Source organism: Rhea pennata, chromosome 6, assembly GCF_028389875.1.
Source record: "Rhea pennata isolate bPtePen1 chromosome 6, bPtePen1.pri, whole genome shotgun sequence".
Lineage (NCBI taxonomy): Eukaryota > Metazoa > Chordata > Aves > Rheiformes > Rheidae > Rhea > Rhea pennata.
Window position 1 is genome coordinate 16,137,955 of NC_084668.1, and position 124,641 is coordinate 16,262,595.

The 124,641-nt window shown below is 38.2% G+C and overlaps 4 protein-coding genes across 11 annotated transcripts; 1 reads left to right on the forward strand and 3 right to left on the reverse strand.

The window, feature by feature from the left end:
* Positions 1-4,190: 4,190 nt before the first annotated feature.
* ERCC3 (ERCC excision repair 3, TFIIH core complex helicase subunit) lies at positions 4,191-27,597 on the reverse strand. 5 transcript variants are annotated; one of them, XM_062579030.1, is made up of 15 exons: positions 27,528-27,597; positions 27,218-27,423; positions 25,944-26,180; positions 25,251-25,300; positions 23,724-23,859; positions 23,353-23,517; positions 22,127-22,331; positions 20,760-21,074; positions 19,422-19,606; positions 15,795-15,997; positions 12,495-12,591; positions 12,188-12,305; positions 10,508-10,626; positions 5,687-5,839; positions 4,191-5,064 (listed from the first exon to the last, which is right to left on the reverse strand). In XM_062579030.1, the coding sequence occupies exons 1-15, from the start codon at positions 27,544-27,546 to the stop codon at positions 4,930-4,932; spliced, it is 2,343 nt and encodes a 780-aa protein (XP_062435014.1). In that variant the 5' UTR covers positions 27,547-27,597; the 3' UTR covers positions 4,191-4,929. The 5 variants fall into 5 exon arrangements, with proteins under 5 accessions (XP_062435014.1, XP_062435018.1, XP_062435016.1 ...); XM_062579034.1 differs by having other exon boundaries at positions 27,218-27,418; positions 27,528-27,563; XM_062579031.1 differs by lacking the exons at positions 4,191-5,064; positions 5,687-5,839 and adding an exon at positions 9,196-9,396.
* Positions 27,598-31,590: 3,993 nt separating this feature from the next.
* MAP3K2 (mitogen-activated protein kinase kinase kinase 2) lies at positions 31,591-81,847 on the reverse strand. Of its 4 annotated transcripts, XR_009958721.1 has the most exons (18): positions 81,750-81,847; positions 63,726-63,795; positions 62,005-62,123; positions 59,582-59,622; positions 57,010-57,109; positions 54,926-55,039; positions 54,179-54,278; positions 53,157-53,287; positions 49,523-49,602; positions 47,166-47,233; positions 44,704-44,799; positions 43,840-44,046; positions 42,511-42,659; positions 40,333-40,464; positions 38,979-39,108; positions 37,711-37,888; positions 33,337-35,900; positions 31,592-32,160 (listed from the first exon to the last, which is right to left on the reverse strand). XR_009958721.1 is itself a non-coding variant. In XM_062578176.1 (17 exons), exons 2-17 carry the CDS (start codon positions 63,727-63,729, stop codon positions 35,675-35,677), a joined length of 1,872 nt encoding a protein of 623 aa, XP_062434160.1. In that variant the 5' UTR covers positions 63,730-63,795; positions 81,750-81,847; the 3' UTR covers positions 31,591-35,674. The 4 variants fall into 4 exon arrangements, 3 of the variants coding, with proteins under 3 accessions (XP_062434160.1, XP_062434159.1, XP_062434161.1); XM_062578176.1 differs by having other exon boundaries at positions 31,591-35,900; positions 44,704-44,796; XM_062578175.1 differs by having other exon boundaries at positions 31,591-35,900.
* A 5,578-nt stretch (positions 81,848-87,425) lies between these two features.
* On the reverse strand, positions 87,426-103,564 carry PECR (peroxisomal trans-2-enoyl-CoA reductase). Its single transcript, XM_062579220.1, has 8 exons — positions 103,445-103,564; positions 100,252-100,385; positions 94,361-94,526; positions 93,626-93,707; positions 91,302-91,398; positions 89,895-90,005; positions 89,191-89,302; positions 87,426-89,074 (listed from the first exon to the last, which is right to left on the reverse strand). Exons 1-8 carry the CDS (start codon positions 103,560-103,562, stop codon positions 88,986-88,988), a joined length of 909 nt encoding a protein of 302 aa, XP_062435204.1. The 5' UTR covers positions 103,563-103,564; the 3' UTR covers positions 87,426-88,985.
* Positions 103,565-103,680: 116 nt separating this feature from the next.
* On the forward strand, positions 103,681-119,140 carry TMEM169 (transmembrane protein 169). Its single transcript, XM_062578862.1, has 3 exons — positions 103,681-103,752; positions 115,837-116,268; positions 117,216-119,140. The coding sequence occupies exons 2-3, from the start codon at positions 115,965-115,967 to the stop codon at positions 117,836-117,838; spliced, it is 927 nt and encodes a 308-aa protein (XP_062434846.1). The 5' UTR covers positions 103,681-103,752; positions 115,837-115,964; the 3' UTR covers positions 117,839-119,140.
* The last annotated feature ends 5,501 nt before the right edge of the window (positions 119,141-124,641 follow it).

The following is a 124,641-nucleotide window of genomic DNA, read 5'->3' on the forward strand; positions in this document are numbered from 1 at the left end:
ACAGTAGCCAAATTGTGTAGTGGTTAGTCATATGTAAAAAAAGGATACTCATGAACATGAATGTATACATGTGGGCTACCACAACATGGACTGTATAATTAAACTATTTGCTTCTCTTTCTCATGCCAGATCTTAATTTGTGTGATTCTGCTTGACTTTTTAATAAGAGTTATTAAGATATGTGCCATTAAGGTTGCTGCTTTACTGCCACACTTAGGAACCTTACTCTGATAATTTCTACTACTGAATCTGAGATAGAGGTCAAACTTGCAAACTACAACATGTTAAATTTCAATACATAAAATAATACATATTGTCAGTAAAATCAAAAATTTATGCTACAAGAAATAGATGAAGCTGAAATACTACTTTTCTACAGGAGACGAGAAGGAAAGGCGAAGGAAAGATAACAATGTACATTTAAGAAGAATGCAGAAGGTTTCCACATCTTTTTGTGGTTTAGGGTAAAATCTAAGTTAGTAAATAGATTGGTGTTGTCTGGTCCCCTTTTCCTTCCAGATCGGATAAAGGTTTTGTTTGAGGATCTAGATAATGGAAGTCCAGTAGTATTGGAGAGCTCTGAAGTTCCCAGAAATAATGGTTAATGTAGCAGCCATGGCAGTGGTCCATTCCAGGCATGTAAGCCCACCAAAGGATAAAGGGCAACTTTATGCCATCAGCATTAGCTAACCCAAACACATTTAAGTGACTTGATGTATAAACATTTCCTCCTATTTCCAAAATCTTTCAGTACTTGATTTTATCAAAAGTCATAATGGTGCCTTGACAACACAATCACAGTTGTTTAAATTTAAACAATGATATTTATCCTAGCCTGTTAACTGCTGAGTCTGAAAATTTGTTTTATATAACGAGTCAGTTTGAACTTTTGTTATTTCAAACAAGTTGGACCACTTACCTTTTCATAGAAGTGGTTCAATTTTATTTAAGTTTTGATATGTAATCAGATCATAATATAAGCTAACTTGACCATTGAGAGTTTAGATTATATGTTATTTTTGGATGATCATTTGTCTTCAAATCCACAGTCATACTGTTCTCTTGGTCTAGATAATGGGGTCATATTAATTGTACTGTTACCATCAGCATGTTATTTCTAAATCCAATTTAAACTTGCCCTTTTCTTTGCATGAACTCTGACAAAGTTCAGTTGAAGACTTCTTTGTCCTAAATAACACTGCTATTCAGAGTCAGTGGTTACATTATCATCTTACCAGGATTTTTTTTCTCAGCTATTATTGTCATTTTGAAATAATCTCAGTTATATCTGGCTTGTAATTATTTGAAAATTATTTTATGTAATACGCACTGTACTGCATTTAAAACATCACAATGTTTAAATAACTGATGCACCTCAAAATATAACTTACGTATGTAAAAGAGATACAACCTAAGATATGAAACTTTACCCAAGTAACACCTTTCAGCTAAGACTGTACTTGGGCTCCTAAAAAATTTTTAAAGGGAGAAAAGCTGGAAAACAGCATTTGAATGGCAGAAATTCAGCAAAAATTTGCCATTTGATTTGAAACACCTTTTCACTGAAAAAAAATGTTAGCCATGATTTTTGCCTTTTCTGACTGTCCTCAAACCTATCTTCTGAAGGATCTTTTCAAGCTGTGTAGTCACTTATGTGGAAATTCTGAATGGTTTCCAGATCCCCATGCTTTTTACTGCAAGCAGGGCAAATTTTAATAGCGTGTAAGGTGAGAATAGAGCTTACAGATAGCTTACTATCAAAGTAACTTTAGTTTGAAAGAAACATGAACTAAAATTACTTTTCTCAATCTGTGGTTTCATCTACCATATGACAACCATTAACACCTTAATCAATATTGTACAAAAATAAGATATTTAAATTTAAGCAGGCTAGCCAATCTAGGCTACTGATAGCCATCTGCATGACTTGCTATTTAGTACTTAAAAGAAACCACATTCATCAACTGCAACAAATAGATAATTGAGCTCTAGTTGTGGGTTTTGTAGCAGTTTTAGATCCTTATCCTTTCTGTGCTTACCATGTACCACATGAAGTTATCCTGAGAACTAGTTACCTTGAAGTCTCAAGTTTTTAAACACCCTGGAATAAAGCTGGGCACTGCTAAAAGAATGTGACAATCATGAGGGCACAGGAAGACCCAGAGAAACAGAAATTGCGTTTAGTTTAGTGTTCTGCAGAGCTCTAGGGCTGCTGGAAATGGCCACACCAAAGTCACTGTGCCCTTTCAGTCTTGAACGCCATTTTAATGAAAAACAACGATATCCTTCAACATTAACTTCATCACAGACACTTGCTGTTTTGCTATGTGGATGAAGAACACAAAAATAGTTTTCATTGGAAAAAGAAACTATAAAAAGAATTTCTCAAGAAACAAAGATTAAATTTCCTGAATATGGGATTCAGCCTCACTAGGGAAGTGGCAGTAGAGGAGAGTAAAAGCTTTTATTTCAGCTGGGAAACCTGAATTACATCCAAGAAAATTGCAGTTACCCCTTGTCCACAGACTTTCAAGGAATGGTGTACTTACCCCAAAGTTCACTTGCCTCTGTAAGTTCCTCACAGTCTGAAACACAATTTTACCATACCAATCCATTTTATTTTGCCCCCAAGTTTAGTAAGAGTCTTAGTACAAATCCCTTTTGAGCAATCATCTAGCCATTACTGTTCACTCACAGGCCATCCAGACCTATAAACTGCATCACACGCTCCTGCTGCTGCTAGTAAACACGCAGTGTTGTGCCAGAGCACTGGCAGAGGAATCCGCGCAGCATTTCAGAAAGTTACGTACACAGCAGCACAATGGCAGAAAACAGGAAGATTTATGTTATGTACTCCATTTTTCAGGCAAGCGTGCAGCTTTCACCATGTTACTACAGTTTAGGTAGCAAGTAATCTTGCTATCAATTCACAGAATAGAAGCACTGGCCAGCAAGACTGTCTGATAAAGCACATGAGGAACCAACTTCACACCAGGAGAGCTGGGGCCCAGATTCCTTGGAGTCCGACTACTGGACCATTAGAGCTGCTTTGCACAGTCTGGTCACTGTGAAATGTTACATTTGCTATGTACTGTACTGCTTCAAATACAAATACCCCTGTGACAAAATTCAGCACTGAGTTTTGTGTTTGAACACCACAATTTAGTCTCCTAAAGCGCTGGGATTCCAAACTGATTCTCAAACAGTCTGTGGCAGCCTTTGGGTGTAGGAGCTGTACCTTCAAGCACTGCTCATCTTTGAAGGACGAGTGGCCGATATAACAAAAGCCCCAGGAACAAACAGCTGGTATTTCTCAGCAGCTGACCCATCTGGAAGGCAGAATTTACTGGCTGTCTTCCAGCGCAGATCCCACCGTGAGCACACGGCAGCAACTGTTTTGTAGTGAGTCATGGCAAACCAGTCTGCCGCTCTCAGCTACAGTCATCTGTGTAGAGTAATGGCAGGCAGCAATTACTGCATTAATCATATCACAGGAATTAAATCTAAACTTGGAATACACATACAGTTATTCAAACTTATCTCTTGCAATTGTTGCACTTGACTTGGTGTTGAAAGCACTGCATCCCACACAGATCCATTACTTAGACAAGCAAAATCATCAGACATCCTGGCCAAGATTTACAGCACGGGGAGAGCTATAGTAGTGTTGCATCTCCAGCTAATGCAAGTGCGTTGATTATAAAAATCAGTATTGCAATTAAAGCTATCTCCACATTCAGTAGTGCTTTTCTTTCTTGAAATTTATGAAGAGTGGAAAATAGTTTCTAGGCAATTTTTAAAGTATGGTAGAAATAAGTTCCCACTTACCACACTGGCTGGCTTGTTTAGCAAAGAAAGGAAGGAAAAAAAAGTAGCTTACTTGTTACATTATTAAGCAGAAATTTTTCAGAAAGCATGCGCCTGCTGCAAACTGCCCCCACCTCATTCCACATTTTCTAGAAGCTTACTGCATTAAGATCAAATTTAATCTTATCGAATTTATAGCAATTTAACCCCTTGACACACAGAGAATTTTATGTCAGTATTGTCATTTAACCAAAATAACATTTAAAAAAGAAAAAAAAGCCCAACTCAGGGCTCTCATCTCTCCTTCACATCTCAGCTTCCAGCTCACACTATGGCAAGTCAAAACACTTTCTGATTCAACAATAACTTCTGTAGCGACATAATCCTGTTCAGCAGTTATGATGGCTTTATTTCACAATCAATAAATAGAATATAAATGACAGGGGAAAACAGCCTTTATTTCAACAGTTTCTCATCCATAGCAAGAACATAAAAAAAAATGAAGAAAATGGAGCACAGGAATTTATTTTTATTAGGAATGATTTCTTGAGTAAACTTTGGAGATGGAGTCCATCTTTCTTGTTTTAAATGTCAAAATACTTTCAACTAATTGTTAGAATTTTAAGATAGGTTAAATCATGAGTATAAATTAGCTCCCAGTTTAAAAATATTATGTAAAGTGCTCCTATCAGGATTTGTTCAGCTCAAGGAATGATTTTCGTTTAAGCATTTTAAACATCAGTATTTTAGTTGAGCAGACACAGTAATCAGATAAATAATATTTCAAACATCAGTACAAACTTCATATACAAAACCTTTACAGAATTTTTCTGAAAAGTAGTCTTCAGCTGATAAAAATAAAATTCTATTAATTGCCCTGGAAACCAGATGGGTGTAACCACGATCCAGTCCTTGGATAACATCTTCCCTGTGGTGAGATGTAGTTCCTTTTCCTTTCAGACTCATCCATGAGAGCACATATATCGCTAAGTAGATATGTGGCTATATAGATGCATATAAAAAAGTCTTTAGAAGGAGCTGTCAGAAATCTCAGCTCCATATTTTCAGTTATGGAAACCGATACATGGATCCAGTTTTAACAAATTGGACACATGAAGTACGTCATTTCCGGAAGCGTTTAAATAATGGATGGACATGTTTATTTGATGATGCCTTACTCCGGGAAGAGTGGTATTCCATGTAAACCGTATCATCTGCTCCTGACATAGAGCTCATGGTGCCCACACGACGGGACACCTGTAGCAAGAGAAAAAACAAAACGCTTTAACACACTGACTTCACAAGTCAGAAAGCAGCATTGTTCACTTACTGATCTCAATGCCCAAAGCTCTGGACATTTAAGATTTTCTACAAAGAAACTCACTACCTCCCACTAACTGTAAGTATACATAATTATGTAAACTTTAACATGGACAGATATCTTGGACTGGGAATTCCTAACACATTTGACCACAATGCCATTTAGCTAAAAATCAACTATAAAAAAAATCTACTTCATTGTAGCATTCTTTTAACTTATGCATTATCAAATATTTTTTTTTAACATTTTTGATGAAATTATTAAACTACTATCAGCAGAAATGCTACTTTTTTCAATCTGAACAAAAGGAACAAAAGCAGCCTGCAGGCCTCTACCCTCAAGGCACGAGGCGATTCAAGGAGCACAATACCACCAAAAAGCATGTGCTCTGACATATGTGTATCTTTAAAATATTTTCCTTGCTTGTAAAGTGTCTCTTGCTGTATTTCATACAGATACTATGCTATCAGTGGTGGTATCACACTTAGACAGAATTGAAAGGGAATGGTCCAGTTCTGTACCATTTACAATCATCCTTTTCAAAGCATTCTTTATTACCTGAGCTGACTTTGAACCATATTCTCCAGCTACTACTTCCTCCTCAGCATCCAGGTCAGATGCTTGCAGGACTTTCTGCAGAAGCTGCTGCTGTTCTTCTTTGGATGAAAATGAAAGTTGTTCTTCTTCCATGCCTGCAAGCTTTGTTATCACCTAGGAAACACAGTGCAGAGCTGAAGGAGCTGCTTTTTCTCCTTCTAAGCATTCTACATAGCTGTCCAAAACAAAGACAAGGACTTCTGATCCCACATCCTTGTTGGAATTGTCTTGAATTTTTAATTAGCTGTTCAAACAGCTTAGCACTACACAGCACAGATTGCTAAATGTGCAGTGGGCTCTAATTTGTGTCTAGTTTAAGATCTGCTATTTTATATTACACAAAAATGATCTATTAGCTTTCCAGACACTGGGAATTTTAGCATGAACATTGATGAATATGGGCAAAATAGCCTAACAAGTTCTGAGATGTATGATCAGTGGTTGAAAGAGAAACAGTGCAGCAACCTGCAACAAAGCATCAGCAACAGAGCAAAAGGACTCTTCATCTTGTGTCTACACACACAAAGATAACTGTTATTTTACTTCAAGTGCTTGGTAACCACCAGATAACCATGGATGCATGGTAGATGCCATCTACTGGCAGTAGAGCGCTATATATTTAATTAAAAGTCTTCCTTGAAGACTTGAAAAGCTCTCATGTTTCTGTTATGATGCAACAGGCAACTTGCTTTCTTAATTACAGGTATTCTACACACTTCACAAGAACTTCTCCTGTACTTAATACATTCTACTAAAACCCTTAAAAAAAAAAAAAAAAAAAAAAAAAATCAGTGTTTGGCTATCCAAAGCATTAATGATTTGAGGATCATCCCAGCAGAAAAGCACTGGGCTTTTTTTTAATTCTTTGACTTTTATCGAAATATCATGCCTTTCTTCAAAATACCAGCCTTCCTTCTCCTCTTTCTTCCTTCCCATTCTTACAGATGGTCAGAAAAAAAGAAAATGAGCACATATGCTTATTCATGAATCTTAATTGAAATCTGATTTCCCAATGTTTCTAACTAGAAAAGGGTTTTCAATAGACTAATTCAACCATTTCCCTTGGTTATTTACCACTTCTTTCCCTCATCCTCCTTTTTCAACTCATCTCAAGGCAACAGAATTAGAAATTAATCATTTCAGTAATCTGGGCTGGGTCTGCTTACAAAGACTAAAGAAGAAATACAAATGCAACTTAAAGTAAAACAAGTCTACACTGGACATAAAGTACAGTTTTTGGAAAAAAAAAAAAGACAGATAATGAAGCACTAGAACAAGTTAGCAATGTTGTGAGTAGTTCTCAATAGCAATTTTAAAAAGAAAAATGGGCATCTTTCCGAGAAATGTCCTAGCTTTAAGAATCCATTCGGGGAAGCTGCCCTATTATATAGGCTAAATGAATGGTGTGGTTGGTCCCCTGTTCTCATTTATTAAGAGCTGCGTGTGCTATGATCATCTCTAAACTAAAGAAAAAGGAATCACGGGAAGCCATTTTAAATTGCACTAGCCTGTCAGGTGTGGTTGCAGAAAAAAGCTAACATGATTTGTCAAACAAAAAGAATTTCTGCTGCATCATGTTTTTTTAAAGCTATTCAACATACATCAAGTTCAAAATGACCCCGGATTCCTTGACAGAGTAAGTCTTTTTGCTATTTTTTAAGATTTAATATATCCCACATTCATCCTCTAAATACACAAAGCAGCAAATAACTAAACTTTGGTTAGCTAGCCAAAAAATTAAATAATTAAGACTCCAAGCAGTAGATTGTGATGCCAAAATATCCTTAAGTAGAACTATTTAAGAAGAAAAGATAAATACATGATACAGCAAACCAGTCCTTCAGTCCTTTTATTTATTATTTATCTTTGCTAAAAGGCAGAGAATGGAGCTATTACGAGAAGAAAACAAGCTCTAGAACAGTGCAGAACATTACCTTTATATGGGAGTATTGAATTTTTAGAAAGGTTAAGCATTAGAAACAAATATTCTGAAGGAGAGGACATAATCACTGAAATAATTTCTTAAAGATGATGTAGAGTTTCCATACTTGGAAGAATGAAAAGGCAAACACCTGTCAGGAATGACATACATACATAGCTGAACCTGTCTTGGAATGAAGTAACACACTAGATAGTCTCTTAAAAGCTCCTTCCAGTCCTATTTTTCTTGGATGGCAACTATGATTAGGGCTTAAGTCTGGTAAACAAAAGAAAATAGATACTCTCTTATTTTGTTGCTAAGCTTCAGGTAAAGAACATTCCAGGACTGGTCAGCTTAGGTGTTACTCCAGACATTCAGCCGTCACTTGCACTGCTTTTTGTTTCAGTCAATACCAAAATGCCTAGGACTACGTCTTGGCAAAATGAAGTAACCCTATTTTAACCTCTTAATTATTTCTATAATCCAAATGTAAGTAAAGGGATTTCTCTAATCTTTTCGGCTATAGCCACATTGATGTGTTTGTTGTAGTTAGCTGCAGATTAGTACTGATCTGTAGTGTTGTCAAAATACATTTGCTACAAACAAGGCTTTTAAAAACTATAAACACCATGACATTACTGTTTCAGTAAGCTTCTCTAAAGCTCTCTCTTTAATGTGTGATTACAGAGCAGTTATGTACTTCACAGAGATTTTATCCCTGGGGAGGCCTACTGTTGCAGCTACACCTCATGAGCAAAAGCCCTCAAATAACAAGGCTCATGTGGAAGCCACTTGTCCTTGCACCTTTTTGATATCCTCTGGCTCTTCCCTTCTGAGAATGAAGAAAGATGGTGACTGCCAGCCCTGCAGTTCATTTGCCAGCTCAAAACAAAACTTACATGTGATTGAAAAAGCAGGTAAGAAAGTATTTTGTGTGGCCCACCAAGCTTTGGTAATCTATTAGCTATACGATGGTCTTCCAAATTGTCATAAAAATGACGCCTATCATGCACGCTCAGTCCCATGAAAACAGCAGGCTTGTATCAATACCATAAAGTTAAGCTTATTCCCTACTGACAGGTATGAGCACTCAATCTTTTATTATTAGTAATATCTCTTACTGAGAATGCTCCTAAATAGAGCAGTAAAACTGCAGTTTTGTAAAACAGTGATTTACCTAAAAGCAAGGTTTGTTTACAATGACACTCCCTTGCCTCTACACACTAAACAGTTGAACATACAGGACTGTCCATGGATTAAGAGGAAAAAAAGAACAGGTAAGTCTTGAAATCTGTAAAGTAGAGGAGCACTGCTTTAGTGGAATGAGATTTTATGTTCAGAGGAAGATGACACATAGAGATACATAATAGGCGAATGATATACAATGAGTCGTAAACTTAAAAGGTTTCCTTGAAAGACAGTGCTAGTGCCTTCTAGTTGCAGCAGCTCATTTTGGAGAAGACACACAGTCTTCTGAAGAAGTTTTAGCAAGGCCCAAAAAGGCACTAAACAGTGAATCTTCTTTTGGAAAGAAAACTGCAACGACCAATCACTTTGTTTAAATTAAAGTTTATTTACAGGCTGGTATGAGATCTCATCATCACTGTATCCAAGAGAGGACACCATGGAGTTTGTTGACTTTCCTAGCCAATAAAACGGCAATCAAGAAGACCGTCTTGGAAGTCAGATAATTTGAAAAGCATTCGTAAAGGTCCTTAAAGCACATGAAGAAGCAAAGCTAAGAAACTTTCTGCAAAGTAAAATTTTAAATTGGTTTAAAAGGTATAAACTTCATAAAGAAAAGAAAAAAGAAGAGGAAACTCTGTATGTCTGGAGATAGCAGATGAAATAACATTAAATTCTTTGTAAAAGGGACTTCAGGAGAAGCTTCTAAGTTACAAGTCAGCTCTTCATGTTGTCATGATAATCTCCTCTATTTTGATGACTACAGTTTATTTGTGGGAAGATTTCTACTCTATAGTAAGTCATTTTCCACAGTAAATTCTGTAATTTCTTAATCAATTAACATTCAATCTCGTGAGTCTAGATTTGGGTGACGCATTTCATATCATGCAGAGAAAAATTACAAGAACAAGGTCATACTCTTAGTGGAGACTAAATAAGCACAGTCTGAAGAGCTTCATTAGCTAGAACAGCTTCAGCTAACACAGAGTCATCAGTATCAATGTGGCTGCATGTTGACCAATTTTCTGCAGCACTGCAGGCTTTGGACAGCACTGTGAAAACAGTGCACAAGATTAGTGTGTGACAAAGATCCCAGACAGATATTTCTTTTAGAATGGATGTCTTGACACTTTGTACACCTAATTTTTTGATTTGCAGAGTCCAATATATGAATCTAAGATGGATGAATCCTGCCTGCTGCATATTCTCTTTAGTCATAAGCAAACAGATTTTCTCCCAAAGTGAAATACGAGTCTGAGACTGGAGTTCTTTGGAAGCTCTTTGTGACTCCTTAAGTTTTGGAAGTTTTCTGACACACCACAAGCTTCTAAAGATGTTAACAGCTGTCAACAATGTTTTTATGCACAATCAGTATGAGAACATACAGTATGAGAGGCCTGCATGGACAGACAGCTGAAGAACATGAACATAAACCAACCATGCAAGTAATCTTCTGTTTTGCTCCCCAGCAGCTGCTTGGTTTCAAGCTGAAATACTTACCTTGCTAGAAGCTGTACTGCTGCTATTTGTATCGGAACAGTTTTTGTCTGCAAGCACAAGCTTCATTAATACATTCCACAGCTGAAATTCTCAAGTATTTGACCTACTACTGAAATAACAGGATACAGAATTATATGCATAGGGCATAGATATAACAAATAGAAAAGACAAGTTACCTTGAAGCTATAACCTTGATCTACAAGAAATCTTTGTCGTTTGGTTGAATATGCCATTTCCTGAGTGTCTTGGGATACAAGAGAATAAAAAAAGGCATTGTATTCCTCTGCAATCATGCCTAGGAGACAAAGCCATTGAGTGATTAGTTCCATTTGGAACCCTGAAATCAAGAACCAAAAAACCCCTGAACGGTGAAAACAAGTGTTTAGATAACTTGTCCATTTACAAAATCAATGTGCATAGCTTATTTTAAAGATGAGCTGCACCCACACCTTCATAAACTGATTGACAAAGTATGCAGCATGGAAACTCTTGTTCTTAATAACTTGCACGTGGGTGAGAGGAAAAAGAAATCAAAAAGGAAATACAGATTAACTCAGTTACATTACTCCTCTGAGCAGAATCTGCTTCTTTATTATGCTAAGCAAGGTAAAATAAAAAGCTATTTAAAAGCCTATTATATAAGGGAGTTGCACAAAGTTAGGGCAAGGATTGTAATAGAAGTCAAAAGAGTTCAACAGAAAAATACAAAGGAAATTTCATCAATGTAGACTAGAATCTGCAGTGATTTTACATTAAAAAAAGATGAAAAAAGCTACTTAGCTAAGACTATGTCAAGCTGTCTATTATTTTCTACTATCATTTTCTACTTATATCTACCAAATACCCAATACAAAAAAGCACTAGGTTTCCCTTTAGAACCCAAAGTCTCTCCTAGAATTTGTTAGTTCGCTAACACAGGTTTTGTACACATTCACAGATAGAGCCTCAGCTGTAAGAAGCACAAAGTGCAGACAAAAAAAGTGTATTTAAATCTTAAGTAGAAAAGATTTTAAGTTTTTTTTGTTTTTTAATAAACAAAATGATCCTTGGGTATATTTTGCAAAAATGCAACTAATTTATGAAACCAAATTGATTTTTTAAAAGAAAATAATCTGCAGGTATCAAAAGTATACTTTCTAGAGACACAGGCTTTCTAAAGAAACGTGCTTTTTAAAGTAATACTATAGTTTTTATAAACAAGGATTTGATGTTGAGAAAATTATCAAGGAATGAAAAAGATGAACCTAAAGGTTCATTTTTCTTCATCTTCCTCTGAGACACTAGAGATATAAAAATGATTTTTCTCTCCTTATAAAAAAATATTAAAACAAAAAACAAAATGGAATTCCCCAATAAGAAAGTAAAGCAGCTTAGTCTTTGTCTCCGAAAGTCAAAGTTGGCCAGAGAATGAACCAAGGTTTTTATCTCTCCCTGCAAGTTCCTGCTTGGAGTAGTACCTGGTGTGTCCTGTCACTCAGACGGGCAGAAAAGGAGCTCTGAGAAGAACAAAATGCATGTGCATGCATATTTTCCTTCTTTTTGGTTCCATAATCAGAATGTGCCAGTACTGGCCTCTGTGCACATGAAATAAAGGTGCACATGGGGCTACCAGAGTAGCAGAACACGCTATCAGCAGCTCCTCTCAGTCCCCATGGTGTTTCCATGCAAGAAAATCATCCCATCCCCAGTGCAGATAATTCTTTGCTCAGAAGGTAACAAGATGCTGTTACCAAATTTGCCTGCTTATTTAAGATGATGCACTTTATCTATGTTTCAGTATTCAACAATTTAAACTGAATAGTTATTGGAATGCTGTACTATAATACAAGACCCAAAGCCCAACCCACCTCATTTACCTTTTTTTGCTCTCAGCACTCGTCCCAGCCTTTGAGCCTCCTGTCTTCGAGACCCACCATGGGACGAAATTTGAATCAGAACATTGGCTTCTGGCAGATCAAAGGATGTGTCACCTACCTACAACAGAGGAGCAGTATCTGAGCAATATACTATTTCCACATAACCTAAAGATTTAATAAAATGTATACTTTTGAAAGCTCCAATAGAAAGATGTCAAATGCACAACTAGCACATATAATGTGCTCTTTATTCAATAAAGTTCATTCTGAAAGAGGGTACAATGATACAATGAATGCCCTCACTTACCTTGGAAATAAAAATAGTGTTGATTTTTGGATTGTGCTTGAAGTTCTGTAGAATTTGCATTCTTTCTCCTTGTGCAGTAGGACCATATATGTAAGGTCTAAAAGAACAGGACATATTCAAATTACATCAGTTCAAGATTTCTCAATTATTTCTTGTTAGGTACTAGGATGACATGGAAGGGAGTGTAGTGTGCACTTAAACTGATATGAAAATGGAATAGATTTTGACAGAGTTTACAGTTTATCTTTAGCTTGTTTAGTTCTTTATGGCAACTACCCAGTTGTTTGCTGAGCAATTTGCAGCAACCCAGTCTGCCAGAAATAAATTCTGACAATTTGCAATTCATGTGCAATTCATGTGCACCCACAAAGCTTTACATCAACTGCCTGAAGACATTTGCTAATCCTACAAAAAAGACTGAAGGCAGCTGTTAAATATATTTTTCTCAAATCTACAGACCTAGCACACTGACAGCTGCAATCTTTCCTTCCTATTTAAGCACTTAAAAATCCAAGTTTCTCTATTAATGATATTCTGAGTGTCACAAGCTGGCTGCTGAATATTCTTTTGGGAAAATTATTCCCGTTTTTGAAACTAACCTTTTATTCCTCCTAATAACTTCTGGACCTACTGAAATGAGAATGAGGCCCCAAACATTCTGTGGTCGCGAGCAGCCCAAAATGGCATTTCATGTACAGGTTACAACCTTTGATAATGAATAATACTGAATACTCAGTGTATCAGTCGAGGAAGGCTCATCCATACAAACTTTCAGTCACCCACAGACTTCAGGAGTATCGTAGATTACTGTGAATTTTCCAAGATACTCTCTAGAGCCTAGCTATCCTCTCCCTGCTTTAGAAGATTACAAAATGGCTACAAACTGCAAAACTTGCATTGAAACATGAGAAAAGCATGCAGGCCTGCATAGCCACTGCTTTTCAATCTGCTCCATTTCTTTTCCAACTGCTTGTTAACAAGAGTAACAGGAAACAATTTGTACAATTTATATTAGAATTGCTCATACTTGCATTTATTATTTCTAACACAAGGAACAGCCTCAAAATCTTCATTTAAATTTTAACATTGCACATACTATGGGTGGTAACTGACATAAACATGCAGGGCATAGTACTGAATTTTTTTTTCGATTCATCTGCTGTTTCCTATGTTGGCTCCTGTTTTCTTTTTTTCAGAAAAAGCTTTATTGTAGTCTTTATGCTACCAAGCAATCACAGTCACATCTAATGTTCTTTTTATTTAATGCATTTAATCAGCAGATTGTTTCAAACCACAGCTAAAAAGCAAAAGCAGCAAATGAGTCAACTCCCAAACAATAGCATTACTGTTCAATTAGTGGTGTTCAGTAATAGGTTATTTTAAGCCTTGTCATTTCATATCTAAATTGTGATGACTTTAATCTGCATCAAGACTGAAGTGCAAGATCTCCTACTGAAACTAAAGCACCTATGAGCCTGCTGTTCCTCAAAGCCTCAAAGAAGGGTTAGCAAACACATGCACATTCTTGATTAAACACAGAATAATCGAAAACTCCTGGCAGTCTATCCTCCCTTTTAACTCTCATTGCCCTAGCTGACAACGATTCATTAATGCATATCAGAATGCTTTACTGATCCAGAACCCAGAACATCTGATGCTAGCTTTTTTTTCCCCAAAAATTACCCCTTCTCCTCCCTGTGAAAAGATGTTGGAGGGATCTGCAAAGACCTCTCTCCCAACAACAGACAAAATTAACTGCCAAAGGCATAGTCCTTCAAAACAATGATTTAAATACATTAATAACACCACTAATAGGCAAAGAACAGCCATCACATGAGCTATACTCCCTGGATGACAAACTCATGACAGAGTAAGAGCTGGCTGAGCAAACTTGAATTCTGTAGCCCTGAAGTTAAAGTAATTCCTGTCATGTGCACGGTCTTTCCCGTCCTGTACCAAGGCAAACCGGGTGTGGGGGGATTAAAGAACAAGCAGGTGCAAAGGCGGCCAGGCGATGGCCATCTGCCCCTCAGGCAGGGAGCCCACCTACCCTACACACTTCTCCTTCCTCTGCTGAGCTAGCACAGGCCGTGCAGACAGACTTGGGTACCACCAAGACCCACAGGACAGCTCTCCTGCTTAAACTTACCATTCCTGCCTCACCCAAACTGTTCATTTTGTTTACGCCTAAAGCCAACTTTGAATATGCTCACAGCAAACGATGATGAGAAAATTCTCTGTTTAAAGGAAAGAACCCTTTACATTCATCTAGTACTGTAACCCTCCTTTCTTTCCAACACTGACAACTGTATAACCTGGAGCTCCGCAAATGATGTGAGGAAAGGAGAATTCACTCAAGACATGAAAAGCAAACAGTAAATACTTCTTCAACTGGTTTTCCTATCATGCATTTCTGTAGAATCTTCCCCCAGTTAGCAACTGTTCTACTACTTAGGAAGCAAGTATCCCCTCCCAGCATTTGTCTTTGAAGCCTTTTTCTATGGAGCACTGAACACAACTAACTACATTCCAGAAGCATCATTACAACTAATCTCTGTCCAGACAGATTTAAAAAATGAAGAAAGAGACCACGGGTGCTGGAATTCATCCAGCACTATTAATTCTGCTTCTTACTAGATGTCACAGCAAGCCAGCACAAGATGGCTACTAAACTACATTCAAAACTCACTGCAAATTTGGGAAAATATAAGGAGAATTGTATTTTGCTCAGAAGTACTGCTGAAATTCCTGGACATGAAATCATACACAGCCAAAATGCCTCACAGCTTCCTACAGAAGACATTTCTTGGCTTGTCACCGAAAGGCTAAAGCCAGTTTCTCTGCTTATTTTCCCCAGGAAAGAGATCTTGAAAGATTCTGGGGATTCTTATTTCAGAAATCTTCCTCTCACAGAGACAGGAGAACCTACAGTCTCTTATTAGAATAGTTCTGGTAACTTTTAAAGATGTGGCACTCATTTTACCACTGGCTTTTAATAACGACAAAATAGACTAAGGAATACTAGCAGTCCTTCACAGAAATCTTGGGATTAAAACCCCTCTGACACATCTACTAAACAAAGATTCTTCTGAAGCAGTTTAACACAGGAATAATGTTGCAATACCAGTAAAATTGATCCAAAACCATCCTCTCAAGTTCCTTTTCATATAGGAAGGACTGGAGTTAAATTAGTGTATTGTAAAAAAAAACATGTAAGGGGTACCGAGATCTGAGAAACTACAAAGTAATTTTCGAGAAAGGAGGGAAAGGATAGTGCCATCTTTGGCTGTTAACACTTACTTCCCAAGCCTGATCGCATACTCCTTCAGTGCAAACACATTGTCAGCAAATACGATGATTTTGTCATTCCGTCGCTCATGAAACTTAATCAGGAACTGGCAGGCTCTGAATTTATTTGGGTTCATGGTATACAGCAGTATCCGCTTCTTTGTTTTGATAGCTACATACTCTCTATAAAATTCAGGTGACATTGGGCACCAAACCTAGAATTAAAAATCCAACAAACATATAAAGTGACCCACAGTTATTTAACTTTATTCCAGTGAGAAATTAAGACACTGGGGATGATAATGCATTATAACTTTCTCTATAGCACAGGCCACAAATTATAAGATAGTGTTTGCTATACTAAGATGAAGGCTACTAATTGATCTAATCTCCAGCACTGTCAAACTCTTTTACTTCATTAATATTTTTCCCTTCCAAAATTCTGTAGCAGTGAGATCCACAACAGGAGCAAGCACTAGGATTTGAATAGGATCAGAAAATTTTTCCTTGATGTTTCATGCCTAATAATTTCACCAAATGCTGCTATTTCTTACAGAGCAAAAATTAAGGGAATGAGCTTTCTTCCATATATTCTCTCTTTCCCACTAGTCATGGCCTTTTCCATAAAAATTAATTTTTAGCCATATCCTGAAAATTTGAATCAGAGATATGTTTTCATTTATTGAATATATTTACCAATCCTTTTTTTCATCCACAGCAGGGTGAGCTTTATTTTAATCATTATTGACTTGACAACTTTTAAAACATTAGAATTGATTAGAAGTTTTCAATGGATTTCCCTACGCATGATTTTATTATATAAATATATTCCACAGTACTGCACAAGTCTACACTTCTGAGGTACCTTACTTTTCGACCATAGCATGCAAATAGAAAAAAAAAGTTCACAGAAATGCAATGACACTACCTATACCACACAATTTAGAACACACTTGTTCTGCTGATCATAGGTTTTCTATGATACCTGTTACACACTACAAATTAACAGAAACAAACCTGCAACAAAACACCTGTCTAATAACCATTGGTCAGCTAAGGAAGTTAACAAAAGATCTGTTCAGAAATGTAGCAATACCAATTTACATGAGTTTATTTAACAACCTGATTTGTTCTGTACTGTTAGGAGCTACCTTTTTTAGGCTTTTTTCAGCCCTTCACTACAGTAACAAAAGGTTTATGCACTGAATAGGCTCCACTGTTATTGTATGCTATCTATATGAAAGATTTAAAGCTTTTAAATTAGGAGAGAATATTTCAAGGTGAGAATGAGATATGAGTACTGAATATGTCATGGCAGTGAAATAATTTGTCTATTGCTCAGTGCCTCAGACTATATTGGGTATTGAATTCATTTTGACTTGTTTTTACATTCTGTTCCAGATTTGGAAATGGATACAATTGTATTTCCCTCCCCAATAATCTTTTTCATTTTTGTATTTTGCAAGACTCTTTCTCCAAGTTCTCCAAGAACTTAGTATAGAAGCTATGAATGGGATCTTGAGTAAATTACAAACTTCTGAAATAGACCTAATGAGAAACACTGTAATCATTAGACATGCAAAAATCAGTTAGCATTTATTTTAACTGAGTTCTTTACAAAACTCTTCCGTGGCTTCTTTTTTGGAGCAAAGAAAGACTAGTACCTGCAATGAACGTGACCTGCCTTATCACACAGCAGCGCTGCCCTCTTTTGCTACTCAGAAAGAACTTCACTTAAATAGTAAACCTGAGGTCTTATTCGGCTATGATAAATAAGGTCAGTTGAGAAAAGACATTACTTAACAGTATGACAAGAAAATCGAAACAAACGTGCAGTGTAGTTGTGCATACATTAGACTCATCACTTCCCAGCCATCAACGTTGTTTTTTGGAGTTGTTTGCTTTCAGTAGTAGCTCAGAGTATTATTTCACCAAAAAAGATTGTCCTAAAGAATGTAAATTTACAAAATATGCAAATCGCTCAAAAGAAAGGTATTCCACACTTAGCTTTTCAATGTCTACAGGGAAGTTTAGACGTTGAGAAGAATTATGCTTCTGAGATGGAACCATCTAAATTGCCTAAGCACAGTGAAATTCACAATTACAGACTGACTACTTTCCCTTCAATCTGGTTACTTTCCAGATGCTGTTTATTTACAGTGTATTACTTTGAAAAGTGTTTTTCACAACTGCTGGTTTGCACAAGATTCAAGAAAACATCTGACTCATGCAAGAGAAAGCAGCAGAAACACACTAGTAAGGGTCAGTTTGGTTTATTTTGCCATTAATATGATTGACAGGTTGTAATATTAACCTTAGGTATTATTTCCAACAAATACATACATAACAAAATTGTTTTTATAAATTGTCTCTGGTATGTACTGTAGCTTCAGTATTTACATCACAGCTAGTAGGACGATTCTCATAATAACCTCTACACTTTAATAGATAGGAGACTGGAAATTCAATCCACTTGTGGATTTTAAAGAAAAGTTATTTATTTCATACGGAAGACTTCGCCCGAGTCTTCATGGGTATGAAAAGAAACAACTATGATGACTGTTTCCTACTAAATCATGCTTTGTTATTCAAGATGAAATCAAAGTAGAAGACTTTTTAAAATCTGCAACAACCCATTTGGCAGTAACAGGCAATATCCATACAGCAATGAAAACCATACATTCCTTCACAATAAATTTTACTCCTCCAATGAAAGAGGTGATTTACCTATGTTTCAGTTAATAAGTCGTTAAGTGTTTAATAATTATCACAGATAATCAGAATAGGAATTAATTTTGCACCTTCTCTTCCAATACCAGAGATAGGGGACATAAAATGAAAAAGTAGCAGTAAAAGACAGGTTTAAAAAAATAAAAGTGAAAAGCGTTAAGACCCTTATCTTCTGAAACTCTGCCACAGGAAGCTGTGGCTACTAAAACTTCACTTCCATTCAACAGAAGACTGGACAAGTTCATGAAAAATAAACTCAATGAGGATTACTAAATACACAGAAATTGCATGTAGCTCAGGAATTCCTCTAGTCACAGGTGACTGCAGGCTTAGAGAATAAACAGAAGTATCAGATATACTTGCCCTACATTTATACTCTTCCCTAAGCATCTTACTTGACAATTCTCAGAGACAATACGTTAAGTCAGACAGACCTTCAGTCTGATCCAGAAAGGTTCCTTTCATGTTCTAATGTGCCTCTGTGACAATATTTCCACTTACCTGGTACCAGATTTTAATCTTACCCATTTTCTTGGGAGAACAGAGGTCACACCCCATCACATTGGACAACTAGAGTAAGATCCAGTTTCATGTTTTCACTTTTCATTCTCGTGCTTCTGGGCTTGAAACAAAGTATGTATTTTCTTAATTTTCTTAAGCCTTGGCCTATCCTTCTTTGTTTCAATAACTGAAAGAATTTTCCTTAAAAAACTAAAGGCTGTCTACCAGCTGAAGCCTTTAGAAATCAGCTTCAAGCACACTACCTGATGTTATGTTCCAGTATACATATATACATATATATATATGTCATACGAGTACCCCTTTTTCAGTATGATAGCTCTTCCTGCAAAGAAAAAAAATAGAAGCATACTAAATATATGCTAATAGTAATGAAAAACAAAGCATCACCTCAGCACACTGCACTTTAGCAATGTAGCCACTGTTCTGCAGCTCCATCCAGTTGGCTTCATAGAGCTTTGGTCCAATCAGAAAGTTCAAGTCAACAATTTTATCATCTTCTCTAACCAGGGTAGCAGTCAGTCCCAGCTTACAGTGAGCTTGTACTATAGTGAGCACACGTCTGAACATTTTTGCTATGACAGACAAGAAAAATTTTCTGTTTACTGTCATGAATGGATTTAGAAGACAAATACTGGAATTAAAAAAAAAAAAAAAAGAAGAAGAAAGTTTCATGAACTCCTAAACACAAAGCAAGCACAGTGTTAGGAAGTATTGCCGTACTGCCCCATTTCACACGCAATTCCAACTGATCTATGTTACAGCAAAACTTCAGACTGATTGCAGGTTCAGTTTACACTTTCAATGTACACTGCAAATCCCATTAAACCATCAAACATCTGTGCTATTTCCTAATTTCTCAACAACAAACTAACACCTGTTAACAACAAAACACCTGTTACATGACTTACGTCACATCATATTTCACAGGAAGAACTACTTTGTTAAAATGGCAGTCAGTTAGCAAATTCTACTTCTGAAACCTATCATTTCTGTAGAGGCCAAATTATATTCAAGTCAAACCATACCAATAAGGTACAAAAGCTAACAGAATCCTGGATGGTATTTTTAACGAGGATTATTCCAAATACAACAGCTACTTCTGGACATTAATGACTATTGCTAATCACAGTATTTTATGGAGTAAAAATAGATATAAAAACCTAGCCTACAATGTGATCACATCTCAAGAGCAAAGAAGATAGACCATCTCTCCTGTTCAAGGCTAGAGTAGTACCATCCACAGAGCAGACTTGTCTACAGAAAAGTTAAACAAATATAATTAAAGTATCTTATAGCAGTTTATTAACCTAAAAAAAGAGGAAGGCACTTATATTTTACACTGCCATTACTGAGATAGAATTACCTAATTTTCAAAGATTTCAGGAAAACAATCATAGAATCACAGAATTGGTAAGGTTGGAAGGGACCTCTGGAAATCATCTAGTCCAACCCTCAAACGAGTGGCCCATACGGGGATTGAACCTGCAACCTTGGCATTATTAGCACCACACTCTGACCAACTGAACAATGGTCAGCTACACTCTGTAGCACCAGGAAAAAAAACATTTTTAGAATGTGGCCATTTATCTAAGTCCCAAAACTCAAGGTTTAGAATTTACCCACTACATTTAACCTGAAAAAGACGATCTGAAAACAAACTTTAAAAAAGTAGAGTTACATTAACAAATGTATATAGCACAAGGGGGTTGTACACTGCTTCCTTACCAGGGATAGTATGTACTTCATCAAGAATCATAAGGCCCCACTCTTGACTTTTAAGCCATTCCATTACTCTCTCTGCTTCCCAGGATCTTTTAGTCGTGTGTCCCAACATGGAGTACGTGCTAATAGCAATAGAACAGCCAATGGGCTTGTCTTTGGCATCAGAAGTGAACCGACATATTTGGCTGTCATCGATGGTGGACCACATCTTGAATTGGGCTTTCCACTGCTCCACAGACACTGCGGAATTACCAAGTACCAGACACCGCTTGCGGACAGTACATGCAGCTGTCACTCCAACTAGAGACTTGCCAGCACCTGCAGATGAAGAGGACTGATATTCATTAGTCATCCCATAAGTATCAGGAGAAAGGGAAAGGGAAAAAAAAAAAGGAGCAAAAGAGAAAAAAGACTGAGAGCTGAGAAAAAAGACTGAGAACTCATAATAGAGAAAGGCAAATTCTCTGTTTTTTTATAACAGTCTTAAAGAAACAGACTAGCCACATTACTGTGCAAGTTCTCAACAAAATTATCGTTAAAATTGCTTTTGGCAGCTAGAATCAATCATTTTAATGCTTTCTCCATTTCAAAACCAAGTAAGTTCTAGGTGATTACCGAAAGCTTTTATTAGAGGTCACATACTCCATTGCTCCCATCAGCTATGTGTATTCTACCATGTAGCAATTCCTTACACTTTTCCATTCTTACTTCACACTTCACACTCTTTCAGGCACTCCCAGTATCTCCTGTGTGCCCTCCCACCCATAACATGGGCACTGCCATGCAGTCTCTCCTTTTCTCTCCCTCTTCCACCATTTCCCACAGGCTGTCTCAATCCATGCAATCCTCATTTTCTTTCCTAAATTCCCCTGCCCAGAACTTGTGTGTGCAAACTCCTTCCTTTGCACCTCTCTTAATGCCATATTTGTATTCCCAGTTCCCCTCTTTCCCTGGGTCTTCCTGTCCCAAAGAACAAATCACTCAGGTGCCAACAATTTTAAATGTCAATGGAAGATCAGCAGAGCTGTTTTAGAGGGAACTGTGGAAGCACTAATAGTAATTTTAAGACACCACAATCACAAATAAGTTTTTCAGTAACTGCAGGGAAACTGATAGGACTGTTAAGTGGATCCTTAATAACTCTACAAATTAGGCTCTCCCTCAGAGCGTCCCAGCCAGCTCATAAAAATAGACAGGACACTACATGCTGGTAGCTATAACACTCCCTACTACTGTTTGAAATCCAAGTAGATACAATATTCAGAAGTTACTTTATTATAGAAAAAGATGCACCACCTCTTACATTGAATGTCTTGAATCATTTAGCTAAGAACAAAACAGAATTCCCCAAGATTAAGCCAGCAACTTACCGCATGGTAAGACAATAACACCAGATCTAGCTCGTCCATTTCCAAACATCTTCCTTAGGCTCTTCTCTTGGTAGGGTCTGAGAACAGCTGTGGGTTTCAGATCTATATTAATATCAGGATTTACCGAATCATTTCTGAAATCATATTCTGCCAGCAAGGGGTATTCCAAATGGATACAACGCTTCTGAAGTTCTTCAATCATCTCCTAAAGAAGAGATAAACCTTCAGATGGCAAGCTCTCCATATCTGAACTATTTATTTTAAACAGCCACTTACTATAGAGTACATAAAGAACTATATTAATTTTTTAAGCTCCTGAAGTCTGCAAGAGTTAAAGTCTATTCCAAGAACTTTAGTCACGACCAGCCCCATCCTCCAAATATTTGAAGTAGCAGTCCATATTAAAAGGGGCTTTTTAGACAGATGGAAGAACATAACACATTAGTCTTGACTGTATTCCTTATCTGGCAGCAAAACTACACCCTGAAGTCCTGCAACAAAGAGTTCAGTAACAGAGACAAAAGACTCCATATGTTATGTAAAAGGATATAACGAAGTTGCACATCTGCTACCTGGGAAATCTTCATACCCTGGTAATACAATTATTTTACTACAACTACAAGTTGTCTTCAATCATCAAGATTTTTCTTTAACAACCAAGATAGCTACTAGCTTCTTTCTTGTTTACTTTTGTTTTCCCCAGTAAGACTACATTAGAATCACTGAGTCCGAGAAGCAACAGGAAAAATTTTAAAAAGCTTTCTAAAGGTCTGATCAAGCCAGGACTGTGCTCTAACCTTCTCAAGTAATGAAAGCAGAACCCCTAGAAGTTCCTTCTGCAAGTATGGATTGCAAAACAGAAGCAGAAAAAAACAGCTCTAGATCCAACAGAAGATTTGCCCTCCGCTGCACTCTTACTCATCTCGCACACAGTAACGTTCAGTCTCATATGAAGGGCGATCTTCCTTAGCGTATGGAGGCTTTAAGCCTCTAAGCATTGACCTTGCAATGCAAGGAAGGAACAATATCCAGTCTACCTCCCTCTGTACTGAAAAGGAAGATCCTAAGGTAATATTTTGGAAGGCAAAAAAGGAAAGATGTTTTGAGAACCCCATTGAGCTCCTCTAGCAAAAAAATAGCCACAGTAGTTTGTATTTAGTCCTCATACTTATTTGTCAGACATATCCCACACAAATACCAATGCTAGTAGACTAACATAATCGTACCTGCTTAACTTCAAAAGATACTGTTTGTGTTTCTTCCTCCTCCTCCTCATCTTTGTCCATCTGTTCATAAAACTCAAATAAATCTGCTGGGACATCCGGCTTATTCTGAGCATCTGTTCCTTGTGATGTTGATGGACCCAAGCCTCCTTCACTGGATTTGGAAATCTGAAATAGATGGACAAGAATCTTTAATGAAGTCTTCATTAGAGATTCCCCCTCCCCAACTAAACTGGAGCTCATTAATGAGCACAGAGCATTGCTGACAGAACAGAATGTAACCGCTGACATGACAAACATACAATAACCATTCTAAACTACTGAACAGCTAATCTAATGTTAATTCAATCATTTTAAAACATGGGGAAGCATACCGCTGATTTACTCGTAAACGTCTCTGTAATGAGCTCTGTTTCTTCACCCTCAGCGTTTCTCAGGCGACAGTCTCTAATAACATGGTCTTGCAGAAGCTGCTGAATGACATCAGGATGGGTACTTTCCACAAAATACCTAAATAGAAAGAACAAAGGAAAATATATTTTTATTAACTAATCAACTGAAAAACTCACAGGAAGAATGGCATGGATGCTTTAATTTATAGCTCTCCCAGATGCACTCTCAAGTACCCCTCCACCCCCATCTTGGAGGTGGTGATTTTAAAACAAAGAAATTATGGTAATCAGAATTTTTAAAAGATGCTTCGTACCAAAAGCAGCATGTATTTTACTGTTACCAATCTTGTTCAAATTATCTACCATTAATATAACATGAATAGGAAAACTCCAAAAGAACTGCCTAGACAGAAGTGAGTAGTCCTCTCACATTACAGTCTTATTTATGACGCGAGACACGGGTTTTTTTGAGACTGAACTGAGGTGAGTCTGCGAAAATTCTGGATGTGGTGTCCTGGCCACAGGACCAAAAGAAAGAAAAAAAAAAAAAAAAAAAAAGCCAAACACAAATCCTCCTAAAATTTAACTTTGAGTATCCTGAAATTTTTCTTTCCCTTGAGATTCACCAATAATGATGCTCATTTAAGAGCACAGTTAAAATGTGAACCAAGGGAAATCTAAGCTTGAACTAGCATGGAGAAATTCTTTTTTCTTAGAGATACCTAGTAAGCCGGTAACAGCCTGCTAACAACCCTAGCATTAATTTTAGATTCAAAAACGCAGCAGCACCAGCAGAGCATAAGATTATAGTCATAGAGCTCAACTGTGGCTATCAGAAAAGAACTTTATGAAGAAAAGGAAAGCAGAGGGAACGTAAGAAAGCATACGGAAGTTTTAGTTTTCTGCTCTCCTTCCCTCCCCGCTCACTCTCCCCAAATCACAGGTTTAAATAAAACTAGTCAGCTCTAAACCAACGGATCTCTCAAGACTCCTTCTAACATTATCTTTTGTACATAAAACACATCAGTTTCAATCCACTAACAAGCAGATTTCATACAAACACTCAACTTCTGCCAGTGGATTCGTCTGTCCTTCCTGAATAACAGATTACAAATAAAAACAAGCGAGACTGAAGGACAGCTATAGGAAAGTTTTCTAACCTAGGTTCTCGTAAATTCAGAAGGAATGAATGAAACAATTATCTGAAAACCTTAGTGAGGTATCACAAAAGTCCAAGAAATAAAGAAAGAAGCTAAAACATCAAATTAGTATCCTACTTACAATGACATAATGACAACAGCTAGTAGCTCAGGAGAGTCAAACTGAATGCATTGGCTAGTGTATTAAACACTTGCAAACTAAGAATATGATCTTGGGGTAATGCATGTTGCACTCAACTGGGAGCTGTAAAACAGTTTTCAACTCAACAGCTACTGACAACACGGAGCCAGCAGCACATTCGTTTGGAAGACTTCCTCTTCCACATTAGTTAAGGAAGAGGTTGCTTACCTGTTGTGTTTCAGTACCAGCTTTACCTTCCCATAGCTGACAGTACACAACTACAAACGAATAAGAACAATCATTAGGAATATGCAAAAGAATGTTTCTAAGTTTGGGATCAGGTGCTGCAACATATTTCCACTCTTTGTGGAAAAGAGGGACGAAGTTAAACATTTACCTACAGTGTTGGTAAGTTATGGAACAAACCTATTTCAACAAATATTTTCAGAACACATGTATATCATCCTACATAGGACAGCAGTTACAGAAATTCAATTTTTATGTTCAATTCTGATCTACTGCCGAGACTGCAAAAGCACACTTGCAAGATAAGTTAGGCTGTGTTTTACAGTGTACCACCTACTCCAGGTAACTCCCTACATTCGTAATCTTCAGAGCAAATACAAGGAAACCTACCCCATGTGAATTTCTTCTAGTGTAAAGCATGCACGCTACGACTTTGTTTTAGGAATCTCATTTCAAGCTATAAACCACACAGGCTACGTTATGAAAATATTATTTGTGCAACTACGTACTACAGGTAAAAACAAAAAAATAAGCTAAAATCTCCGTTCTCCCGAAATGAAGCGAGCGTGTAGAATAAGACTGTGAAAGCAATGAGTCAGTAAAAACTCATAAAAAAGTAGTAGTAGGAATAGATTTCAATTGTAGCAGAAGATAAAATTCCAATAATGGGCTTACCTTGATAAACTGAATTATTCCATCTGGGACACCGGTCTTGCTGAGTTTTTGTAAATACTCCGTGATGTCACTTGTTTGTAAGCCGACACTAACAGCAGCATAAAGCGAGTAAGCAGTCAGCTTGTATTCATGAATGTGTGTTGGTCTGCACACTGGCTCAGCAATAGCAACCAAAAAATCCTGTGCATATTTGTAAACTGGAGAAAAGGCTTCCAGAAAGATATGGCCATCAGGAGCCTGCACATGGCAGAAAAAAACATGCTGAAAGCACATCAATGTTAGCTGAGAAAAACAAGGACTTTCCCCTGTAAAACAGCTGCTATGACATAGAATGAGTCCACCACTTAGGTGGTAATACATCACTGTGTTTCAAAAACAAAGATGACTCTAGCAACAAAACTACAACAAAAAGAAAAAAAAATATTTCTATGAAAAGACCGAAATTAAAGAAACCAAGAAACTAACGTAATTTAAAATATATCTAATAGATTTCACTGCAGCTGTTTTTCCCCCATAAGGGTGTTGACATACTTAAAATAAATGAATAAGTAAATTCAGAAAACTTTATACAGAACTACAAAAACTAACAAGAGATAGAAGGAGATACAGCAATATGAAACTTTCATCTTCTGCAAGGGATCAGACGTTGATCTGTCAGCAGCTTTTGTAGGACACAAACAAAAAAAAACACCTGCAGATCGATTAAGCTTTTTTGGACAGACGTCTTCAGCTTTTTTACCTTTTTTTCACTTTAACAATAATAGAAAGAGGAACGTTTTCCTGCTCCAAGCAGGAGGAAGTCTCCAAACCTCCCTTCCTCCCTCTCCCCCCTTCTACCGGAAGGAAGGGAGAAGGAAGGACGCCAACTGCATCCCGCAGCACTCAACAGCAGGCACCCCGCAGAACCCGGCAGCGCAGCTGCCTCTTCTCAACATGCTTTCGCTAATTTTGGAGGAGTTTCTCGACTTCCCTTTTAAGGCAGAGGAGACGAGCGGTGCTAGATACCGGGTGTCAGGCCACGCCGATCAACGCCGTTTCGTGCCAGCCTACGACCCGGCTTACGGCGTCGCCGCAGTAACACGTCCCACTCGGCGGATTCACCCCCAGGAGGGAGCCGAGGAGGGGCCGCCAGCGCGCCACCTTCCCCCCGCGCTCCGTAACCGCCTTGCAGCGGCCCAGCCGGCCCGCGAAGCCCCGCGGCGGGGCCGGCCTGCTGCCGGCAGGTCTCCCGGGCCCGGCCGCGCGGAGCCGGAGCCGGAGCCGCCCGTACGCACCACCCAGAGCGGCCGCGAGGCGTGGTCGGCCTTGAGCGGCATCTGCGGCCGGTAGTCCTTAGCGCCGTACTCGTCCACGCGGGCGCCGCTCTCCTCCACCTGCTTCCCCGCCGCCGAGGGCACCGCTCCCTGCGGCTCCCGGCCCGCAGCCTCATCCTCCTCCTCCTCGTCCTCCTCGCAATGGCGCTTCTTGGACTTCTTCTTCTCTAGGAAGCGAGCGGCACCGATGAGCGCGGGGGGAGGCGGCCGCCCCCGGGCCCGGGCCCGCGGCTCCCTCCCCCCCTCGGCCCCGCGCCGCCGCCGCCCTCACCGCGCTCCTTCTTGCCCATGGCCGCGTCGCGCCGCGGTGGCCGCAGGCAGTGGGCGCCGCGTCACTTCCGCCGGCGGCAGCGTGACGTCACGCGCCGCGCGCGCCCGGCGGGGGCGGGGGGGGGGGGAAGAGAGAGAGAGAGAGGCGGAGGCGGAGCGGGAAATAAATACGTCGTTTATTCACACGCCAAAGTGCCGTTTATGGAGGCCGCTGCGGAGCGCGCGGCGTTACCGCCAGCAACGGCCCGGCGAGGCGGCGGCCCCGCGCCGGCCGGAGCTGGCGTCGTTACAGCGGTACAAAACCCCGAGCGAAAGGAAAGCCATGTACCAGCAAGGAAACCAAACAGGTAAATACATAGAAATCCGTTAAAAAAAAAAAAAAGAAAATGAAAAAAAATTATACATTTTTTTTTACAAGCACAATTTTAAAAAGGTAACAAAGTCAAATGTGCATGAGAAGTGAAGGAAACACCGTACCAGGCAATTACCAATTTGACAGAGTGTATCAACTCTTTCTAAACTATGGACTTCAGGACAGGTCAACAGTGCACCGTATAACGAGCATGAGAAATTTTACTTGGTACCATCTTAAACATGAGGCTTTCTTAAAACACATTAAAAAAAAGGGGGGGGGGAAGAGAATTCAGGTATTAGATTGACATTCTGCTAGTTTAAAAGAATAAGCCAAGTCTTTAAAGCATGTTCCAAACATGTGACATTCACCCATCAGCAAGGGGCCAAACATGCTTTAACCTTTCTCGACACCAGGAAACCGGAACGGGAGAAGGGCTACAAAAGAAACAGGCAGATGCAGGACAGGAGATAGCAGAATGCGACTTCCCAAAATTGGTGGTGGTTTCCTACTTTTTAATTCCCCAGTCAACTCTGAGAATTCAAAGATTGCTTTTCAACTTTTCAAAACAGTGTATTTTCTCTGCATCAATTAAAGACTTCAGCCTTTGGGGTTTTGTCCTTTTTTTTTTTCTTTTTTTTTTTTTTTTTTTTTTTTTTTTTACAAAATTCTTTAAAGAGAAATCACACTGTTGTCCCTATGGAGTGTTTTAATATATCTTTAAGTAGAATTCGTGTCTGATTTTGGAAATACAAATACATTTTGAATGGTTAAAAACAAAAATTAAAAAAATATTTTGAACATCAGCCAGCTGAAAATATATTTATCTAGTAAATTATCTCTCAAAGCTTATATATATTTAATTATTCTAACTAAACATAGTACCCTTAAAAAACAAGTTCATAAAAATGTAGAAATGAAATTGTGGAATAAGATTACTGGGATATATATATATATATATATACACACACACACATTCAATGCATACACAGAATTACAGGTACTCTAAGTTTGGAAGGTTGTTAGACAAATGGAACTAGTAAGCAATGCTCAACTCCTGAGTTCCTCAACCAAGATAACCATAGGCTAATTTTTTAATTTTTTTTATACACAAGATATTCAATGTAAAGCAGCAACAGCAGTGCAGTTACTGATAGCAACATCTCAAAAGTAATAAAAAACTCCATACATCCAGACAGTAGTACATTGCACACATACGTGATTCTCATACACCCATCAACAATTGGTCAGAGTATTAAATCAGTGTACAAATTAAATATTTCCAAAAATGTGCAAAAAAGTCAACGTTGATAGAAAAAAACACCTTTGTGTACATACATTACAAACTGTGCCCAGCATTCAACTGAGAGTAAAAACATTTACAGTGAGAAACTGATTAAATAGAGAATTTAATGGCTACATTAAAAAAATGTACATTAGATCAAGAGTAAATTTACAAATTTTTATTCATAGCTTCATGAAAACTAAATGCCTACGTTCCAATTTATCTAAGTCTCCCTCCATGTATTTACAATGATATTCCTTTATTTGACTTTTGTGAGGTCTGAGATGACAGGTTTTTTTTAAATAATAAACCATGTCCATTTTAGGATGACACCATCTTTTAAGCAGGTGTTAATGAGAAACAAACACTAGGAAACTGACATTCTAATGCCTGTTCAGAAAAGAAAATGCTATCCTTGTTTTTAAATCAAAATTATATAATTTGGGGGGAAAGGATTATCTAGTATTTGGGGAAAAGACATGAAAAACATCTGAAATATTTCCCGCAAATATCCATTCTAGAGTTACTGTATCCTTATTTCCCCACAAAATACCTTGACCTCCCTTCCTCATCAGTGGACTCAAGGTAAGGACTGAATCATGAAATACAATTTTAATGTATTAATCCAGTTCCTCTCCCTATAAAGCAAGTTCATGAAAAACTTAAGACCTAGCCAAAGAATGACTGCTAATTTTGTTTGATACACAAGAATTTTTTTCTCCGTCTCATCTTCCCCCTCAAATATATGGATGTATATATATATTGCTAGAGTGAAATCGAACAGCTGATTTCTATGGCACAGAGCCACGTGCCAAACTCCTGCTTTGGCCAGGAGCTGCAGGATGCAGGTCACATCCCCAGAGTTCAGGGCCCACGCGGCGCTGGCAGCAGCGGTGGCCCTGCAGCGAGGACGGAGCAGGACAGACTGTGCCCCTGCCCCAGCACACCCTCCCCGCACCCTCGGCCTGGCAGCCCCTACTAGCTAACTCCCCGCAGCAAGCAGGAGTCTCCAGGACCCTCAGCTCACATGGCGGAGCCTGGAATTAAGCTCTGTGTTAGCTCCCTGTGCAGTTCAGGAGCTACCAGTGGCCACCACCTATACAGTATTTAAGTAGTGCCAGTTAAAATGAAAAAATAAACCGTATGTAGGCCAAGCAGAGAAAATAAAAAGAAAAAAGCTCCTTGGCTTCTGATCAAGAATTTTGAGTTATAAACACCAGTATGGAAGCAACTCTGCCCCCTTTGGTGTATGTTTGTGGCTCCTCTTGAAGGCAGCAAACACCCCTTAGAGTTGTGGGTGAGATTTGGCTCTAAGTAAAACAGACTGCTTTGCAGCAGCTTTGAAATGTCCTTATTATGGCACACAGAGCAATGCAGATCACAAATACACTTTCCTTCACAGCATTAAGCGTCCCAAAAATCAAACCTAGCTATAAAATTAGTTGCCAAATTTAGTTACCAAGCTTGTACATTATTTTTCAAATGACATCAATAAGATTAAGTTAAAGATTTTTTTAAAAAAAAACAAACTCTTCATTTTAACGCTGGCATGAATTTTGCACATCAAAATAGAAACAATAAGCACCCAAATCTCTTAAATATGGGCAGTATCCATCACCTTTTACTACTATCTTTCTTTAGTTAGCAGTAACTTACTGATATATATATATTTGTGTGTGTGTGTGTGTGTGTGTGTGTGTGTGTGTGTGTGTGTATGTAAGTAACAGTACTAATCCATCACTTTTGGCTATATGTAGATGGGGACAGAAAAGTTTTGAAAACTGTAGGTGATTTTACACCGCATACTTGTCATGAACACAAGACAGCAAGCTACCAGCAAGAAGAGGAGATACTGGCAGTAATACTTTTGCTTTTCCAGAAACACCATATATATATAGACTTACATTCAAGCACACAAGTTAGGCTTGTTCATCTGCATGACCAACTTTCAAGATTAAAAAAATTAATTGTAAGTTACAACAGATCTGACTGATTTGCTCAAGACTCTGAAGCTGCATATACATTGCTCTATGCTGTCTAAACGAATGCCTTGCTGTACTGCACTGCACCTCCTGGTGCCGCAAGAAGGCTTTCAGTCACGACAACGGCAGGATTAGGATTATGTAAGAGAAACAGGAAGCAGTTTAATGGTAACAAAGGTAGCTTCACGGAGGATTTTGTTGATTTGCTAAAACAGAACTAATACTCCGTATGTTGAAAGTAAACAACTTTGAGTACAGTACCATGTTTAGAAGTGTACCAACTATCGCTGACTAGTCCTTTAAGAACTCTTAAGATCTCTACAGTAAAACCAGAGTCTAGTACCCCGAGCTAGGTAACTATATGTTGGCTGTAACAGTATCTGTATGAGTGCAGAAAAGTAATTTTCCCAGTATGCATCAGTTTACAATCTCCAGAATGCAAAAAAAAAAAAAAAAAAAAAAAGGTATCAGCCTAGGTAGTACTTGGGAAGTACTTCAATTATTTTTAAAAAAAGCCTCAAATTGAAAGTCTACAGCAGATATATAAAACACTTTTCAAAGCAGTTAGAGAATTTAAGGGCGCTTGAAAAATGTATTTAAAGACTGTTTTGGTGACAGAATTGTATGACAGCCATAGCATTTCAATACAGTGTTCAAATACGAACAAAATTAAGGCATAGAGATAAAAAGGCACTAGCTAAAAAACAGCTGTTAAATAACTTATTCTGGTATACTGAAGAGACTGCTTAGCTACAATAAGAATTGCAAATCAAGTGACTTTTTAAGACAAAACTGAGAAAATAACAGATTTATCAATCAAGAAAAGTCAATTATATCCATACCTTTTTCCAGTACTTCCAACGGTATTTTTATCACCCAAATTAAAAATGAACAATCTGCTCCTCAGGCAGGACTGAGCTGGATCAAAGCTCACACATTTGGTGAACGTTCCCAGCAAGTGAACCTTGTATTAACAGTTATTCATAATTTTCCTCATTCCAGCCATATAAAAAAGCTGATTAAAAAAAAAATACATAGAAGCTTAATAACATTGGCTGAAACAGCAATGAAAATCCTATTTGTGCCAAAAAGCCACGAGCAAACAATGCCCTGAGGTACACAGGTAGTTAAACTTGTTACTCAATGTAATACTTAAACAGCCAGAATAATAAGATTCATTAGCAGGTAAGTCCTTTGAAAATACATGTACTCACTATCAACCTTAACCCTTTTTCTGTGAGTACAGCTTCCTCTTGGCATTTACAGAAAAGCAAAACATAACCCTGCAACAGTATTCTTTCCTGTCTTTTCTAATAATTGGACTCAAGCATAACTGACTATTCTAAAATGCTGGTATCTTCATTAGTAAGATATTAAAAGTTGTCATCAGGAATCTCAAATCCACAATCCTTCTCTCTACTGGAATTTTATGCATGCAGTTCCATGCACCCTCTGAAATTCTAGAGACAGGGTTTGGTAATTATCATGCCAGGAGTCCACAAAGCGTCTTACAGACACTCTGTACAGAGGTACCTCATAATTTAATACAGATTGTTTTTCTGTAATACCCCAACATAACAACATTGAAGTGCAACATGCAAGGGGATAAATAGTAACCAACCTTTTGGTAGAACAGTCTCATTTAAATTTGTATATATTGCTAAGCTCAAAATATTAACAAATGGTTAATAACCACCTAAATTTGCTCTAAGTATCTTAGGTCAGCTTAGGGTGGAAAAAAACAGTGCAGGCCTAATCTTGATTCATTTAATGTAATTTTACTAGAATCACTTAGCTGGCAAAAGCCATCTTCTTTTAAGAAGTACCAGCAGCTTTCTGATGTCAAAGAAAGTTTAAGGAAGATGCACTCTGCAAATTCTCTTTTTCCAGTTCCAAAATACTTACCATTGTCATGACTGAATGCCATTTTTAGAGGAGACACAGAAGCAGCAATTTCAATTACTTTCAATAATTAAAATCACAATGAGGAAGTGATATTGCAATATACATGAGCCAGCACTGCCTTGCAGAAAGGACACAGTATTTATTAGAAAACTAGATTCTGAAATTCTTCAAGTTTCAGAGTGCAGTTTCTTTTTAGAATAGTATCTTTAATTTTTATGAGTGCTACAGATAAACCTGATTATATTTCCCTTTAATATTCTGTTTTGCTAATAAGAAGTTTCCGTACCTTTTCAGATATCACTGTCCACTGCTGATTTTTTCATATACATTTCCAGCTTGGTTTTGGTACCTTCTTGATCTATTTGAAATCAGTCATTTCAATTACACAATCTTTAAGTTAGCTACATAAATTATTAGGCTCTACATTAAACCTCCCTCCCCTGGTACCACTAAATTTTGCTTATAAAGCAAAGGTCCTTTACAGCAGAGTATATAGAAGTTTTCTTTAAAGGCTGCTTTCGTACCTTTTGACTAGTTACAGAGAAAAAAATAAGTCAATATAAGTTGACTTTCATTTTGGCCTTCTAAGTTTTCCCTAGTTGGGTTAATTCTTCCCATGCTTATAAAATCCTGCACAGTTATGTACCCTGACCAAAACAATATGCTTGATAAAACACTCACATAAACTGAAAAAGGCCACCGCTCAGTCTCAGGAGAGGAGGCTCAAAACAGAAGGAAAATCATTCTTACTCTGGTACAGGTAAAGTGATTAAAAATAGATCCATACTCCTGCTTATGCTCGGTAGAAGATTTGGAAATTCCTAGAATAAATTCAGAAAACTCATGAGTTAACTGCCATGAGAATGGGTAAGTTTATTACTCTACGTCCATGCTCTTTAGAATTCTGATAGTCCTCTAAGGATGCAGAACAGATAGGAGCCTGGGGACTACAGTGCATAACCTTGTCAGAGGGGACAAGGTTCACAGGATCAGCCCGCTCTGCTTTTACGTAACAACAAAAGCAAGCAAGAAATCATCCAAAACAGTTTGCATTATTTCAGTTCTGGAGTCCAGTAGTTCCAGTTCTCTTATTTATATAGTGTACTTCTACAAAAATATGAGAGTTTGACTTTTCTGTAGCAAAAAGTCAGTTATTAACTACACCTGATCAACACTAGGCTTCTCAATTGAGGACCCATATTTCAGATTTTATCTTTCTTTTATATTTTTTCAGAAATGGAAAAAGTGATTATGTTTTATGACGTTTGGAAACCTGATAAACACGGATCATCTGGATTTCAGGCTGGAGTAATCACGCTCATGCTATTTAGCTGCTGGCTCACTTTATGTTTTTGGCCTATTCTCTGAACAATCTTTTGTGCTGTGCCTTCTTGTTTAGGTGACTTCATTATCATTACCTTATGAAAAGTTATAACCAGAGTTCTATCTTTTTCCTTAACTTATTCCTAGTGCTAAAAGATGCTGGGCTTCATTTCAGAAATTTTCAACACAGCCTAAATAACTGAACTGTTACTAAAACAATTTTAGCATAATGGGAAGAATTTTATATTTTTCAGGCACTTGGTTGACACATATTCCACCCCAGTGCCTCTCAGCAGCTTTGAAGACACTATTTCTTACAGCTCACTCCGAATCATATTCTGCACAAGGATTACTCACAACCATTCCCCCCAACTATTCATGGAATCATAGAGGAAGACTTTCTTTCTCTCTCCATATCGCCTTTTTTTTCTTTTTCTCCCCTCCCCCCCCTTTCTTTTTAAATAATTGTCTCCTCCAGGCTTATGCAGTAGAGGATTCTCTTTGGCAGACAGAGCAGGAGGCATTCTCCAACTATTTACATCCAACAGTTGACTCTTCTGTTTATTCTGGAAATTTTCACTTTGTAATATAGTAGTTCCTAGGAGTCTGTGCCCATAATCTGTCTACCTGTAAATCTTCTCCTATTAAGACAATATAGCTCTATACCAAAACCTCTATTTACTGAATTTGTGTTAAATTCTGTTTTGCTATTTTCTTTTGGTCACAGAGGAGTACCAGGCAGAAACAGTGTTGTACAAAGAGTTCCAAGTTCTTCCAGCTTCTAACTCAAAACTGTGGGTCTAAGCTTAAACTTTTAAATCCAGAAACTGATTAAAATGCTAAAATATAAGAAGTTAGAACTCTCTGCAGCAAGTACCTTAAAAATACAAATAACAATCACAGATAAGTAGCCTTCTTCTCCTCTAGCTCATTTCTGTTTTTCCCTGCACCCTGAGTCAGTCAGCAGTGTCAGAAAAAGTCACACAGTCCCTGACTGTCCAATCATTTGTCTTTTTTTTCCCCTTTAAATAAGGAACAAGTATGTACTAAAGTGCTTTATCTACATGAACCACATCAGTACATTATAAAAACAAAAAGTTCTAGTCCTGGTGGGAGTGGGGGTGGGAATATTCTCATTTTACATACAAAATTTAGATTGTTTACAATCTAAGTGAAACAAAGATTCAAGAGAATGTGTTCTCTCTCTTGTCTTTTTTCTCCTTTTTGTAAAAAATAAAAAATAAAAGTGCAGTCAAATAGAAAATAAATGCAGTAGATGCAAGCTGAGTTGAGGCAGGCCGTTAGTGATAGTGTGCAAACGTGTGTCTCAGCAGTTCATCTGCAAATGGTCGCAACTTGGCCTCGATAAAAATCCGTTTCAAGAAATCCCGAGCATGGTCTGAGACATGAGGTGGTAACTGGGGGTTGGTTGGCTGAGTGGCAATTTTAAAGATGGCAGCCATTGCTTCGAACTCTGCCCAAGGGGGCTTCTCAGTGAGCATTTCTACCACTGTACAACCTACGCTCCTGAAACAGAGGCAAAAGTGAAACAGCGGGTTACAACACAGTCGTGCTCTTCTAGGAAAACAAGAAATATCAGATAGCTACTAAAATACCGCAAGTAAGTGGTGTTCACTTAACTCTCCAGAGCAAATGCAGAGGAAAACAGGAGTTCACACGCTTGCGCATACAGCTATACTCTTTATCTTAAAGTTACACAAATCACTGCTTCCATCTTTACCTTACTTCTTCACTAGGCCAAAAGCAACTACCTCAGTGAAGAAATAATGACATTTTTATTTAGACAATATTGAGTGTATTATAACATTGCCACTATTCAGATTCAGATCTAGTGCTCAGGTTTCCAATACAAGCAGGAACGTTACAGAAACGTAGCTCTTCAGACACCTTCAGGACTTGAATGCACTTAAAAGCTTTCTTGCTCATTATGTCCTAGTGGAAATGCAAAGCAAACAGCAATACTGTACAGTAAAATAAGTCAGAATATACCGCATATTTTGGTAGCTCATTAGAAATGCTTAAGTTATCACTGAAGTATGGGTATAAACTTGTACTGTCCATGTTATATTTTGGTGTGCTATGAAATGGTGAGATCTTCTCCTCTTTAGCTAAAGATACTGATACAGTCCAGATTGTCAGAGTTTTAAGAAAGATCATATATGATCCTTGAATATGAAGCTTACATTTAACTGATTTCTGAAGGCAGGAAAGTGTGCGTATGTCCAGAAGGACTTTGCTCCATAAGCCCTACAAGCTCAATCTCTGTCAAAAATACATGAACAATACTGTCAAATCAATAGTTTGGAATAATCCCTGAATTTGCAAGAGATTTTATGGTAGGACAGAGGTTCTTTTCTTCCTAAATCCCTACAGTCTATTTAAGGATTTATTCAACAACAGAAATCCAAATTTAGTACTTCTTAATATTAAGCCAAAAATCATGTGTTAACCTTGATACAAATACTTCAAAGCTACCACAAATCTGTAAGACTGTTCCATAAGTACAGCCAGATAATTACTACGTGATCTATGTTAGGCTAAATGAATTTCCCTGACATGAGAGTATGGCTGTTGGCTGGATATAATGTGGCTCCTACTGTTGTTTTTAGCAACACAAAACATTACTGTTCCTGCTTATCTACTTTTGCCTAACAAATACTGGAAGAGATCTGTAAGCACAAAGAACATACGGAGTCTAGTGCTGAAATCATGCCTGTTAGGCTTGCAGTATGTTAGACTGTGTGATATTACCCAGTATCACAAACATTCACCTTTGAAATTTGTCTTTCCATCTTCCTTCTTGAAAATTTAGCAACAACTCACACCAATACTTTCTTCCTACTCCCCTGTTTAAATTTGGTAAATTCATTCTTACGCACTCAGGTTTTAAAGCACTAACATTTCATTTTGTGCCCTGCATCCAGGATACTTTAGTGATAAATGAAGTTCTAGTAAGCAAAGTGTTAATTTAAGGGACACTGATTTAACTGACACTTCAGAGCTTCAGTGCAGCTTTCACCCAGTAACTCACCAGGATTTACAGAAGTCTGGTACTCCTAATTTCATGTAAGGCTGGCTCACAGGATTTTCATAGGATTGCTAAATCAATGGGCACAGGAACTGACCAACCAAAAATGCCCAAATTTCATCTGTGTTATTTTCGCCAACTATGACTGTCAATGCTCACACTTGTCACCTTAATTCAGCTTAAACCCCAGAACAAAAAGCATTCCAACTTCAGATAGCACCTGCACACCAGTGAGAAAGAGCCCGTTCTCAAATGGTGCCTTTCAGCAGAAAAGGATTTTTGACATACCAGATATCTGCTTTTCTGCCATATCCTTCTCCGCTAATAACTTCTGGACTCATCCAGTATGGAGTTCCTGTGACAGACTTCATTCCGGTACCAGAGAGACAGATAGTCTGAAGTCGTTTGCTTGCACCAAAATCACCTAGCTTCACATTGCCTGCTGAATCTCGCAGAATATTTGCTCCTGGAAGAAAGAGAACATGGCATTACATTCATGAAAGTCCCATTAAGGCTTTCGTGTGGAAAACAGTAACAAATACTTGATTTCACTGATGGACCCAGTATTTCAAGCCAAAAAAAATTTTTTTTTTTAATTCATTCCTATCACTACTTCCGAGGTTCAGAAAACAATCACTTGTTTTGCATCCTAGGCCTTTCCAAGGAAGTTTGTCACCTTTGTAAACCCATACAGGCAAAAAAAAGCAACATGTCAAATATATTTTAATACAAGGGAAATAAAGAAAAATGGGAAGGAAATTTCCACAGCATTAAAAATATTTTGATATTGTATTAAAGCAAAATTGCAAACTATGTTACAGATTTATTCCATACAATTATCTTGCATAAGCACATACAGATTGACAGCGATATCTCAATCTTTAGGAAAAAAACTACTGATATAAAGCAACAGGAAAACAATGTACAAGTTTTAGGGAATACAATGGCATGGCGTTCAATACATCTATTTTGCACATCACTGATCTTACTACATATTCATAGCTTGCTTAGGCAGCACTTACAAATCATCTCTATCTGTTTGCAAAAGGTAAATATCTGTTCCATTAGTTTTCCTGGCTGGAAAATGAAAGAAGTCTGAATCATTTGGATCACGCAAATCACCTCTGCCAGTAAGTTCTTTTAACACTGAGTGCTGAGTAATTTCTATACAACTGATAGAAACAAAACTGTGTACAAATAAATACTTTAGAGGCATTATGCTTTCCTTTGTGTGTTCCATCAATTTGTAATGACACGATCCTTTAATATATTAAAAACTACTAATTCACACACAGAAAAATTAGAATTGAAATTTGTGACTGTTTTGCAGAGACACACTAGGGAAACATTTTTAGAAGACTTAGAACAGTACAAAGATTCTAATTTACTTTTTCTCAGTTTACAACAGTGACAAAGATAAGTGATGAAAAGTAATGTTTTCATTATAGTTTCACATTAATTCTCAGTATTTTGACATTTCAAACAATTTTTATTTTATGCTAGAATTGAATTTGTAGTAAAGAGCACAGAACTGTGCACAAAACTACCCTTATTACCTTTAATATCTCGATGGACAATCATGTTACTGTGCAAATAGTGAACTCCTTCCAGTATCTGCCGTGTGTATTTCCGAGTCACGTTCTCTGTGAGTGCTCCATATGATTTTAATTGGTCTTTGATAGAACCCTATAGCAAAGAAAGAGCATGAAACACTAACATTTCTAGACTCATAAATGGGTTAATTAATATTATAGCTGAAACCCCACGAAGTTTATGTCTGACATGTAGACTTTTGAAGTTGCAGGACTTCTTCACTACCTCCACTAAGAAAACCCTCAAACTTTCACTAGAAAGAGGCCGAACACGCAAATCATACTCAAATACCAGACTAGTAACATCAAAGCCATCAAATAACTTAAGTGCCAGCCTGTTGTACAGAAGAAAACAGCATTCAACACCATTATTAAGTTTTTTGATGAATAACGAGGGCAAGCAGCCTCTGTTCTTTACAGGTCATTTAATTTATATTTTGGGGGTAGTGGGTTGTCAAGGGAAAACTTGGAAGCTGGAGGATTCTGCTTCACATCTGCATAAAAATTAAAAGCTGGATACATCTCAGCTTAAAATAACATTCATTGTTTTATAAATATCTTTGCATAAAATGGCTTTGTCATGCAGAGATACAAACTGCTAAAATTACATCAACTCTGTCCCCCAAATCTCAGAAAAATTCAAGAAGTCTCCAAAAACAAAGCCCCAAATTCATATAAAAATATCACTTTTCTCTGTGGAGTTTCACAGTAAAGTAGAATGCTGTTACTCTATTCAGAAATACCAATCCTATGTTTTTATAAGAGCACATTTTATTTAGCTCTGCTAGTCACACTTGGTGAGAAAATGAAAACCTACAGCTCTCAGAGCACAGAATAAATCTTGACAAAATAGTAAAAGCAGAACAGTTCAGCATGTACCCGAGTACCACACAGAAGACAAGCACCAAATTTATTTCTAATGACTTACTCTCACAACTATCTTAACTTCTTTTTCTCAAAAGCTGACATGGTGATTGTAAGACAGCATAAGCTGAACTGCAGTGAAAAGAAATACTATGCTTTAGGGAGATTCTAGAGTCTACTACCAACAACACTGTCCTTTCAAAGACAGTGCTAGGTACTTCTTATGCCAAAATCAAATGCAAGCAATTTTTGTACAAATCGCTAGTTCTGAATACATGAATAAGCAATGAGAGTCAGACTGCTATAAGCATGCCCCCCAATATCTGTCTTTGGCTACTGCTGTTACTTAGGCACGTCTTTAATATCTGTGTGCACTGTTGCAAAAGCCATCTACTTGGGTGCACGTCACTTTGCATAGAAATGATGGTTGAAGTGGGGTGGTTTTCTTGCTTACCCCAGGCATATATTCCATGAATATAGAGAGTGTTCTTTCTGGTGGATCTCTTAAGAAGCCATAATACTGAACAATTCTTTCATGAAGCAGATTTTTCAACAACTGAATCTCACATTCAAGTGCATTTACTTCCTAAAATGAAACAAACAAACAAGATTTACCACATTAGATCTAATAACATTACGTTTTTTTTTTCCAGCAGGACCGTAAGTACCTATTTAAGGGATATGTAAATTAAATAACACTACTACTCTGTAGCTTATGTAAAGTTTACACATTTTGCAATTACATCAAAGGAAGGGAGGGGAACAAAAAAGCATTTTTTCCTGTAAATTGGCTTTGGAATGATTTTGCTCTCATTTCATTGTTTCTCCTATTTTGAAGTTACATCTGTTTCAGAACACAGCAGATAAAGACGTGTATGCACTTAGGAATCATTATATAACATCTCCTAAACTGACAATTGGGTAAAAAAGTGTCTTGTTTTGTTTTGAAGTCTTTCTACTGGCTTAACTAGCATTAATTCTTAACTTGTCCAATACATCAAGCTTTTTGCTTGAGAAGGATTGGTTAATATTCTAACTGTGAAATACAGTAAGCAAATGAACAAATAAGGTGCTTTCTCTACAGTTACCTGAAATGATTTACTTCCCATTTGTAAAATTTACTGTGTATCTTTCAAAATACCCAAATTCAAATTTTGATAAATTCCAGATTTCACCAAAAAGCCTTTCATAAAAATTTACTTCTTAATCCATCACAGTCTACTGATGATACCCCCCATATTTCTAAAGTTGGGAGGAGAAGATTTTTGACACTGGCAAATACACATTACAAAATGCTATGGTAAGTGAAGTTACAAAATTGTTTCTACAAGAAAGACCCTGCAAGTTGTTCTTTTTTTTTTTTTTTTTTTTTTTTTTTTTTTTTTTTATGTTTACTATTTGCAGAGCAAAATCAGTTGTTTTCTTACATTTTTTAAAGAAACAGCAACAACAACTACCCTAGAAATGTACAGCACAAGTGATTCTTGGCTTTTCTGGATCTGACATGACTAGTAACAGCACCTATAACTGGTAGCCACTCAATTCTGCAATAATGCCTACACCCATTGCTCCCCAGGCCATGCTCCCCACAGTGCAGAATGCAGTCCTAACACAAGAAAATTACTAACTTTTTCCATCCTGTAAAAAGCAGCAAATACAATTTGGGAAAAAAAGAAACAGAAGACTAGTGCTAATTACATTGTTTCTCTTCTTAAATGTCCAATATTTGAAGGACAAGCTCAATTTCAAAGAGATAATAAACTGTGAACAAAAGTTGTGCTCTTCAGAGAGAAGTACTGCCAGTAACAGTTACCAGCCCTGATGCCCAAAGCCTTATGAAAAAAGCCCAGCAATCCAAACTCCCAAACCTATAGCTTTCTACATCTTATCGCCCCCTTAAAACAAATGGAACACCTTTATGCAAGGAATTGCCAAGCACAGTGAGAATTTGAAATGAACACTCAAACAACCTCAGGAGCTGATTCCTTGAGATTTTTCAGAAGCAAAATTTTTCTTTTTTAACCTGAGTCATTCTGATGACATTTTTAAAAAATTTGCCCCCTCCCAAAAGAAGACGGCATCCATACATTCTGGTTTAACAAGTGACCATGAACAGTTATACTGTCACAACTGAAAGGACTGCAAACTATGGAGGGAGAGGTGAAAAATAGCAGTCAGGATCAGCAGGATAAGAATCTCAAACAGTCTTCCTAGTAAAAAAAACACTTGAGGATTTATTTTCAGGAACAATACTTAAGTAAGGGCAGAATTTCTGTTCATAAATGCAATTTGTTCTAGTTCCTGTATTAATTTAATTAAATAGTTGTCTATTTCAGAGCATGCTCCATGATAGATTGCTTAATTTTATGAACAGAAACTGCCCCAAATTAGGTCATGCAAGTTCACTGCATAAGGATACATCTGAAAATGAAAAAATACAACCCAGCACTAAAATGAGTAAATCAAATTCATCCATCAAGAGATAAATAAAACGGGGTTCCTAAAAAATCATGAAAACAAAACACATTTTAAACTATTCATCACATTCATGGAAAGGAACAACATGAGTCCAGTCTAGAGCATAGCACTGCAGCAGAAACCCTTTACAAACTCCCTATTTTACATCACTCACCTTGCTGGTTTCTGGACTATCAGGATCAAACTGAACTTGTTTAACAGCAAGTTCTCTTCCAGTATCAGCATCGTAGCACAGGTATACTCTGCCAAATGCACCTTGACCCAGCAGTTTACCAAGTCTCCAGTTAGTTGGAGCTCGTGGTGCTGAAAATATAAGTATGTTTTGGTTTTCAAATGAGTCATCATAGAAAGTATATTTGTTCCTGAAATACCACTGTAAGTATAAAACAATATCAACTACAGACTGCAATTTAGCAGAGAAGTTAACTAACATGAGCAAAAGCAAATGGTAATCACATCCTATGTGACACTTCTTGGGTTCTCAATAGTCTAATATATCATCATAAACTGTTTTTTTTTTTTAGTGATTTATTATCAGAAGTGTGAACTCCATGTGGGAATCGACATGATGGTTAGCAAAATAAGCAAAGAAAAAATTGCTTGAAAATACAGTCTTGACCTTTTCCTATGAGAGAGAGAAAACATATTCAGTTGCATGTATTTTGATGATGTGTTTAATTTTGACATGATTCACCTAGAGAGGAAGAACCCCATGCACCAGTACCAGCTGGAGGCTGACCTGCTGGAAAGCAGCTCTGCAGAGAAGGACCTGGGAGTTTTGGTGGACAAGTTAACTAAAAGCCAGCAATGTGCCCTTGGGGCCAAGCAGGCCAATGGTATCCTGGGGGGCATTAGGAAGAGTGTCATCAGCAGGTCAAAAGAGGTGATCCTCCCCCTCTACTCAGCCCTTGTGAGGTCACATCTGGAGTACTGCACCCAGTTCTGGGCTCCCCAATACAAGAGAGACATGGAACTGCTGGAGAGAGTCCACAGTAGGGCTACAAAGATGATTAGAGGTCTGGAGCATCTCTCTTATGAGGAAAGGCTGCAAAGGCTGGGCCTGTTTAGCCTGGAGAAGAGAACACTGAGGGGGGAATCTTATCAATGTCTACAAATACCATAGGGGAAGGTGTCAAGAGGGCGGGGTGGGACTCTTCAGTGGTGCCAAGCAACAGGACAAGAGGCAACGAGCACAAATGGAAACTTGGGAAGTTCCCCCTGAGTATGAGGAAAAACTTCTTTCCTGTGAGAGTGACAGAGCACTGGAACAGGTTGCCCAGAGAGGTTGTGGAGTCTCCTTCTCTGGGGATACTCAAAACCTACCTGGACGCAATCCTGTGCAACATGCTCTAGGTGACCCTGGTTGAGCAGAGGGTTGGACTAGATGATCTCCAGAGGTCCCTGCCAACCTCAGCCATTCTGTGATTCTTGGAAGGTGATAAAATATTTTTTATTGTGGAGTTCACAAAATGCCTTAACTTACAGCGACTGGGTGGGCTGATGTCCATGACTGACAAGGTAGGATTGTCTATATCGCTTCCCCTTCTCCTCATTCTGTTATCTTCATATTCTGGTGTAAAGACACTGCTCCCGCTACTTGTGCTCAGTGAGTGATCAGTGGGACTGAAACTAACTGGTGATCGGAAGCTGTTTCCCTGAGTCCTCCTGGCTCTTGGAAAAGTTTTACGACCTTCAACATTATACAAAGAACACTAGCGTTAACACCATGAGAAGTAACTACTATGCAAATATACATGCGTATATATTTAATGAATTGCCTGTAATTTACATATTCCACAACATATAATATAATGATCATGGAATTTACTGGTTCAACTTTCTGACTAGAAGAAAATAGGCATTTCTCACAGATATACCTAAGTACTAGACAGAATCATCAGCTGGTTAAAATGACAAAAATTAGAAGCAATTTTATTTTGCCCCTTTTCTTCTTTTTTTCTTTTCTCCCCCCCCCCTTTTTTTTTTGAAAGTTAACAACACAAATTTTGGAAAGAGGGATAGATGCAATGCTGGCTTCAGAACTGCTTCCATTCTTATTGCTCTATTACAATGCACAGACTTCTGATAAAAAGTAAAAAGGGGAATTATGTTTACATTCCAGTGATAACTAGGCTGGCATCTTCACCCTGTGAAGGAATAAGAATTGAAAGCAGAAAAATATCTACAGTTGGAGTCAACAGGATGACCACTTAAAAAAGAACAAAATAAAAAAAAAAACAGAAATAATTCAAAGATGTCTACAGCATTAGAATAAAAAAGGACATTGATCTTCAAAGAAGTTTATTACAACCAGATGCTTAACAAGCTAATTAAAAAGAACTCTTACCATCGTTGTAGTCTTGTTGATGGTATGAAATATGATATCTTCGGGGATAAGTCCCACCCTTTCCAAATTTCTCAAATATTGGGATATCATACTCTACTAGAAAATAAAAATAAAATATATTTCAAAATTAAAGATATGATGAAAGCATATGGAATAAATCAGTTTTGTATTATAACACAGGCAACATATCAGAGGATGCATTTCAAAGTCAAGTGTCGGAGTAAAAAAAGATTATAGAGCAAATCCACAGAACACTAACAAATCACAAGAGATAAAGGATATTCATCCAAAAGTTCTAACAGATCAAGAATTAAATAGTTCAAGAGTGATTTGTAATCTCTTGCTTAAAAGAGTATCAGAGGACTGCAGCATGGTTAATAACTCCAATTTAAAAAATAAATTACAGGGAAATTCTGGGAAATTACAGTTCACTAGTAAGAAAATTGGCAGAAATCATTACAAAGAATAAAAGATGCATAAATATGATATAATAGCAAGAGTCAATGCAGCCTAAACTACTAAAACACATGCAGTAGGTCCTCCTTTAAAAACCTGTTAAAGAAGAAAAATAGTAAGATAAAGGGGAAAGTCCTTCACAGATAAGTACTTAGTTAGAAGATAAGCACAGAGGATAGGAGTGAACAATTCACAGGGATCTGGGCGACATCTCACACAGCTGAATTAAGCCTGAATTTTCTGGACAGAACAATGAATAGCGAGGTGACAGTGTTATTCAGAGCAGTAAAGCCAACAGAGGAATTCCAGAAAGACCTTAAGAGTCTAAGTGACTGGTTGTTAAAATGGCAGATGAAATCCAGTGTAGACCAGTGTTAAATGTTGTGATAGAGTTCCAGGTAAACATCAGCTCAAGGCTGAGTGTTGGCTGAGAAGCAAATTAAACACTAAGTCATGAGGATATACTGAACAAAGTTTGTCTACTCCATTTTAAAGAAGGATTTAGTAAAACTGGAAAAGACTTAGAAGTGCAAAGATGATCAAAGACACAAAATGACTTCTCTAGGAGGAATGCAGGTCTCTACAGCCTAAAAGAGCAACAGCTTAAGGAGCAACATGAGAGGTCTATAAAATCACAAGCAGCATAACACTTCATACAACACACAATGAGCTGTACAATTTCTTTCTACAAGACATTGTGGAAACTAACAAAACACCACCATTACCTTACATAGGTTCGAAGGAGGACTGGACAAATTCATAGAAGCAGCAGCCAAAGCACAAAAGAGCATCCTGCATTTGACAAAGTCCTAAAGGCTAACATCTCTAGGAATACATTCTCAGGAAGGAGTATTACATGCTTGTCTAAGGAAGCCTGATAGTGGTTGCGGCAGAAGAAAGAAGATTGGGCCAGATGGACATCTATTCTGATTCTACATACTACTCTGTTTAGAGCTGATGAGGACAGGCAGTGAGTATGTACTTACTAAATGATTGCTGTCTATCCCATCATTAACAAACAAGGGCACCCTGCAGCAGGCAGCGGGGGGCAGCAGAGGCGTCCAGAAGAACACTCTTATGATCTTATTAAAAATGTTAGCGTGATGAATAAACACAAATAGGCTAAATTAAAAATACTAAAGGCAAATTGATTTCTGACATTTCTCACGTTTTTGGTGTTTATCCCTACAATGTAAAAGAATAACTGTTTAAGTTACGTTTAAGAGTGACGTAGTCTGTTAAGCCCTCTAGAATCCTTGAAAGAAAAACAATTGCATGATTATGTGGATAAAGCTTCATAAACAATTTAAAAAAGCTTTAAAACATACAATAATCCAAAAAAAACCACAAAAAAATCCTAGATTCATTGGAAGCTAATTATTGTTCAATAGTATAATTTTATTTCAAGGCATGTCCAAAAAAGACACCTCAAAGCACTTTCAAGGTTACTCATTGCAGTTGGTATCCTGAACCATGCACAACAATTTGGATTCATGCCAGAGTACGGTATGAAAACAACATTAGTGCTGATGATTAATTTATAGGCCTAGCACACAGCCCTGCTTCAATCTTTCACTTTGCAGTACTTTCCATTACAGCAATCATGAGCACTTAATGATTCTCATTTCACAGAGGAGAAAATGGAGGCTCCAACATTAAGGAAGTTAACCAAGGTTATGCAATAGTTTAGGGACAGACATTACAGTCCAGTCTGACTCAGCTGAGTGCCTTCATCTGCTGCATCATTTGTTGCTTTCAGACAGGCAAGTATGTTATATTATACATACTAGTAGCAGTGCTATACGTGTGATGAGCTAAAAAAGTTTGCAAGGAAGGATCTTATCCATCATGGCATTTATTAATGTGTGTTACTGGTATTTGGTTTATTTATTATCATACTATGTTTGTGTAATATGATACCGCTCCATGTGAGCTCTCCCTCAAAGCCCTATTACTTGCAAGAAAATGTATTTTGGAAAACTGGTATGCTCAGTGATTTTGCCTACCTGAGAACTCCTGATGATTATCTGGATAGCTCTGTGCTCTCGGCATCCGAGATTTGGGGTAATTGTCTCTAGAAGCGTAAAAACATACAGCATCTAAAAATTGCTGTTAATCTAATGAAGTACTCAAAACATTTAGTTTTATTGTCTAATTACTTAAGGCTGATAAAAGTTTAGTGTTACACAAGTTGCAACATCTGTTTACAGACACAGAACCTAAGTTTAAAAACAAACAAATCTAGCAGGTCTCATTAATAAATGAAGATCAGTAACAATGGAAAAGCTTGCTTTTTGAGCTATATGTATTAACAGAGCAGTCTGTGTTAGTGAGCAATGATATTAATAAAAACATGAATTATTACAAGTAAAGCCACATAAGAATATTGTTACGTTTAACAGCTTCCTAGCTAAATACCAAGATTTACATATCGGCAAAATCTCTTACACAGCATACAAAGATTCTTGATAAAGCTTAACTATAGCTGGCAGAACCTTTTAACATTTTCCAAAATATTTCTTGTTCTCTCCATAAACTCATAGGATTAAGAGAGCAACTTTACTAAGTTAGATTGCCAAAGAATTCTTGTCTTCCTGGGTGATCACATTATTTCTTATCTACAGTCGCTGTTATATTAACTCCCAACTGTCAAAATGAATATATGGAATTTGCCACTCAGACAGAACAACCCATTACAATATATTTCCATAAGCATATCAAACTAGCATCCTCCTCTTTCTGGTAAGAATTTCTCTCCTAGGTATCAGAAGTTTAACAGAGACTCAAAACCTATGCTCTTCTTGAAAATATCTGAATGAAGGGGCAGGGAAAGAATGCAGACTGAGTAGATGGGACAAAATAAGGGGAAAAGAGAGAGAGAGAGAGAGAGAGAGAGAGGGAAAAAAAAAAAAAGGTTTTGAAGGGGAAACATTATAAGTCAATTTAGGATTGCTTTGTTTCCAAATACAGTTACATACTGCCCCACAGGAGAGAAATACCTTCCCCAAAACATACTGTGAGGGCCTATCAAATTTACCCTGCAGTCTCCTGCCCCACCATGTACGGACCACAAACCATCTCTAAATGCTTGCTAGGAAAGATGAACTTTGCAGCATGTCTGGAAGAAAAATAAATTCATCCACAGTGATCTCCTCCAAACACAAATGATTGGAGAATAAAAATTTACCTCAACTGTAGCTGGCTGTTTTGCATGACTGATACAACATGTGGGACAACCATCCAACTCCAGACTGGTGAAGCTCAGAAGTATGTATTTGTATGTACCATGTTTTGAACAAAGTTTAACTCAATTTTAGTGACTGTCATTCTGAACATCTAATCTAAGCAAGCTTATGACAACTAATTATCTGCTTATTTCTTCTGCAAAATTCATCTCTAATGGTGAGTATCCTGCTTTAAAGAACAACAGAAAAATCAATTAATCTGTAAGATGTTCAACTGTATTTGCAATATGTTTGTTATCAAGGAAAATATTCAAAAAATGTACACTAATAGCAATCATATAACTCAGACCAGTCATCAACAGACAATGATATACAGCTTTTTAACCTCTCAACTAATTAAATACAGATATTTAATTAGCAGTGTTATTTGTTTACCTGTATTAAATAAACAAGTAGTCAATCTGCACAACATAACACTCAGAAGTTATTTGCCTGACCCACCAGAAGCCAAACAGAAGTATATTCTGTTTGGCTTACCTAGCAGCTGAGAAACTGTGGACAGAATGCTTCTCAAAACACACATATCTGCTCACAGGTCAGTCAGAATACAGCTCCAGATCCACCACAGTACAGGCTGCCAACTGGCAGGTTTAAACAAGGAAAAGTTAAGTGAAAAGTCTACAATGGGAACAAGAAGAGAGTAATGGACAGTAATCGTAAAGAAAGGGAGAAGGTAGCCTGTTGAAGTCTTAAAATGATTCTACTCCCTTTCTTGAAACAGGTACCACCATTACCACCATCCTCGGAAGAAGGAAGTTTCCTTCATATAACAGTATTTAAGAAATGTAAATCTAATCAGGCTACTCACTGGTAGGGATCATAATATAAAAGCAAGCCTGGCAAAATGTAGTAAAAGTTTTTAGTATGCTGTTGTAGGATCTGAAGTCTAGAGTTTTGTGTTTCACATTCAAATCTTCAGGAGGGAAAAAAAACCCACATCTCTCTTCTATTCATTAGCAAGCAATTAAGTTTCAATACACTTTTCTGAATATTCTGCAACTTACAGAAGAATTTCTGGAAGAAGGTCAGTAAAGGTTGTCACTGAAGAGTCATTATATGTTACAACTGGTACACTAAGCAATCTACTAAAATAGATAATGAATCTAAGTAATTCTTACCCATCTAAAGGGCTGTCAAGTGAGGGACAGCTTCCTGAACCAGAATTTTCAGGACTACTCAAAGACAACGGATCCAGCATCTAATAAATAACAAAAGAGAGACCAACAAGTTCAAGTTTTTGTTTTTTGAAATGCTTTATGGGTCTTGCTTTGAAACTGCTAGCGAAACACAACAAAAACTGTATTAATTACAAGTGCCAACAAAAAGTTAGTTGCTGTAATTGAACCTGCATTACATGCGGTCCTCTTTGCTGAATAGATTCTGTCATTTTTCTCTCACCTAACTAGAATAAAATTAAAGTATTTCATTCTTTATCATGTTCTGGAAATTAAAAGTTGTACTGCTACATTCTTCCTGTGTACATAGTAGTCTTTTAATATGTAGCAATATCTGAATGAGAGTAAGCTTAGCAAAGTAACAAAAATAAGACCTCTAAAAGATATTTTAACAGTGGTAAGTTTTGACAGTGTTTTGAAAAACAAGTGTCTTCAGCAATGAAGAAAGAACTTCAAATATAGCACAGTGTCATGGATGACACTTATCTCTTTAAATTTGGCCGACTAAGTTACAGAAAACATCAGAAATAGAATACTCAGAGAAGCTTTTAAACAATTATCTCTTAAGACTCCAAACAAGTTATGCAGGAAGTAAAACTGAACAGAAAGTGGAAGGAGAAAGAGGGAGAACACACAACTCATCAACGTTCTTTTCATCTAAACCAAAATTCTCTATTTCAATTAAAATAAAAATTTCAACTGGAGTCATGGAGTTTACAAAAAGCATTGAAGCCAAACTTTTTTTCCTAAAACACTTTTTATAATCTAATAATCAATATTCTTAAACTGTGTGAAATCTCCCATTTATCAACCTGAAAGCCACAAAAGCTGAAATTCTAGGTCAGATCAATTAAATAATGAAAATAATAATCAGTGCCACTTTCTCTGTAGCTCAATTTATAATCTAAGAAAAAAAAAGTGGATTAGTAGTCAGGAGAATACTCTTGACTACCAGCTGTTTGCACTGGCTGATACTCATTTTGTTTACTGCATTCTACCAGCTTTAATGCCCAAAGTGTGATAGGCAAACATTACTCACCTCTCTTGCAGCAAAAGAATTTGAATTATTTTAAAGAGTTATTTTTCAGAAGAACTGGAAACAGAAAGTGGATATTGAATCTAAGACACACTTGTCAATTTAACCAGCTTACCTCTTAAAAACAGACTAAAAAGTTGATCTGTTGTCTTAGAACAAGCTCCTTCCCAATATATAGTGTAATGTATTACATAATCTGTTATTTTCTATGAATTAGACAACAGTCTGATGCTGTTAATTGTTTACCCCTTCAAATTTTGTGGTTTGTGCTGCATCTTTAAAATTCTGGGAACACACACACTTGAGTACCCATCAAGGACTTATTTAATAAGTAGTATCCAGAAAGCAAGTTTGTACTCTACAAATTCAGACATATGGAATAAGCTTCCTACTGGGAAGGGTAACAGTCACTGTAGATTCAGCAGTTATATTTCTCTTTTCTCACGTTGAGCAGTGGGTCCAAAAAGGCAAAAAAGCAGACTGGTTCTACCAGATGAATTACCTCTACAGTTTAATGCAGTAGGGTCCAACTGGCAGCCCATGGCTTCCCTATCTAACCCATTCCCTGGAAAGGAACAGGGGGGCTGCTGCGAGGGCGGGAAGAACAGACTGAATGGCTGCGCTGCGACAGACCGCTAAAAGCAGCCCAGGGAGAGGCCTTTCCACTGCAGCAAGCACAGGAGGACACAAGAGGCAGCGGAGCTCTGCAGGGGGACGGTGGCCACCATCTCTCCTACGCTGCCATTGCAGCAGCTTGATACGCTCTGTCAGGCAGAAGTTTTTGGTCACTTCATCATTTACTCTTCTCTCTTCTACTTCCACTCCCAAATTCCCTTCTGTCTGTGCCAGGAAGGCCCAACAGATGTAAGCAGCACGCTCAGCTCTTGCCAGGGTGCAGGGGCAACTTAGGGGGAAGGGAATGAACAAAGTATATGGAGTCCCAACACCCTCATGGCTGTTCAGGCTGAATTCATCTGACTTCCAATGGCAGCAATATTCCTGCATTTAAACCCTGCTGACAGCTCACACAGCAACACTAACATGACACGTTACACATTTCTTGAACACTCTGGAGTGAATGACGTCCTGTGCCTCAGAACTCATCTGTTTACCTGATCATTAAATGACACCGCCCCCCCCCCCCCCAAAAAAGAAAAGAAAAAAGAAAAGAAAAGAAAACACAACTTTGCCCAGGCCCAAAGTAATCATTTTCTCTGAATGAATCTCCGCCAAGGCTGGATGTGACCACATGGTGACCAGTCTGGAAGTTAGGAGATTCAGTCTCTATTCCCAGCTTGGCCATTTACATTGTGCAACAAGTTGCACAATTTCTTTGCCTCTATTTTTATTCTATAATCTCTCCCTCATTTACTCAACTCATAAAAACCACTGCCTGTTGCCATTTGTGAACAAAGTGTCAAAGTCAACAAGAACTTACAACGATTCGGATATGCAGCACCACTCTTTCGTTCTTTCCTTAAAATATCTTTCTCTACTGCCAATTCTGTGGCCCACTACATTCCTGACTGTTTTTCCTGACTGTTTTTAAGGGGAATACTGCTATTCAGAGAGTAGGATTTTCATACATGCTAAGCAAGCTGCCAATATAGCACATGGATAAAGGGAATAAAATACCATGAATTTTGTGATCCTCACACAAAAATCACATTTGTTGAAAGGACTCAGAGGTCATTTAGACCAGGCCCATCTCTCCCCTCCACCTCTTCCCCAAAAGTGTCAGTTGAATCCAAATAACTCTTACAGATTTTTCTTGTCCAATCTGTTCTTTAAACCCTCCTTTAATACAGATTACCTGAGGAAGTTGTGGAAAGAGTCTTGTTCAAGTATCCTTCTCAAGAGAAGGAAGCTTTTTTGTGCTTTCTAACCTAGACATCTCCTGCTGTAATTTATACCTATTGGTAGGTTATTCAGCTATCATGAAAGTGAAGAACAGTATTATCTTCTTCCTTGCAGCAATATATTTAAATATTTGAAGACTTAAAGAGACAAACCAGACTCTTCAAGACTAAACAACCATAATTACTTTAAACTCTTCTCATAGATCACATGTTTTCTGGTCCTCTCCCTCCCCCTTTTGTTTTTTCTAATAATTCTACACCCTTCTTGGAAAGCAGTGCTGAAAAGCAGACAAAGTAATCCAGCCAAGGTCTTATCAATGTCACATAGTGCAAAAGAGCAAACAGTACTACTGTTTATACAGTCCAATATGATGTTTGTCTTTTTCAAAAGGAACATCACATCAACAATTCATATTCAGCTTGTGACCCCTTAAAACAGGGGGTCATGTCCTGTTTGCCTAGATGACTATTCAAAACTATGCGTAGAACATTCAAACTGTTCTTCAATACCACTACATTTATTTCAGATCACCTCTCCAATACACCAGGGTCATCCTATACCAATACCAAATTTTTGATATTTCAGTTTCTTAGCCATTCTGTAAACTTTTCCAACAGAATGACAGCTAGTATTTCAATCTCACTCACAAAGAACTTCAATTGTAGTAAGTCATACACATACCTGATCCATACTTTCTGGAATGAATTCACCCTCACTGTTGATACTGGTAAAGGACCCATTTCGGGCCACCTGATGCAGCTCATCTGGAATGTATCCTGGGGGAGGTGAACTCCTATCGCGAGTATTAGAGCCTTTTAAAAGAAAAGGGGTGGTAAGAGTCCCTTCACTAATGCAAAATGCAGAGGTTTTATTTAAATGCTTCAAAGGCCTGCTTCAATCACTTCTTCCTTTAGATATTTCCCAAATGCCTGTCCAATACAAGACTTAACAGCATTTAAAGCCTGTAATCCAGGAATTACGAAAGCTTGAGTGTAAAACAAAAAAAACATCCATTCTTTTTCCATGTCAACTAATCCTTTCCAAGTCTTCAGACATTTCAACTTTACAGCATACTGTGTCTCCAAAGCATGAATATACCCATATTTATTATAAATAATAAATAGGCTAAAAATATTCATTAAACTCTAGTTTCATAATTAAATTTGAAAGTTAGCATCATACCAGTTTGAAAACATGAAAAAAAGGTTATCCTACTACCAGAGTAGTATCTTAAAAAAAATCTGCACACTTAGCTTAAAAAAAATGGAAGTCTCACATGCATCAAGAAAATACAATGCCATATAAACACATAGATTTGTTTGGTAACTCATTCCTCTATACAAAAATAAATGGTAGTAATAACATTAACTTTTCAGGATATGAAGACATGCTAGAAAGGAATTATAAAATTTAGGTAAGCAATAGGGCAATTATACAATTAACCTATCAGTTAAGAAAATAAATGTATACAGATTTATCTTTTTTTTTTTTTTTTTGATTTTCTATACTACACATTTAAACCACCTTTGACACTTAAAGTAGAAATTCATTGCTAGAGCATTTCAGAGCTCAGACTCTATAGTATCAAGAGTCAAAGACAAGCAAGAGAAATATAAACAACCTGTATTGAGAGTGAGATCTCCATAAATAATATCACAAAAGAGAAGTTCTTACAATTAAAGGTACTGGAACATACAGCTTACCTATTACAGAAAGTCGTCTTTTTCTTTCTGTCACACCAAACACTGTGTTATCTAAATCTTCCAATGAGGGCAAGGGTTCCACATTATTTACATTGGGTGCCTAAAAATTAGTATATATTACAAATTATGATTTTTATTTTATACCCTGACAATAAAAAATACTTCATAAATTTGTGAAAGCTTCATGCAAAGCATTCTTTTTTCAAGCAGTTGAAAAAAAGCCAGCCAATTTATATCAAAACTCATGTGTTTTAGCAGCTCATTCATACAGTTTAAAAACAGTTGTTCATTCCATTCTAGTATTCAGAATCCTATCAGTACCATGGGCTATGTTTTAGACAATATCAAAATAGCATTATTCAGGCTACAGACCACTGTAGCTGCTTCCTACAACATCTACCTTTCCACAGAGGAGTGGCACTGAAGATCTCAGTTAAAAAAAAAGTTTCAAACAACAATCATTGCTTAAAATTCCCCAAGCACTTCTCAAAATTTAATCACATCACCATGCTAGTTAGGAACACTTTTCTACCACTGTTTGGAGGGCATACACAAGGAGAAGAATGGTATTTAGAAAAACTTAAATCTGACTTAGTACAAAATACTAATACATGCATAAAGAAAACTGAAGAAGCAATCTCTATTATTTTCAATCGGGGGGGGGGGGGGGGAAATCACCTTTAACAAAGGATGCAAATTACATTTTGATCTGAAAATTGAGGAGACATTTAGAATGCCAAATCATACCTGTGTATTTCCATGTATTACAAGCAGTATCTTGAGACTCTTCATGTGAACACTACGGTCAAGCAGTTCAACAGCTTTGTCTAGATCATCCTGTGTGGTTAACGGAATCACCAGCTACAAAAAGAAAGAGAGGCAAAAAAAAAGGGGGGGGGGGAAGACATCTTAAACAGGATACAAGAAAAAAAGAGAGGAAGTCAAGAGCAGGAGGAACAAATAAATTGATGCTATCTTTAATTCCAAATAACTCGAAAATAAAATTTATTAATAATGTGGCAAGTTACCACCATAATGTACCAGGAAAAAAGTCTAAAGCACAATCTTAACTCTGTCTTCAAAGAGCAGAGCATTGTGGAATGTGTCTTCACAATGAGGAAACAACCATGTTGCATATAAAACTTCATTTCCTACAGTTTCAGAAAAATGTGCAACAGCATGAAGGTATTTTCTATCCTCAAAATTACTGCAAGTACATGAAAAGTATGAATAAAAATAAGTCCTATCTTATACAGTAATAAAGCACATTTTTCTAACTCACAATAAATATGACAACTATATTTGTTTGAAGTAGTATCATTTACATAATTTCTCCACTGAATAACAGAACTGGGCAAGAAAGCTATCAGGCATAACATGAGTCACATGGAACAAATGTAGTCCTTACTACAACTAACTTGGCTCTAATTAATTAGAGCTAACTTGGCCTACATGTTTCTCTAGGCATACATGTTTCTTTAAAACAGGGATTACATGTAAAAATGCACCTGAGATTTGAGTTCTACAACTATTAAATTATAACTTACATTTGTAATAAAGGAACAGCATAATACAGATTTTTAAAAATCAATTCTATCCGTAAACAGGTAGTCTCAATGATACTCCAATACAACAACAGATGAAATACAGTATTTTTTTAGGTAATAATAAAACAAATCATATAGAGAATTTTAGGGATCAGTCAAGTAGGACATCAGCAGAACAGGTGTGCAGACCAAATTTACCTCAAAAGTCTTCCTTATAGCTAGAAACAAATAGATGGGAAGAACAGAGGAAGGTCTTGGTAACAATGAAATAAGTTCTTCATTAATGCTGCACTTTAATGGTAATTAAATGCATAATACTACACTTTAATGTTAAGAGTAGGTTATCATCAGCACACATCTGAAACATGATGGAATCATGTTCCAACTGAAGCAGATGACAAACAGAAAACCTGCTCAAATGCCTAAATAGGTATTAGGGAAAGAAGCTGAGGCTAAGCATCATAAATGCCTGTTTCCTCTGACATTCCTAATCTCCAAGAGCTTCCTGTAGGAATTCATCTTGAGGACCAGTTTCACAGAAGTGCCTGGTAAGGTAGTTAGTAACCAACAGAGAGAATTACTGGAATCATTTTCAGCAAAAGTGCAGATTAAGTGAAGTAATTACATTGCACATAACTAACTGTCCAAATAATCCTTCAAGCATTTTGCTGACTCAAGGCCAAAAGCAGTATGAACATCTAAGAATTGATCCTGCATCCCTAAACACATTTTCTATTAACAATCCCATCTATATCTCAAAAAGGAAAGCAGGAGGTAATCTTGATCAGACATAACTGGTGTAATGCCAAATCTTTGCCAACCAGACACTTTAAGAAGAACAGTTGAGTCTAGTTCTCCAACGCAATGTTACAAAATAGTATTTTTGCAATTTCCTAGTAACATTAATCTTTGATTTTTATTTTGTTTTTTTAAAGTACAAGAGATAGGTTATTTCAAATTTACAAATAAGCTAAAAGAGCAAAAGACTTTCCCAAAGCCATGCAACAAGACCACGGCAAAGCAAGAAGAGAATCTATTAATTCCCAATGAAGTCTGAGACTTGATCCATTAACATATGACTCTCCTTATAAAACATTTCGTATCTCCTGTCTGTATTAATTTAGACAAACATATATTTGAGGACATACACATTAGTAATCTGGACTTCCAGGACAGGATTAAGTTTCATGACAGAACTCGTCCACATTGCTAATAAGAGGAGATCCCCATCCTGAAATAATCAGCGTATAAGATACTGAAAATTCAGAAAATCTAGACTGTTACCTCATTATTGCTGTAATGCAAATCCATAGTCTGTCCAAAAGCAACTTTAGCTTTAGCTGCAAGATCTTCCAGCTTGACAGGTCTGGAAAATTGCAGGATTCTGAAAGACAGTTTAAATTGTAGAGAATTTTTGTCCATTTCTTGACAAAAGTTGGTAATTCATTACTTACGAACATCCTCAGAATTAAATTTATTACTAAAAACAAAGAGTCTCTGCTCTATTCACTGTCCTCTGTATTTTCAGTCATAAAAAAGAGAGAGAAAAGGATAGTCAAGCATAAAATCAGATCCCATTATGAGTATTTTACTTGCTCACATTCTGGCTTGTTTCTCAAGCTAATGCTTTGTATGTCTCCATTCTGCAGGCAAATTCTTAGAAAATTATAAAACTTTCTATTTAGAAAATTAAAGTAAAACATTGGAATACCATAGGCTGACAAGCACAAGCAGCAGAATGGAATTACTCCTACAGTCCTCATTTTTTGCATGTCCAAAAGACCTTTGTCTCTGAGGAAAGTAACTAAATATCATCATCTTTATAATAAATTACACAGTTAAACTTCTGAGTCCATTGACACTGTGGTTCTTAAAATATGTTCCCACAAAAATGATGCAATTGTAGATCAACAACTCAGATTTTCTGTTAACTGAATGTCTCTCCAACTCAAATGATCTGAAATACCTATAACTGACTTCTCACTACAGGAAACATTTTTATTATTTGAGAAAGAACATTATTAAAACCAGGAAGTTTTAAAAAGTTAAGAAGTTACTAATCTAGTGAAATGGTTTCAATTCACACATTCAAGGAAGAAATAAGACTCAAATTCTGTGAAGCAGAAAAATTAGCAAAGGCTAACATCCCTTTTATCAGTGTTTTAATTGGTACACTGCCTAGGAAATGCCTCTTTCTCATTGAAATAAGGCTAGATGCTAGTTTGCTTCCAATTTAAAAAAAAAAAAAAAAAAAAAAAAAAAAAAAAAAAAAAAAACAGTTTTCACTGTTGTTAACTCTTTGTTTAGCAGGTCTGGAACTCTGCCCACTAGAGTACACATTCCTTGGTACAAAGTATCACATTCACTACTGAAAGGAACTCCAGAATCACTTCTCTTTTCCACTTCCCTTTTTAAAAAAACTAGTGAGAAAGTAATTGCATAACTTGTTTTTTCTTGCATCATTTCATCATTTTATCTTTAGATCTACATGCTTAGGCAATAAAAGTATTAGAACTCATGCTGAGCAATGTGCCCGCTCTGGCCAGTATCCCTGGGCAAGAAGATTCAAGTTACTTCAGATAATTCAAAACCGAGTTAGGCTTATCAGCACCCAATAACAACTATTTAATGCACTTGCTTCATGTCTGTATTCATACTGGATTGTTTAGCTTAGCTCATTGTGAAAATGAATTAAGATACACTACAAAAGTATTCTTCTAGTGCAGACTCAGAGTGAGCGAACAACAGTTCTCTCTTAAATTCACACTTTTTTACCTAGGGATTTATTGTGAAATAAGCAAAGTCCTCAAGTTTAAAAGCTTTTGTAAAGACTCATTTATTTCATATTACTTATAACACTCAACCATTAATGATGCACTGTTACATGTGATGTTCAGAAGAGTGATAGGAAGATGCTGAAGAACGCTAATAGCCAGTGAACCTACTGCTCCTTTCCACCTCCCATAAAGAGAGGCCACGTATTGCAGCTATCACGAACGCACCGATCTATCATGCGTCCTTAAAGACTGACACAAGCAGTACAAGTTTCACTATGAAGCAATTCTTCATTAAAAGGTTTGCCATTTCAAGTGACAAACAACATGATGAGGATATAATTTCTATTATTTTCAAAGATTTTAATTCATAATCATTTCTCAGTAGGTATGATGAAGACTTATGTTTTCAAAGAGGTAAACAGACAAAATGAACTGTCTGTAAATCAGCTCTGCATGGAATTCAAAGTAAAGGTGAAAGGTTTTGAGCAGTCATTAGAGTAGAGATATACACAGAGATGTTAGTACAACTCAAGCACATACAATATTTACCTCACTTACAAAATACAAATGAATTTAAACTGATTATGAGATCAATCCTGTTACAAGTTCTAATAAATTTTCCATTACAGTTCTCAGATTTGTTCCTCCAAAGCATAATTCACTGCTGAGTTTAAAGATTTAAGTTTCTTACCACAGTGTTAGAGTAACAATACAGTAGCATACACTTAGGTACAATAATGCAGTGAAAAAAAAAAGGTCTTATTTACTGGATACTCATTTTTAAGGTCTATGTTCATGACCTATGACCTAAGAAATTGTTCTAGGCCACAAACATCTATCTGAAAGGTAAAATATAAGAGTCATGAGGCATGACTAAGTTAAGAGACTTCTGAATTATGTACAGTTAGAGCCCACAGTGAACAGCTGAATTATGTTTAAATTGAATTTATATCTAAATTAAACTCAAACCAAACATACTAGAGTATCTGAGCCACATTTTAAACAGTTTATTTCAAACTTCAAAAACCCAACAAAAATCTACAAATAATTAAAAGACTGTTTCTGTATTCCCACCTTACCTTTTTTCACCTCGATGTTCAAATTTGACTCTAACATCATTCTGTAACAAAAGGGACATAAAAAACACTGTTAGTTTGTCACCACTTCTTTAACCAAAGCCATGAAATTCCATTCAATAATATTAGGCCATAAGTATAATCTTTAGGAAGTCCATATTTAGCATCCCTTTCCTGATATACCAAGCATTTTGGCAAACTCTCTCTATTGAGGTATCAGAGAGAAGCTTAAAGTGTGTAAAAAAAATAATTAAAAGTTCCAAAGTACAATTAATGCTTCTATGAGTAAACACAACAGTTATAATCAGTGTATTTTAACAAATTCATTTCAAATTCAGCACGAAATTGATTACCAAAGAATCCTGTATCCTGAATAGGCACTAGCTTGAGTGCTATGAGAAATAACAGAAAGTTAGTTAAATTTACTGTTTTAAAACAATCCATTCACCATCACCCCTTTGTGTGCCCTGTAATACACAGGCATAAGCAAAACCTCACTTCACAGGAACATAAGACAATTATTCTCATTCTTTTCAGCTTAAATCATGCAGACTTAGTATTTTTCATTAGTTCGATATCTAATCTTTTTACTTTAAGAGTTGAACAACATAGGCACATTCCCAATGTACAAATGATCTTTCTTCCTGACTATGTTTTTTAATCATCGTTTATATTTTTTAAAAAATGAACTGAAGAGAGGTTAGATTTGAGATAAAAGGAAAGGGCTTTTTCCAGTACATATATTTAAAATATTTGTAACAGTAGTTTCCTCCAGCCAAACATTCCTGAGACAAGATATTGGGTACTACTTAGTGAATGATTTCACTTGTATGTTCCAAATTTTTGCAAGACAGTAACATAAAGGAGTAGTAATGTACAAAACATAAGAGGCCAAAATAGCTGCCAAATTTAAGATTATTTGCATGTTTTTTGACATGACATTTCCCTTCAAAATATAATGATACCTTGAGTGAAACAAAATCTGTGACATCCACTAGATTACTATTGATTGCTCCTTGTTGCTTTCTTAAAGGGAAAGCAAACAGGAAAAAAAAAAAAACGTAGTGCGCAGTTCTTTACCAGTCAGAATAGGATTTAGATGACACTTCAGAGTTAAATGTGATAGGCTTCTTAAGAACTGTACCTCATTTCAGAAGCATTTCCATAAAAATCCAGAGGCAACGAAAGCAACACTAATGCAATTAATTTGCCAATATTCAAGACTCTTGTAAACATTAGCAGTTTCATGGAAATAAAACTGTTTGAAAAATTATGATTTTAAAAATCAAACTGTATTATCAACTATCATCAGTGGCAAGCGGGAACAAAAAGCTTTCAACTCCACAGATTATGTCCAAATGGAAGTACTTGATTTATATAGAAAGTTCACAAATGTGAACAGAATGACAAATATGTATTCGCCCCTCAGCACTACCAGGAATCATTCAATTACTACTAGGAATCATTCAATTGTTTTTGTTCAAATTTTCTAAGCATTTATTATACGTAAATCATTCTGGATAATAAATGCACATTACCTCAATGCCTAAAGTTGCAATTCAGAAGTGAGTTCTATGATGCTAGTAAAGCACCATTTGGATACTGAATATACTGAACTCCACTACTTTTTAACCACAGAAGGACAAGATAAAACTTATTATTAAGTTCTGGATGGTTTAAGAGTTAAATGTATTCAAATAACTGGATATGCAACAGACTATACAAACTGAAGCTTTATGAAACATTAGACTGTCAATTAAGGGTCCAATTGAAAAGACATTAACTCAATAAGGTTACTGTTAAAATATGGCTAAAAATCCATGCCCCACTCCTCCCCTAAACTGATAGAGTTGAACTAGGGAGAGTTTAAGTGTTCACTACTCTTCCAGCTGTCTTTAGTATCTGGGGGCAAGGATCACAGCTGAAAAGAACTCACATTTCTAACATATGAACAAACAAAAGAAAAAGCAATTCCGACCTTCAGGTACCCCAAAGATGCAGTGAAGGAATTTAGGTTATTTTCTGCTGCTGTGCTGACATCCTTTAATAGGACATAGTTGTCAACCATGCAATCTAACATAACTATAAAATTCATTTCAAATGAAAAATGCTAGCATACCTTAGTAGTGTAATACAGAATCTAGTACCAGTCAATTAAAAAAAAAATCTACATACATGTAAAATTGAAGATCACAAGATTATTTTATCGGGATTAGAGTCATTCAAGCATACACCATGATTTGTCCCGAAATTCTGCTGTTTCACTTTGCTGCTAATTTAAGAACATGAACAAAGAAAATGGCAGCACATGTGGGAGACTGTAATAACTCATTTTAGTATGCTCAGTGGTCTGGCAAGAAGAATAATTACAAAAGGCACAGCAGGACGTAGTGTTCAATAGGTTAGTAAGAATATTAAAAAATTACCTGTTTTTTAGGTGAAGATGACTTTGGTTTTCCTGATTCTTGCTGGGGCAATACAGGACGACTGGCCTTATGAAGCACAGCCAAATCCTGCATGATTGAATTCAAAGCTTGCTGCTCATCTGCTCAGAAAATGGAGGGGGGGAAGAAAAAGGCAAGTTTAAACGACTGCTATACTTAAGTAATTACTGTATTATTTTACTATAAAGCAGTCATCACTCTGAAAAGTCTAATATAAGACTTAAACATAATTTTCAATTTAAAAAAAATTACTGCCATACTGCAATCAAATGTTACTATACTTAAAAGGTAAGTTAAAAAAAAATGAGGTCAGAACAAAGACTGACAACTTTTCCTCAACTCTACAGAACTGCAGGCTGTAGTACTCAAAAGTCTGTATGGCCATCACCGTAAACAAAATTTATTTGGCACCCTGTTTTGTACTAATTCCTCGTCACAATAGCAGTACTATATTTAACACATCTAGAACACTAGGTAACAATTTATCTACGAAGTGTTAATTATCCCGTAGCATGAAGGCATGCACTTAATGGGATTGTAGAAGAAATAACTAAATCCTTTAGCTTACAAAAAAAATCAATCTTTCTCAAACAGGAACCTGAGAAGAACTCAGCATAATTATTAACAAGCAAACACTCCGAGTATTCCGTAAAGATGAGAGAATTCCTTTACACTTCAGTCAAATATAAGCAAATATGTTTATCAGATTAGGAAATACAGTTTATGGGATTTCTGTCATTTAATTTAATAGACTGCTGACAGATCAGAAAGCTGGCATGAAAATAAATGAAAATAATGATCATTAGTCATGCTGCCATAATTCACAACTCTTCTAGGATACATACATTACTAAAGGTAAGTTTTACTAGAAGACTGATAGTATTCTTGCAGCTGACAGTTACTTCTTTCCCACAATAAAACACACTTCAAAACTTGCCACAGTTGAAAAGGTTCACTTATTTTATTATATTCTAGTACTCAGTGAGAAAAAGAATTGCTGGGTTTTTTTAACAGTTGGTTGGAGGAGGTATAACCCCCAACATTCACTAGCAGCACACTTGATACAAAGGCAACCAAAGAACAGTGGCAAAACTTGCTTCCTAACTTTACTGAATATCCAGTACAATTCAATAAAGTCATCTTATATTATAAAATGTTGAAGACTATCACAAATCTAAATAGTACTTCATCCCTAGATTCAGCTACCTTATCATTAAGCCTGATTACAAAGCCTCATTACAAAGTATGTACAACTTCAAAACTTGAGATTAAAGAAACATGCTACACATTTACAGAAGTACAGTTACAGCATCTAGACAATTCCAGCTTTTTTGCACAGCAATGACAGGGCAATGTAGTAAGGCTTTTTAATATAGAGGGTTTTTTTTTAATTGTCTTCATAATTCAGTTCACATTAAGTATTGCTCAGTACCCTAACACCCACCATATTAATCATGAATTTCAGTTTTCCGTCACAGGAAATTCCTAGGGAACAGTGTTATACTCCAATGGGAAAAAGGTATTTTGCATATTAACAAAGTAGCTGAACACTGCTTTTCATGTAGGCATTATATTGGTTACACAACCAGAGTACACATTTCCTAAGGATGTATAAAACAGGCACTACAGAAACATTTTTGCTCTTCACTAGGAATGAAATGCAACAGAATTAAATTTTTATACAATACGTGCACAAAGCTTACCCATAATGGCAGTGAGCCTGAAAACCTGAACTTCAGGGAAATGGCTGCCCCGTTATCATTATTTTATATCCTAAAACACAAAACCAAAATTACACAATTATTGAGGTTGTCAAAATGATGTAAAGCAGCCAACTCTTCACTGTCAACAGGCAATTTAACTATTACTCTATCAGATAACCAACAGATAAGATTGCATATGCAGATATGACATGAAAAACAGACATTGGCCCCAAAGTCTCTCCAAGCTGAAGGCAAAATATGTACGTATGTATTACATATACATACTTTCAGATGGCACAAAAGCCAAGTTAAGTTAAACATTCTAGTAGACTTAAGCTGACTTTAGTCTCCACCTATACCCCCAAATTATGCTTTGTAGCTTTATTATCCAAATTGCTCTACTACCTAGGATATCCACTACTCTAAGTATTTAAAATATAATTGTATTTTCACAGGTTCCTCTGTCTAGGGTTTAAAAGTTCTATGTTCAGAACAGTGTATTTGAGAAACTCAGGAAACACCACCTACATCTAGAGGCTTCAACATTTGCTTGATATAAATTAGAAATTGTCATTTTCTAGCATTTTTCACCAAAATGCAAGAGCATTACAAGATTGTTCTAGCACCCCTGGGGAAAAAAAAAAGCCTCAGCAGGAGTTAAGCTAAATCAATTTTTAACATATACACTATAATTTATTGTAGTTACATACAAGATTCCCAGAAAATTAGAAATATAAGGGGGACAGTCAGGAAGAAATCCAGTCTATCAGGGTATCTTGAACATGAGCCAACTTAAAAAAAAAAAAACTAATTAAGAACCAATTAAAGTAATCTTTCTTTAGGATATGATTATGGAGCGTAACAGGAGAAACCCAAAGACTTATTCCGAAGTAGCAGACACGGAGATTTGTTTGCAAGACAGCCTATCACAAAAATTCAGATTTGTAACACAAGAACGTAGAAGATGACTCCCTAATTTCTTAAGCATGTAAGCCAATAACTGCTCATTGCCACCAGTTAGGGAGATGCCAGTCTTTCCTCCCTTTTCCTGACTGCACAGGATCATTCATTCTTCTGACTCAGAGCTAGATCTACTCTTTTCCCCATTTCTCCAAGTCTATTCAAGGAGTTAAACCAACAAAACACAGCTTCCCCCCACCTCCACCCCTTCTTAGCATTAATTTTCTCTTGGTCTGCTTCCTTACCAGAGTGCCAAATGAGCCCTAAAGCCCGCACAGGGCAGTGGTGGGAGTGCACAGCTGAGCACCCACCTTTCAGCACCAGCCACACACTAGAATCCCTTGCTTGTATATTCTTGCAGTTTTCTAGCTAACAACAAATTAATTACAATCTTCAAAGGGGGTACTGAGCACACGGACAAAACTTACAGGTTGATACTCTTCGACATTAAAAGCCCTTTTGGAAAAATGTCTCTAACAAAGTCTCTTAAACTAAATTGCACTGGATAAAGACAGGATACTTCATGGACTAATAACTAAAGAGGCAGCAAGAACAGGGCAGGAATCTTTCTCATAATAGGGAAAGCAAGTGGACCCCTGATCCGATGATTATAGCTATTTTATAAAAACATCTAAAACACTAGAGTCTTCCACAGCAAAGCAGAAACATTCTGTAATTTCTCCAAAAAAAAAAAAAAAATCACTGTTATACCACTCTGTAAATTCAGATTCTTCTTTCTAATTATTTAATAGTTAGGAATATCTTACAGTTTTAACCATTTACCATTCTCCTATACAGTATTTTTGCATTTGTTTTGCCTTTAATTATTAAACGGACTACCACATATGTTCACTGTGGAAAAACTGTATTTCTGCATGTAAAAGTAATTTCAGTTAAGTAGATCTTTCTTTTTGAGTCTCTGGAATCATGCCTTTTACATACTCATTCCATGAAACAGCCTTTTTGAACAGCTTTCATTTCACCAGTGGAATTCAAAAGCTCCCAGTACTCATGGCAGGACCTGCAAAGCTCACATTTTTCAGAAAGAAAACTGCACTTTAGAGCCACATAAAGTTTTCCCTTAGATACTGCCTGACCTTTACCTACATAACATCCGAGTCCAAGTACTACTGTATGACTGGAGCTCTGTAATAACCAAGAGGAGACTAGACTCCTACGACCGACACCGAAGCCCCCACCAGCCTCGCTTCCCCATCAGAAACCTGTTCAGTTTAAGAACTTTTACTGCTAGTGCTGGCTCCAGTCACCTGATGCCACCACCTGTCCCCAGTGGGAGACAGAAAATCTACTAAAGCTTCTGTTGCTCCTAAACAGCATTGGAGGATTGTGAGGATACAAAAGAAACAGGCTTGTACTGATCTTCAGAGAGGAAAACAAGGGCTTGGATTTTCATTTATTTGCCAAATCATGATAGCTGAGGTCATCCATAATAAAGAGGAAATCTTTCATTCTTGATCTTAAAAGATGCCAGGAGATCTGGTTTGCCTAATTATCTAGTTCTACCTTTAGAGCCTTAAATAACATAATGAACTTTTCCCTCACACCTTGTTTTTTGCTTCTGTTACATCCCGAAGGATGAAAAAAACAAAATGAAATGTACAGTCAATTATTTTATACACTATGTGGTGTCTGTACCAGTAGACCACTACTGGGGGTAACTTCCAAAGAATTATTCACTGGTTACAAAATAGTCACAAAGCATTTTTTAATTCTATATTAGATCTGTCTTAATAGGAGCTAGTGTCATTTTCATAATATCTGATTTAATTAGTTACCTAATACATTAAACATAAAGATGTGTTCCATAACTTTGGACGAAGTACTTCTGCATTTTTTTAAAGCAGTCAAAAGAAATATAAAAATTCTATGACATATTTCACCTCTTCGGTCACCCTTTAAAAAAACAAGTTATATCTCCAAACAAAAATATCCCAAATATCTTCATCAACCTGGCTGAGATAACTGAATTTGGAAGTTCAACTTGTTTGGTAGGGCAACCAAAACCAAAAAGAATCATCTTAGGAAACACAAGTTCCCTCCAGTTACAAGAACTCATTCTTTAATATTACTCTGTGGTATCTTTCATTAGAAGTATACAGGAAAATGAGTGAACATTCATTTCTTTTCCCTTCCTAATTCCTTCAATTTTTTTTTCTTTTAAGGAATTCAAAGAAATTGTGTTTCTCTGAATAATTTATGAACATTGCACGTCATTATACTTTAACCAAATTCTCTCCTCCAGGATAAAGTGCAATCAATCACAAACTAAACTAATTAATCTTTTCAATCTCAAAAATAAATCAATATCAAAATTAAAGTAGTTGACACATCAACTCTATGAAGGCTTCATTATTATGAACTGAGAAATCAGTTCTGTTTTTAACTGCTTATTATAGCAATGGATGGGAGGAGACTGGAAAAAAACAGACAAAAATAAATGTACTTTAAAAGATGCATTCAATACGAATAAATCCATGGATACAAAGTAGCGTATACACCCACCCACCCACACACAGTTACAATCCAGGATGAAAAGGAAGAGAAAAAGGAAAAAAGAACTCTAAGAATGATCTAGGAGAAGCAGAGGCAGCAAAATACAACAGGAGCAGACACAAAAGTAAAATTCTGTCAAGGTCTTGAAGACAAACACAAGCAGCCTGAATTTGAATGCAATTAAAGAAATGATGACAGAGAGTGAATTTCAAAAAGGTGATGATGTGATAAGAGCAGCAAACAGAGCAGAATCCCCTAGCAACAGCATTTTGGGGCTAAGGGTGGGGAGATGCTGATTCATATTCATGAGTCACTTCCCGTCAGCCACCTTCCACAGGGCCTGGAAGTCTTTCAGGATCTGGGAAAGCTGCTGAGGGAAGGAAAATACCCAGGTGATTCTTGGAAATCGTTTTTTATTTTCTCACAGCCAATGAAATGAAGCCAGTGGACAAGTCAGTTGTGTGGACGGTAACGCAGCCGTTCAAGCTCTGTGCCCACTGTCCGCATGCGTGTACTCTCGTTTACTGAGAGATCAAAGCACACCAACACGGGTAGACATACCATAGTCTTGTGACTTGTGCACACACAAAAAGCCTTGAAGTTTATATATAAAAAAATACGACCATTTAGCCTTGCACAGTGAGGGAAGAAAGCAAGCAGATTTAGTGGGTTGGAAAGGGTGGGTTTAGTTTATGGGATACGGCAGTATCTCACCTGGAGAAACGAAATAGTTCCTACAATATCTAGCTTCATAACAGAAGTATAAATTTCAAAGAATCAAATTAGCTGCAGGAGAGCCCCAAATAAATCATTAGAGCAGCAGAGGTGGTATCTAAGCACGCAAAAAACACAAGCCAGTTTTCATGGTGCCCTGTATGTTAAAAATGAGCAAAAAGACAAAGAAACACAAGCAAGTCTTGACTCAAATTCATAAGGAAACTAGATTCATGCAATTACCCTTTACTGCACAGAAAGATGCTGTACAACGCTGAAGTCCACTAACCTATTTCAGAGGAGCAGGAATCTGAAGGATATTAACTTCCTTCAAATTTTCACTAAAATCACCCAGAGGATACAAAATCATAACTCCCTGTTCTCACACCAAAGCAAAATAATGCAGTGCAAATGCAGCAGAAGAAAAACGTGTAATAATTATTCCAAACACAGGTAAAGGTTTAATTGGAAATTATATCATATTAGGCATGAGCCAATTAAGCCAACATGACACAAAATCAAACTTTGCTAGGACTGCTATTCAGAGACATGCTTGTCTATATAAAAATACACAATACAAAGAGCCAGGTAAATGTAAATAGTGGCAGTTTGTTTTTTTGTTTTGTTTTGTTTTTATTGTAGAAATGGATATTCAGAAAAAGATTGTAACAATTTACTTCCTGTGAAGGAGATGAGTCAGACAAAATGCTTTGCATCTCAAAAATACTACTTCTAAAGACTCAGATGCTTAGACTTGCAGGATCTTCTGTAAATCACAGAATTAGGTGAATCAATCACCTAATGTGACATACAGAAATACTACTTTTTTCAAAATACCGTATTATATACATATGGCACATACGTATGTGTGTGTATGTATGTGTACATATATATATATATATACACACACACACACAACAATTGAGTTCCCAGCAATGGAAGTTTTAAAAGGCCAGAGACAAGACTTTGAAGTTTCCTAAGAATAACAGAGGATAGCTGCTGAACACAAGATCTTACCTATAGCATTAGGAAGCAGGACTTCATCTCACAAACAAGAAGAGTATTTGAACAAAAATAAGATTTTTGCTCATTTAAGCTCCATTGATCATGACCCAAATAGCCTAACTAAACAAAACAAGACAGCAAACAGTAATACCTAAATCTGAACTTCAAAGTACAATTTTTCATAACTCAAAACAATGACTGACATAACCGGTAACAACAGAAGCGGAGCGTAGAAGGCATAAAAGAAAAATCAGAATTGTTCTAAGATATAAGTGAATACCTAAAAGATGACAACTCCACAGAAAAAAAAAGGGGAAGGAAAACATTTTATATAGATGTAAAACATACCTTGAACAAAAAGCCAAAGAATGAAAAAGCCATTTCAAAGAATTTAAAAGCAGAAGCAGAACAGGAAAACATGAAGGACAGAAGGAAAAAAAAAACAACAAAAGAGAGAGAGAAGCAGAAGACCAAAAACAAATAAAGTACCTAAGCAGGAAAAAGAAAGGTCTGAAAATTGAAGTCTAACAATAACACACCAGACGTGTCCTGTTTTACAAAAACTCAGATCTTCAAATATTCCAGTAATCCACAAGAAAAAGTGTTTATGGGGCAAGTGCAAAAAGGGAGAGAAAGATTAAATCAATTCAAATCAAAAGCCAATGATATTAATAAATTAAGGGTATATTTACAAAACTGAAAAAGTACAGAACTTAATGGGTCAAATCTGGAACACTACAAACTAGAGACTACCTAGGGAATATAATAATGGAAATGTTCTTCCTGTCACACTATTATGGGATCTTTTAAAATGGAAAGCTATTAGAGGGGAATGAATAGAAAAATCTTTGAAAAAAGAAAAAGCTGTTGAGACCTTTCATTCACCCTAAGGACTCCAACCTTCCCTAGCTCACCTCAAGCAATCCTCAGCTTTGAAAGCCAGCAGGGACGGATGCCTGCCTGTCAACAGCACACCAGGAATGGCAAGAGCCATAGAGCTGTAATGCCCTCCTCTCTATTTCTTCTTCCATCACGTGGCCCTTTTTATTCTGAATCACCTTCTTCACCCTCCGATTTCCCCAGACCCTGATATTAGCTGCAGCGCACAGGATAAACTGAGTGGGTCCACCCAGCTCGGCTGTTTCACCGGTCCTTCCCAGTCAGGTCTGCCAGACCGTGGAAGAGAGTCTAGACCAGCAACTCTCATAACTAACTTGCTGGTCCAGGGCAACAATTCAGGACTGAAAAGCTGTCTTTGACCCCGAGAACATCAAACAGAAGCTGCACTGCCCTCTATTTCTGCCTCTCGCGGCCTGCTTTTCCAGAGATGCCACGATGCACGATTTGGACCTGAACAGCCAAGCTAAACCATCCTGCCACCAGAACGATTGTTTGACTAAACAAGAAACCTAAAACACATCAAATGCTCCTTTGCGGAAAGGGAACAGTGTTTACATTCTTTTTTTTTTCTGCATAATTTAATTTTGCTTTCCAAAATATTTTAAGTTTTGTTCTGATTCTCCCACATAGCTTAGTAAGTACACTTCTAAACTTTGCCCCAAATGTCTCACTGTGTCTTGTAAACAGTCTTTTCAAAAACCTAAGCTATTTTAATCTGTTGTACAGACACAAGCAACTTAAATATGTAATATCCTAAGCCAACTTTTAAATTACTTCAGCATAATAGACCTCTAAAGTAGCATCCAAATCACTCAGTCAACATTTTTTTTCAGTAGAGAATTAGAAGCAAACAGAAACTTATAATGAGAAATCAGGTATCCAATTTGACTGAACTTAGATGATGAAGCTGCAAGTGGTGACACAGAACTGCAAGAAATAGTAAGCATCCATTTTCTGGTCTGGTTTTTAAAAATGAAGAAGATACATCCAAATCACAGCACAATGTTATTGGAATAGAAATTTCAGAAATTTCACCATCCACAACAAAAGAATATGGAGCAGTATATGACAAAGCGCTTCAGATCAAATATTTGAAATTAATTAAGCACTAAACTTAAGCATTAAGTGCCTAATTTCAAAATATTTAGAAATCTGGAAGATTCAGTGGACTGCAAATGTTGTATAAGAAACTAAGAAGGATAAAAGGAAAGGCCCCAGAGCCATAGATTATCTACCTCAACATCAATTGTGAGTAAACTAATACCATAATTAATTTGGCTTTTATCATAGAATTACAAGCAAAATTACAGTACATACATTAATGTCCAGGATGGTTACTACTGCCAAGCAAAACACGCTGTCTTGAAAGGATTACAGATTAGCTAACAAAAGTAACTACACTAATTAGCATACTTAGCTTTTGCCAACATATTTGATTAAATATTACACAATGCTTTAATTAATTGCTTAAAAGGCTTAACTAATAGGAAACTCATTTCATGGATTAAAATATGGTATGTTGAGACCCATATTCCTATTTAGCTAAAAGCATTGACAAGCAAGGTTCCTACTACAACCTCCTACAGGCTGCCAATGGTAAAACAGGCACAAACAAGGAGAAAGGCAAATTATGCTCAAGAAAATGAAATGAATCAACTCTTTATAAAAGTCACAGTCCAATAAAATGTGTTTAAGTACAATCAAATAACTTAAATACTTTCAATAACTTTTTTCATTTAATGTTATTCATATTTAAAACCATTTTAAATACAAAAATTATTAAACGATGCTTTTGCATACAAATATAAACTACAATCATTTAGAAAACTGCGAAGTTGCAGCTACAAGACTGGACAGTCTTCCTAAGTGACAATTCAGAAAAGTTATTAAATCATATGCAGACTCATCTAAGGGCAATACAATAGCAAAGAAGGTTAATGAAATCCTTGTGTGTATAGAAATGCATCACAGATAAGATGTCATCTTGCTTCTGTACACAACCTACAGATTCACTATTCAGAGTGGAATATCAGAAATTTCAGACAGCAAGTATGAGATGGCTGAAGTGTTCAAAATCTTTTTTGACATTGTAGAGGTATCAAATCTCTTCAATGTACAGGCTTTCAATTTCAGAAATTGAAGACTTAAAATCTCTCTTTTCCAGCCTAAAAAGAGTGATTTTATGGCTAATTTAGCACATAAGACATGCTCAGTTGTATAGAAGTAGGCAAGATTTGAAGTTTATTTTCTAAACATTTACTAGATTTACACCTGGGGTTCAAATTTCAAAAAGAAGGGGGCGGGGGGGAGAAGAGAGAGACTTGCATAAAATACAACTCCTAATTACGGATGGTGTCTTCCCAGTTGCAGGAAGGCTAGAAGTTTAAAAGGCAACATCATCACTTTCAATACTATAACTACAGTCCATCTCTCAAAGTGCTTTGAGAGACAAACTTCAGAATCAACTGCAAGATCCAGCAGGCCCAGTGAGAAAAGTAAAACCTCCTCCTACTTGGATTAAATCTTTGATGCCAGTTGTTCTACAAGTTGTGATTTGACATATCCATATAACATATCAGCCTAAGAAACAATAATATTGACTCCAAAAAGTTAGAAAGCCCTGGAAAGTTTGAGAATGCAAGGATACAATATTTAATGATGGTTCTCATTAAAATGCAAAGTAGTAGATAACTTAGTTCACAACGAGCTTATAGCAAAATTACGCTTTTGAGATAGATATCTTAATAGTTACAGCAGTATTCAGAGAGAGTGACTGTAGTCTAGGAAGGCTGATCTCCCTACACTTCCTTTACAGTTGATAGCGAGAGATAAGCATATTTAGAGTTTCTGAACACTTAATTTCAGTTCCTGCTTTGAATCAACCTCTGCTTTCCAAACTGAACCAGGAGCTAAGCTCTACTTACATTAAGCTCTACTTTTACCAAAGAGCTTCTCTCACAGAAGTATCCTAAAAAAAATTAAGGGACACAGGTCAATGGGCTACAAATGACTGAATCACTGCCTCCAAATCATTCTGGTGTCTTGGAAATTTATCACCACCACATTGTCTGAAAAGTCTCACAGCAGCACAGCATTAAGAACAAATTCCTTCTCCTTCATGAAGCTACATGTTACATAAAGTGATTAATGCTATTTACATCATTAAAATGTTTAAATCTTATTCAATGTATTAAGATAAAATTATAATACTCACAAATACATAGAACAATACTTGCAGGCTGTTTGACTTTTTTCCTAATTTACAATCTTAAATGAACTGAACAGCACCATAAAAGGCTTCTCAAAGAAAACAGGCACCTGAAATTTTAATCCTCATAATTCACATGAATAAATTCAAAACATGTCAACAAGGCACGTACTACACAGGACTACAGTGACTATCACAAAGAGATTTTGGTGCTGCTTTTTTTTTCCCCTAAAAACCTCAGTGTTCCTCTTAGTACTTGCTGCTGCCATTTGGAGGTCTTCTGCTGAAAGTATGATGAATGGCAACAGTGTCAGTTTTAGTTCACTCTGAAGATTGGAGAGTCAAAGTATTTCTGAAGAAGGGCTAAAGATGTTACAACAAAAACCATTACAAACCTGCAGCTGCATGTCCCCTACTGCAAATGCTACCGGAGGGTGTCACAGACTGTTCACATATATGCCTTACAAGAATGTGGTACGTATCTCCTCGTTACAGCAGGATTCAAGAGCAGCAGTTAAGCCAAGGAACTAACTGTACAGAGTAAACCTTCTTAATTCTTACTAGGTATTAGTGATTCCTGCAATCTTCCACTAGTCAAAAATGGAAGACTGCTGAAACCAGTAACAATGAAATGATTTTAGAAGAGTACCCATGCTCTGAGAAAGTAATTCCATCACAATCTGCTTATAACCTACGGACATTCTTTAAGTGAAAATCACTTGTATTGTAAACAATTAGAGCACTGTAAGTACGAGAGCAGTTATGCTACTTGCCAGACAGACTTCACTTCAGACAGCACACAGAAGAAAGTTTAAAGACAGACTAATTACTGCAGTTTATCTTTTTCAGTTCATCTTTCAGTTCTGTGATCACGGTGGGTTGAAAGACGACCATCGGGGGAGTCAGTCAGAGAAATGAACTCATCCATTTCTACAGCTGGCATTAATATCTATCTGCTAACTGCCTCTTTCTACGGACCCTCACTGGTGTGCAGGAGCAAAGGGATGCTCAAATGCAAAGTTATTTTTATGAATTTTAAGAGAGCTATCAGCCAGCTCAACCTCCCTGATCTGACACTTCCACAGCATGAAAAACACAAAAAAATGAGCTAGAATTCAAGCTGGATCCATCCCTTTAGCCACTGCATGGATCTGGACTAACTGAAGACTATTGTAATACTGAACCCCAAAATATCTGATAGAAGGCAGTGTTAGAGAAAGGAAGCCACGCCATACGGTGGTATACACAGGTACAGCTACAATGGGCATTTTCTGTCCTCGTCCTTTACAATTGCAGGATGTAAGGCTATTGCAGGTAAGCTAAATGAATTCTCTGAATCACTGTTCTTTGCAATAGAAGTTTGGAAGATCTTGTCTCCTCTACAAAGAACAAATCTAATAACAAATAATTTCTTGAGAATGAAGCAAATGTAGAAAGAAAAAAAACTTAAAAAAAAAATCAGATCTAAATGACATTTGCCTAAAAAGTTTCAACAGAACTGAAAGATGAAAACAGCTGTGTTACAAAGAGCACTGTATAACCTCTCACTAAAAGCTACATTGGTGCCTGAAGATATAAAGATGCAGGTGTAATCCAATGTTTTTTAAAAGAAATTTCAGAAAATTACAAAGCAATAAGTCTGACCTATAGCAAATAAATTAATTATGATAAAGTAGGGAAGAGCAAATATGGCTGGGGCTAAAAGAGATCCTTGTTTTCCAAATCACTTTTTAAAACTAATTCAGAATATGCAAAGCTGAAAATAGTCTACTACTTGAATTTCCAAAGCTGAAAAAGTCTCACCAAAGGCTTTTTACAGTCGCAACATTAGAGGAAAGACCATGAGTAAATTGGCTAGAGTATAGAAATCAGAGTAGGCCTAATTGGTGTTAACATAATGGAACATAATGGAAGGATACCAGAGAGGCTCAACAAGAACCTGCATTTTTCAGCATATTCTAAATTATCCAGGAAATAGCAGTAAGGTGAAAAGTCTGCTGACAATACACTTTACATCAATATTATGTTTTTCAGACTAGCAAGAAAAGGACCAACTGAAGAAGCAAAGCTGGACCTTATCAGAGCAGATGACTGAGCAATAAAGCAGGTGATAGCCAATGCAGGTGAACGAAAGTGGTGCAAGTTGTAGGAGGGAAGTAACCCTAACTTTACACAGAAAACAATGGGCTTTGCACTGATTACTACAATTCATGAATGAAACTAGGACTATGGATGATCCCATGAAAATGTCAACTCACTGGTGGTCCTAAAAGCAAGCCAGTGTTAGGAGCTATTAAGAAAGAAACTGAATACAGAACAGAGATCCTCATGCCCACATCCTGAATATCACTAGCTGTGCTGGCGCCTTCAGTCAAATAGGAACAGCAAAAAGTACAATCAGAGACACAGAATAGGTTCTCCAGTGGGGAAGAAATAGGCAAGCGAGGACTCTTCAGGTTCAGAAGTGCTGGGGGACAGGGACACCAGGGAAGGAGGAAATGATAATAATCTACAAAAACTTCATAAGGAAGAGTGGGTGCACAGAGACTGTTTGCTCTCCCCTCCTACCAAAAAAAAAAAAAAAAAAAAAAAAAGAAAAAAAAAAAAAGAAAAAAACACCTTACAAGTAGCATATATGTTGAATTTCTTGTCAAAGGCTCTTTGGATGCTATCGATGTAGTTGGGTGCAAAAAAGGACTAGACAAGTTTGAGGAAAATATATTCAAAAGTTACTAACTACACAGAAACAACATTAGACTTAGAACAGCCCTTTGCTGAAAATAGCTAGAGATTGAATATTCTGGGAAATTATTATATGTTTGCCTTGTTCTTTCTTACTCTTCCCAAAGCATCCTCTCTTGCTTATTACTCTTGGAAGCAGAATACTGGAATATCTTTCTTCTGATTTCATTATGGATTAAGATTTTACCTAAGACTTATCAGCCACTTCATCAACATATACATTCTCATTTGAAAGCCTCATTTGGTATTCATGACAGTGCCAATATCACAGACCCAGAGCCTTAACAGCTATCTTCTAATGAAACTTGTTGCAGCAGCTTAAGATGTCATTCACTACACTTCACCTCACCCCGCCAGAAGTTACTGCACTTACTGTACCAGTGGCAGAAGAAACTGTTTCCAAACTATTTCTCTGTGTCCATTCATTTCTCATCAAACTATTATTTAAACAAACAAACAAAAACAAATCAGCATTGAAGGTTTGGGGTTTTACTAATCCAATTACATTCTTGTTTCATCAGTCCTCGTGCAGAAGGTGCAGTAACTGTGGCACTATTAGAAGAGCACATAGTGAGAGAGACAAAAACAGCAACTGAATAGACTGAACTTTATTGATCATGTTTCAGCAGTCGGTTGCCCTTTACCAATAAACATTTAGGGTGGTAATTCTCACATTTTCAATAGAAAATGCTTTATTTTCTTTATATATTGTAGAACTTTGATTACTCCGGGTGTCAAGTAATTTTCTTCTTATCTGAACAACTGCCTGACCTAGATGTTCCTCAGTGTTCAAATCTTTGCTGAAAGGTTCTTACAGCCATAGTTTTGGCAACACTCTCATCTAACTTTATGGTGAAATCATTTTGAGGTGAGATAAGAGGTAATCAACACTGAATACTCCAATATTTCTTCCAGCAACAAGCTAAAGACTTTTTTTATGATCACTCTTGTGTCTATTTTGTTTTTTGTGAAGGCAGCACTGCTAAAAGAATCCAATTATTTGCCCCATCTGTGATTCAGCCCCTAAAGTTATGAACAAAATTTTTTTACATAAAAAGTCAGACAAACTGGAGAAAAGCCAGGGGACATGTTGATCGCATCTGTTTGGTAGCTGACTCTGCAAATCTTCCAATAAAGCAAGCCTATAGGATTAAAAATTTTTCTACTGTATCACTGGGCTATGATGCCCTGATGACATTTCAAAATGGCAAAAGGCTCGTTCAGATGCAGTTACCCTGCCAGAAGTTATCTTGCCAATACAACTTACTTCAAAGACATAACATATATAACTGCTAAAGACACATTTTTTCCGATAGAAGCTGCAACCAATCCTACAAGAGCTTGCTACCAATGATTGTTTCTCTTTGTAGAGCAGACTTGCATCTAAAAGTCTCAGGGATTGCAAGTGCTGGGAAAGATACGGGGAAGGGCAGAAACTGCAAAATTTGCTATAGAATAACTTACCAAACACTGATCCTGTACAGTCTAGAAATATCTAAAAGAAGAAAGCTAATCTAAGATCAGGATTAAGTTCTATGATTCAGAAAGATAACTCAAGGTAGAAAGAGGAAGAAACAGATAACTTGTTTAACAAACACTACAAGAAAAGGATATGAGACATACCATATATTTTAAATTGTATGGTCAAGAAACTGACGTTTTCATACACACACACAAAAAACAACAACAATAAAAAAAACATTCCTTCCCGAATGACATTTTAATGGGGCTGTCACATGTTTTTTCTACTGTAACGTACTCTGTTGCAGTAAGATTTTGGCAGGAGAACTTCAAAAGAGAGACAGACAAATTAGAGTCAAGTGGGAATTAACGCCCAAAGGAATAAAAAAAACTGAGAAAATATGACCTGTGAAGAAAAGGCCTGTTTGTACAGTTTAGTAAAGAGAAGGCTGAAATAAGAGAATAGCCTCCATGTATGCAAACAGGTGGTATAGACAGTACAGAAATCATTACCCTGCATGAGTAATAACGGCGGTCCAAGAGGTAATTGGCTTAACTAGTAGTAAGAGAGAGACATAAGTTAAATATTAAGAAAAGTCTGCTAACTATAATGATAGTTATGCACCAGCTATAAATAGATCAGCGGTGTGGTATTACCCTCTTTAGATGTTTTTAAGAGCAGATCAGACAAACATCTATCAGATACAATTTCAGTATATTTGCTTCTGCCTCAGAGTAGGGAGTAGCTTCTTGAAATTCTTTTTTTTTTCCTTGCATAGCTACGATTTCTTCATTATCCAAATAAAAACTACTTATCAGTGCTATCACACCTGTATTTCAGAAGTACTGTCTTTGCAAACAACAACATCTGAAACATCTGAATTTTACTACTGAAAGCACTGCTGTTGTCAAACTGTCACGGTACTTACCAGAAAACATTCCTCTTCAGGAACACAAAAACAGCATCTTTTACTACTACAAATAATCCACAAAGGTGGACAAACGATTGAAAGGAAACACAGAATGAAAAAAAGTGAGCAAGGAAAAAAAAACATCCGTGTAGTTGAACATTAGCCTAAACAAAAGGAATTCACTCTTATGAAGAACTAAGTTACTGCTTGGAATCATAATTTAAAAAAAATATGCAATAATTTGAGAAACAGAATACAAATAAAAGACATTCCAACCGCCAGGGAAGTCACAACTCTGCAAGCCTCCCTATACTAACAATTCCTTATCCTCAGTTTTAAAAGCACACAGAAAATAGCTCTGCTTTGTCCTTGTTCAAGTAAGTCCAACTTCAAACGACCTCATTAGTTAGACTCTAAACTATGCCATATGTGTATTTGTCGGTCAAGTGTCTCTAGACCACAGATTCCTGCAGATAGAAGCCACTGCAGTATCCTAACAAAGAACTCCATTTTTCCTTAATTCAGTCTTACCAGAACTTCCACAACTTCTCAAAAATACATATTTAAGATGAAATTAGAGACATTAATTCTGCATTAAAAAACAATGTAGAAAAACCTATAAAAAATGTATGCTTAACCAAGAAATTAGGTTAACATACTGACATAAGTTACATCTACCCTTAGTCATATATTACTAAGTCAAGATCTCATACAAAGACCCAGAAGTGAGAATCAAAACTGGCACACTGCGTTCTGAATGCTGTGCCCACTGTCCAATTATATAATGTACAGCAATGCCATTTTGCATGTTATATGCAATTATAATATACATGACCTACTTTGACCTATTCTGTAACACTACAAAACATCAGAATGTTAAAATTGAGAATTCAGTTTATCATTAGAAAAAAAAAGACAAGATATTTCTCCTCCCCACAGAGAAATTAGTGTTGTCAGTATAATGCACCAATTTTTTTTTGTAATATTCTGTGAGTTCTTCTTTCAGAATATTAGAAGTTAAAATTTAGAAATTAAGCTTTCAGGACAATTGCTGGCTAACTAGATAAACCCAGGTAGAGTCACTAGTCTATATACATATTTACATTAGCTCATCATGTATATGAAAGTAAGTTCTACAGAAGCTAACAAAATGTAATAAGTTATACTGATCAGCTGCACTTATTTCCATTATTAATTTTTCTCCAAATACTAGTCTACGTAATAAGGATAATATTAACTGAAAAGATTTGAAAAGAAATTGTAACACAGTCTAGTCCTTACTCCACACAAGCTACGTATATCTAGACAGGTCAGAACACCTTTGGCAACATGCTCGGTGGGAGAGAGGGGAACGATGGAAGAAATCACTCCATTAGCACTCTCATAATGTATTTTCCAGGCAGACATTACTCTCAGTCCAAAGACTGTTCAGTTAGAGAACCACTGAACAAGCTGTCACAACAACAGATTACATGTTATTCATTACTTTTGACTTAGTCTGCTAACATAAAAAGTCAGCCTGTAATGAAGATAACATAGATGAAAAAGAACTAACAACTGAAACTTGCATGGCTAATACATATGGTTTTTCAAAAAGTTCTCCATAAACCTTTATTAATAATGATAAAAATTTAAAAAATCTAATTTATACATAAATACCAACAGTAATTGAGAAGAAAACATAAGAAAAAAACAGAACCAAAATTATTACGTATGTGGATTAGATTTAACATGACTAATTTGCTTGCCTGCTCCAGAAGACCATATCCTTAAATAAATAAATAATAATAATAATAAAAAAGGCTTTTATATCTAACCTTAGCTTTAAACTCTGTATGTCTACACATAATCCAGCTTTCTTAAGACTAATATGAAAGAACCAGTGATGATACTATGACCAAATGTGAACAGTTATTTACTTTTACCATAAAGTACCTAGAGATTTATCAACATAAAGTGGAAAAAGTATTTTTATATATGATCTCCCCTACCAGGATATTAAACACCATACAACAAAACAACACTCCTGTTACGCTACAGGTTGAAAAATTTTACATATTTCTCTCTACCTGTCCCAGACATCTACCTATTCACACACACTATACAAGCTCTCAAGGTTCTCAACTACAACAGCAATCTTAAAAAAAAAATTTCTTCTGACAGTTTAGAAATCTCAGCAGGCTGTCATAAACTATTCAAAAACACATTTTCTTCACCATAGTCTTCCATTAGTGCCATGTAAACCACTGAGCTGCATTTATCCAGACAAACTGCACAGATTTTCTCCAGTAGAGTCTGACAAATATTAGTTTACCATTTTGCTTTATTGAAACACAATAAACCCTTTGAAAAAAAGTCAATTGAACTACATACAGCATCATTAGCTGAATTAATAATCAAGTTCAATACATTTCAATAGCAACTATGACAATTTATAAGAATTCTAAGTCCTCTTCTAAGAATGTAAATGTATTTTGAAGGAAACAGGTATTTCCTATTGCTGGCCACCATAAGCAACATCAAATACCAATAACACATCAAAGTAAAATTTTCATACAATATTTTTATTATTTTCAAGTGGCAGTGAAGAATTTAGTCACAGAGCAGGACAAAAAAAAAAGAATATTCTTTTCAGTTTTTCAATGAAGCATAAATACTAACTCATCACTCCTTGTTCCCTTAAAACTATCCATTAGGGAATCCCGTAAGAAAGAGAAATTACACTTTCTAGGGTATTCTGCTAACAAGTGCTACGCCACAAGGGACTCCAAGATGTTTTGCAAGTCAGGCATGTAGAGATCCATTCTGCAACTAAGCCTTTGCCACATATATAGGAACTTGTTTTGGAAGGCCTCTTGCACTCTGCAACATGCTGCATTGTTTGAAGAAAGAAATCTCGTAGTTTGGAAACGTTTTCTGTGCGCTATAAAAATCCCTCTTCTTTCAAGGCAAGCTTCCATTATTGCTTACATCCTTTCAAGAAATGCTTAAATGATTCAATACAGCTTAAAAGTACTTTGCTTATTTAACGCTTTCATCTTCAGTAATTCCACAGCGAACCATTAAAACCGTATTACGGAGGAGAGGACGCCAGAGGAGACTCGCGTGGGCCCTGCAGCGCACCTCTCGGGCGGGAAGGGAAGAGCCACCTAACGTTCACTTTTCCCCCTACCAGGGCACCTCGCCGCACCTGACCCACATACCCAATTCACAGCACCGCTCTCGCTGCGGAGCGATGTAAGAGCCCACGGTATCACCACGTGATTACAGGGACACGTACGGTCACGTATGAATATTTTTAGAGCGCATAAAACCCTTAAGATCCGACAGTTGTAGCGCGAACACCTCTAACGTGTCCCCCCCCCACACACACACACACAGCCCCCCTCGGACCGGGCCCCGGTCCCTCGGCCCGCGCGGGCGGGGACGCCGCTCGGGGCCGCTCCTCGGGGCGGCCTGGGCCAGCGCGCCGGGCACCTCGCGGGCGCTGGAGCCGCCTCCCGCAGGCCTCCCCGCGGCGGGCCGCGCCGCGCCGCCGGGCCCGCTCCCCCGCGGGCCGCTCCCCCGCACACGCGTCCGCCCGGCCCCGAGCCGCCCCGCGGCACCAACCTGTGTCACAGCGGAGGCCGGGCGGCAGCGAGGGCCGCCGCGGGGCCCGGCGCAGCCGCGCGAGGCAGCGGCCAGGTTTCCGCAGAGGATCCCACCCGCCGGCGGGGAAGGGGCCCGGGCCCGCCCGCCCGCGCGGGGGCACGGCGGCGGGGGGAGGCGGCGCGCACCGAGGCCCGCAGCGGAGGGAGGCGAGCGCCGAACGGCGCCGCAAGGGGGTGGGGGCGCCGCCGCCGCCGGGGTCCCCGCAGGCGTGAGGCGCCCGCGGCCGCCGCCGCTCCTGCCGCCCGCCGCGAGCTCCGCCTCCCGCTCCGCCGAAACCCGTGACGCAGGCCGCGCCGCCCGGCACCGCCCCGGGGGCAGGCCGCGCGCACGTCATCGCCTCACGTCATCGCGGCGCGGCGTCACGGCGGACGCGCGGCGCCCGCCTCCGCGCACGCGCATCCGAGGGCGAGTGGAAACGCGGGTGCACGGCGGCAGAGGAGCCGCGCGCGTGCGCACCGGGCACACACGGCCGTTGGGTCGCGCCCCGCGCATGCGCGGGAGCCTGCGGCGCCGTTAGGCCGCCCGCGACGGCGCGGGGAGGGGGGGAAGAGGGCGCGCGGCGCTGTCGGTAACGGTCGCAGCGAGAGCCCGAGCACAGCCCTGTGTTACCGACACGGCTTCCTCCCAGAAAGATGCTGCCGTTACCTCCAGAAGCAGTGATGGGTTGTGTTTATATAACATCTTGAACGACAAATCACGTGAAAGTTACATTCTTAACATTACTGCTTATTGATCATGTTATGCTATGCCTGCTACACTGTGTTTTTTTGTCAAGCAATTTTAAGTTGTGCCCAAGCTACTGCTTTTCCCTTCGGGGCTTTCATGATCTGGACTGGTCCCCAACAGTAGCCAACATCTTTAGGTATGCTAGAAAGAAGGACACCTATTGCTACTACACTCGAAGTAGCAGATGACAGGAAATAGTGCTATGCCCATGTAACTATTTTTGCTCACGTTTAAAAATAAGCATGCAGGCATGATCCATTGTGCATGAGACAGACAGATGGTCTGTGCATGCTTAGCAAATGTTATTCTGAAACATGTTGATATGCAATACATGTTCAGAAAGTCTTACCAAGGTAGCAGTAGTCTGTTTGGTTGCACGTGATTATGCAGCACAGTAATCCCAAATGAGCTACAACTCATATAATGTGGTTTCTGGCATGAGGCATCCCACTCAGAAGTATTTAAGTCAAAGGTTTGTAAAACCTGCACATGTCCTCAAGATCTACCCAGACAAAATGTTTTGGCCACTTTAGACACGGGCAGGAGAACCTACCCGACTGTAAGTTTAAGACTTTATTATACTATGTATTATAATCTGTCATTATTATAGGTATACATAATTATGCTGGTAAAGTCTTTGAAGTAGACACGTTATAGACAGGACCTCAAGCTGCATATCCAGGCAAGTAAAGCTTTCAGAAAGAATTGCATATGAAGTTAAAGAGATTATGTGTCAAGGCCCACAACATGAGTATTTTGAGCTCCTCCACTGAAATACAATGTAGATGACAGACACTGTCATCTTTTCTAAAAATGCATTAAAAAGGACAGTACTGAAGAAAAATCACCTGATAAAGTATGTTAAAGAAAGACACAAGGCTCCGAATCACACTGATAAATAAGAACTCAAGAATCAATATGAGGAATATTTAATAGTTCCTCAACGTTAAGATGCTTTTTTCCACAGTAGGCAAAATTGTCAGCTATGTTTGTGTGATTCTTGTTGTGACCAAGAGTCTTAACTAGGGAGCTACAAAGGTGACCTTTTGTGCTAAATGATAGGGAAAGAGCCAGCAGTAATGCTGACTTTGTATGATGCTCCTGCACCATCAAGCAGATCAATGAGCCACAGCTGCTTACACAGCTTTGAAAGCACATCCAGTGTTTCCCTTGCCTTAATGTTCCAGTCCATGGCTATTTGTCAGTTTTAGCATCTTGCAAATGGATTTCCCTGATGGAGGAAGGGTTAGTGAGCAATAGGTTTCAAAAACAAAATTCCTTTACTACAGAAGAAGCCAGCAAGATTCTAGAAAATGCTCACTTGCCCTTTTCCTCTATGTACTCCTTTATATTTCTGCCTTCATAGCAGAGAGCATTCTGACTGCGTTATTAGCTCCATCCCCAGAGTGCTTCGCTGAGGTCAGGTACATCTTGACAGGCATCGGCATTACCCTGGCATAATCCCTAAAACAGAGTTTCTTCAGTATCAGGAGCAGGATAAACAGCTAAATATTGAATTTAAGAAAAAAAAAATCTGTCAACACCAGGGACCAGCACTTATGACTCTGGCTCACAGTAAGCTCAGCCCAAGCCCAGCAGTAAGGATCTGAGATCATGTGTCATGCTACTGGAGCGAAATAGTGCTTATAGGAACTGTGTAATTGCTGATATGGAAGAGTATAAAAATAGATGACACTATAGCTGCAATAAAGCACATTAGTTTTTTATGCATTTGGTACAAGCCCTTCATATGCAACTGAAATTGGGAGGAGTGGAGGTAGAAATTATAGGGTAAGCACATCTTAGGAGAATCTACTCAAGTAATTGACTGAGATTTGGCAGTGTGACTCTCCCTGGATTCCAGAATCAATACCTCACTGCAGTAAGAGGTTCTCACCTTCTAGAGATACTGCTTGAGGCTAACAATTGTGACTGTATGAGTTAACACAAAAGCCACAGCTTCCAAGCACTTCAAGTGGGCATGAACCAGCTGTTTTTAGAGGCCATGCCATTCTCCTCCCTTCCCCCAAATCTCTGCCTCCTTCTCACCTCCCCACCACTCCATTTAGATTCCTCACACTGGTATGTTTTGAACTACATCCAGAAAAAGATCTTGTTTAAAAAAGGATTAACTTCATGCATTTTTAATCAAGAGGGAAGAGCTGTCACAGGAACAAACTTCTGGAGACAGAATGGGTGAGAAAAATCAAGACTACTTCTTTCGGGAGCTCACAAGCTAAAAGCATTTGTGATGCCAGGATGTTATAACATGATCAAGATGTCCTTCCTCGCAGGCTGGAGAGCTAATACTTTACATAAAAATTTTACACCGCACACTCATGTGCACTGAGCAAACAGCAGTATCAGTTCAGGCCCTCGCTGGCTCTAGCTGACTGCTATGCACCTCTGCCTTTCCATGACAGAAGTGATCATGTGCCTGCATCTCAGCAATTCCACTTCCTCTTAATATAAAGCACCATCACTGTGAGGCTGATTGCAAAAAGACAGGAAGAGCAAACAGCTTGAAGGAGTACAGTCCTAAACCACTGCTGCAAGATTCATCACTTTCAAACACGACCCCTAAACTTACAGATCTGGAGTGAAAAGTGGATTCTATACAGCACATAAACCTGTGGTTAGGGGATATAGGAATTCCTTTATCATCACAAACCAAGAAAAAAATGTGAACTTCTATAGAAATACAAGCAAAGAAGCCAAAAGGACTGTTTTAAGAAACAATAGCTAGAGAAGCTTTATCTACGGCCACTTTAAGAGCTAGTTATAGTAAAAAGAAACTATATAAGAAAAAAAAATCTTTCTTGTTATAATGTCTCTTTTAAACTATCTCATTTCTCTGATGAGAGACTCCCTCCTCCCCGCTAGCAACTGTATTTCTCACCCACACTGGAATCTCCTGCCATAGTATTTTGCATTTCAGGATGCATTCCTGTTGCCCAAGACATGCAAGTTAAGCACCAGGAAAAAAAAAGAAAAAAAAAATGCAGCCAGCTGTTGACTTGACTGTAATGCTTGAAACAAAACTAAGTATGAAGGAAAGAAAATACAGTAGTCATTCAGGTATTTAACTTCTCTAAAAAAGCACACTGCAGATGAGACTGGGCCGCAGTACTGATAGATTTGTCTGCTCCAACTCCATCAACTAAAGCTTACGAGGTAACTCCTTTACTTTCAAGACTCAGCCATATTCAGTAGCCCAAAACATGAACACCGTTGACTTTGCTAATAAGATTACTACACTTATGTCTACATTACTCAGCCATTTAACACAAGTCAGCTATTCAAGATGTCAAGAGTAAACTAGGATATGTTGATTAGAAGTGTATGAAGTTACACTATTCTGGCACATATAATGGCTTCTTGAGGATTACACAGGATATTCCACACAACCATTCAGAATAAACATAGCAATAAAAGCTTATAACAAGCAACTGTTGTGTCGTAATTATTCATTTGCATGTTGAGGCACACAGTGCACCTTACTGCAGACTAGCACTGCACAGACTATACTCCCTTTAGCAAGCACAGTAATAACTGTTAACCTTTAAACATTGAAGCTTTTTACAACAGACTTCATATTACAGTAGATAAATACTCTGAATAATCAATATTGTGCCCAAGACAAAGGGTATCTGTAAAATATTTGGCAGGTACAGTTTATAAAAATTCACCTTCATGGAACCACACTAGTTTCATACTTGTAAAGTTCTCTGATGGCTATTCAGATGTAATACTAGACAGTGTAGCAAGGTAGTAGTTGATAAGCATCCATTTATCAGTCACATAAATATCTGACAATGAGTAGGCACAACAACTAAAGCTTCAGCCAGAGGTAAATATTAAAGCAACTTAGGAGAGATTTCTAACAGAATGGTAAATGTAATTATCATTTCAATGGTTCTGCTTTTTACTCATTCAGTGCAGGAAATGCTTAAGTTTCAGTGTTTGATCAGTAAGCCTCCTTCATTCTTCATAAGGTTCCTCCATCCTTTTCCACAGTTGCACTCACCTCCTTTGTAAAATAAACTATTTAATTAAATAAAATCAGTCTTCCCTGAACTTCAGCTACCCAAGTTTATACAGGTCAAGGATGTTTTTGTTACCACACCCATTTTTTTTAAAAACCTCTGAATGCCCTTAGTTCAAGGGCTGTTTTTATGACATAGGAAGAGATTTGCTAAAGCTGATTTTATCTGCAGTACTAACAACTGAAAACTAAGCATTCATTCTGACAACACCTGTTCTTTGTGTTCTTTTCTGCAAAAATTTTTAAAATAATTTCATCTGCATTATAGAGGGACCAAGAAGGGGAGGAACAAATTAAAACCTCAGCTGTGAGAATTAAGCATTTCCTTCTCGCTAGTGCTAGAAAAAAAAAAAAAAAAAAAAAAAAGGCGATTGCAAAACCACTACAGCAAGGCAGTTACTATCCTAGTATCTAATATAATGTGATGTATGTTTTAATATTCACAGTAAGCCTCAGCACACAGGACACATTAGTATTATTACTCAAAATGACTGCAGAAAATGCAGAGAACACTTTAATGTTCCCCTTCTCCTTTCAAGGATTCATTTTCTATATTCTTCCACTGTACTTACCCCTGGAGTATTTTGAATATACTCTACTAATACACTAAGCTGCAGTGCATTATGACTCCACACATGCTTGTTTCACCTTCTTGCCATAAAAAGCAAAAGCAGGAAAGTACCTCTTCTAGCTTATATCTTCTTAAAACATCCATTGCTTTGCCTAGAAGTTGAAGAATAAAAGTTCAAATAAACATGCCTTGTACTCAGTGCAGGCAGAAAGATTTGTTCTTACTTGTGGAGGAGTTATTCATTGCAGACTGAACAGGTCTCCCACACAGGAGAACACTAACCTTTCCAGGGTTTTGTTTCACAGACTTGAATGATATGTTTAATCATCCTTATGCATAAACTTCTTTACAAATGTTCAAACTCCAGCAAAGTTAAAGAGGAGATTTGCAACAGTATTAAATAATTATTTCCAGGTTTATGTTCAACTTCTACAGAGAGCAGCTCTGGGATATAATAAAAGTAATCTGGTTTTATTAAATCACTTCTGTTTCACCTCAAATGTACTGTCCACATCTATCATAGAAGCTGACGGCCAAACAGGAGGAGAAAGTAAATTCCATGAATCTTAAGTCTGTTTAACTATGTTTAAATTTCTATAGAAAGATGTGAAGAATGTTGAAATAATCTCTTAACAAACCAAGTAATTTCACTTGAATGCAAAGGGCTAGGCTACTAGAGTTTCGTTACCTAATAGGTACATTTTCTTCCAGGAATTCGCCTGCTGCATACTCAATCAAAACATACCCACATAAGAGGTTTGAAGAAGTTGACTTCATCTCTGTACAAGTTCCTCACAACCACATAAATGATCAACCAATTGCTAAGAAAAAAGGATATATCAGAAGTAGAATAAATCTTACACAAAGCATTTTAGCTTTATGCTCAAACCCCTCTTCCCCTTTGCTCACAAAACTGGCACTCAAATTTTCATGACATAAAGCAATCTAGATGTACTTATGTAAATTCTAATATTTTAATTAAACAAAAGTCAAACATCTTTGAAGAGAACAAACATCTGGCAAAGACTCTTACGTTCATTCCAAATTTAAGTATTAATAAGGTTGCTTCTATAACAGCAACTTGATGCCACAAATTTAATTTGTTACAGAAAGCAAAAAATCATAATCTAGTTTTTTAAATTTTGATCAAAAGTATCAAATAGCAGGGAACATTTGCCTTAAAGTGAATCATACAGCAAATACAGCATCTTCAAGTGATATATTAAAACATCTCTAGTTTTCACATCAAAACTCTCCATTGATCAAAAGATCATGTCTTTTTTAGGATACTGATAAACAAAAGTATGTTAAAATCATAAGAAAACTGCATGTCAATAGAAAACTGTATGGATAGAAAGTGTTTTAACTGGTGAATGAAGGATTCCAAGTTTCTCCCTCAACAAAATAGGATACTGCACAAAACAAGGCAATATTTTTCTTCTGAGCTGTAGAATGTTACAAGATCACAAAACCATGAGCTTGAATTATTGTCTTTTCTCATACAGAAACTTGCAACTCAGCTTTATATAGCATGCCTTAAACTTCCGTACAAAATGATTATGAGTTAACATGACAACATGGGAAACTAGTATTTAAATATGAAGTTCTATGCAATTTATATTATACTACAGCTTGTGCTTCAAGACTTTACATGTTGTTGAATCTATCACACCTTCTTTCCATAACAGAGTGAGTGTTTTCAGAGAAAAAGATTTATTCCTCACACATAATCAATGAAAATTAAGGCACTCAATGTGGCAAAACATTCAGATTAGTAAGAATTATAAACGTAAGCCACAAAGGGAGAAAATCAGCAAATGTCCAATTTGGGATAGGGTGAAGTCTCATTCTGTTAGAGCTTTGGCTTGAACTCGCCAGAAAGAAGCTTTCTAAGCATTTCAGAATTTCTTCCTTCTGGTGGTGGGGGCCATCTGTTGTGATCTGAGAAGAACAAATAAAACAACGTACTTAGTTATCTAAAAAGTAGACATTTTGTGTCCTCCCATTGCCCAGTTTTAACCACTTCAAGGGCACTATTCTGTAGCCCTTTTTTTTACCTGGTACTTCCAGGTTACTGCTATATAAGCTTTGGCCACCATCCACAACCATGGTTATCCCTGTTATGTAAGAAGCAGCTGGAGACAGCAGGAAACACACTGCAGGAGAGATCTAACAGGGAATGACAATTTTAATCACTCTTAAATTGCTAGGAATCATTTGTGTCCATGACAAAGCTTGTAAAAACTGGTATGGGCAAGAGAAAACAATATTTTCTACTCAGCGATGAAAGTCATTAACAATCTCAAAGCTAAGTTTCTAGCCACAGACATCGAGTACATAACAGCTGAAAAACAGCAACTTTTCGTAGATCAGCATCAGATGCCTAAAACCAAACAAATATTTAAGTTGACCAGTTTATCAAAGACACATATTCTTGGTAGAAGAGAGCTAAGTACTCTGAAATCACATTTTTTTCACACCTATCTTTAATACTTTCTAATTCTCCCTGCAGTAGGTCAACCTCTTCAGAAACTAATGTCAGCTATGGAATACTACAGCTGTAAGAGGCATCTAAATTAAACTTTCAGTTTAACAGTAGCTACTGGTTAAGTCTCCCAGTTGGCATTATTACATATTACTGCAAGCTTTCTTTTTTTAATACTCCATCATAGTTCAAAGTCTTTATTGTTCTCCATATATTAAAGTAGCTTCAAAACAGAAATAGAAGTAGAAATATCACAAATGTTCTGAAAGACATTACCTCCTCAGGAACTGCTGACCTCTTGGCAGGAATCTTTGGGATGTTCTGTAACCACATTATTGTACCTTGCTCTCCATAGTTTGCAACAGCAGTTTCTGAAAATACTGTTCCCTGTATTAAAACACAACACAGTGACAATTAAATTATCTTGCACACATTCAAATTCTGGTCATTGTAAAGTTATTATTAGTGGGATTTTTTTGAGGAATTAAACTGTCTAAACAGCATTTGAATGCAAGTTTTTAAATTGGATTAGATAGTATTATTTATGAAAGAAGGTGACTTGACTGCCTTTCTCTGTCAAGAGAAATTGATAAATTGGAAAAATTACTTGATAAATTGGAAAAATGAACAAACAGAAAAACATGTAAATAAATCTTAATATTTAACAAGTCTCAAGATGAGCTTGGCCTCAGAGAGCCTACATAGAGCCATTACCTGAATGATCATTCCACATTTCAATTAAAGCAAAACAGTTGTTTTAGGACAAGATATACAACAGACTATACCATTCTATACAGGCAGCAGGAAGATCATCGTAGGGACCAGTTAATCAAGCCTGACACTTACCATACCATAAGATAAGATAAATTCTGAATGTAGAAATAACTGGACAGCTTTCCTTTCCCATTTTGTTCTCAACAGAAGAGTGAAGATTACACAAATCACAACAGATGGAATCTCAAACTTCAAAGGCAGGACTAAAGCCTCTGTATCTGCAACATCATGTGCTATGAAAATATAGCTGGTCTTTCCATGAGATTATTTAAGACAATTGCTACATGCTACCTACTTTCTCAGAAATGTGGCAAGCATATTTTAGCTACCTGTAGTCATTTCTTGTCTACATTTACCTGGTAAGAAAAAGTAGAACACACAATTTTACAACTAATCTCTTTGAAGGGGCCACTCCAAACACATTCCTTTTACGTCTAAAAGACTAACCTAACTTGACATGTAGAAGATGAAGGTAAAAGACATTACGTGACACAGAGATTCTCACAGTAACTGTAAACACAGTTGGAAACTACCAGGATACCTGATCATCATACAGAGAAACTTTTGTAAACTCAGAAATAATTTGTTATTAAAATATAAAAAATTGTGTAATTTTATGTCATGCTCTTGTAAAACAGGCCACTTCTCCCAGATGTCCTTTGGTTAAGCTAGAAAAGTCAGAATGCCAAGTCAAAGCAGAATGCAGAAGTGACTTTATCCCGCATTCCTCACTTGTCGTTCAAACAGTACAAAACATTCTCAAAGGACCTGAAGGACACAGATGAGGGAATTAAAAAATGAAAACTCACAAACTACAGACTCTAGATTTTTAAATGCCTTTTGATCTGAGCGTTTGAACCATGAGCATGTATGATGACTAAAGTTATTCTGTCATTTGCCATTACTTACAGGAGCAACACTGTTGATTCTTACTCCGCTGTGGGCCCATTCTAAAGCCAAAGTCTTCGTGAGGTTATTCACTGCAGCTCTTGCAGCTCCTGTATGCCTATTAAGAAAAGAAAGCAAAAGAAGCATCTGCTCCCTCAGATAATACTGCCCAATCTCCATTCTACTGCAGTCTCACTAGGATAATCAGGATAGTGCTGTATTGCTAGACTAAGCATCAGAGATGCAGAGGGGTTTTCTAGTTTGAACCTTGACCATAGCTTCGCAGTTTAGCTGAATTATGCTAAGATTTTCTATCATTTCTGCAAATATTTATTGTCCAACATAGTTGGTGGTAATGAAGCCTGCTACATTTTATTGCAGAAGCAGGCTAACAGAATGATAAACAACTGGAGATAAACCTGCAGGTGTGTGAAACTATAAAAGATACACCGCACAAGTAAGGCAAACCTTGCAAGGTCAGTAGTCTGAAAGATATTTAAGCCACACAGATGTGTTTAAGATCAGCCAGTGTTCAAAAATTGCTACAGATGGGAAAACAGGAACACAAGCATACTGATCGCATATCCCTTTGCCATTTATACACCTTGCTGCTACAGGAAACCTGTATGAATGAATACATGCTTGAACAGATGCAGACAAATTTACGACAAAGCTGAATAGCAGACAGTGGGACTGACAGAAGACTCATTTTAGCTTCTTTAGTTTAGCAAAACAGAAGAGATGCCATAAGTGCCATCATATCAAACATGATGATATATGTAGCAGGAAAGAAGAGCTTTTTTGATTGAGGAATAAGAAAAACTGGTTAAAACCTGACTTCTTCATATGTTTAGGACAAAAATTAATGACCTTCTGACACAATATCAAACTTGAGTAGTTTTAGGTTGAAAATTGTTATTTATGAAAGACTGTGGGAAACGATTTTTGGCACAAACAGTGGTTAGACTTGTAAAAGGATATTACACTACTCTATACTACATTTCTGAAAAAAACAACATTTCAACAAAAGTTCAATCTGAAAGTAATTTTGTCTACCCATCTACAAAAGCAGAAAACAGTTATTTGGGAAAACTTACTTCCACTGTTATTCAGAACTAGGTTCTTTATTTCTTGGTGTATCAACCTATTCAGTGACAGTTCAACTAGATTTACCTAGAGCAGTGAAACTAAAACAATTGTAGCTTCAGCACCACCCTGTGGATCTCCAGATGTATTTTGCACTGTCAAGAACAAGCCAGTGAGAAAATATGCTGTTGTTTCTTTAAAATTTGAGATTTTGAAAAATTTCAAGCCAAATTAGGACAAAGAGAGGTAAGACAACATTTGTTCAAAATTAATTTTTGAACTTACAATTTCTGTTGAAGAAAGTAAAAAGTAAAATAAGAGTTTTTTTCAATTTCCTAACTGATTTTTTCAGTTAGGAAACTGTCTGACAACTTCTAAGTTTCCTCATGCAAAGAAAATAACTGAAACAAACCATTTTCTGAACATTATTCTCTTTCAACATATTGACACTTTTTGGTGGAAAACTTTCAACCAAAAGACTCCTGATCACCTCCATTCTGAGGGTGAAGACATTTGAACAAATACAGTAAGTGTATGGAGAGGATGCTGCACTGGCATGCAGAAAACCTTGATCATTTTTGCCAGAAAAAAAAAACATAAAACCAAAAAAACACATAGTAATGTTTGCACCCATGAGCCTTCTCCCAGTAAAGAAAGAGGCAGAGTAAATAGGACTGATTCTATGTATCACAGAAAAAAAAATCTTTGCAGCTAGAAAAGGTAGCCATAAAGTGAGGGCAGAAAGCAAAATCAAACAGGCAGGGATTATTTGAAGTGAAGGACAAAGCTGCAACCTAGAACATGTTAGGAATGTTCCTCCTGCACCTAATTCTAGTCCCATAACTCATTACACACCATCAAGACCTGTAAACTGACAGCAGAAGAGCAGAGCAACAGGTGCCAAGTTCCTGCAAACCCTCCAGAGATTTGGAGAGAAAACAGGCAAAAGTTACACTTGAACGCACATAGTTCCCACTCACATCCCATTTCCAGTGAAAGCTTCACTGCAAAAGTCTTGCTTCACAGTTTCTTACAAACTCTTTGGCAAAGACCAGAGATTTCATTTACTCCCGCAGTCTCCATTCAATCAGTAAGAGATCCTCACAGAGAGAGCCAAGTGATAGTACTGCTCTCTTAACACACCTATGTTTCTATTCTCTGCTGTTGCCCAATGCACAGCTTTCTAGAAGAATATGAAGTATTTAGGAGAAATCAGAACTTTTAGAGAAAAATATAGGAAAATGTAAAAAGAATATTACGACATTCCAGGAAACCCATTTCTCACGGCAGCAGTAATGTTGACAATGACTCCTCCATGTTCCTGCATCCAGGCATTGTACACTGTATGAAGGAGGAAGATAACCTATAACTATGAGAGGAAATACATACAAACAAAATTGCCAATTGGATGCCAAATTTGGAGTCTAATTCCAATTCTGCTACAAGTTGCTTGTGCAGATTTGGACAAACAATCTGCTCTTTGTACCACAGTCTCAGCACTGATCTGGTAAGAAAGCAGTGCAGTCCACATAAGGCTCAGTGTTTGTATAGAAGGCTTTGACAGAAATCAAGATCTTGTGCCTTCTATGTAAGTTGCTTTCATTTCTATTTTCCTAATGCTATCTGAAAATCACATATCAAACATAAATTCAATTCTACATCTTTGATGTAAAAGTCTTCTCCTGTGTTACACACAGGGAAGACAGAGAAGTTAAATGGTTTTCCTATCATCCTTTAAGTCAACACCCAAACCAACTGACTCCCCAAACCTGTCCTTAACCAGAAGGTCATTTTTCCACTGAATGCGTACATATGTGTTTGTGTATATTAACAAATATAATGTACAGCTTAAGGTATAGCTTAAGATGAGATTCATGAAAACAAGTATCTACTGTCAGGTAAGAATGTGAAAAAAGAAGGGGGAGAAACTTTTACAGAAATACTGGTAAGACAAGCAATATAAAAAAACCCTCTGCATAATGTTTGCTCCTCACCTGCTTTGCAGCAATAGAAGGTTCCTGTCAGATTAGTGTCTATCACAGCATTCCAGCCTTTTGCACGGATGGCTTCAGTAGGACTCATGAACTGGCCGCCTCCGTTGTTCACTAGGAAGTCAATCTTCCCATGCAGATTCAGTGTAGACTTCACCAAAGCTTCTACCTAAAATTTTATTTATTTATAGTGTGGTATGCTGAATAAGTTATGTACCCATTTTCATTCTCAGAAGAAGTTTTCTCACTCAAATCCTTTTCATACATAAAGAGGAAGTACCAGTCTTCAGAGGTTGGTCAGCAGTCTCCAGGCTGGAAACTCAGTATGACAGGTTTAATCAACCAAAAAGGATTGGGCTGAGTCCATGCTTACCTCATAAATCTTCCTGGTATAATGTATGTGCTACACAAAACATCAGCACTGAAAAAAGAGGGAAAGCTATGCTTTTGAAGCTGGAGTGGTGGGGCTGGTAGGATACTATTTAAGATCAACTAAAAGTCTCTTGGTATTTTCCAATAGAGCAGGGGTATTTGCATCAGAGGGTAGAAGAGTTTTATATTAGGTAGTTTACTGTTTTTTTCATCCAATCCATATTCCTGAGGGTTTTGAATAGAGAATATTTTACTTTCCTCCTTATTTTCAAACAGAATAAAGTGTGATAGCACTGTTAAAAATGGCTGCTGTATTTCAGTAGAAAGGAAAGTAATCTTGAAAAAATTTAACTTTCTTATCTAGAAGCTTTGTGCATTCATTGAAGGTCTGACACGTGAGTTGGCAGCAGCCAATCTTCTCATGCAGAACAACAAAGTTAGATTATAATCTGACAGAAGAGAAACTAAATAAAATGCTAGTAAGGCTATCAAGTAGTTTTCTTTAGCAAAAAGAAAGGTGTCTGAATAAACAGAAACCTTCTGTCTGTTAGCAGTAGGAACACTGCTGATTAAGAGCACTGTCTGGCACTATATGCCTTTGGGTACTCTGAGAAGATATTAAGAGCAAATAGCAAAATATTCTGTTCACTCACTTAAAGAGCTGCAGCACAGAAAAGGGGTGGCTTAAATTCAACTTGGGAGACTCTAAACCTAGCACTAACACTGATCTAATCTGAGCTACAGGTTGTCAGCTAAACCTTTTCCACTGTCTTGTGTTTTGGAAAAACAACAGTTTCCCCACACATTTGCACAAAGCACACGAGAGAACTTCTGTAGGGGAACATGTTCCAATGCATTCAAAGATTTCACAGATACCAAAGCTGACATATTTTTTCCTACCAAAAAGTAATAATGAGAGACCTTCAGAGCAATCACTTAATAAACAGGGGAAGTAGGATACCAGAACTGTTTCCTGCATCTGCATTAGCTATCATAACAGGACACCATGGATCAGTTAATCCTAGCCAAGCAGATGTAAAGAGTTAATCTAGCACCTGCAGTCAAACAAAACACAGATGAAAAAAAAAATCAGTCGGGGCAATGCTGCGGATGGAACAGATTTGACTTGCAGAAGAACACCATTTAGCCTTCTTCTGTATTGAGTTAGTAATACAAAACATCAGAAAAAAAAGAATAAGCAATGAATGATCTATATCTTACCAAGAGTATCACTGACTCAATCTCATAAATTGCAGTCTTACAGCTTTTGTTGCTAACAATCAGGTTAGAATGTTTTAATGGGATAGTGTGAATCCTATAAGCATGCACCTCTCTGGAGAAGAGAATCTAAACAAACTGGCATAGTGACAGAAGTCTGATTGAAAGACTAAAAAGATGCATTATAAAATAATGTAAATATCTATAGCACCATCTCTGGCATCTCACTCCTTGAGGCAGTCAGTGCAGGCTGTAGGATCTGAGAAAAAAGCATCTGTGGCAGCAGTCCCAAACCCTTGCCACAAGACTTCAGTTTTGCTCACAATCAGGGAAAGGTAAATTGATCTCATGTTAGACAGCAAAAATTATACTTTGCTTGCCGTTATCAAACTTTTTTCTCCCTGTCAGCCTGCTAATCTTACTTTGAGTATTGTCCACAAGTCAAGGGCTTATTTATGGAAGAAAAATGGCTTCTGTATGAGGAATGATTAAACAGACTAGGACTTACGTTGGAAAAAAAAGAGACAAGGGGAAACTCTAAGAATCTATTAAAATGAAATAAAAAACAAACAAAAAGAAGAAGAAAGCAAATGGAATAATCATGCACTGTCTTCCAGTAGAAGAGTTTCAAGCCATCTGGTGAAAGGACGAGGCAGGAGATTCACAAAACAGACACACATACACACCCACCTGTGAGACCTCTGGCCACAGAACAATGCAAATACTAGAAGCTTACCTGAGTGGAAAAAGAAATGGACAAATTAACAGAAAAAAAATGCACTCAGAAGAGACATGACAAGCAAGTTTTCATCAAGTACACAGAACCTGCTATAACCTATCATTTCAAAATGGTTCTCAAGTTGTATGAACCTCTGCTGGTTTTCCTACTTGCCTCACCATACTGTCAGAGCAATAGAAACAATACAGCTACTAGTTTTGTTTTCTGAAAGACAGCAGAGCTGGCAGGCTCTATAGCTTGATAATTATCTAGACTGTAGAAATTTAGACATCTATTTTGGATAGGTCCAATTACAGCAATCTTCAAAATGTATCCTCTGTTGTATAGAAAGCATCATCGCAGCACTTCTCTTGATTAAAGTAAATGTTGTGACAGAACAGTGAGAATAAGGGACTGGTAGAACATATTTAAATTACATTGAAGAACGAAAGAAGGTTTTTTACCATTGCTAAAGATTTGAAATCCACACAGAAAGAATTTCAAAAAAATCCCAGCTACTAAAGGGTGTCCCTGGGAATAAAACAAACTGTAACAAGTTTAGCTAAGAGTTTAGGACACATTTTCTGACAAAGATTGAAAAAAAGAAAGTCATGAAGTTCAGACACATAACCAGAAGACTGGAACTCTTCAATATTGCCCTTTTCTGTGTGACTGCAATTCAAAAATACTGTGCAGTAGCACACTTCTGCAGATAATGTTAAGAAACTGAGATGACAGTATTCATACCAAGAGAAAAGGAGTAAATGTCCAGATAAGTGCAAGGTGACGTATGAATGTTAGGAAAACTCAATAGGCAAGCTACTTGGTACAGGGTGAGTACAGAGGTTTGCTATTTGGAGACCATTCTTGCACAGTGATATCAGGTGTTTTTACTTTGTGCTATTGCTGTTTTATTTTAAAATAAGACAACAGGAATCTGTTATCTGCAGTGCTCCATCAAGCCACTCTTTTCCACTACATTAAGTATTTATACACCACCATAGACTACGTTAAGCTACAAAGCTTACTGGAAAAGAAAAGCCACTAGCAAACTCCAAGACAAGTTAAAGTGGTAAGTATCACTGTGTTGAGCACTTTTCAAGGAATCTTGTTTGTCGGATGTCCAGACAGTAGGTTTTAGCCTCAGGGTCTTCTTCAGCAGTAGTTGTTACTGGAGGTGAAGTACAGAAAAGGGACACTGTGCAGAGAATTCTAATTTAATTGTTTGATTTCAAGAGCAGTAGCCTACTAGAAGTACAAGGCTTTATATTTCACTCATCTAGAGGCAAGTTAAAGAAATGTGTCTCCAGGGCATATAGCACAAAGGCTACATGAAGTTAAGAAGTTCCTCATACCTTTCAATTTCTGTAGCTCAACATTTGAGACACATATAGGTGCTCCTCCTTCCCAATACTCAAATTGATAAAGAAAAAGCTCTTTCTGTAATGTAAAAAGGATGTGGTTTCTCTCCTCCACTCTGGCAGTCTTTACATTGATGTACCATAATTAACTTATCCTTGGATTTTCGGAGAAAGCTGAATTGACAAGAGCCGCATACATACACAGACAGTCATGTCTACATCTCAGCAGGAACAATCTGACCTGCTCTTCTTGTATCCAACACATTGTGTGTGGTAGGATTGGAAAATATTCAAATAATTAAAATCTATACAGCTTCATAATCGCTCAGAACCATATGGATCACTGCATTCACTCCAGAACACGGGATAAGGGAGAGGTGCACAACCACTGCTTCAGAGGAGGCCCCATGAAATCAGAATACAGTGATCTCAGGTGCTCTTTGCAAATCAGCACTCCAGAACTCTAGTCTTCTATCTTTAAAAACAAAACAGGTTTGTGATCCTTTACAAAACACTCACTGGAAAACTAGTCAACACAAGAAACAGCAGACCATTTTGACAGAAATAAACCTGACAGATTATGCAGTGAAAAATCCTCCGTCAAACAAGCAGGATTATTTCTTGTACATTAAATGAAAAGAAAGCTTTGCTAGAAAGCAAGAGAGCCTCCGAAGATAAAGATTAAGAGACTTCAAAATGTGAATTCATTAAGCTATTCCCATGATATCTACCAAAAAGCTTCTGCAGCAGTTTATTCTATACACCTTTTTTTGGCTCTTCGTAGGCCAGAAAGAATTCTAACAGCCACATATTCACTATGTGAATGGAGATCTACCTTCTAATGCTTCAATTTCACAGATCCAACTAGTGTAGACAAGAGGAAAAAGTTGTGTTATCTTCAGAGCAGGTGAGTTACTTTATGATTTGGAATAGGATGCAAAAAAGTCGTCTGACAGTTCTGAAAGCACTTTCATCTTTCTTAAATCCTCTCTATTCAAATTTCTTCCTTCCAGTTTGTCCAATTACAAAATGAAAACCAGGATGACATTCTTCACTTAGAGAAATGAAGAACAAGTGATGGAGATGGAGGCTCAAGCCTCTTCCATCGCTTTTCCTTTTTCTTTCACGTATCTTTAATCACTTAAGTTGCACTCCGACATGTCATAACCTATTATTATATTGCATCTATACTGATGGTAGTAAATGCAATCCTAAAATTCAGTGATAGGTGAAGTGTCATACTGCACAGTGCCAGGGTTCATCTCTTTCAGGAGAGAAACTCTAAGGATATCATAAATATGTTATGCTATGAGCTGTTCTATGAGGGAAATATTTTATTTTTACTTACTTTATTGTAGTAAACTAAGATAGGATTTGAATTCACATAGCTCCTGAATGTCACTAATGTTCCTTTAAGTTTTGCTAGATTTTCTTTGAAAGGTTAAGAAAACGGTAGCAACTAGTGAACAATGGAATATTTTCTGGCAGTCTTGATTAAGTTAAAAGTCCAACCTGACAATATATTTTTAGTTGTTTAATTAAAGTTAAAAAACAGAGAGATGAATGCAGACTTCCGAAGAATGTAGACCAAGTACTTGTAATTTAAGGAAGGAAAAGAAGTCTCAGCTGAAGTGGAGATCTCACTCAATAAGGCAGAGTTCTTACAAAGGACTGAGAGCAACAGTCTTGCACACCTCAAATTGTAAGCAACAATCAAAACACAGCTAAAAAAAATCTCTCTTTTTTTCTTTAGTCAAACAAAATTGACAAGGCAGAATATATGTCAATAAGTAAATTAAATTGTGTCAAGTCACAACAGTGAGATTCCATGCTATGACTCCCTTTTGAAGAAAGTAGTTCTGTCGGTCTCCATCAGCACAAGCTACCACTCCCTCAGTGCAGCCAAGAGATGTAAGATGGAACCACAGATAGGGCTCAGGCTCAGCTACAGAACATACCAATACTAAGAACTACTTTACCTAGTAATATTTGTGAATACTTTATAACCACCCATACCTATATTTCAATGATAAATACTTTCTTGCTTAGGTGGCTAACAAATGGTTTTCTCCTTTAACTGTACCTAGATTCATTTAAAAGTGCTGCACTACACCTGTCTCCTGATTTAAGACACTCCTGAAAAGGCCAGACCTCTGGAGATCTGAGAATTTGTACTCACTATATACCTGCGACATGTTAAGTGCCACAAGATCACTTGTGCTTACCTCCTCTTCTTTGCGGATGTTGCATTGTATAGCAGTCACTTTGGCAGGACTCATGGAAGAAAATTTATTATTCAGTTCATCCGCTGTGGCTTTTAATCGGTCAAATTTACGAGATGCAATAACAACACTGCAACCTGTTGAAACAGAATGAAAAAATCTTTTAGCTAATGGATATTCAAAATTACAGTTACACTAGGTTTTTAATAACATCATGGAAGTATCTTGTAGGATGTGTGTTTATTAGTCACTGCTTAGGAGATACTGTGATGAAGTGCTTGCAAGAAAGAGAAATTACTTATGTGAGGAGCTTCTTAGCAACAAGACCCTGTGCCAGGAGAAGAACAACTGAAAAAGTGTCCACAAGGTTTTCTCTTTCCTGCAGGAGGGAGGATAGCCTATGAGTTGCAGAGTCAGTAAAGTAGCTTTCAGACACTTTTTGTTGCCTCTGCCCAAGCTGTCTCATTTATCAATTATGTGATTTAAAGTTGTTTCATCAGGTCTTGATTAAAAAAAAAAAAAAAAAAAAAAAAAAGAAAAGAAAAAAAGAAACACTTGCTCCTCAAACCACGAAAATAGGCTTGCTTTAACTCAGGCTGTAATTTTGACTAGTGGCAAGCAAATGTAATGCTCTCCTCTTTAACTCTACACAATCTGAAGGACAGGATGGTAGCTGTAGGAGATGAATTCATGTATCTGCAAAATATGGACAGCAGGGACAGATACTTCCCCATGGCACCTCCGCATGTTTCCGAGCCCTGCCTTGGATAGGAAAGGAAAAACTAAAGAGGAGCTCAAGCCTTCCACTTCTTTCAGTATTTGGAGGCATTCTACAGAAAATGATGATGCAGGCACAAAATTAAGGGCAGGCATTCACAGACTATCTTCTGTTACCAGAGGACTCAGGACAGCTTGTCTTCAACAATTACTACTTCAAAGACTAAAACACACCACATGAAATTAATTCCCCATACGAATCCAGTAGGCATGACATTTCCAACTATGGACGTGCAAATTAATAGCTTGCTGCTGCCTAGTGGGGAGGGAGATCTTGCTTCCCCTTCCCCTTCCATAATCTTAGTCTCTCAGCATAAGCCATCCCTTCCTCATACCAGCTCGGTGCTCATCAGCTTAAACATAAACCAATTCAACACACTAGACTAGCCAAAAAAAAGTTAACTTTTTGCCAGGTGTTTTTTTTTCTGTTGCTATTTTACTGGGTGGAATTTGGCCTCCTATATGGCAAACAAACACCAGAACTAACTCAAAATAACTAGTAGGAGTAAGGAGCAGTGGCAAGCTGTTCATTTGGCTCAGGCTGTCTTGTGAAACTATGCATAAAACTACAAAGAGCAGCTAAATTTCTTCCAGGAGATACTGCAACTACATATCCCTAGGAATGGGTACTTCGTTTTCAGCCTGTGACCATTCTAAAATAGCACATGTACAGATCTTAGTTGAGGTCTCTTGACATTTTAAGTTAAGAATTCCAGTTGCCTGCACAACAACCTGACTAACTTGGAGTACAGTTCATACAACAGCACATGCAATCACTGATTAACAGGATCACTGATTAACAGGAAATAATAATTCACAATAGCATAGTAATATTCATCAGCTTAAGTGCTTATCAGTACACACACTGATACACAATAAGGCCAGTAAAAGGCTGTATTTTCACTAAATACACTAATTTTTACTAAATACACTGACATGGGAAGATTCTAGCTCACTGAGGCAGGTTTGGGACCTACTGTACAAACTGATGCTACTTTAATAAAGTCTCTATTTTTCTCACAAAGGACAGACTGGCTAGAAAAGCAAATGATTTTCACCACAATGGGCATTATCTGAGGATGCTCCTAAAGGTGCTGCATCCAGACCTCCTCTAAAAAGGTGCAGTATATATATATATGGAAAGTATATATGCAAACGGTTCCAGGCTGTCTTCATGTCAGGAGTAGCCAGTAAGCCTGCAGGTGAGACATCTGCTTTATAGGAGGTTATATCCCAAGGATTTAAACATAGCTCCTTTCTTCATTTTCTCACATGTCTTTTGTAGAGATTTTTAAATGTGCTTTCTATTCAGGATGTTATAAGTCAAAACATTTCTCTTGCTTGTATTTTACTTAAGCAAAAGAATGCAGCTCAAATTAAGTGCAATTTTAACATAACTGGGTAACATCATCAACCAAAAGTATGATGACACTTGAGAAGCACCTTTTCCAGCTGGAAAGACACTTTAAATATCACACTTAGTTCCCCAGGCACCTGAAGGTAGCTGAGCTAGCCCTTGTTTCAGCTTCACCGAGCAAGTGGAAAGCTGGTGCCCCCAAAGCCAGGGCAGGCAGCCATGCCCCCCAGCGCGCAGTGCTAACCAAACAAGCCCTCCACTACGCAGCGAACGGGTGAGGTGCGCAGATCGCGGGGGCACGGTGAGGCAGAAGGCTGGGCACCGCTATTTTGAAGAGCGCACTCGTAATCATGATGACAAACATTATGTGAACCCAGTCAAGACGTCAATGTTCCCTAGCATTTATTTTGAAACCGGCAGAAAAGGTGTTGCAAGGTAGATTAGAGGTTTCCTAGGCTGCCTTTCAGTCCAGAGCTAAGGGCTGATTAAAGATAGGTGATTAACGAAGAAAGCCTACAAGGTACACGCCGCTATGGGAATGCTTTAACTTCAAGATATTTCTATCACAAGCATCAACAGACAAGCACCATTTCTCTAAGATTAACATGCAGACAACAGTTCAAAAGGCTGCTACTTCAGAAGCAACAAGATAGTTTCAGTTTAACAGCATCAGAGCATTATGCAGTTAAGCAAGATAAAAAAATAACTTAGGACTGAGCATCAGGAAAACTGCCTAGGTTTACTATATCCTCACTCTGAATGTTATGTTTAAAACAGGGCATCTTTAAGTGTTGGCGGAGCAGGAGCTGCAGCGCCAGGTCAACGCGAGCTTGCTCTCCTCGGCTTACGCTGGTCCGGCATATTCACACCAACGGACCCGCCGCTCCCTCAGGAGCGAGGCTCGCGTCCTCGACCCGGTACGGCCCATCACGCACCCAGCACCGCGCCCTCAGCGCGCACCCCGCTCGCTGCCCCCCGGGCCCGACCCCACTCCCGCAAAGGCAGGGCACAGCCGCCCGCCGCGCGCGGGCTGCCCCCAGGCCACCTCCCCGCAGTGCCCACCGAGCGCCAGCAGGTCGGCGGCGATGGCCTTGCCGATGCCGGTGCCGCCGCCGGTGACGACGGCCACCCGCCCGCGGAACAGCCCCGCCGCCAGCAGCCGCTGCGGCGCCGCCGCCATCTTCCCCGCGCTCGCGCTCGCGCCCGCGCCGCCGCCGCCGCCACGTGACCCGCGGCCGCGCCCGCCCGCGCCGCGGCGGAGCCCAGCGCAGCGCCGGGGCAGCGAGGCGGCGGCGGCGGCGGCGCCCGGGGCGGCGGCGGCGGCGCTGCTCTCCGCGCCGCGCCCTGCAGGCGGAGCCGGCGGGCAGCAGGTAAGGCGGCTGCGGGGGCCGCGAGGGGGCCGCCCCGGGCCGAGCGCGGGGAGCATCTCCCGGGGAGCCGCCGGCCCGGGGGCGCGGCGGGGCCGAGCCGAGGTCACCCGCCGGCCGCGGAGCGGGGCAGCGCGGCGCGGCGCGGAGGGGGCGCGGGGCCGCCCCGAGCCAAGCCCCGCGGCCGCGGTTCCTGCCGGCTCTGCCCTTGCGTCTGTGCTTTTGTGTTTCGGGGGGCGTCTTCTTGTTTCTTGTTAATGTAAAGACCGGAGGTTGCATATTCCGCTCCCCAGAGGAATCGCTGCTCGCGTTCACATTCTCACGTGCGCTTAAAATAGCATCCTGGTGACTCGTAATTTCTTGCACCTCTTTTCCTGCTGCATCGTTTTAACAAAACCTTTCTAGATCTGTCCTACCCCCCGCTCCCTCCTCACCTGTTTCATTTGCTTTAAAGCACATATTTTTTCCAAGGGATATGCCTTTCTCAGCCATACGTGGTTTTAGGTACTGTCTCAGGTCATCTTCCACAGAAACGTGGAATCGTATTACAGCCCTCAAGAGCACGGGGGAATGGAGCCCCGACCAAGAGAAATTTGTTTAATTCTGTAAATGTGTATGTCTTAATAAATTTCAGAGAAATCTTCTGGTATTCACCTACTTATGCCCTGTTCTGCAAATGGACAAACCTTCTCTTTGGAAACGGACTTTGTTGGGAAGATGCTGTAAAGGCTCAGATTATCCCATTTTCAACAGCCGTTGATGTGTTCCTAACGTAGCCATTTTGGCATTAAACTTACTTTCTGTTGTTTTAATTCCAGATTGCCCTCAGTAAACTAAGTATTTATTATTCAGTTGGTACAAAGGATAGTCAACGTTACTTTCATTTCTCTCCCACAATAAAGTAAGTGACAGATCATCTTTTTCCATTGCAGATGATTTTAACCAGCTTTGAGGTGCCGAGGAGTGTATGCATGTTGAACATTTTTCCAAGTTCCATCTCCTCTGTCCATCTCAATAGAAGAGATGTTTGAAAGTCTATCACATTTTTTGTTATTTTTTCTCTTAGAGTAGATGGCTAATGTGTGAAGATAGTGGTGGAAAAAATAGTACACATGTGAAGGGGGAAAGTCATAGAGTTCGGTTTGGTTTTCTCATTTGTAACACAAGAAAATATTTATTTTCACTGAAAAATGTTATGAGATTTAAGGCATTAGATCAAAGCAAATTCTAAGATAAGTCATTTTTTTCTCAAGTTCAGTATGTTTCAAAGGAAACACCCTCCTTTTAAATGTGAGGAGGGGAAGTTAGTGTCTATCCAGATCCATTCAGCAAACAGTGACAAGACAAAAAGAGATTTTTGTATGGTGACTTAGACATATGTATGATCTAACTGCTAGACAGGGTTGCCTTCCAGATGGGTTAATATTTGCAGAGTACTCTGATATTTTGAAGTGCTGCATTACTTTCAGGAGGCAAAGCATGAAATGCTCTATGGGTGACAGTGCAAGTTTTTTTTTCCTTTATCTTTCAGAGTCTGGAGACTCTGCAGATCCCCATTAATTATCTCTGGCTGTTCTACATATCTTAGACAGACTATATCAGAGAGTTCTTTAATTAATCCCAGGGAGAAATATTCATCTGTGCTAGTGAACTGGATCTTTATATCTTAACCTGCCTGCCATCCCTACTGAGCCACAGGCCACCAAGGAAAACCCAGAATGATGGTCTGTTCGTATTATTTGCTTCTTAGATTTCAGTGCTCTTTCTAGAGAGCTTTTGCTTCCCCAGAAAGATTACTTACTTGTTTTCTGTGAACTTTTGGAATTTATCAGTAACTACAGCAGTGCTGTAAGTTACAGGCTTAAAGGTTCTGTGAGAGATGTAAGAGAAGGCATAGAGACTTGTGAGTAAGGAGGCAAGAAAAGGAGACATCCATTCCTTGGCATTAAATGGAGGATGGCTCCTCGTAGTACCAAATCTATCCTCTAGGAACTGAACTGAGATAACCAACTTTCACAGGTATTTTCGGCAAGGCAGTGGCGTCTAGTGTCTGTTGTGAGGATGGTCTTTGAACCAAGGATTCAAAATGCATCTTGGAGTGAATCGATTTTACTCCAGTGGTTGAAATTCAAAATGATTTAAGCTGAAAAGAAGAAAATCTTATTAACTGAAATCAATTTTAATCTTCTCTTGCATTTATACTTTCTTATTCCCACAGGAATATTCCTTTTTTTTATTGGTTAAAACATTTTGGTCTATCACTACATGTAGCCATGGCACTAAATTCAGTAAGAAGAGCGCTCTTTCTCTATGTTTTTATGTTATTCTGTAAATGTAATGTCCAGATTCTTAATTTTTATGTGTTATGAAAGAGTGTCTGATTAGACAGCAGCTGTTTTGGGGGTGTTGGAGCTTTTTGGGGTGGGCTTGTTTTCTTGTCTTACTTGCAGTATGTGTCAGCTTGCATTTGGAAGAAAATAAATCTGCATTTAAAGCCTCAGAGTCTTCATTTACATTTTTTGAAGTTAAAATCATTTTAAAAATGATAAATATTTCAAATATAAACATTTATCATTTAAATATCAAAATGCCTTATTTAGCAAAAGTATTAATAGTTTTTTCTCTTCCTGCTGCCCCCACTGGGTGTCAGCTTCTTCAAAAACTGAGAGATTAGCATTTGTCATTCTTTAGCATTTACTTTTCTATTTATAGATTGGAGAGGGGAAAACTAACTTTCATGGTTTTTTAACTTCCAGTTTGTGTCTTGGCTTTGAATAAACTAGTTAATTTTTTAAAAGATGAAAAAGAAATGCCTCATTTTCAGAAAAGGCTGCTTTTGTCAAAAGCTGATTTTGTACCTTGCCATCAATGGTTTAGATATTCAGTTGATGACATCTGCCATTCCAGTAGTTTGCCATGCTTTAAAAATTCTGGCAGCAATATGTACTGCCTGAATCTTCCTTTTAGCCTGCTGTCCTTCAGGGAGGCATGTGTATTCACCTCATTTGTCTCCTCCCATAACTCTGAATCTGTACTGGCGAAGCAGGGAAGTCTCAGGGTTATTTAATACCAACCCGTTGTGAGAAAACAGATTTCTCTGAACAGGAGAGAAACCTCAGCAGGATCCAAACAAAGAAAGTTATCCCTAGGACCAGCAGCCTTTTAGAAGGAGGGGGAAGCTGAGGAGATTTAATGAAAAGCATCTCAGTACCAGAATAAAACCTTAGGGACAAGGAAGACTTGCAGCATGGGGTTTCTCTTAGTTAGCCTACAGAGAAATCAGGGTTGCAGTCTGGCTGCCTCTGCTTTCTCAGAGCTCTGCTTTCTTGGATGCTCCAGGTTTCTCTCTCCTCTTCTGGGACACCAAGATTGCACAAAGTATGACAGCAATCACCTTTTTTCTTTAGTTATCACAAGAAATACCTGGATTGAGCCAAAGCTGATCAAGAAGCTGTAGGAATTTCTGTTTCCTTACATCTCTCCAGTATCCTGCGGATGTCCTCTGTGGCTGTTTTCCTTCCACCAGCTCTCACCAGCAAGTGAGAGCCCTTCTGTCTCATGACTTCTGATGTCCTTGTGAGATGATGTCTCCCAATCTTCAGGCACTCTGGCCAGTTGATCTGTTTAGGTACTTCCCCTCTGAAGATACTTCACTGTCAGTGATATCTCAGGGGATTCCAAACTAATTAGGAATAATCAGGATTTTACAACCTTTCATCGTTATCCTTAAGAATTTCATTCCAGCAATTAAAAAATGACAGGAGACACCAAAGACAGGTATCACACTCAAAAGCAGAGCTCGTAGTCTCACAAGATGTAGAATATCAGTATCAAACAGTTTGTAATTGTCAGATTTCCCAAATAATCACATACCTCACTGATACCTTATTAATGATACTGAAGCATTAACTTGTCTGCAATTGAAAGTACCATATTTTTTTTTTTAATACCCTGGCATCACAGACCTTTATCTGCACTTGTATCCAATTGAGAGTCCCCTGAGCCAACTAATGCCTGCTGCTAGAGAATCCATTTAAATATCTTGGATTATATTTACTATGTAATGCATTAAGCAATCTCAGGGGAATCTTCCAATTCTATGTGCATACAGTTTATCTCTTCAGCAACTGCTGGGCCACAGCCTGCTATTCTTACTCAGAGAAATCTCTGATCGGAAGCCGCTGGATATCCTGCCCAAGTAAGAACTTGAAGGTGTAGCTTTGTGACACTATTTTTCAGATAATCATCTGTTCCACATTAGGATTTAGAACTGACTGTGTTTTCTGTCAGACTGTGAATCGGCAGCTTTTTGCTCTGTGGTTTGCAGGTATTTCTATGTGTGATTTCTCACGTTGTCTGAGTAAAACACCACTTGATACTTTCACCAGCATGGAGCAGGGTAGGAAGGGAGAGGAGAGTGAGGTATGTTCAGGGATCCTCCAGGTAAGAAGGAAGGAAAAAGAGCCTCAGGTGCTAATGCTGAGTCCTAGATTTTAGTTATTTTAAGATCAGCAGGCGTCCAACATGTGTTAAAACATCCTGGCAAAAGCACTACATAGTTTCCTGAGAAAAGGAAATGGAGGTCTTGCAGTCCTTCACTGAAATAACCACTTGCAGCCAGATCTTGAGCTAACCAAGCCTGTGCTGTCTTGTGTTAGCAGAAATACTTCACACCCACCACTTCTGCTTCATGGCTCTGCGAGCTTTGGTCATAGGGATGTGCCAGTGTGTCTTATTTGTGTATGTATTTAGGTACACACTATGTAGAAAGTATATGCTGTGCACTCTGGACAGGAGACAGTGGCAAAAGGAAGTGAGGGTCTTAAAACTCTGTTTTAATGTACCGCTCTATGCTTGCTCTGTTGTTACTGTTTGCCAGGTATCAAAACGACAGTTTGGTGTATGGAGCAAGCTCCTAGTGCATCTCACAATGCTATTAAATATGAAGTCTTCACACTGAGGATATATTGGGTATTACAGTTGAGTATAATTATATAAGTACCTGAAGGGAGGGTGTCAAAGGGACGGGGCCAAACTCTTCAGTTGCCCCATGTGACAGGACAAGAGGCAAAGGGCAGAAATTGAAGCACAGGAAGTTCCGCCTGAACGTGAGGGGGAATTTCTTCCCTGTGAGAGTGACGGAGCCCTGGACCAGGTTGCCCAGAGAGGTTGTGGAGTCTCCTTCTCTGGAGATATTCAAGACCTGCCTGGATGCAACCCTGTCTAACATGTTGTAGCTGACCCTGCTGAGCGAGGAGGTTGGACTAGATGGTCTCCAGAGGTCCCTTCCAGCCTTACGGGTTCTATGATACACCAATAAAAACAGATGCCACACCTGATCGCACCCTTAAAGCACTGCTATTGGAGAAAGGATGTTGGCCTCGAAGGACTTGTGATATGACTGACTTGGTTCTGCTCTTCCTATGGTATTATGTAATCCAGCAGTGACCTGATAAATAGGCAGAAATTACAGTAGCCACTGGCTGTGTTTAAAGGTGCAGGACAACCTGCTTGCTTTGGGCAAATGCAGAAATGATGGGTAGAATAGGGGAAGGGAGAGTGCTTGTCTCTGCTTTTTTTTTCCTAGAATATTTAAGCACATTTATAAATTTCATTGAGATGTACATCTAAACTACTTGAATTGCTTTGAGAATTTCAAACCATCTCCATTTCCAGTTCATTCTCCTTTTAAAGCTATGGTTCTCTCTGGAGGCTCGCATACATGTGCCATTCATTGCAATCCTTGGCATGATATAATACATGTAAGGAAATGGATCTCATGCTTGTGGAAGCTTTGAGTCCTTTGTTTGAATTTATTTCTCTTTCACCAGTCTGGACAAAGAAGTGTGGAGACAAGGGAGACAGCGCTTCAGGCTTTTGCTGTAAAAAAAAATGTAGATCAGCAGAGTCTGGGGGTTTTGAATTAGTTGGTATGCAAGAAAAATGACTAGGCATTTTGTTTAATATAAAATACAAATGCACAGTTATTCTTGTATGCTATTTTTCAGACTTCAGTAAAGCTGATCTGCACAGCAGTTATTATCCTGTGACATTTGGGAAAGTTATGGAACAGCAGATGAAAAAAAGAACTGATTCATAAAACAGATACTCTGTAAAATGCCCTTGGCTTCTAGAAAAACTCTTTGAAAATGTCATCCAGAAACAATTTAGTGATACTTTTTGTTTGTAGGCAGGTGTTTCTCCTCGTGCCTCATACTATACTTAAACAGACATTTAATCCAGCCGCACTATGGATCACTGCCATGAGAAGTTGTTTTCCTCCCCTTCTTTAGCCATTCATTCATCTTTACTGGTAGCATCATGGTGAACCTGATGAGGGAATTCATCTGGCTGAAAATAACTTTTTAATTTCTTTTGAAATGCAAAGGATTATTTTCAGCCAGGTATCTCCCTGTCAAGTCCACCACAAGCTGCACACACACTAATATGCTTAGAGAAGGGGTGTTCTCACTTTCCCTTCTAACATCTCATTCGTCACAGCCTTTGCTATTTGCTAAATTGAAGCAACTGTGTAAAATAGTTTAAGCTATTTAATTTTGAAATGAAGAAAGAACAATAGTGTTTCTCTGTTTCAGCAGGTATGGCGAGGATGAGTATATGTGCAATTATTTCAGTATTTAAAATAGAACCAAAGCTGGCATACCTGTCTAGGGAGCCTTACTGTTCGGCCCTCTCCCACCATGAGATCTGAATTAAGTGTGTTTCTTATGTAGGTCTTGCTACATGTCTGTATATTCTTGGGCAGCGTGTCTTGCTTTGGACCTTTGTGTTCTGCCATAATGTGATTGATGGTAACAGACAGATCCGTTCCAGGCAGCTGGATATATTTGTTACCCCTTTCTTCATGCATACAATCTGCCAGCAGAAAACTCCTTTAAAAATACCAAGGGTTGGAAATGGGAGGGTGGGAGTGAGGTGAAGGGTTCCAGGGTAAAAGGAGCAGTCAAAGGAGGATTTGTGGCTGGGGAGCTCTTTTTTGAGATGGATCTCTGGGGTCTCTTCCCCACCATGGGTAACCCACAGTGCTTATAAAACACAAGTTGTTTTTGTTTCTGCAGATAATCCCTGCGTGATGTGAGTGAAGACATGGTGCCAGTCCTTCCTGCATGTTGTACATTTTATATGACTATAAAAATAAAAATTGATGCTCCTCACTGCTTACAGTCTACATTTTTTCCTCTCATGTCTGCTCTGAGCAGTCATAAAAAGGTTACTTGTGCTGCAGCAGGGATTTAAGATCAAGGATTTTATTAGCTTGCTGGAAGACTCTTCCTGCCTCTCTGCATGTAGACGGGGTAATTTCTCTTCTGTTGGCAGCAGGATCAAACATTGAAAACCAATGGAAAAACTCTTTGACCTAAATGGTGCAAGACCAAGCTTTGAGACTCCTGTTTTGTGTGTCAGAGACTAGTACTGTCATGGGAAGCGTAAGCAGCAGTAGCTTTCCTGCATAGTAACAGAAGACTGTGCTTCTAAAAATTCCTCTCTACAGTGTTTTTGCAGAGCCGCCTCCCCACAGTTTTCCATCTGTTTTCACAAGGAGATTAATATAAATTTGTTTGGCTAATAAATTGCTCCCTGTTATCTCTGAAATTTGACCATTTCTTTCCTTTACCTCCCATGGACAATTACTAGATTTCTGTCTGCCTCTGTGCTCCCAGGTGGAAGACAGTCATCGCTGATAATAGATGCACAGCTATTGCCAAGCTTCATCTTCACAGCAAGGCTTTAAGGAGTGGAGATCTCACTGCAAACATGGAAAGAGTTGGTGCTATCAAAAGCTGTGTGGAGCAAGGCTGCCAGAGCTCTCAAGACTCCCTTAGCAATATGCTGAGAGCTGGCCTCATTCTTACAGGACATTAAGAAAAAGGAAAGAGAAGGAATAAGCTTTGTTCAAACTACTGTGATTTTCTGTAAGAGCCTGTTTTTCGTTCACAACTACTGAGAAAATATTCCCAGCAAAAATCAGACTAGGGTGTGAACCTGCATGATTCACCAGTGTCCATGAGCAGTTTTGTCAACAGCTAAAGGACATAGAGCTGAGGGTAGTGTTTCTAAGGTGTTGTGTTCGGAAGGTTAGGCCTGAGTAGCAGAGAGTATTCTAGCTACTGTATTGATGGGACTGACATAGAATCGTAGAATCAGTAAGGTTGGAAGGGACCTCTGGAGATCATCTAGTCCAACCTCCCTGCTCAAGCAGGGTCAGCTAGAGCATGTTAGGGTTGCATCCAGGCAGGCCTTGAATATCTCCAGAAAAGGAGACTCCACAACCTCTCTGGGCAACTTGTTGCAGTGCTCTGTCACTCTCACAGGGAAGAAATTCCCCCTCACATTCAGGCAGAGCTTCCTGGGCTTCAATTTCTGCCCATTGCCTCTTGTCCTGTCACATGGGACAATGACATCTGAGAACGGAATAAATTTGTGTTTCATCTACCACAGGGACACAGTTCATCTCTTTGTGGTCTGGAGTGAAAACAGGTTTATGATCAGGAGGAATCTTTGTGATCTTCTAGTCTGACCACTCATCTAATACAAGTTAAAGAACTTCTTTACATTAATGCCTCTTCCAGCCCAGTACCTCTGAGTGAAGTTTTAGAAAGATACGTAGTCTGGATTTGGAAGTTTCCAGTGATAGGATAATTCTCCACAGCTCCCAGTGATGTATATCAAAGGACACCTACCACATTTGTTCAAATGCCTACCTGGTATCTACCTTGTATTTGTGTCCTTCAGCTTTTTATCTTATTGCATCCTTAGAAGATCTTTTTCACCAAGTTTTTGTTCCTGATGTAGACTGACATCAGATTTTACCTCCTTGCCTTTCAAAGAGAATAATCTGGGCTCCAGTACTTCCTTATCCAAAGGGCTAAGATTCATGAACCGGAACAATGGTTCTCAGGGTCTTGGCCCACATTGGCCACTCCCTTGCCTCTCAACAGCTCAGTTGCTAGAGAAGAAACTGCGATGACAGCCCTCCTGCCAAGGTGTTTTTTTCTAAATATAGGTGGTAACTCACAGTGACAGTAGCTGCAACAGTGGGAGTGGGAATGTCAGACCTAGCAAGGTAACTCAAGGCTCACAGATGTCTGGTCATCAGTATGCATCCTGCCTTATCTGTGAGCACGAGAACTGGACACAGATTTCCAGTAGCAATCATATCTGTGCCAAATTCAAAAATAACATTATCTTGCTCCTCCTCAAATAGTCACAGTTCACTTAGTCTTTAGCCTTTGGCATCACACTGAGACCTGACATTAGCTTATCATCTTTCGTGGCCCTTGGGCTCTCATCATGCCATGGGGAGGAAGGTTGCACTGGCCATTTTGCTTTCATTTGCATGTGAGTTTACACAAGGTCACAGCTGGATAAACTTCAAAAAAACAAAAAATGGCCAACCACAAGGCCTCTAGCTTTGAGGTTTCTTTAAATGTTACTGGCAAGTTGCTGTTTAGTTTAGCCAGATTTATCTGTCTCTTTTTCAAGGCAGTAGAGACTAAGCATGGGATTACAGCCAGAAATTTGTGGAATCTAATCCCAGCTGAATATCCATGTGTCCAGACTTGCAGAAGATCATCCTAGCAGTGATACTTTTGGCTTCTCAGTGACTCTGGACTTGCATTATTTTCACCACCTCTGGGAAACTATAGACTCTCACTGCTATCGCAGAGGCTCATAGGCTCAATCAAGTGATACTAGAATTTTGTAGAGGTAAAACATGAAGTATTACTGCTAATCCTCAAAAAAAAAAATGCTAGAGCCTCTTTGTATATCCCAGATAAGTTTATTAAAAAGACTGAATTTATTTCATAGACATTTGCCCCACAAAGGCATTTTTAAAAATATTAAATGAAAAATTGAGGTACATGGATCTCAGAGTCCTGTTAAGGTTAGAGCCAGAGTTTGCTGTCTTTGAAGTCAATGGATGGTTTGCTTTGGACCTAAAAGGGTGAAGTTGAAAGCTAAGCATTATATTTCACTGTGAAGTTTCTCGCCTATCCCATTCCTCTTTAATATTATGGTAAATGGAAAACTAGCTGTTTGCATGCTACTTCCAGATATAAAGGCCACATTCCTCAGGCAGAAAAAGTGCAAGAGTCGTTCCAAGGAGTTGCTTCTCCTGAGCTGATTTGTTTCCTTTCCTTTCACCCTTCCTCTCCCCCCACCCCCCCAACGCAAGGCATATTTCTCACAGAGACCCAAAGGGGGCAAAATTCCTGTATTGTTTTTATTCCATTCTCTTTGGAATAAAATTGGGGAATTTGGAATTTGGGATGGGAGAAGAATGTGAAGGCAGTGATCTTGAACAACCCACAAATTAAACCACACTGATATACTAGTCTAGAACACTAATCATAGTTATGCCTCTTCTTTCCTTCTTATATTGATCAACAAAAAATAGTTAAACTAAGTTGCTTCTAAGTAGTTCTAAGTACAGCATTTGACACTGCAGCAAGAAGATTGAGTAGTTAGTTTAGTATTCTGTGGAGCAATTTTCTAGTATGTCTGCAAATTCAGGCATACATTTTTTGCATGGCAGGTGTAACCTCAGATGGCAGTCTAAACAATCTGTTCCCAGCCATGTTGCAGAGCTGGCAAAGATAGATATTCCTATGCCCAGTGATTTGGAAGTAGTTTATGTTTCTGGATATGCTGTAACTTGCTTTTTAAATTTCATTATATCTGTCTTTTAATCACCAGTGAAGATTTGTTTTCTATAATGCAAGAATGTTTTCTGTAATGCAAAAAATTATCTAAATTGTCGAGTTCTTTTTTCTTTAAAGTCACACAGAGGCAGCTGGCCACAGTCTTAGGTGTTAAAGTGATGAAATTAATAGTTTTGGAGGGAGGCGTATAAATAGTTGATCTAAAGTTCTACCACAAATTTCAAAACAAACCAGCAAAACCATATTTCTGGGGGAAGAGCAGGACCACAGTGCCAAACCTAAAAATGCTCACTTTTCTTCCAGCATCTGTTCAAGTAAAACAATTTCACCAGAATTTCTTGGGCTATTAATTATGACAACAATGTTTCTTAATTTCCTGTTAAAGATATGACTCAGATATTAGGTAGAAACTTAATTCTTGGTCATGTGGGTTCTTTTAAATATGTAAATGCTCAACAGCTCCTGAGAGTTGTTAAAATGTTCCTCAGTGTGTTAATATTTGTACCTAAATACTTCATGAGTACTTGGCACAGTCAGCTTTTTAAATGTTGTGAAATCTGAGAACCATTATCTCTGCCTGTTCCAGGTTGGTGGAACAGGGCTTGTTTGCCTCAATGCATGTTCAGTCAGATCTTTTTTACTTAGGCAGCATTCCCACAGATACCAGTGTCACTTACTAATAGTTTTGCTTGAAGGAAGAGTAAAAACTGAGCCCTTAAATTTGTTTTACAGATTTGTGAAGATTTTATTTTCCTGCAAAGTCAAATGATTTTTGCTGTGATTTCAAATTCCCTCCCCAGTAAAGTCATCTTGATAGTAGTTTCAGCTTTAAGGCCTTCCTAATGCTAATTTGGAGAGGTTTGAAATGTCATTCATTCTGGCATCACTTGATTACTATTTGTAATATCCTTGTGATGGACTGTAAATCAGAACACACTCAAAATTAGGAAGGCTGGCACCAATATAGCTATTGTAATTGTTGTAATTGTTTCTAATCTAGGTCAGTCCCTTAACTACTCAATTTTTGTCTGTGGTTTCATTTTTTTCATTCTCCTGTGTTTGGGCCAAACCTATTGTCTTCTCTTTGCTGCTAGAATTGCAGAGGAATGTTAAAATCAACCAATAAGCTGTGCTTGTTTAATCTCTTTTTGTAAATGTTAATATTATTTCATCTTAGAGTATCTTTTCTTTCTTATATTTAAAATTAGAAGTTAGGAATCAGGGTTAGATGATATTACAAAAACATGTATCTGTATATTAAAACTGATGTACAAGACAGTAATAAAGATCTTACACAACAGTTAAAACAGATGGAAGTGAGCATTTACAGGAAAGCTCTGGCAATATTTTCTATTTGGTGTGAAATAGACACTGTCTTTTTCCGCCTTCTCTCTCATTTTAGGCTGGAAATGGAGTGCATAGTTTGGATGTCAGCAGTGAGGCACCTTCATGAAATAAAGCATTCCTGGAACCATTAGATATCAATGATTTCTAAGTGTAGGAACTGGTAGATTGGAAACGTGCCAAAAGATGCCAAGTGAGATGCTTGAGAGCAATAGTGGGATGGAGGAGACAGTGCAGAAAGAAAACAAGCCTGGAACCCACAGCCCACGCCGTGGCTCCTTGAGGAGGGCTGTGGCAACAACTGTCACCTTTGATGGAGAAGCTACTATGGACCGGAGGAAAAAGAAGAAGAAAGAGTCCCGTCCTGAGTCAATAATAGTATATCGGTCGGAGAATGAGAATAAGGTGGAAGAAGAGCAGGCAGATGAAGAAGGAGAGGAGAGGAGCTCCGAGGAAGGCTCCAAGTTCCTGGGTCATTCCATGGCGGATGGTATGTATGCCTGAGAACATCCCCTTTCCGTAGACAAGTCACTGCCCACCAAGACAGTGCAGGAAAAAAAGGTTTGAGCTCTTGCTGCCATTTTAAAGGTTCAGAAAAGGTATAAATGTGTATAAGGGGTATAAATGTGAATGCACACTCCTGGTCCTTCAGCCACAACAAAATATCTGAGTCTAGAATTCTAAGTCCAATCCTAATGCTTCTTTGCTGGCTTCCTGTTTTTATGGGCCACTTCAAATGGCCCAGCCTCACTAGAAAAGCCTCTGAAGACTGCCTTCCAGGCTAGTCAGAATTAAGTCCAGGAGAAAGAATACTTCAGTCCCACTGAGCTTGTGCTCAGTACCACTGCAGGGGCCATCTAAGTCAATGTCACCTGGAAGCTAAGGCAGTCTGTGACACAGACACACATGGTATGGCACACATCCCAACACTTTCCTTCCTGGTGCCTTTCTTGACCTATTAGAATGAAAATTAATTTGGATTGAGATATATTGCAAACTTAAAGTGGAATAATAGCTATTCTAGAATAACTCCATGGGTGGATATGCTTATTCCATAACAAGAGTCATTTTTGTTTTTAACTAATTCATCCCAAGTATCCATGCTATTCAGGAAGTAATCTGTGAGGAGACCAGCTTACTTTCTTGTAAGCCTCTTCAGCCCTTTCTTTTAACATACTGTCCCCAGTGAAGGTGCTAGAGTTTTGATTTTTGCCATCTAGAATTCCTGTCTTCTCCCTTATTAGCTTTTCTTCCATTTTCTTTTGTGATATCTTCTTTATATTGCACTGTTTTTTTGCGTCCCATCCTTTTTGTATTGCTGAATACAATATAACTCCCTCTGTACTATCTGATTCTGTTCATGGCCTTTAGGAACTTATAAAAAATGTTCTGCACCAAAAAAAGATCTAATGTTGATAAGCTTATCTGTATTTGTAGGTGTCTGGAGTATGCCTTTAGACAGTCGATATGTCACCTTGACTGGAACAATCACCAGGGGAAAGAAGAAGGGTCAGATGGTGGACATCCATGTAACACTAACGGATAAAGAGCTGCAGGAACTTGCTAAGTCAAAGGAACCTCCTAAAGAGGACATACCTGAGAAGAAAAAGACATGTGATGTTGGGCTGGACAGAGGCCCCCATATCATCCTCTGGACCATTATCTGCCTCCCCATCATTTTTGTAATGTCCTTTGTGGTTTCTTTCTACTATGGAACCATTACATGGTATAACATCTTCTTGGTGTACAATGAAGAGAGGACCTTCTGGCACAAAATCACATTTTGTCCCTTTTTGATCATCTTCTATCCAATTATAATCATGGTTTTATCTTTTTCCCTAGGCCTGTACTCAGCTGTGACCCAGGTAACATGGTCCTTTGGGGACTGGTGGCATGCTGTCAGGGATATGGAGAAGGGCTTCTGTGGCTGGCTCTGCAGCAAGCTAGGTTTGGAAGATTGCTCTCCGTACAGCATTGTCGAGCTGCTAGATTCTGATAATATCTCAGGTAGTCTCTCTGGCAAGAGTTCTGCACAGGGGGTTGAGACTTCGGCAGTCTGAGCCTTTGTCCTGGCTGACTCTTTTGGTCATAAGCAAGTGGTTTCATCTAGAAAATAACTGATTTTTTATACATAAATATATTTAAACAAAAACATAAAGAAGATAAAATATTGGGCTCAGAGTGCCCTTTAAATGTGACAGAATGCAAGTATGCTAGCTGTTTGTGGTCTGAGTGGGGAGGTGCATGGCTCTCCAATGACTTGTCATCTGTTTTAGCTAATTACAACTTTGTAGAATAGTGAGAAAATCCAGATCCATGGGGCTGGGCCTGTATGTGGGATGGCAGGTATATAAGCTGAAAAGCCTGCTTCTGTAAAGTTATTCTTAAGAAATAGAAGATAACAGTGAACTGTAGACCCACTGAAAATAAGACTCTACTCAGGAGATGAATTTTAGGAGACAGGAACTCATTCAGAGTTGTAGGCTAAGTTGCAATGTGTGCAGTATTCCTGCAGTTTTCCTAGCTGGCAAAACTTTTTCAGCTATTCAGACAAATGAACAAACCTTCCAGGTGGGCTAACTGCTGAGACAGTGTCAGAGTTTGAAAGATAGCCTACTACAATACTTGTGCCCAGGATTTGTGTAGCTCCTGATAAAAGCACACGACATACACTGACCTGAAATGCATCCATCACATGATCAAAGTTTAGGGCTTGCTCTGTAATGCAGTGTGTGGGAATGTAATTGTGTGGCAGATATGTCACCAAGAACCTCAGGTTGCAGCAGGTGCACATGTATGTGATTAGGATGTATCTGCATTTGATCTTGGTAAGTGCATTCACAGGAAGGAATGGGCTTCAGGAGTCTTCAGCAAGAGAACAACCAAGAGCCTACAGTCAGAGCAGCTACAATATAAGTAAGAAACATTTACTCTGAGGAGGGCTGGTCAGTTTGAATGTCACTGCCATTTATATGTAGACTGGTGGCATGTCTATTTAAGGTTGTGGATTTGTGCTTGGGACTGGAAAGTCTCACTGAAATGGTTGTTTTTCAAGTTGCCCTTATGGAAGAGATGCTGAATTACTCTTTCAGAATGGGGATGTCCCTGAGCCCACATCTGTTACTGCAAGTGCAAACTGCATTAATTTCTCAACTCTGGAAATATCCCCTCACTCATTTCCTGCTTAATTATGTGGAAGAGCAATGGATTATACTTCCTCCTCTGATCATGTCTCAATGTCTCATTTTTATAATTGGTTTTCCAATTTTGGAACTTTGCATGGTGTCTCTAGCCAGGCTGAGGTGGCCCCCATAGGCTGGAGAAATTTTAGTTGTCTATTTACAAAATTACTAGCAGAAAAGTTGTGGTTTTTTTTTTTGGGGGGGGGGGGGGATTGGCATTGCACTATTGGGTTTAGGGGCCTAACGAGGGCACATGAGGAAGTCTAGAGAGATGTATAATAGACCGTAATGAGGACTGAGTTACAAATGTTTGAAACATCCATAATTTTGAGTGCTGTAGTTCAGCTGGTGCTGCTAGGAAGTCTGGCTCTGCCCCCAACCCAGAACAGCCCACTGTTTGCATGCGTGTAGGTAGATAATTCATAGTGTGCAGTCAGTATAGGCTGCGCAGTCATTCATGTCTATATAGGTGTTTCACTTCCCCAGTCTCCCTATCAGAGGGGGAGCTGCCCTCATTTTAGGATGTTAAAATGAAACATGCAGAAACTGGATTTCACAGGAACTCAAGCTTTTGTTGCATTTCAAGGATGATCTCAAGGTTAGACTGACTGGCTGTCCAGGTGTCCCAGGACGTTTGGGAACCTGTGATGTATAAACAAGTCTGTCTGATGCTGTATGCCTGATGTTGAGAAATAAGTAAAGTCCCTGCTGCATGTTTGGTCTGTCCCATTCTAGGAGGTCCATCTAAAGCTGCCTCTTAGCACTGGTTTGAGAATTGACAGTGTGAACAGTATGCAGGTCGAATACTGAGAGCAGGCTCGGTCTTATTGTTGAGAATGCAGATGTGTCCCTGGGCACAGATACAGCTAGGCTGTGTTTGGCACTTCCTGATGCATCAGGCTCAGTTTTTACTGGCCGAGTCTTTAAAGGTCATGGCTCACTTCCAGTAAAGAGAAAGAAGACCACACCCCAACCTCTGAGGCAATAGCAGGTAATTCAGTGGGGTTCAAAGAAGCTGACATGTGCCACTGGAACCAATTCAAGCAAAGAAATGCCTTTCACAGGACTGTTTCAATCAAGGAGTTTGGTTTGCCTCTGAATTAATAGAGAACCTGAAGATAAACAATCCCAGTTCTGGCAGTCTATACTAACCCAGTGCAGCAACTCTGCTTAATTTCCTCCCCAGTGAAAGAGTAGGTGCCCATAAGGCTGGAGAGTGGGAAGAAGTGATGTTTAATAAAGCTCTGGGTAGGAAGGCCCATTGGCAAGTCTTCTGACTCTTTGCCGAGAGGTATGCAGCATGAGAAAGGAGGGGATTTGTGCACCTTGGACCGAACACGTGGCAAACAAGTTGCTTTAGGGGAAGGATGGATGCTGGCAAATGTGCATTACTGCAGAGAGAGAAGAGCCCAATTCAGCTGTCATTGCCAAGCAGCGGCTGACCAAGGTTAGAGGAAAGACTGGAGTCAGTAGCACAAAGCCTTCAGCTTATAAAGGGCTTGAATTACAAATACTAGCTATTTACAGAATACAGCCATGTGAAATGTCTGCTGAGCTGTCAGGATTGCAAAGAGCTTGCTATAGCAGAGCCAAAACCAAATCTGTGCCTCTTACTGCTATGTAAACATAAAGAAAGAGAAGTTGCATTACTCCTCCTCTGCCATGGCAGCTATGCTTCTGGGTATACTGAAACTGCTTGGAGGCTGCCTTTTGGGTGATATACTGGAACAATCCATCATATGTTTTCTACTTCTCTACACTTAACCAAGCTTGCCTTTGTTCCTGATGAAGTCAGGATGCTCTGCCACTGATTTTGATGGGGGCAGATTTGAGCTTGGGGTTAGTTCTGGTGCTATTTGTTTAAAAAAAAAATCACTCCAACTTTTCTCAAAACAGCTCTGGATAGCTTCCTCTCTTGCTTGTTGTTCCCCACTGCTGTTTGCCTGCTGCAAAATATAGAATCATAATCACTTGCTGTAATAGGAAAAAAGAACAAGTTTTTCTTATTCTACCCTTGCTTTCAGAAACTCACAGATAATTTCTGTGCCACTGTCAAACTGCAGGGAATTCTAGTAATTCTGATTGTTGAGTGTGTTTCTGGCTTCTCTAGTCTGGATTTTTTTTTTTTTTTAAGTAAAGACAGTGTGTTTGCCGATTGTTATTTTTAATTGCATTCCCTCTTCCCATCCTTGCTGGCCTGGGTGGAGAATAAAGATGTATCCTGCTTTAGAAGAGCATTGCTGTCATGCTTCTGCTTAACTTTTGTTAAAAACAATGCCATGAGATAGATACTGCCATTCTCTGCTGATAATTGATTACAAATCAACTCTCTTTGGAGAACGAGTTTGCAGTGTGTATGAAATGGTTCCGTTTTACCTCTTGTTAACTTGTGCATATACAGAACTATCATATCTCTGAAGTCTGGGTTGTTCTTTGTTTTTGCTTTATAGCACACAAATGAATACTTTTCGATTTAATTTCACTCATTAGGTATCTGTTTGGTTTTTAGCCCCAAGAATCTGTAGGGAAGGATACAATTCCATACCAAAATAGGAAGTGCATTTAACTCTGCAAATATGGTCTTGTGTGTCTTTGGCTTGGTTCTGCTATTCACAGCTGTGCTGGGAAGATTTCTTACAGCCCCTAAGTACTCCAGAATTGTCTCTGTTTTGAACATTTAAAAGATAAATCCACCAATAAAGTTCTCTCTTTGAGTCATGTAAATATTAATACCCTTGATGCTTTCCCATGCAGACTTTCTACAGTCATACACTCCTGCTAGCATATACCAAACACTTACCTGACTTTTATTTCTTCTAAACAGGAGACATGAATCTTTGGAAAACCCCGTATGAAATCCCTAGCCGAGGTATTTCTGAGGCACAGCCTCAGTATAACAGATCTTTGAGCTGAAAGGCTACCTGAATGTCTTAAAACAAATTCAGGTGACTTCATCAAACTAGCAGTGCCATATCCAACACAACAGCTGGAAATACTAGGAAAAATGCTCTTGGTATGATACCCGCTGCAAAACATCACCAAGGGAATAGAATTCCTTGCATGACAGATGTATATTGTGGAATTCCTACATCCAGTTAAGTTAGCCTGACAAAGGACATTAAACTTACTGGCGTGGCAGAATGGGATTGAGGTAATGGAGCAAGAGAATTAAATCATTAGCCTTTGAGGCTCTCACCTTTTAAGTAAAGGGACACAATTTTATACTATTATGGTTTCCATCAAGGTGATGTTAAACTTGAAGACCTTTACACCAAGCAATATGTGTCTGTATGACTACACCATGTATTCCCCAGGGAGTGAAGAAGGTGCTAATTCTGCCTGTTGATTTGCCCATCCTATTTCTTTAAGAATAGAAGGAGTCACAGAATTAACCATGCCTTTGACCGCAGTTAGTCTCTTGAATTCACCCTTAGAAACTGCCAGGCCTGTGAATTGAAATCTGAGGCTGAGATTCTGCAATTCCTCACTCTGAGGCTACCAGCAGGGGTTGCTCCATAGATCCCACAGCGATCACCTCCACAGATACCTTTCAGAAACTGCAACCAGGAGGTAAGCACAGCCACTCCAAGCCATTTTTCCACACTGAAGCATGTATTTACACCAATGTTTAAGAGAGACAATGAGGATGCTCCTGTTCCTGTCCTCTGATGGACACCATTTTGCTCAAAGCTAATGCAAGCCCTTTTCATCTCAGGCAGTGAATCGTCTGTGGCACCAGTGTCCTTTCTGCTTCTTTCCAAACATTTGTTGATGTGGGAGCAGTCAAAAGATTAATCCAGGTTCATTTCTGAAGTTAAACAGTCCATTTGAAATCATTCCCTGAATGCAAATGTGAACTCAGAAAGACATGAGAGAGGCTGAAGCAAATTCAGACCTGTTCCAAATAAAACTATCCATAGAAGGGGGCTAATCTACTTGGAAATGTAACTTCTCAATTAATCTGGTGAATTAGAAAGGTCATCACATAGATGAAGCCTTGCCTGCATTAACCACTAAAGCATGATCTCTGTTCTAATAGGCAGCCACTTAATGATGAGGCAGAGCTTATGGGTGTGATTTTGTCTAGTAACAGGGTATTTTGCCATGGGGTTCAGAAGGCTCCCTAAGTGTCCTTTCACATAGCTGTGTGAAGAGCAATTGCATTTGAAAGGCAGTCCAAAGAAACAAGCTTGAGGGCCTCTCATGGATCCCCCTGGGTCACCCAATTCCATTACCTTTCAGTCTCCCTAATTTCTTGCCATTATGTTGTAGCTGAAGCCTGTCAGAATGCATTAAAATAAAGGGTAAGTCAGAGTCAGGCCAGCAACATGTTTGCCTCTTATAAATAGTCTTGGTTTTAGTGAGCTAAAACACAAAACCTTCACTAAAAAGAAAAACAGTAGCAAAAATCTATTGTTTACATCCACTGAAATTCGGTATGCCATGGATGAATTTAACCTAGAGTCCTCTCAGATATACACAGTTTCTGCCCAAATGTGATCTCTCCATCTGTACGGCTCTTTTTTTTCAAGCATTTGTTTTCACCTAGAAGTTTAACTTCATAAGATAAAAAATATGCCTACTTAATTCGATAACATGTTCTCCTTGGCAAATAGGATAAAAATCCACCTCCCAGGAAAAATGCTCCCTCAGGGTTTGGTTTACTATAAGTTTCTTCATCAGTAACGTACATTAAAACCAATATGTTTTTTGACTATCTTCATATGTTTGCCAAATTCCTTTTGCTACTACAGTGATGAGATAGGTGAGTCAACTATCTCTATTAAAAAATAAGAGCAAATTCACTCACTATGATGTAACACAAATATAGCTTAATTAATTCTAGCCCAGTTGTCTGAATCACCTGCAGTTGTGATCCTAACAACCCCAAATATTTAAAGTAAACTGAATGGTTTTTACACAATGCTGGGCACAAATCCAACAGTTTCTGGGGAAATCTACCTAGGCCAGCAGTCTTTCTTTCTAAGGCCCATTACTTGTTCTTGACTACGAAAGTATCAGATTCTAATTTTTAAAATATATGTGTAGTAAGCTGTCCATATAATTACAGGCAATTACTAGTATATCTATCCATCATAACAGAGATTTTCATTAACATCTTAACCATCAAAAATTGTGCACAGAATTAATAAACACAAGTAATTTCATACAGACTTCACTAGTTTATTCAAACAAGCTCCCCTGTGACTTCAGAAATGAGCAGAAGTAAGTCTTAGTATCTCTATATAGTAAAAAAAAAAAAAACTACTGTAATACAGTAGGCTGTATCATCCGAGGGCACATGTAGTGTCATTCCTAAATGACATCTCAGGTCTCACCTAATATATGTCAGTAGAGTTACTCTTCAGTGACCAAAAGCAAATAATAGTAGTGACTCCTCTACAGTGCAATTACACACTGCTGAGGCAGTGAATGCTAATATTTAAACAGCCTCTAAGACAAGAGTTTCGCTTGGTGGTTGTAACTTTATCCAGCCTTGCTATTAGAGCAGGATTGCTCTGAAGCTCCATTTTCCCTCTAAAATCAAGTCTCTTTTGATGGCTGTGTTTGCCATTTATTTCAATAGAACATTATACAAATCTGAACATCTGCCTTGTCTAGTAAAAAAAAAAAAAAAAGAAGTCAGCATTTGTCATCCTACCTACTTCCCCGAGAAATTC

Bases quoted from the DNA above. Each gene is read 5' to 3' on its own strand.
- MAP3K2 (XM_062578175.1), bottom strand. The intron at 44,047-44,703 runs GTAAGAGTTCTT...ATAATGTTGAAG, and splicing joins TCAACAAGACTACAACGATG to GTCGTAAAACTTTTCCAAGA. The intron at 35,901-37,710 runs GTATGTCAAAAA...CCTCTGTTTCAG, and splicing joins GGCAGAAAAGCAGATATCTG to GAGCGTAGGTTGTACAGTGG.
- TMEM169 (XM_062578862.1), top strand. From the start codon at position 115,965: ATGCCAAGTGAGATGCTTGAGAGCAATAGTGGGATGGAGGAGACAGTG. The intron at 116,269-117,215 runs GTATGTATGCCT...CTGTATTTGTAG, and splicing joins GGGTCATTCCATGGCGGATG to GTGTCTGGAGTATGCCTTTA.
- PECR (XM_062579220.1), bottom strand. From the start codon at position 103,562: ATGGCGGCGGCGCCGCAGCGGCTGCTGGCGGCGGGGCTGTTCCGCGGG. The intron at 93,708-94,360 runs GTGAGGAGCAAA...TCCTTCATACAG, and splicing joins CTTCTATTGCTGCAAAGCAG to TGTACAATGCCTGGATGCAG. The intron at 89,303-89,894 runs GTAATGTCTTTC...ATTCCCTGTTAG, and splicing joins GGTCAGCAGTTCCTGAGGAG to ATCTCTCCTGCAGTGTGTTT.
- ERCC3 (XM_062579030.1), bottom strand. The intron at 12,306-12,494 runs GTAAGTGAGGGC...CCTCTGTTGTAG, and splicing joins ACACTATTTTTATTTCCAAG to GTAGGTGACACATCCTTTGA. The intron at 5,840-10,507 runs GTAACTTGTCTT...TGTGTTTCCTAG, and splicing joins ATCAAGGTTATAGCTTCAAG to GTGATAACAAAGCTTGCAGG.